Genomic DNA, 138,169 nt, shown 5'->3' with positions numbered 1-138,169 from the left:
AGAGACCAGGGAGGTATCACAGCTTGTCCAGGGTCACACAGCTAGGGAGAGGGCCACACAACATTAAGTCTTGCGTTCTTGCTCGTGTCCGTCGACCGCCGCCTCATGTGATTGCTGGTGTTCTTTGCAGGTCCTGAAAATCCAGCAGGGGATCCAGGAGCATCTCAAGCAGGTGAATGAGTGACGGGAGCTTGGGTGGCGAGGGAGGGCTGCCCTCCTTGCACAGCAGGAGAAAGGGGGACAGAGGGAGGGCAGGGAGGGACAGGGCAGGTGGTACAGGCCCTAGCAGGCTGCAGGGAAAGACTTGGGCTTCCCCCTGCCCCGTGGGAGGTGGGAGGGCTGCAGATAGAGGGCGTAGGGCCTGAAGTGGAACCCCAGGATATGAGGTAGCCCCACATCTCAGGAGTGCATCTCCGATCCTGTGCCTCTTCCTTCTGGGCCTGCTCCCAATCCCCATGGGGCTAGAGAAGGCCAAGGGCCTGTCAGCACTTCACAGGTCAGTTACTTCTGCTAGGAAGGGGCCATTATGTGCCAGGCACAGCCGAATGCAGTCTCCATGTATCTGAGGTTCTCAACGGCCTGGCTCACATTGGCTGGGGAGAGCAGGCCTGCACCAGGCCTCCCCTCCTCCCACTTGGGGCGCCTTGCCCAGGCTGAAGCGCAGCTTCCACCCTGCCTGTCCTCCCACCACCTGGCTCCTTTCTCCTGGGCACTGTCAGGACTTTTCCGCCTGTGCCACATGTGACTGGCGGAGGGCCAGGGCTGTGTCTGCGACTTAGCAGAGCCTGGGGTGAGAAGCTCAGGGAACAGGGAAAGACAGATCCAGAGTAGAGCAGAGTGGAGGAGGAGGGGCCAGGAAGCAAGCAGAACACGGTTATTCATTCAACAGATATTTATCCATCACCTCCTTGCCAAGTACGGTTGTAGGCGCCAGGGAAATAGCAAAAGAGAACACAGACAAACCGCTGCCCTTGGGGTGAGAGGAGCTTGGTAAACAGAAGTGTCAGATGGTGAGGACTGGGCATGGTGGGAGGCGGAATTGAGCAGCCCCAAGGGGATGTGGAGGGAGGGGGGTACCAAGGTGGCAGTGGATTACAATTCAGGATGGTCAGGGAAGATTCTGTGACATTTGAGCAAACTCTTGAAGGAGATCAGAGAAGGAGGGAGGATAGGTGTCTGGAATGACTAGTAGACCTGGCAGAGGGCACAGCCTGTGCAAAGGCCCTGAGGCAGGACTGTTCCTGGCCCTGGCGTGTTGGAGGAACCAGGAGGGCCTTGTGGCTAGAGCAGAGTGAGCCAAGGGGAAAGAGGAAGGAGAGGAGGGAGGGAGGGAGGGAGGAGTTGGGGCAGGTCATGCAGGGCCTTGTGGGTTGCAGGAGGACTTGGGTTTTTGCTCTCCCGAAGGTGGGAACCCTGGAGGGCTGTGGGCAGAGGACAGGGCAGGCGCTGACTCAGATGCTCACCAGCACCCTCTGGTGCCTGCTGCGGGGAGGAGGGACAGGAGTTGGGGTCCAGTTAGGACTATCCAGGTGTGGGAGGCTGGTCACTGGGAAGGTTTATTAGTGAGAAACAGGCAGAGAGGGATGTGTTGGGAGGAGGAAATTCATAGCAGGTGCTGAGCATCGAAGGGTCTGATGAGGATCCCAGAGGGTCTCCACCAAGCAGCCCTCCCCCCACAGAGAGCCCCAGGTAATGCTTACTCGTGGTTCTGCACAGACCACCGCCCCCTCCCCTGTTTTCAGTCCCTCCTCTACCAGCTTCCCTCGATGCGCATTTAAAATCCCGAGCAGCAGCAGCAGCAGGGCCCCATGCTCCCCAGCCCGCCTGCACACAGCTCTCCCCAGGGAGGGCCAGCTCGCAGGCAGGAGGGAGCAGCACTTTTCATGCTGAGTGCATTAAAGTGCCAGTAAATTGCGCATTAACGAGCCAGGGCGAATTGGGGAAGGCTCCCCTGGGCCTTGTGCTGCTGGGAGGCCCAGCTGGGGAATCCATCTCTGGCTGCCCTAGGAAGCAGCCGCCTGGAGCTACGAGGGCTCGGGGAGGGGGTCCTCACCCCAGCCTCTCCCTTCCCCATCCTGTCCGCCCCAGTGACAGGCAGGAGATGGGACTAGGCTGCAAGTGGGGACAGGTAAACACAGCCCAGCCACCGCATATCCTGACTTTGGGGCTCTGAGCCTCGTTTTCTCATCTGCAGGATGGGAACCTCAGTGGTACCCGTTCAACAGAACTGAGAGCCACAGTCAGCACTCACCCCACATTCCTTAGTAGTTATTTCTTTCTGTGAATCAGAACATTTCCCCAGGATTTCAGAATTCACCCTGGGCCAAACAGCATCTTGGTATCCACCATGGAGAAGAGGCATGTGCATTGGTAAGGCCCATGGGCACTGCCTCCAAAGCCACAGGCCAAAGACTGAATCCGTATCCTCCTCTGCAGTAGACATGGGACACGTGTGGCTATTTACATTTTAGTTGGCAATCAAGTGGCACTATCCACATGTCAAGGACTCAACCTTAGGCAGGTCTAGAACATTCTTAATATTACTATATTTAGTCTTCCTGGACTAAATATAGCCACATATATGCACATTCTCACAGAGCCTCTTATCAGCCCGAGAAGGTGGGTCTCTACAGCGAATTCCTGGCAGTACTGTAGGGGGGCTTCCTGTCTTGGATGGTTTGTGTCCTCGGCTGGAGGCCAGGAACATTGTAGGAGCTGCTGCCCTTGGTTCTTTTTATTTATTTGACTGTACCAGGTCTTAGTTGAGGCATGTGGGATCTAGTTCCCTGACCAGGGATCAAACCCAGACCCCTTGCATTGAGAACTTGGAGTCAGGAGAATCCCTGTCCTTGGTTCTTGAGCCCTTGGATGTGGCCAGAGGGCCTCAGGGTTGCATTTTTTTTTTTTTTTTTTTGACCATGTCCTACTTCATGTGCAATCTTAGTTCCCTGACTAGGAATAGAACCTGTAACCTCTGGACCACAAAGAAGTGCCTGCATTTTTAATTATACTTAACTTTATATTTAAATAGCCACCTGCAGCCAGTCTGTGCAGGGTAGCACAGTCTCAAGGAAGGAGAGGTTAAAATCGATTCTAGTACTTGGGCCAGAAAAGCTTTGTGGAGAAAAGCAGTAGGACATGCCATAGGAGGGAGCCTGTCCTAAAGGAACAGATGGGCAACCTGCTGGGAGGGAGAAAGAAAATTTAGGGAGCCTTCCGTGACCACAGAAACTGTTGACTTAAACCTGGAATCGGTAGCAGTCACATTGCTCGACTTTTATTTTTTAAAATATTTATTTGGCTGCACCGGGGTCTTACTTGCGGCATGTGGGATCTAGTTCCCTGACCAGGGATTGAACCCAGGATTCCTGCATTGGGAGCACAGAGTCTTAGCCACTGGACCATCAGAGAAGCCTTGGCTCCACTTTAAATGGTAAATAAGTGACCCTCCCACCAGGTTCCCTGGCTGCCCTGTTGCCAGCCCTGCTCCTGAAGAGGAAACCATTGATTTCTTAGGATCTTTGCAACATTTCAGCATATTCAAATGTCATCCCCACATGGGGGGACCTGGGTAACAGGGCTTTGCTTCTTGAAGCCATTTTAAGTGGGAATGGCATCCGGGCCCAAGAAAATGTGAGTTTGATGACCTGACCATCCTAGAGTGGTGACTGGTCGTTAGGGCTCGGTTTTTGTCACCTGCGGCCACGGTTACCTTCTGGGTACCAAGAGCTTGGTTTTTGCTGGGTGACCACAAATCCACCCAAAAATGTTCAAGGGAGGTGGTATACCCCATATTGCCCATGAGGAAACTGGCTTGTTGGAACGGGTTTGTCCTCAAGGTTGGTTTGTTTTTTTTTTTTAATTATTTATTTGACTGCACTGGGTCCTAGTTGCAGCTCATGGGATTTTCAACCTTGGTTGCAGCATTTGTTGTTGGTGTTCAGTCGCTCAGTCATGTCTAACTCTTTGCAACCCCATGGACTGCAGCACACCAGGCTTCCCTGTCCTTCACTGTCTCCTGGAGTTTGTTCAAACTCACATCCATTGAGATGGTGATGCCATCCAACCATCTCATCCTCTGTCGTTCCTTCCTCCTCCTGCCTTCAGTCTTTCCCAGCATCAGGGTCTTTTCCAATGAGTCGGCTCTTCACACCAGATGGCCAAACTACTGGAGCTGCATCTTAAGCATCAGTCCTTCCAATGAATATTCAGGTTGATTTCCTTTAGGGTTGACTGGTTGCAGCATGCTGGATCTTGAACTGCAGCATTTGAACTCTTGCAGCATGTGGGATCTAGTTCCCTGACCAGGGATCGAACCTGGGCCCCTTGCATTGGGAGTGTGGAGTCTTAGCCACTGGACCACCAGGGAGGTCCCCCAGGGCTGTCCTTTAATGAAGCTTTAATAGGATGACCTTCTCCCCTCCAGGCAGAAAACTTCCTACAGATGGTGGAGACCTGCAGCCAATCCCTAGGCTTCCAGCTGGGGGAGGTAGGTTCCTGGGTGCTCCAGGAGGGTGGGGATGGGCTCAGGGCAAATGGTGCATCCTCGTGCCCCTCACCCACGACCCTGCACTTCCAGAACCAAGGGAGCCAGGCCTCCCTCAGTGAGCAACCCAGCCAGGACGCCCAGCACCCAGGGGCCACACCCCCACAGACCTCCGGTCTCCAGGATCTAGACTTTGAAGATGTACTGGTCATGAGGTCATCCGACTGGTTCCAGCGATCCCCCCGAGTGGACAATGACACAGTCCGCCAGCGAGACACGCAGCCGTGCTGGGACTCAGAGCCCCGGTTTTCACAGGATATTCTGACGGAGCAGCTCTGGGAGATTTTTGCTGGGACCCAGGACCAGGGGGAGCGCCCGAGACACAGGAGTGAGTCTCCCTGGGGGTGTGGAGACTGGGGGGCTCAGGCCACGTGGAGAGGCAGCATCCATTGAACTTGGTTGCCCTGCCTTCTCTCCCTTATCCCTTCTTGTCATCATAGCAACAGACCAGACGCCAGACCATGTAAGTAACTGGAATCCTTAGTACCCAGAGGAGTGGGCTTTGTCCTGAGTGGGCCCCCTGGTAGGGACCTCTGGGTTCCTGTGTATTGGCCTGTCCCCCTCCCCTTACCCCTTGGAGACCCTCAGAGAATACCTGCAGCTCGGCCTTAACGGAAGGATGGGACTTCTGGCAGCTGGAGCATCTTGTCCACGCTGCCTGGGCCCTCCCACCACGTTCTGCTTCTCAGACCAACCCTGGCACATCCTTTGGTCTGAACTGATTTCCCCAATTCCCATGGGCAGGAGAGCCAGGAGCCGGGACCACGATACTTGGGAGTGAAAATGCTTCCCAAAGACACTCTGGGTAATCCAGGGGAAGGAGGGCAGTCTGCCCTGGGGGGGAGGGGGTATACCTGCCACTGATTCACTCCTGTCTCTGCCCAGTTTTCCTCCCACCCACACCCTCCGCCAGTTCCTCTGAGGGCTCCCGAGAGGGAAGCCCAGGCCTGGGTGCTGTAGGACAGGGGATGGTCTCCCACATGGCCCAGGTAAGACCTTGCACTCCACACAAAAGCTGGGGGGGAGGCGGTCAAGACAGGAGGGGGATGTGGCTCAGGTGTGACCTCATTCACCCACAGGAGCTTGCCAGGAAGACCTATCAATTTCTGAAGCCCATGTAAGTATGTTTCAACCTGTGGTCTGAGGCTAGGGGAGCCCAGATGTAGGGGCGAGAAGACTTCCTGGAGGAAGGGGCAAAATGCCCCTTGGGAAAAAAAAAAAAAAGGGCCTTGAAGGATGAGTAGGAGTTTGGGATAGGACAAAGCATTCTGGGTAGAGGGGAGCAGTGTTCCATTACAGGAGACAGATAATACTTGGAGGAATGTGTGTAGGACCTTGGGGGATGTAGAGTGTGGTGGAGAAGTGAGGCTTGAGAGAATCCCTGAACCTAAAAAGGAAGGAAGCCCCTTTGGGGCTTGCCAGGTGCCCTACTCCAAGCAGAGAGGCTCTCAGGCAGGCTGCTGACTCTGAGGCCTTCTCTCTCAAGATGCTGGGACCCCGAGGACTTTGAAAACACATGGAATAGGCCTGATGCCTTGCCCTGGCAGTCCAGGAAGCTGGCCGTCCCACACAGAGTGGAGAAGATGCAGAGACTAGAACACGGGGAGCCTGTGCTGGCCACGGCCATCAGCAGCTTCACCCGGCACGCCTTCACCTGCGGCAGGGGTGGCATCAAGGTGTGGAGCCTGGTGGGCCAGGTGACGAAGGCCAGGTTTCCAGAGAGCTTCCTGAGAGTAAAGGTGAGGGCTCTGGGCGGGGCTGCTGGGAACTGGGAGTGCCCCGGCCCCTGCAGGGGCGGAAGCTCATCTCAGGCTCTGCCTACCCCAGACCCCGGGGGCCTACCTCCGCACCTGCCTGCTCTTCTCAGACAGCACGGCCCTGCTCGCGGGCGGCCACAGCCTGGCTGGTGTGAGCCTGTGGGACCTGACGGCGCCTTCCCTGCACGTGACAGCCGAACTGCCCTGCGCGGGCCTCACCTGCCAGGCCCTGGCTGCCAGCTCTGAGGACAGCCTGGCCTTTGCTGGCTTCACCAACGGCAGCGTCAGGATCTGGGACCTGCGGGACTGGAGTGTGGTCAGGTGTGGCCCGGGGGAGAGCCCCTTCCTGTCTTGGCCCCTGAGCAGGAACCCAGCAGTTTCAAGGCAAAAGCCCCTTTCCTTTGGGAACTCTTAACACTGGAGAGTTGAAGACCTGGGTTCATGTCATGGCTGGGCTGTTTGTGTGAAGCCCCATTGTGGGACTTCTTGTCTGCGTTGGTTTCCCCATCTGTCACCCCGATGTGATTGGGTGACATAATTCCCAGTTGGGGAGCTGTGCCAGGCCCTGTGGGGTGCTGAGCAGCATCCCAGCCCCCACCCACTCAATGCTAGGAGCACAGATGTCCCCAGACATGGTCCCCTGGGGCTTAGACTCACCCCTGGGGAATGTGATTGGGTGTCCCTGGGGGCGCAGAGCTTAAAGTCTCAGCTCTGACCTCCCTGCCTATGCCTCTCCTGGGCCAGGGACCTGCCGGGACATCCGAACGGTGCCAAGAGCATTGCTGTTAAAGACCAGCACGTCTGGACGGGGGGTCTGGATGCCTGCCTGCGGTGCTGGGATCTGAGGGCCACTGGGGAGCCCCAAGAATACCAGTTTGAATCTCAGGTGTGCAGCTGGGATGGGGCCTGCTTGGTCAGGTAGCAGCTGGGCCTGGGACTGAAGGAGGTTGATGCTGGGGGAAGGGGAGGGGAGTGGGACCTCAAGTCTCCATGATGCTGTGAAGAGAGGGTTCCTTAGCTACATCCCCCTCCATTGCCCAGATAACATTGGATGCTTTTGTACTCTGTATCAAGGGATTGTATTCTGAGTCTCTCTGATAATCTGGTAAGGTAGAGAGGACCACACTCATTTTGTAGATGAGCCAAACTAGGCTGGAAATGTGAAGTTGCTTGTTGGTGCCTCCCAGCCAGGAAGCAGGTAGGCAGTCAGGCCCCCAGCGTGGGATCCTGGGCTCCTGCCACCTCTTGACCTGGCTGGGACCTGACCAATGTTTTCCTTGCTGTCTTCTCCCCAGATAATGAGCCTGTCCCCTAGCCCCCACGAGGACTGGGTGCTGGTGGGCACGGCCAACGGCCAGCAGTGGCTGCAGCCCAGCCTCGGAGGCCAGAAACGCATGGTGGGGTATAAGGATGGCACCATCCTTGGACTCAAGTTCTCCCCTGTGGGTGAGTGGCCAGGAAGGGACTGGGGAGTCCCCCGTGGTCCCCAGCCATCCTCAGCCTCCCACAGGGCCCTGCCTCACTCAGACCCACTCCACCCAGCCCTTTCTTCTCTTTTTTTAATATTTATGTATTTGATTGCACTGGGTCTTAGTTGCGGCATGAAGGATCTTTAGCTGCAGCATGTGGGATCTAGTTCCCTGACCAGGGATTGAACCTGGGGCCCCTGCATTGGGAGCATGGAGTGTTAACCCCTGGACCACCAGGAAAGTCTGCTTAGCCCTTTCTGACCCTTCCTGACCAACCCCCCTGACCATGCCCTTCATCAGCAGGAACTCCCCTGAGAGATGATATCTGCAGGGGCTCACTCAGGGAGGTGTGAGGGGCTCCAGTTCCCAGATCCCCAGGGGTCCAGTCCTCAGCTGCCAGCTTTCTCTGTGACTGGGCCCCCCTCTGCCTCTTCCCAGGCCAGTGGTGGGTGAGTGTGGGAACAGACAACCTGGTTAGCATCTTCAGCATGCCCACAGGGACCATGGCCGTCCAGGTACAAGGGTAGGGCAGGAGGGTGGCGCATGTGTGTCCTGGGTGCTCAGGGGCCAAGCCTGGGGGTCCAAATGCAGAGGCCCCCCACCAAAAGGGACCACGTTTGAATGGATGGGCAGATGTTAAGAACAAGAATGGGTGAGTCCCTCGCTCTGCCCCCCAACCCTCCCAGGTACCCGAGAGATCCTCTGTCATGTGCTGTGACGTGTCCCCCAGCAGCCACCTGATCGTCACAGGGTCCAGGGACCACGCCTCGGTGTACCAGCTCACATACTGAGGGTTCGCCAGGGTGGGCGGGCTCGCACGATGAGTGATCTTTGTCATGTGTAATAAAGCAATTGGAAAAAGCATTGCTCCAGTGCTGTGTCCTGTCCCCTGGCACCTCGTGGAGGTTTGAAGGGACTTTGTCCAGCCCAGGTCTCTACATTTGAGTCCACCTCTCCTGAGAGTCGGGTCAGAGCCGCTGACCCCTGCCGTCAAGAGAACTGGACATGGAGCTCCCTGCCTTTTTTTTTTTTTTTTTCTGAGTGTGCGGCACAGCTGGAAGAGGAAATGCCAACCCCCTCCAGTATCTTTGCCTGGAGGATTCCATGGACAAGAGAGCCTGGCAGGCTACAGTCCATGGGATTGCAAAGACTGAAGCGGCTTAGCACATGCAACATGAAGGATCTTAGTTCCCCAACCAGGCATGGAACCCATGCCCCCTTTTGTGGAAACGGGGAGTCTTAACCTGTGGACTGCCAGGGAAGTCTCTGGAGCCCTTCTTCCTGCTCCACTGAGCTCTTCTGATCTCATGGAGAGATGCTCCCAGCCCTGCCTGCACAGCCCCAGGAGTGGGTCCTCAGTCCTTCCCAAGATACCTGTGTCCCATTACACCAGGGCTTCTACTCCCCAGGGGTGAGTCTAAGCCCCAGGGGACCATGTCTGGGGACATCTGTGCTCCTGGCATTGAGTGTGGGGGGGCTGGGATGCTGCTCAGCACCCCACAGGGCCTGGCATGGCTCCCCAACCGGGAATTATGCAGCCCCAATGTCAGCTGTGCCGAGGAGGAGAGACTGGTTTACAGGGGGTGGCTCTTGCTGATGAGCACTTTTCCACCCGCTAAGTAAGGTTCTGAAATCACCATTTGCTCACCCTGTTCCTTCAGGACGAGCAATGTCCCCAGTTCTCCAACCCAAAACAAAAAGGCAGTTGTGATAAATACATTTATTTCCCCAAGGTCCCCCTGTGCATCTGGCCCCATATCCAGCAGGGGAGGACACGAGGGGTCAGCCAGAGCATGGATGAGATTTAGGGCTTGTGGTAGGACTTAGGGGGGAGGTTCAGAATGACCCTCCCCTGGGAGTCAGGCCAGGGGTGCAGGAAGGGGGGGGTCTCAGTAGACCACCTCATACACGGTGGCCTTCTTGTCCCCAGAGCCTGTCACGATGTACTTGTTGTTCCCGGAGATGTCACAACTGAGCACGGAGGAGGACTCCTTGGACTGTGGACAGGATGGGGCGGGGGAGGGGAGAGTGAGGCGCGGCCAAGGCCAGCACGGTCTGGCTCATGCTCCTGACCACCTGCACGTTCAGAGGGAAGACACAAGGCAACTGGGGCAGCGCCTGTCCCCAAGGGTGAGCCATGGTCAAGGCCGGAGCTGAGACAGGACTTGGGGGCCCAACACAGTGAGCCTGGCCATGAGGAGAGAAGGAGGGTAACAGTTCTTCCAGAGAACAGTGATGATGCTCCTGGGAAGAGCAGGAACTCAGTTCCCTAGAACAGGAGAACCGCCATCTCCTGGAAAGCTCAGAGAGGGTGTGTACCAGACATGAGGTCACACAGCACAGAAGAGAGCTAAGGCTTAAAGCAGGATGACCTACACCAGAACTCTGCAAACTTTTTGTTTTTTTTTTGGCCACTCAGCTTGAGGGATCTTAGTTCCCCAACCAGGGATTGAACCCAAGCTCTGGGCAGTGAGAGCACAGAGTCCTAACCACTGGACCACCAGGGAATGCCCTCAGCAAACTACTTCTGAAAAGGGCCCAATGGTAAATTTTCAGGCTTTGACCTGAAAGCTCATTTAAGTCCAATGAGCTCTGGCCAGTAAGTACAAGAACCAAATCAGTCAGTGTTACATCATCTACTATTTTTTTTCCCCACAACCCTTTAAAAAATGTAAAAACCGTTCCTCATTGAGCAGGATGGCTCCAAGAAAGACGCCAGAACAAGTGTTGTGGAGGATGGAGAGAAATCGGAACCATTCCATGTTGCCAGTGGGAATGAAAAATTTGGGAAAGAGTCTGGCAGTTCCTCCAAAAATTAAACAACTCTCAGCAATTCCACTCCAAGATAGCTGCCCAGGAGAAATGAAAACAGGCATGCACAGGAAAATGTACATGAATGTTCACAGTGGCGCAATTCACAGCCGCCCAGAAGTGGAAACAATCCTAGCATCCATGTGGTCCGTCCACACAGTAGGATATCAGCCTTTATATTCCTTAAAACAGAAGGAGGTTCTGACACCTGCTACATCATGGATGGACCCTGGGGATGTGATGCTCAGTGAGAGAAGTGAGACACAGAAGAATAGTTTGTGTGATCCCACTCATATGAGTCATCAAATCCACAGAGACAGGAAGTAGACGGTGGGGCCGGGGGATGGGAAGTCAGTGTCTCATGGGGACAGAGTTTCAGCATGGGAAGATGAGAAAGTTCTGGAGATGATGGTGGGGTGGCTGTAGGACAGTGTGAATGTACTTAATGCCACTGAGCTGTGCCTTTAAAGATGGTTAAGATGGTGAATTTTATATGGATTTATCACAACTAATAACACACGTTTGTGCACAGATGTGGCCTTCAGGCTGACCGCCTGCTTTAGTAGCTCCAGGCTGGTGAGGATGCTGTCCTGTTCAACCCCCACCCCTCTCTGGGTCCTGGGGCACCTGGTGTCCTGCAGTGGTGGTGTGGGGGCAGAGACCTCAGACATGCAGTACCTGGAAGATGCTGGCCCCGTACGGCGTCCTCCAGGCATTGAGCAGGTTGTCCTTCCCCGTGCTCACGAACCACCGCCCTGGGGGAGGAGGGTGAGTTCAGGAGGGCGGTGGACTGGAGGAAGCCAGGGCTGGGGGTGGCGGACAGAGACAGGGCAACCTGGTCTGTCCTCTCCCTCCCTTTCCTCATCTCTGCCCTCCCCTGGCAGACAGGAAGCCCCTTTGCTGAGGCTCCAGCCTTCCTCCCAAGTTCCAGATGGTGAACCTAAGGTCCCAAAGAGCTTCAGCTGACCTTCAAGAAGGGGGAGCCCCAAAGAGAGGGTGGCCAGATAAAAATAGGGTGCCCAGGGAGTTCCCTACTTGTCCAGTGGTTAGAACTCTGTGCTTTCACTGCTGAGGGACCAGGTTCAATCCCTGCTCAGGGAACTAATATCCCAAAAGCTATGTGGCGTGGCCAAAATGGGGGGAAAGAAGCCAAACAAAAAGAAAAACCAGGGTGCTTAGTTACATTTGAACCTAAGATCAACCATGCATCATTTTTAGTACAGGTGGGTCCCAAATAGTTCATTATCTATTTTTTAACAAATATTTATTTGGCTGTGCCAGGTCTTAGTTAGGGCATGTGGGATCTAGTTCCCTAACCAGGGATTAAACCCAGGCTCCCTGCATTGGAAGCCACTGGGCCACCAGGGAAGTCTCTCTGTTTTTTTTAAGTATATGTAAGTCTCATGAACTACTTGGGATATATCAATACTGAAAACAACAAAAAAATTAGTGTAAGTATATCCCATGCAATATTTGAGATCTATCTGCACTAAAATAGTATAAATCATATCTCATACATTTTGGGGATATACTTATGCTAATAAATTATATGCTGTTTAGTGTACAAGTATATCCCACAAGGTGCTTGAGACATGCTAACAAATTCTTTGTCCTTTAGAGCAGTGGTCCCCAACCTTTTTGGCACCAGGGACCGGTTTCATGGAAGACAATTTTTCCATGGGGAACAAGATAAGAGGGGGTGGCTTCAAGGTGATTCCAGCGCATGATATTTATTGTGCACTTTATTCCTATTATTATTACATCAGCTCTACCTTAGATCATCAGGCAATAGATCCCAGAGGTTTGGGACCTCTGGTTAGAGTATTGTCCCAGGCAATACTTGGGACATACTTCTATTAAGGAGTGATGTGTTGTTTATCTAAGATTCAAATGTAATCAGGCATCCTCTTTTTCTGTTGTGGGTTTTTGTTGTTGTTGTTGTGTTTTGGCAACCCTGCCTCAGCTCCCCAGCTCCCTGAGGCCCCACCCAAGCCCCAGAGACGCACCGCAGGAGGCAAACTTGAGGGACAGCACGCAGCTCTCGTGGAGATGCAGCTGATATTTCTCGGGCTTCCGGACATGTAGGAGCTCCACACTACTGCTCTCCATGCCAACGGCCAGCCAGTCCTGGTTAGGGCAGTGGCCCAGGGAAAAAATCTAGGGGTGAAGAGAGGAGACAAAAACCCCTTGGCATGTGGTGGGGGGACGCCCAGAGCTGGGGGGGCCAGGGGAGGAGGGGAGCGGTCCAGCGTTCTGCCGCTGGAGCTCCTGCATTTAGAGGCAGCTGGCCCTGGGCCTGGAGCGGAGCGCAGCAGGCAACTGCGTGTCGAATCATTAATATTAATCAGAATTACACGGAGCCCCGGGGCCTCACATCCATTATCTTCTCTGAACGCACAACAGCTCTGGGAGGGAAGGAGAGAGGGAGGGAGGGAGGGGATGAAGCCGGCGAGGACCGCAGCTCCCCTTGAGCAGATGGTGGAAGGGAAGCTGAGGCCACGTCCAGCTCAAGGTCACAGAGCAAGTCCGAGAAAGACCAGGCCTCCCAACTCCCAGCCTGGAACGTTCCCCACTTGCCAACACCTCTTTTTACTTTTATTTGAAAGGATGCAGTGGCCTCGTCGGTCTGTGCGCCACGTCAAGCACAGCACAGAGAGCAGTGAGGCCCTCTTCAATCCTAAGCCTTTCTAAGTCTTCCTGATAAATGAGACACATATGGAAAGAACCCTACATTCACAGCAGAGAGAAGAGTAGAAGGTTTTGCATGTTCCTGGCCATATAGAAGTGTCCCTGTATAAAGAAGAGGGTGGGCAGGTGGGATGGGAGATATTCACCATGGGATCACCAGATATGAAGCCACCCATCTAAGTGTTGGGGACAGGGAATGGACAACTGTATCCACCTGCACTCCTGATGTCCCTATCAAAGGAAGCTTCAAGCTAAAGAGAAGAGAAGGTAAAATGAGTTTGGAAGCTAGTTCCCAGCAGGCTTCAAGGAGGAGGCAAATTGGAGATGGGTTTTGAAGGATGGGTAGGAGTTTACCAGTTGGAGGAAGGAAGGGAAAGGCATGTCAGTCAGAAGGAACAATAAGTGGGAAGATCTAGAGGGGTCATAGGGCATGGTGTGTGTAAGACTAGAGCACAGAGGCCTTAAAAAAACATGCCAAGGAGCTCACAACCTGCCCCCAAAGCAGCAGGAGACAGGATCTGGGTCCAAGGTACCTCAAGACCTGTCCTTGACTATTTGCTCAGCCCCAGGGAGCCCCATGATTCTGTCCAGCCCCTTTACTGCATACTTTGGTCTCGATTTTCACAGCACTCCCAACAGAGACCTCTCTGTATCCAGCTCCTACATCAGCTTCTATCTATCCCCTGGGGTCAGCAGCTCCTCCGTGATGAGTCCTGGGGTGGGGGTAGGTCAGGAGCTCTCAGGAGGGTCAAGAGGGACCTGAAGGCTGGGAGGAGAAACCAGCTACACAGGAGAAGACAAAGGAACAGGGGAATGTCTTGGCAAGATCATCTGGGAAGATGATCTGAGGGTCTTAGTAGCCTCGGAGCTTGATATGAATCATCTCCTTTGTGTTTCCCTGTCTGTCTTTGAAGGGCTGATTAAAGAGGAATGACTGGATATGTCTCAAGGACAAGAAAGATGGACATAGAGACTAGGTGTTTGGTCCTATCTGGCATCTGGGTGCCTCGGGGGAGAGAAAGGGAGGCTGGATTCCTGGAGCTTGTGTCCCACTTCTGCCAGACCCCGTGTGGCACCTGGGAGCTGAAGTCATGCTGCTGCAGCTGGCGGCCCTCCCGCAGGTCCCAGCAGCGCACGGTGTTGTCCAGGCCCCCTGTCCAGAGCCGAGTGCCATAATCCGAAATGTCAATGCAGCTGGCCCCATCCGTGTGGCCCTGGAACTGCCTGGAGAAAGGAGGGCCCAGGTGTCAACCCCGGAGGCGGTGCCGCTTTAGCGTCTTCCCAGGCGGCACCAACAGAAGATGGCAGGAGCTTGCCCGGGGTCACAGGGCACCGGCCACCCACCTGACCATGGTCTGGTTCTGCAGGTCCCAGACCACGATGTTGCCATCGCTGCAGCAGGAGAAGCAGACCTTGGCGTCAGGACTGACGGCCAGGGCATAGCAAGCGGGCGCCGAGGAGGTCAGCTCCGCCTTGATGCGAGGAGTGGGTGCCGCCAGGTCCCAGATGGACAAGGTGCTGGCTTCACCGCCCACGATCAGACTCCGGCCGTCAGGCAGCAACTTGCAGGAACGAATGTAGTTGTCCCGGTTCTGGGAGGGGAGAGACGCAAGGACAGTAGGTGGGACCTCCAGCCAAGCCTGCAGGAACCCAGCTGAAGAAATCATCCCATTGGCCTATAAGCTCTGCCCCTGGTTGGCCCTTGAATTCCACCCATTGGCCCATAAACCCCATCCCTGTTGGGCTATAAATCGTGTCCTGTTGGCCTATAATCTCCACCTGTCAGTGCCCTAAGAGCTCTGCCCCTAATTGGCCAAAGGCCCAACCCTGGTTGGCCTATAAACTCCACCCATTGGCCTATAACCTATAGCCCCACCCCTAGGTGGCCTATAAGCCCTGCCCCTCTGGCCTGCAAGGTCCCCATCCCTTGTCTGCAGGCCCCGCCCCACCCTCACCAGGCAGTCCAGCTGGGCCACTGGCATCTTGGCGCCGGGCTGGCCCACGTCCCACACCTTCACGCAGCCCTTGCCACCCGTGTACACGTGCTGTGTGGAGCCGCTGATGGTGACTGCGCAGACCACCTCGCCGTGCGCCAGCGTGTGCAGCTGCCGCGCGTGCCGCGGGATGCCTGCGCCCACCAGTGCATCGGAAGGGAAGGGCACGGGCTGCATCTGCCCGTCCGCAGACACATGGAAGGAGTAGGCCCTGGACATGGAGGTAGGGCATGATGCACAAGGAGCCGGGACCCTCCTTACCCTCACCCCCCAGGGCAGGGAGGGGTCTTCCCCTGCCTGTGCCCCCATGTGTTTAGGGACAGGGCCCCAGGATCAAAGGTGATGTGGCACGGTCAGCGCGATACAAAAGAGGAAGTGGTCTGGCTGTGGCCTGGCGCTTGGGAAGCAAGCACTTAGTACATGTCGGTGAATAGAAGATCCAGGAAGATGCCTTGTGAGTTCCAGACAACGCAGTCCAATAGCAGCCACACGGGGCCAGTTAAATTCAAAGAAATGTAAAATTTCAGTTCCTCAGTTGCAGTGACCACATTTGAAGTGCTCAATAGCCACAGATGGCGGATGGCTCTCAGATCAGACAGCCCTAAGTATAGAATGTTCTCCTCATGGCAAAAAGTTCTACCGATCTTGGGGCCAGCTCATTCTCTGGGGTGGGATACATTATTGGGTATGGAGCAGCATCCTTGGGTCCCATGCTTCTAGAGGCTAGAAGCATTGGGGTGTGACAATCAAACATATCACCGGACTTCACCAAATGTCCTGGGGGAGGGGCAGCACAAATCTACGCCCTGCTGAGAACCCCTGGTCTAGATCCTGCTTGTTACATATCTCTTTATCCAGACAGCAACCTAGTCTAGATCCTGCTTGTTACATATCTCTTTATCCAGACAGCAACTCTGGGAGCCCCAGTTATCTTACAGAAGAGACTTTTGCGACACGCAGAGGGAGAGCCCAACCCCCCCCCCCCCACAATATAAGCACCTCAGAGGAGGCAGGGAGCACCACCCTGGTACTCACGGCTTTCCCCCAGGGATGGTGGGCAGGGAGGAAGAGATGGACGACCCTCGGAGATGTGGGTGAGACTCAAATGCCATCTGCCAAAACACCAATGGGGGTGTCACGGGGAGGGTGATTAAAACCCGTGTCTGCCTCTCCTGTGCTCACTTGCCACATCCCTCTCCGTTTATCAGAGGACCCCTCCCCACCAATTTATCAGCCCCTCCCAAGAAAGGGGAGGTGCCCTCTTCTCTACCTATCCTACAGATGGGAAAGTGGAGGCTTTCATAGAGGGAACCCCAAGGACTCTAGCTGGAGAATCCTAGCACCCCAGAATTGGAGGGATCCTGATGAATCTCCTGTCCAATGCTCAGAACAGGGGTCAGCAAACCACGGCCCCCTGCTTGTATTTGTAAATAAAGTTTTACTGGCACACAGCCATACCCATTCCTGTATATATTGTCTAGGATGGTTTTGAGCTATGAAAGCAGAGTCAGGTAGTTGTGATAGGAACCAACTGGTCTGCCAAGCCAAAAATGCTCACTATGTAGCCCTTTACAGAAAACACTGCTGACCTCTGTTCTACAATGTCACTTGCCCATCCAGCCTCTGGCCTGGGGTAACTCCAGTGACAGACATTTTGTTCCCTCTGGAGGCATCTATAGCCACTTCAGGACGGCTCGCTCTAGCCAGCATTCATCCCAGTACTGGGGCCCACACAGACCTTGTCTCCTCCCCTTGCTGCAGCTTAGGGGTCTCATGCCTCTCCTTTAGCTCCTCCTCATGGATATCACTTCTGTCCTCTCCCTGGCCTAGTCCTTTCTCTGCAATCTACCAGAATCATCGAAGTCCCTCAAAAATCAGGGCAAACTACTGTACACCATCTGCCAGAAGGCTGAAGGGGACTCTCACATTCCATGTTTGGGGTTTTGTTTCTCTTAATGCAGCATGATCACAGTTGTCTTTTCCATAGTCACAGGTGCTTATCTGTACTAAGCCTGTGGGGCTACTGAGACCGTTAGATCATCTTCTCACATGCACTCACCAAGCCAGGACTCCCCTCACTTTCCCCATTCCCTGGTCTTTCCACGTGTACCTGGTTTCTCCTCCCAGCCCCCAGCCCCTGGGTCCTGCTGACACCGGGCATCTCTCACCCTGAGGACTCACCATGGGGGAGCGTCCATACACCACAGAGCCGCTGACCTGGGGGGACAGGTGGAGGCTGACGTAGGAGCCGGGCACAGAGAGGTCCCCGTTCAGGGCGCTGTGGGAGCCCAGGCTGAAGGATGTGGTGAAGGGACTGGACAGGGTCAGGGGACTCCTCAGGGCTGAGTAAGAAGGGACAAAGACAGGTTTTCAGGCATGTTGGGCTCAGGTCCAACTGCCCTAGGGGAGCTCCAAGGTTCTCATGTTCTAGCACAGCATCCACCATACCCTGTCCTATCTCTAGACACTTAACAGATGCTGTTCACTCTGGCCAACAAGCCTTTCCCTTTCCTTTTTCAGTTGTTGAACTCCTACGCATCCTTCAAAACCCAGACTCAATTGTCCAGCAACATCTCAGGAACATCCTCAAACCTCCCCCACTCTACCCCTAACCTCCAACCTTGCCCATCTTGGGTACATCCCTCTACCCCAACCCCCATAATAATGATGGGGAAAGTGAGGCTCAGAGAAGTCAGGTCACTTGCCCAAGGTCACACAGCGAGTAAGTGTCCAAAGCTGACCTCAAACCCAAGCATGTGTAACTCCAAAACTTGTCTTTCTAGGGTACTGGAGCCCCCAAGAAAGTTACTTCCCCTCTCTGGGACTCAGTTGACCCCTGCCGCCATCAAGCCAAGACAATGAAGAAACAAGAAGCCCAGAGTGAGGCAGTGTCTAGCTCAGAGTCATGGAAAGGGCAAGGTAATGCCAGGGCTGTAAACCAAACCTCCTGCCTCTCCACCCCCATTTTCAAGAACTCCCCAGAAGGGAGCAAGGACTCACCAATACTGTCTGTGGAAGGGGCAGGCTTGGCTGCTAGCTGGCGGAGGTGACTGGCCGAGCTGGGCCCAGGGGTGGATGCGTCCTGGGGCGGGGAGGAGTCGCAGGATTTGGAGGCGGGTGTGCTGACCGGAAGATCGTTCTGGGGGGAAAGGGAAGGACTGAACACCACCAGGCACCTGGTGCCTTGTAGTCCAAGGATCTGGGCGGAAAGTGAGAGCAGGTACCCCTGGGGCAGACCAGGGCTCATGGCAGGTATACACAGACACCTGGGAACAGGCCCCACAGGTGACCCCCTGAGCACGGGACCCATGTGAGCATCCATGCACATCCGAACTCCAGGTGGACACCTGAGCATCGGCCCTCGGGAGGCATACACAGGAACCCACGCAGTCTTGGGAGAATCGCGCATGTGTGTGATAAGGTATACGATGCAGCCGCAGGGTAAAAAAGGGTGGTGAACATTCACATACCATGGGGATCACGAGAGAAGGCAGTACACAGACTTAGAGGGTGTCACATCCTTTAGGGCAGAGGACCAAACTCTAGGATGGGCTCTGCAAGCAGGAGACCACAGGGTGCTCCCAAGGCAAGACCCTAGTACTGCTGGGCACCTATTTGCTCCCCATGAGGAGGGGATGTCCCCCACCGCTGTCCCTCCCCATGGTGACCCTGGAAGAGAGGGGAAGCTGAACCTCCATGTAGGAACAAGCTCCATCTCGGCTTTCTGTCATCGCTTTCTTTGCCTTTCAAGAAACTTCACTTCCTCATCTTGTGTGGGCTGCACCCTATCTTTCCTTCACAGGATCACACGTTTTGTGACAACCACATTCACACACCCATGGCAGGGAGTAGTTGGGGCCAACATGGGGAGAGGGGGGCCTTCTGGGGGCTTCTCCATTAAAATAGCACTGCCCCTCCCACTCTGCATCTCCTCGGCATGGGAGGAGGGCACAGGAGATGCCATGGGAGCCCCAACCTTGGCAGTTGCCATAGCAACCTGCTGGGAGGGGAGGCCTAGAAACCGACACAGTCTCCCTGGTAAGTGCAGGGCAGGGGTCTGGGGAAGAATTGGGGGCAGGGACAAACCGAGCAGAACTGAGAATGCCCGGGGGTGTTGGGAGGGGTGGGGGAGTGCTGTCAGGTGGTCCCCTACACCTGGCATCAAACATCAGGAGAAGCAAGGAGAAAGTTTTTCTGGTAAGAGTCATCTTTCCTTACAGTTGGGGCTGGTGTGTGTGTCCCCAAGACCTTAACATTCACAGGGCTGGAGTCAGCCTGGCTAGTTGCCAATTCTATAGTTTCACTCACTGTATTTATTTTCACTGACTTCCTATCTAGTGCTAGAGACACTTGTTTTCCACATAAGATGGTGAGTTACCTTTTAATATTATTTACAAAGTTGCCTTTTCAGATTTACTGAGATTCCACGGAATGAGTCCACTTAGGAAAAATTACCAGGCTAATGCAGAGGTGGACTTTTAGGAACAAAATAATCAGGAAGGGAATGCTGGACCACACCAGCCTGGCTCATTTCCCTCATCCCACATCTAACGCGGCAGTCTGTTTTCAGGTCCCTGGGATGAATAAAATGAGTTTCAAGGCCCCCCAACTCCTTACCAGGACGAGTTCCTTGGCTCTGGGGAGCGGTGAGCCAAGGCTGGAGGCCAAGGAGGCTGGACTGTCCACGAGGTCCCGACGAGCAGGGATGCATGTAGGTGCCTTTCCACATGGGGTGGTTGCTGGGCTGGGGGGCTCGGAGGGTTGGTCCTGGGTTTGAGGAGGTGACGATGAATGGGGGCATGGCTGAAGTGGCAGAGGAAGGAGAGCTCCTCTCTATACCCAACCTGTGTTCCACCCCGGCCTCTAGGATGGACATCTAGGACCCACCTTGGGAGGATTATGAAACCTCCCTGTGCCTCAGTTGATTCATCTGTACAATGGGTTTAAGGACATAAGCTACACAGAGCAACAACTCTATATGGGCTTGGTTTTGTTTCCCCCCACTGAACATATGAGGAAAAGTGAGGCCAGGGAAGGGGTGTCACTGCCCCAAAGTCACGCAGAGAACCAGGGCATGAAGCCACTTCCATTGCCCACCTCTGGGGTTCTCTGGGCCTCAATTTCCCCACCTATGCTATGGACAGGAGGTCAGCCTGGGATGTCCTGGTTTCCCCTATTCCCCCTGGCCCCAGAGCATCCCCATCCCAGCCATCCCACAGAGAGGGGAACACCAGGCCCCCACTCCCCCTAGGCCCCCCAACTCCCCCAGATAACCCACTGCCTGCTCTGTGCCCAGACCAGAACTGAGGTCAGAGCAGGAAGAGCCTGGACCCTGACTCACCTCATCCACCACCAGGTTGTAATCGCTCTTGTCCTCGTCACTCTCCTGGGGGGACACGGGGGGGAAGAGAGCTCACCCTGGTCCTACCCCTGCCTCCACACCCCCTTACATCTCCCTGGGAGGGTCTGATTGGGATTCTGGGGCTTGGTTCAAGTACAAGGGAGGCCAGTGGGGGAAATCTCTCAATGGAGAAGAATGGAGAAGATGAATCTGACCCAAGAGGTGCTGTGTGGCCTCAGTTTACCCCTCTGTGCGGTGGGGGGAGAGCCGGAGGCCAGAAGCATCCTTACCTCCTTCCCAGCTCTCGACCCACAGAGGCAATCAACCTCTCAGGCTGGTCGGCCTCACCCCACCCCCATCTGCCCACCCAAGTCCATGCGAGCCTCCCCCTCTACTCACATACGGTCCTGACAGATCCTTCTCCTCGGCTCTCTGCTTTCCATTTCCACCCAGGCCGCTGGGCCGCTCCTCTTCCACCACACTCTCCGGGGGTGAGGGAGACACACTCTGCAGAGCCACAGGGGCCAGGCAGGAGAAAGAGTGAGAGCCCTGAGCCCAAGACTGGGTCCTGGCCCAGCCAGAACCGAGGATCCCCATCACTGTTACTAGGATCTGTGCCCCAAGCTTCTCATCTGGAAAAAAGGACCTTCCAAGGGCAGATTCAGTGGTGTTGTGACAATCACAAATGTCCCCAGACATCACCCAAGGGCCCCTGGGGGGCACCCGTGCAAACTGAAATAAGCTCTGAGTGCAAAATGCATTCGGAGCTTGGAGACAGAAAAGATCCCATTAAGACTGTTTTATGTTGTGAGTTTGGGTTCTAAGGGAGGCATGAGCCAACCTTGCAGGTCTCTTTGCATGGCCCTGCAATAAACCTTTCTCTGCTCAAAAAACAAAAAACGTTTTATGTTGATTACAGGTTGAAATATTGTAGATGCATTGTGTTAAATAAAATTTACTGTTGAAATTCATTTCACCTGCTTAACTTTTCTAATGTGGCTACTGGAAAATTCATAGTGATGTTTACAGAAAGTTAAATATGTGATTGAAAATGCATGGAAACACACACACACACTTGAGTGCATGTAAAACCATGCAGTGGGAATAAGCCCTGTGGGGTGCACCCATGTCTATTTTCTGACTGTGACACTCAAAGATGTTATCACTGGGTGAGGGGTACAGGGGACCTCCTTGTACATTTCTTTGCAGCTTCCTGCACATCTGTAATGAGTGCAAAACTAAACAATTTTTAAAAACTACCTACAGGGCTCACATGATATTTCTGTTGTGCAGCACTCTTGTAGATGATAAAAATGGAGAGGATGAGGGATAAATTAATGATGGAGGAATGGATGGAATGCTACCCAGGCATGCATTCATTTATTCTATTGCAAAAATCGCTAGAGATGGAAAATTTGAAATAAATAAAACTCTAGTCTTATGGGCAGTCCCCTACCCCCCCCCAAAAAAGGCTACACAGTGTGAAAGCGGGATGTGGTCTCCTTCTGAGGCCTCTAACAGCTCAGAACAAGCAGCTTCAGCCACATGTGAATACAAAGCAAATGTTAGATAAGAGGGCAAGTCCCCCGAGCCTGTCAACTTACCCTGCTAGGGACTCTCTCCACTGGTGGGCGGGGGTGAGGTAAAGAGAGAGAAAGGAAAAGAAGGGGGGTTATATCCCACGGTGCTAGAGTGCTCAGGCGTCCACAGCACATAAAGCCCTCTTCCCAACTCAGAAACTCCCTCCTCCTTCTAACACCCTGGCAAGGAGTGGACTAGCCCTTCCCTGCACCATTCAGATAGGTGCCCAGAGAGGTTTAAAACTTGCCCAGAGACACATAGCCCATGGGGAACAGAATTGAACCTGCAACTCTGCAGCCCCCTCCATTCCCTCACATTTTTAAATTTTATTAATTATTTCTTTTAAGGCTGTGCTGGGTTTTTGCTACTGTGTGGGCTACTCGCTAGTTGAGTTAGGCGAGCTTCTCATCACAGTGGCTTGTTGTGGAGCACGGGCTCTAAGGAGCGCAGGATTCAGTAGTTGTGGCTCCTCAGCTCTAGAGCACAGGTTCAATTATTGTGGCACATAGGCTTAGTTGCTCCACAGCATGTGGGATCATCCTGGACCAGAGATCGAATCCATGTCTCCTGCATTGGCAGGCAGCTTCTTTACCACTGAGCCACCTGGGAAGTCCCATTCCCTCTCATTTAGATGAGTTTAGTGATCCTGCTATCCTCTCCCCATGCCCCCAGCCCCTGCCATGGGAATGTCCACTCACCTCTGGACCCCTCCGCCTCCACACCTGCCCGGTCCTCCTTGGTGACCGCGGCCAGCTGAGCCTGGGCGGCCAGGGCTCCCGACAGGGCCAGCAGCCCCGTGGCACTGCCGCCCACCAGCCCCGCTGGGCGAGGGGTGAGGGGCACAGGGGGGGCATGGTGGGCCAGTGGCTGGAGCTGCTGCTGCTGGAGAGGAGGGGGGTGGGCCAGGGGCGGGCGGGGGCAGACCCTGGGAGCCCCCGCTTCCCCTAGCCAGAGAGGCTGTGTCTGGGCAGAGAGGGCACGCCTTGGGGTCTCCAAGGCTACTGGAGCCCAGGCCAGCTAGCTGCCCACCCAGCACCCCCAGCTTCACCACCGAGGGCAGGGCGGGCACAAGATGACTCACCCCAATGAGACTGTTCAGCTCCCCGACTGTCACCTGCTTGGCCCGCTCCACGGCCTGCAGGACCTGCTGTTGGTGCTGGAGGTAGGGGTGGGGTCAGGGGCGCTCAGGAGAGCTCCCTTATCTGATCAGAGACCCCACTTCTCAGACAACACCCTCTGGGACCCCCCCCCCTTTTTTTAATCAGTCACACCCTGCCGGCATGTGGGATCTTAGTTCCCTGACCAGGAATCCAAGCCGCACCCCCTACATTGGGAGCACTGGACCATCAGGAAAGGACCCGCCCCTCTTCTTCTCTCACTTGCTCTTTCTATTATATTTTCTTTCTCTCCTTTCAAAATCAGGAAACAAACAAAGCACTGCAGTGCAGTTCAAACCAATACTTAGAAAGCGGAGTTTATACATCAGAGTCCCCGCCTTTGGCACTGCTGACATCGTGGCTGGGTCACCCTGTATGGGGACTGTCCCGGCCACTGTGGTGTGTGGAGCCCCATCCCTGCCCCCAACACTCACTGGATGCCAGAAACACCCCCAGCAGTGACAACCACAAATGTCCCCACCATCACCCAGTGTCCCCTGGGGACAGAATTACCCCCCAGTAAAGAACCACTGTACAAATAAGCAGCCATGGACCAATCACCCAGGTCACAAAATACAAACTGGCAATCTCTAAAGGGCCCCCCATGCACCCCACCCTCATCCCACCCTCCTTCCTTCCTTCCTCTCCCCCCTTCACACGGTGATAAAACATCCTCGACTGCACTGTTGGATACAGAAGCCATTTGCAGCCACTGAGCACTTGAAATGTGGCTGGTGCAACCGAGTAACGAGATGCCTCCTTTAATTAATTTGACAAATTTACATATTAATTTAATGTAATATATTATAGAAGAAATAAAAATTAACACAGATGTAAATGGCCACATATAGCTGGTGGCTCCTGTGTTCTCTCTAAGGCCACTTTTGCACCCAAACTACCCAGGATGGAGATTGGGGCTGTTCCCACTAAGGAGGTGTCAGGATACTGATGGGGCGTCCTGTATGGGGCACACCTGTGAGGGTGTGTCCAGGCCAGGGGTTGGTATGTTTTGACTGCAAAGGGCCAGAGAATCAATGATTTTGGTTTTGTAGGCCAGAGGGTCTCTATGGAAACTCCTCAGCTCTGCCATTTTATGGGGAAAGCTGCCATAGACAATAAGAATATGAATGGGCATGAATGTGTGCTAATAAAACTTTATTTACAAAACAAGTGAAGGGCCAGTGATACAGCCCTCAGGTTGTTGTTTGCTGACTCCTGGTCTAGAAGCATGGAATTCGCTGCGGCACATATGGGTGTCTTAATTCACTCCTTCCCAAAGTCCTTTTACCCTATTTCCTACTGTAGTTTGGCCTCTGTCATGCTGGGCCACCTTGTTCAGACACCATCTCTAAACCCGAGACCAGACAGAACGAATCTCACTCCATCTCAAGAGCCCAGAAACCTTAATGGGGTTTTGATGGGGTCCAAACCAAAAGGAGCATCTTTCCCCTTTTGTGGTCTCCAACACAGTGAGGGCCCCCTGTGTCAGCACCTTGTGTCAGAATCTGTCCTCTCATCTCTCTGGAGATAGAATGTTCCAGATGGAAGAAGGAATGGGGGTTGCAAAGATCCTGAAGAGCTTGGGGCATTTGCACAAGGGCTAACTTTATTTTTTAAGTTTCAATGAAGTGCTCACACTCTCTTGCCTTATCTGCCCCTTTCCACATTTTTGTATTATTATGATTACAAGTACATAAGAATTACCCTTTAATCATGTTTAAGTGGTATTAAGCACATTCACATTGTCCTGCAACCATTCCCACAATCATCTCCAGAACTTTCTCATCTTCCCAAATGGAAACTCTGTCCCCATGAAATACTGACACCCCGTTCCCTCCCCCAGCCCTTGGCCCCACCACCTACTTCCTGTCTCTGTGGATCTGACTCCTCCAGGGACCTCCTGTGAGTGGAATCACATAGTATATGTCCTTTTGTGACTGGCTGATTTCCATCAGCATAATGTAGGGACTAAGTACCAGGGACAGACTTTTATTAGGTGTTTACTAAACACCAGCATCATCTTCACCACCTTGTATGTAGCCACTGTTCTAAATTTTATGACAGAGGCACAGACAGGGCAAGCCACTAGCCCGAGGCCACATGACCAGGATTTGGACGGAGGCAGCCTGGCTGCAGGTTTGAGCACCAACCCCCTTCCCTCTCAGCCAACACCTGCCTCCATCCTGAAAGTCCCAGCCCAGCCAGTGCCTAGACCCCCAGGCCAAATCCTTCTTCCAGTTCCCCTCCCCCACCCCCACGAAGCCCACTCACCTCCTGAGTCAGGAAGGGGATAATCTGAGCACAGATCCCACTGAGGCGCTTCACAATCTCGGCCTGGCAGGAAGCAACGGGGAGGAGGCTTGGAGGGCAGGCTGTCAATCCACAACCTCAACTCCAGGGCACAACAAGCCTTTACAAAGCTTGGGGTGAGGGGCCTGTCACCCACAGGTGCAAATATGGGACACAGGCTGAGAGTCTGGCAGAGAGGCTGTCCACCTGATATCCAGTGCAGCCTTGAGCTGGGAGATAGGACGGATATACCACCTGCCAGACCCCCTCAACAGAGATTCCCAGAAAGCAGGTGCAGCCACCCAGTGCAGACTGGGGCCTACCCCTGCCCCACCAGGAGCTTTCAGCATAAACAGAGGGAGTGGAGCCCCCCAAGCCTGGAATCCCAAGTTCAAGCCCTGGCTGGACCCAGGTCTTTCCCAGGCATGGCCCCTCTCTCAGTTGCCCCTGTGCCCTGGGGCTGCAGTCAACAGGCCATCCCAGTATACCACACTCAGGAGTGTGATGCTATAAGAAATACACATTGTGGGGGAAAGAATTTGAAAAAGAATAGCTACATGTATATGTATAGCTGAGTCCCTTTGCTGCATACCTGAAACTAACACAACATTGTTAATCATCTCTAACATAATATAAAATAAAAAAGTTAAAAAAAAAAATATATATATATATACATTTGCTCTTTGCCCTGTTCTTGGCACAGAGCTCCTACAACCCTAGGGATTTCAGAATAGTAGAGGCGAGAGGAGCATCTTTTGTCATTCACAATAAGTCCATGTCACCCACATTGAGTGACACTTAGGGATGGAACTTCTTTAAGTCCTACCCCCAACCCCTGACCTCTAAGGAGGGGAGAGGGGCTGGGGGTAGCAGAGAGCTTCCTGGTGGGTGGATGCATGTTTGTGCTGGGACACAGTGCCCGGAGAAGGCACAGAAGCTCCAGGCCCGTCTCCATAACCTTGTCCTGTGTATCTCTTCCATCTGGCTGTTTCTAAGTCATATCTTTTATCATAAATGGGGTAATGCAAGTAAGAGCTTTCCTGAGTTCTGTGAGCCATTCTGGCAAAACATCAGACCAGGGAGTGGGTTATGGGAACTCTGATTTATAGCTGGTGGGTCAGAAGCCCAGGAGGCAGGAGCAGCCCTGTGGGGCCCTAATCCTATATGTATTAGGACCCTGAACCGCTGAGGGTTTGCACTGACTCTGGGTAGGTGTGTTAGGGTTGAACTGAAGCATAGGGACACCCAGCTGGTGTCAGATTTCCAGAACTGTTCTGTGTAGCGAAAACACACACATTTGGTGTCAGAAAGTGGGTTAGAAATAGTGTGGTTTTACTTGTAGGTTTCATCTGGGACCGGGGCTGGGCAGGGAGTGCCCCATAGAGGTGGAACAGAGGGGAAACATGTGAGTGGGTGGGGAAGGGGGTTTTCTGTTAGTCTGTGCTTTGCCTCTGCCTGAGTTACAGAGCTGCTGGATGCATCTGGGTGAGGTTGTGTCTTCCATCTCATACCAGGAGGGTGGAACCAGGCTCCCAGAGCTGGGACCCTACACCTTGCCCTCCACCCCATAAAGAGGTCTATTTCATGCACCCATAGGACCACACCTGCTGCAGGCAAACAAGCCCCCTCCTACCCACACCAGACCCAGCAGAACCCATAGAGACCCAGAAAAGCATGCCAAGGCAGGCTCCCTCCAAGCACTCCCAGCTCACCCTCACTTCCTCCCACCCACCAGAAAGACCCTAGGCTCTGCCGATTTATTCTAATATTCTGATGGACAGAACCAAAGATTCCCTCAACCTCAGAATCTCTGGGTCCCTCTCGTCCTCTTAGAAAACATCTGGGTGCATGGGTGGTTCTGTGATAAAATTCTCGCCTCCCCTTTAGAAACCATCAGAAAATCTTGAGGTCAGCCTCAGGGTCTGGGGGTTAATGTTGGGCAAATGGAGCCAATTTCAGAACCTTCAGGTATGACTCAGAACCCTGAGATCACTCTCAGACACAGAAGACAGTCTCAGAACCTTGGATCATTAGCATTAATCTCAGAACCTTCAAAATGGCATCAGAACCTAGGGGTTCCATCTCAGACCCTAAGGACCCATCTCTGTGTGTCAGACACATTGGGCTGAAAGGGACCTCTAAGACTGTCCGTTTGTCCTCTTCTTAGGACAGAAGTCGCTCCCTGGGCTCCGTGACCTGGCTGCTAGCCTCTGCTACAAAGACGCCTGGCCCCTGTCTACTGCCCACATCTCTCCTGGACAAGATCTCCAGAAATTCATTTTCGAGGCTGAAATCTGGCCCCTGGTCCCAGAGGCTTCAGGATAAGACGTCTCCTCCCTGGGCCTGTGACTACTTGGAGATCTGGGTCCCTCTCACAGCTTCCAGACCCCCCTCCTCCCTACTGGACACCCTTACCCCCAACACACTGTTACCTGCTTATGCATTTCGATGTTGAGCCCGTAGGACATTTCATAGTACTGCAAAGGAAAGGCCGTCTAGTAGTGTCCACCGTAGCCATGGATGTCCAACTGCACTGGGTGACTCTGGGTCTTCCAACAGCCCCCAGACATAGGGGGATCACAGCAGGACCCAGAGCCTCCCAGCTGCTTGCCGGCCCAGAGAGGGAGCACAGAGAAGAAAGCAGGACTCCCCTCCCTCCATTCTCTCCAGGGGGTGGGGTAGATGAGCAGTGCCCAGAGACCCCGACCCCTCAGAGATGCCCAGGAGCAGAGGAGGTATCCTCGTTTTATTGTTCCAAGAGCTGAGAGACAGCCTGAAACCCCAAGCAGCCCATTTTACAGATGAGGGAAACTGAGGCCCACAGCCAACTGGGGACATGTCCCAGAGTGGTACTGGAGTTGGGGTTCATGCCCGTCGTGTTTCAACTCACAGACCAGCCATCTTCCCCACTGCCTCCCACCAGTATGATGACCCCCTCACCATGACATAATGTCGCTGCATTTCTGTCTTCTCACTGGCCAACTTCTCACACTCCAGCTTGAGGCTGGGAAGGAGATGGGACATTGGGATTCCATTCTCCTTGCCCCCCAGCAGAGACACCCACGGACCCCTTCTGGGCCAGTTTCCACAGTGATGAGATTGGCTCTCCCCTGCCCCACTTCCTCACACCCACCCCCCAACTCCCGCTCCCAGGCCGGCCCTATCCCTTCCCAGGCTCCAAGTGTCCCAGCACTGGACGGGCTGTCCTCCTCACCTACGCTTCTACCTGGAAGCCCTCCTCTCGGCCCTGGGGTCCCTCCGTCCTCCCAGCACTCTGGTGATCCCGCCCCTCTCCCCTAGGCGAGCCCCCTGGGGAGGGGCGCCCCGGTCCCCCACCCCTTACCTGTGGTACTGAGCCTGAAGAAACTGGAATTCTTCTTTGATGCGGTCGCAGATCTCCAAGATCGAGAACTTGAAGGGCTGGCCGGACTGAAGCGGGGTCTTGGGGGGGACGCCCAGGTATGAGTTCCTGGACGCCCGGCGCCCCCCACCTCCCCGCAGCCCGGGCCCCCACTCACCGGGTGCCTTCCCTGGGGGTACATCCTGCCGATCCGGGAGGCCCCCCCGCCACGACTCCGGAGCTTGATGATCTGGGGGGGCCAGGCGACGGCGGGGTGGGGGACAGGCTGGGGTTGGGGGGGTCTGCCCGAGAAAGAAGGGGCAGCGGACCCTGGAGTTTCCCCACCCCCCGAGCGAGCGCGCGGGGTCGCGGGGACCAAGGGGCGCCGAGGCCCCCGCCGGGCGTGGGGCGCGCGACCGGCGCAGAAGGTCGGGCGAGCAGCGGCCGGTTTCGGAGGCGCGGGCGGCGGGCCCCGCGCGGAGCCGCCTCCCTCCGGCGGGGCTCGGCCGGGAGCCGCGGGCAGAGCCGCCTTAAGGTGGCGCCGCCGCCCCCGGCCCGCCCACCCGGCCCGCCCGCCCCGCGCGCCGCGGCCCCGGGACCACCCCCTCCCTTCCACCCGCGACCAGCAGGGAAACTGAGGCTAGCGTCCAGCCCCGCAAACGTCGCCACTCCCCACTCTCCCGAGGACCCAAGAGAGAAAAACCAGTTAAATACCTAGTGACCCACTGTGAAGGTAGCTTGGTGCGGGGAGGACAGGAGGGGGCCAGAAATGGTCTTTCTGAGGAAGTGGGCTTAGACTTAAGGATGGGGAAAACAGCCTGCCAAGCGCTGGCTGGAGAACCTGCCTGCAGGGACAGGGTCTAACCTGTAAAAACAGCAGAGAAGGGTCTAGCTGGAGGGCAGAGCCAGGCCCCTCCACCCTCACTGGGCCTGGCTATTCGGTATTCGCACCTGTAAAAAGGTCAAAGCAGGGTCTATTTTTCGACTACACGCACAGGAACAGCCCTCAGCCTGCCCTGGAACGGAGTAAACTTCCAGAGATGGGAGTTGGGTTCCCATGGCCACACCAGTGGACCTGGCTGTCTCCCCTCTCAGACCATGAGCTCCTAGAAAACAAAGGTCCCACTGAGGACAAACATGAATCTCTGCCATCAGACTGAGATCTCTCTGAGGGTGGGGCTCCATCTCCCATTGCAGACTGCAGATATCCAGTGAGGTGGTAGGTGGGACATTCTTATTCCCATCTTGCTCATGAGAAACTTCAGGGTCGTTTGTTAAGTCAATCAAAAAACAAGCGTGGAGAGCCTAGTGTGGACCAGACACAGCTTCAGCCCCAGGAGTTCAACAGGGAACCAAACAGAGAAAACCCCTGGTCTTGTGTTAATATCTGCTCCTGTGTCTGTAGGTGAGTGAGCAGAAGCATACAAAAGCCCTGTTGAATTTATTGAGCACCTATGACATGCCAGGCCTCCTTCTAGGCACAAGGAATACAGGATGGATGAAGAACATTTCTTGCCTTCTCTGAGATCAGTGGATAAAACAAGATTGTAGCTTGAAAATCATGAAACTGTGTATGTGTACAAAGAGGCTTTAGGGGGGCAATTATGGAGATTAGAGGGAATCTACTTATTTGGGGTGTCTGAGAGAAACCTTTTGGAGGAGGTTGACACATGAAGGATAAAGATGGGGAGTCATGGGAAGAGGAAGGGAGGTTCTAAGGATAAAGGATAAAGATACGTGTGTGTGTGTTATGAAAATGTTAGTTGCTCAGTCGTGTCTGACTCTTTGCAACCCCATGGACTGTGGCTCACTGACTCCTCTGTCCATGGAATTCTCCAGGCCAGAATATTGGAGTGGGTTGCCATTCCCTTCTCCAGGGGAATCCTCCTGACCCAGGATGGAACCCAGGTCTCTCACACTGCAGGCAGATTCTCTACCGTCTGAGCCACCAGGGAAGCTGAGGTATGAGTATTCGATGGTTCCCTATTGCCATCAAGAAAAAACCCAAACTCCTTCCTCTTCCCACAAGGCCCTGCACAAACCCCCTCGCTTCCCTGATCCCAGCTCACATCACTTTCATCCTCTTTCATATCCCTCCAGCTACATGGGCTTCTCCTGCTGTTCTTCCAAGACACTAGGTACAATCCTGCCCCAGGCCCTTTGCACTTCCTGCTGCCTTTCCCTGGAATGCTGTTCCCTTGCTTCTCATTATTCAGGTCTCAGCACCAACATCTACTCCTTGGAAAGGCCCTTCCTAGCCACCCATTTAAGCAATATCCACCCACCCACTCCACCCTGTTATTCTCAAACACTGCATCCTGTATTCTCACTTGCTCTCTTGGCCCTATCAGAGTTTTGTTTTGATATGATTGTGTTTCTTTGTGGGTTGTTCCACTCATTCTTCTCCCTCACTCAGCCATGTTGGGACAGAACCTGTCTTAGTGCCTGCAGAACCTGGCACACAGTAAGTACTCAATAAATGAACAAGCAGGGGCGTGAGAAGAAGAAACAGTGGATCCAGCTAAAGGCAGACATCACTGACCACAATCCTGCTGGGGAATTCTAAGAAACAGAGGGTGCCAGCATCCCATGACGCCAAAAGTTCATCATTCCCAGTTTTGGGGCATCTGTGCAGTCCTAATTCCAAAACCTTTCCAGGAGGTAGCTTACCTCCCTGGGAAGACAAAAGCTCCCCGCTCTGGGCCACTTCCTCATCCTCTACTGCTTCCACTTCCTGAAGTCCAACGGCTCCTTCTTAACCCTCACCTCAGACCTGTGCACAGAATGGACTTTTCCCTCCCTGCCCCCATGCCCTCCCGACGTGCTGGCCCTCGTTCTTCTCTGAGGCTAGTCTCTTTCCTCCTAGCCTAGTCATCTGAATGTCACCTTCGCCCACACCTCTGGCTGCCCAGGCTCTGAGGCACCATGTTCTCTTAGAGGCTTCAGGCATCACCTTCATGAAGATGGCTTTAAGCTCTGGCTCCACCCCTGGTCCCTACCCTGAGACCCAGCCCCATGGGTAGAGTCCCCACTAATGGATGTCTCCCAGGCCACTAGATGCAGCAGCTTTCCCCAGACCTGTCCGTCGCCCTGTCAGACCCCAATCACCTTGATCCTCCAAGATCCTAGAGCATCATCCTAGTCTCTTCTCACCTCTTCACCTACCATGCAACCTTGCTTCCCATCCCCACACCCCTTGCCTGCATCAGCCCTTCTTCTTCTCCCATCTGGACCTCAAGCCACCTTCTCACTCTGAGTACGTTTCACTCTTGTCACTTTCTGAGTCTGGCCTGCCCTCACTTAAAGCTACCCCATGGCTCCCTACTGCCCTTGGGACAAAGTCCCAGATCTTCAGGCTAGCATCAGATGTGCTGCACTACCTGGTCTAAGCCAGCTTTACCTCCCTGCATCAGTTGAAACACTCTGCCCAGGCCACACCAGCCAGATTACCTCATCTGTGTTCTTTCCTACCTCTGGGCCTTTGTTTTTGTTATTATCTCTTTCTGGAATCCCCTCCCACTCCTTTTCTGCCTGGAGAAAATCCATTCCTTCAAAGTTCAACCCAAAAGGCACCTCCTCCAGGCAGCTTCTCTAAAAGGCATCTCCCACTACACACATACTGAGCATAGACTGTTTAAATTTGGCAGGTTCATATTTATTCTCTAACCACCTCTTCATGGGGAAGATGCTGGGGCCTTGGCGAGGGCCAGCCCCAGGCCTTGCTTGGGAGGCTCCAAGGGGCAGGGGGCATGAGACAGAGCTGAGGACACCCTGCAAGTCCACATGAGCAGTGCCAGGACAAAGGGAGTGCCCAGAGACTAAGGGACCCAGAGGAGGAACAGGAGCTTTGCCTGGTGAGTTCAGAGAAGGCTTCCTGGAGTAGGGGACCTTTATCCATCAGTCTTCAGATCCCTCAGCCAGGCACACTCCACGTGGGAGGGTAAATACAGATTTGTGGATTGCCTGAGAAGCCACAAAACCACACACACACACACACACACACACACACACACACAAACACAACTACAAGTCAGTGTATAATTTGCCAGGAAGGAGGAGATGGTTTGTTCTGAGCAGAAGCAACCCCAGCTTTGGAAGCAGTAGCTTTGAGAGTTTGGGGAGGCTCAGCAGAGAGCAGTCTGTGAGATGGGGGGGAGAAGATGGTGGGGGGGGTACCCCTAAGCGGCCGATTACTTGATAACTCGCTGAAATGCCACATCCGGCCAGACAGGGAGGCAGGGAAAGGACTGCCAGGCATGAGTTACAGCCTGGGCAGTCTAGCACAACCTTCTCATTTCACTAGAAAGGCTTTCCCGAGCTAACTCATTTGCCATCCAGGGCTTCATGCCCCCCACCCCTCTGGGTCTCAGTTTCCCCATCTACAAAACCCTGGGAGAAGGGCAATGTTGGGGAAAGGGACTTAGATTTTGACCTCTTCCCTCCCACTGCACAGAAAGACTCAGCCCCGGTTCCTGGCTGGGTTTTTATGATGTGGAGGTGGTGGTTGTTTTTTTTTTTTTAAAGGAAAAAGCTGAGAAGCAGCACTGGGACCCGGTATTGCTCAGACCACCTTAAATCAGCCTCGCCGCCCCAGCTACTGTGGAAATTCCTTTCTCTGCGGTGGTTGGCTGGACACGCCAGCCAATCCACCTGCGGCGCTCCCACATGGGTCCGTGACGTCACAATGGGCAATGACCAATGGTGATCAGGGATCTGGCAACCAATGGCAGAAAGCGCTAGGATTGGCTGGGCCAATCGGAAGGCGGCAAGGAGCTCCCAGCAAGGTATGGAGAGTGTTGTTCCCCTCCTTGAGAGAAGCCTGAGATCCTCGTGGACGACTGATTCTGCCCGGGTTGGCTTTTCGGGGGGTACTCCAGCTCGGTTAGTAACCAAAAAGCGGGGAGAAGTGGACCACCTCCTAAGCCTGACTGGTCTTTTAAAAAGAGTTCCGTCGTCCAACATACTACCTTGCAAAAGCCTGGCCAGCTGGCTGGGCCGACTAGCGCCTTTCGCCCTATTTCACAGATGGGTAAACTGAGGTAGAGACGTCAAGTCACTCCAGAAGCCCAGGAAGAACTGAGACTCTCACCCGAGCCCGGAGTCTCCCAGCACGGCTCCGTTTCTCCCATCAGGTCGGATGGGAAGGGATGGACCCAGGTATAGGCGAAGGGAGAGGGTTGCTGGTCCCCATGACTCAGTTTCCCCGGGCGCGAACGGGAGAGGAGATGGGAGCAGGGATTCTCACAAAGACTACGAGCCCCAGAAGCTCCCGCGCGGCGCCCGCCCGGGCTGTCAATCAAAGTAACGTGGGTCCCTCTCCGGCCCGCGCTCCCCCGCCCGCCGCCTCTCTCCTGCCAGCTCCTGCTCCCTCCCCGCCGGCTCCGGGCCCGGCGCGGTATAATTACAGCCCATTGATCCGACCCGGGCCGGGAAAGCGGCTCCCTCGGGGAGGCCAAGCCTTTGGCTTCCGACTTCGCCAACCTCTGCCTACCGCCCCCCTAGCCGAGCTGCTGGGCCACCAGCCAGGCCTGTCCCCTCCCGCTGGCCAGGGCTTTCGGGTGACCTCTGAGCCTCCGTTCCCGCCACGGTTGGCTGTGAGCCCCCCTCAGAAATGTCACACACGTTTCCTTCCACCCATGAACACGGGGAGCCCTCCTGCCCTCTTCTAGCGCCCTCTACCTCCTCATGTGACCTAGGGACACTTGAGCGCATCTCTCTGGGCCAGTTTTCTCACCTGTATAGTGAGATGGTTGCACAAGATTTATTCATGAAACCAATGCTTTCTGCTGCTCCCAAGCTTGCAGCCAGGGCTAGGCCATGCAGGAGGGGTTCCCAAGTTTGGGGAAGTGGGAGGAGACCAAGCACAAGACTCAGCCCCCTGAGAGTGGTCAGGGCTGAGGAGAAGGGAGGACCTGGGGTGGAGATGGGGGTGAAGGCAGAGCCAGGAGTGAGGTGCCTACATGGAAAGTTGGAAAGGCATGCTAGGTGTTTGGTGGGGTGTTTAAGCTGAGGTTCTGCAGAGTACATAGGAGTTGCCTCATTTGAACTGTGCCTTTATATAACCCTAATCCAACATGGAAGAGGAAAGATGGGGCAACTTTAAACCCTGCCCTGGAATTGAGGAGCCTTGAGGTCTGACCTCTTGCCTTACTGAGTGGACCTCTGAACATTCTCTGGCTGTGAAGCTGAAGCGGGGAGTGAGCACAGCATGAGTATAATATCACTCTGCCTACTTTCACAAGGGTCTGTAAAATCCCATTAGGCTGTGGTTAATGGGGGACAGGGGAGACAGCAGACAGTGACAGGAGGCACTGGGATTGGCTGAGGGCTCCAAACTCCAGCCTCCCCCTGGGCAAGAACTGGACTGCAAAGGGGAAAAAAAAGAAAGGACTTTTGGGAGTCCAGGATGGACCTGGACTCAGTGGGTATTCTCATCTGGAAAAGGAGATTGATAATAGAATCTTCAAATAAGTTCAGGCCTATAAAGTACTTAAAATGCTTCATAGTAGGGACTTCCCTGGTGGTCCAGTGGCTAAGACTCCAGGCTCCCAATGCAGGGGGCCTGGGTTTGATCCCTGTTCAGGGAAGTAGATCCCATGTGCTGCAACTAAAGATCCCACATGCCGCAACTAACACCTGGCACAGCCAAAGAAATAAATATTTTTTTAAAATTCATAGTAAATGCTCTAAACAAGGTAGCCATTTATACTTCCCCTATGCTCCAAAGGGCCCTTCTCTACCTAGTCTCACTTCACACCCAACAGGGCTATGCACTCACTTTTCACTTTTCCCACATCTTTGATCACCTACTAAAATGTGAATCCAATCTCACCCTTCCCTCTGCTCAAGAATCTTCCATAGCTCCCCATCACCCTCAGAATAAAATCCAAACTCCCCACCGCTGTCTACAACATCTGACCCCCCCATCACTTTCCTCCTTCTCTCCTCATCACTAACTCCCCACAGGCCTTCTCCCTGTTCCTCCAACACCACAGGCATTGGAGGTCCTGCCTCAGGGCCTTTGCACAAGCTGTTTCTTTTGCCTGGACCATGACTGGCTCATCTCCTCTCAAGCTTAGATCAAACATCACCACTGAGGGAGGCCTGGCTTGGCCAGCCTGACTCTAGCTGGCCCCAACTTCCCTACCTGGTCAGCTTCTCTCATTTTATTTCCTTTGGAAACCTAGTCACTCTCTGAACATTTACAACTTCTTCTTTAAAAAAATTTTTTTTTTACTATCTCTCCTGGGATCTCAGTTCCCCAGCCAGGGATCAAACCCATTCCCCCTGCAGTGGAAGCGCGGAGTCTTAACCTCTGCACCGCCAGAGAAGTCCTGAATGCTCACAATTTATTTGTTTAATGTTTATGGTCTGTCCAGGCCCAACCGCACCTGTTCCACATGTGTTGGGAAGCTTAGGGGTAGAGCCTCTCCCAGGTCATTTGACATGTGGGGCAGAGTCCCAGAGTCCCTGCCAACCTATCCAGTGCTAACCCTGCCAGTAAGGCACCTCTGCAACCTGAAGGTCTGGGATCAAATCCTACCTTGGCTACTGTGCTCCTGTGACTCTGTAAAATGGGGATAATGCCAGATATTTTCTCATCAGTGTCACAGAATCAAAGTTTGACAGATGAAACAGCTTCAGCTGTAATGATGATGTCAGGGTGTGCAACTGGGGCAAACAGGGTTGGAGCTCACACTCAAAAGGTGTCCCCCCTTTTTGGGGCCAAACCTCAGGGCATGTGAAACTTCCCTGGCTAGGGACCAAACCCGTGGCCCCTACAGTGGAAGTGGAGTCTTAACTATTGGACCACCAGGGAAACCCAAGGCATCCCCTATTTTTAAAACCCTGGGGTTTCCTGGTCAATGTATCTATCCCAGACCCCACATCACCAAACTCACCCCACCACCCCACCCCATGCCAAGCCTTGACCTCACCCTCTGTACTTTGCCACGTGGCATCTCTGTGAATTCTACCTCCATCTCTCCCCTGGGGAGGGCGCTCCTTGCTGGACCTGAGACTCCCCCAGCCCCCTTACACTGCACAGATGTGAGTGGAACACTGCGTCCAATATAAATCTCCCTCTCCAACTTCTGATGTGCAGCCAGTGGTTTTATCCTCTCTGGGCCTCAGTTTGCTCATCTGGAAAAGGGGGCTGTCCTTGGTAATGGTTCTCAAGACTTTGATTACTCTGGGCTAGCTGCTTTATTCACTTGACCTTGTGTCTCATGTTCACAGCTGCCCTGCAAAGTAGGGGATGAGACCCTGCAGTTGACCAGGCTGAACTGCCTCCAGGCTTCTGCCCTGGACTCTCTTTGCCTGGAACACCTGCCCCCACCCCATCCCCTGTATGCAGGCTCCTGTTGTCATCCGGTCTCAGCTCAAATGTCACCTCCTTGGAGAGACCTCCCCCCATCTCCCGGCTTAAGCAGCCTCCTGTCATTCTCTGTCTCCTGCCCCTACTGGATTTTTCTCCCCAGCACCTGACTGTTCTCGGAAATTATCTTATTCACGGGTTTATTTGTTGCCTGTCTTCTCTACCTGCTGTGGGTTCCACTAGGGGCAAAGAGGGGTGCTGTCCTGAGTCCAGGGCAGCCACCACAGAGTCTGGCACAGAGCAGGCGCCCAATAAATTGCGGTTGCCGGTGGGTGGTGGGTCTCGCTTGGGAGTCGGGGTGGGGGTGGGGGATGGAAGCGGCCAGGCCCAGAGACGCCGAGGGACCTGTCCAAGGTCACACAGTAGGCGGCGCTCGGGGTGAGCGCTCGGTGGCTGTGGTCCTGGGTCCCCGGGGCCACCCCTCCCGCGTGCTGGGTGGCCGACCCCTCGTCCCCCCGCGCCGCCGCGGCCGAGGGACCACGGGTAACCCCACAGGCCGGACCAACGCGTCACCCAACTGGCCAGGTCAGGCCCAGCAGGGGACGCGGAGCGAGGGCACCGCCCCTCCCCCGCCTGGGAGGAGGGAGGCCCAGAGGGGAGGGGGAGGAGGAAACGGAGGGGACAAAGCGGGAGGAGGGGCGGGGGAAGAGGAGAGGGTGAAGGGGGCGGAGGAGGAAAGGGCGAAGGGGCGGAGGGGCGGGGCGGGGAGGGGGCGGAGGGGAGGAAGACGCGTAGAGGCGGAGGGTCAAGGGCGGGGAGAGGCGGGCTTCCTGGCCTGGCAGGCGCCCAGCAACCGGGCCCTGGGGCCCTGGGTGGGTGGGAGAGGTTTGTAGGGGGAGCTGGAGGCGGGGAGGACCAGCGAGGTCGACTGAGAGGCGGGGATGGCGGGGAGGGAGCACAGTAGGAAGGAGTGTTCGAGGGGGAGGAGAGAGAGATCGAGAAAGACCTTGAAGGACCGAGGAAGAGAGAAACTGAGACCCGGAGGTAGCCGGAGGCAGAGGAGGTGCAGAGATAGTCGGAGAAGGGCAGACCCCGCGAGAGCTCTGCAGAGCAGAGTGCTTGGGCGTTTGGCAGGGCCTTGGGGTACAGGCAGCTCCCTCCTGCAGCCCCTAAAGTCAGAAAATACCTAAATTCCACGCGGGCCTCGTCCTGGGGTCCTGCTTCTGTCTCCCCTCCAGACCGGCCCCTCTGCGACCCCAGAAGATCCTACTCATCATGGATGTGGCTGCTCCCCTCCTCTGTTCCAACACCTTCCATGGCTCCCGGAAGCCCCGGCTGTCCCATCCGACAGGAAGTGTCCTGCAAGGCTGGCCTAGGCCCACCCATCTCACTGGCTCTTTTGCCATCTTCTCACTTTCTTCCTACATCTTCCCTGAACACCTACTGTGCGCCAGGCAGGAGTCCAGGCCCTAGGGATTCAGGAGTAACCCAAACAGACCCAGTCCCTGTTGTTGAACTTATCTCCCGTGTGTGGAAAAGCAGAGGACAGGGAATATTTGTTGACCTAAGTTGTTCACAGCGATCAATGCTGTAAAGATAAAGTGAGCAGGAGAGAGGGGGTGGTGTGATGGCCGGAGTGCAGTGGCTGCGGGGAGAGTGTGTGGCACCACGCTCAGTCACCCTCAGACTGGAAAAGGATGCCAAGTAGAATGAAGGCCCCAAGCAAGGGGAAGGGCCAGAGCTCTACCCACCTGCGGTGGGTCCAGGCTAAGATGTGTGTCTTCCAGTATCCTGGTTCTCTGCTGTTGTGCCCCTACTTGACGCCTCAGTAGGGGTATCCCTTGACGCCTCAGGCCTCAGTTTCTTTATCTGTAAAATGGTCCTTCCTTCAACAGGCATGTTCAAGAATTGTTTGAGAACTGCAGCTGAAGCCCCAAGCCAAGGTCAGAGCATAATAGATGTTCAGTGGCTGGCAGCCATCCATGATTTCTGTTATCCTTATGATCTGCGTTGCTTTCCCGATTATTTCTGGTCCTGCCTAGTGGGGCCGAGAGCTCCACCAGCCAGCCAGCCATGCAGCCAAGGGCAGGAGACCGGCTATGGCCCTGTCTTGTCTTGTGATTTTTGACAACTTCCTGCCCTTCCTCAGGCCTCAGTTTTCCTGTCTGTACAATGGGGTGGGCGTGTGGGGTGGTTACACCCAGGTCCCTGATTCCACATCACTGCAGGTGCTTTTTGTTTCTCCAAGTCTAAGTTCAAGGTGCAAACTCCCAGACTCTGGAAGGAGGAAGGCCACATAAATATTTCAGGCAGCAGATGTACCTGGCCAGCCTGGAATGTGAATGTTTAATATCACATCCTCATTTAGAGGATGTTTTTTTTCCCTCCAGCTGGCTGGAAAATCTGTTAGTCCTTGACCCCTCCTCAGCCCAGGAGGCCAAACCAGGAGGAGGAGGTGAGCCTGGTTCTGGGGGACTGGGGTGCAGGAGGGTGCTGGGTCAGCCTCTTCTCACTGGGGCCTGTGGGAGGACATGATTGTATGCATAGGAATATCATGGCTTAGAGAGAGTCAGGGACTGCATACCCTGAAGCACAGGGATCCTCGCTGCTGGAAAGACCCTTAAAAAGGGGGGGAAAGGGGAGAAGAGGGGACTCCCAGAAGGGCCTAGGGTCTGGGAGGGGGGTGGGATAGTCAGAACAGTTGGGTTCACCAAGACCTGTGCCCCCACAGCCCCCTCTGGGGTCTCTCTGCCCCTCCCCCTTGCCTCCTTCCCCCTCTTCAATTGCTCCTTCACTCCCTGCCTTCCTCCCCTCCCCCACATCCCCCCTTCTTTCCTTCTCCCTCCTTTCCCTAACCCCCCTCCTTCCTCCCGCCTCTCACTTCTCTCCCCTCCCTTCTCGTCATCCTCCCTCTCCCCCTCCTCCTCCCCGCCTTCCTTTCTCCCTCCTCTCCCCCTCCTCTCCTCCACCCTCCCCACCGCCCCCTCCTCCCCTTCCTCCCGCCTCATTAGGCGCGGCCGCGGCGCGGGGCCCATTAGCGGATCAATTAGCCGAGGTCGCCGGCGGCGCGGTCGTTAAGCGCGGGAGGCCGCGGCGGGGAGGGGGCCCTGGAGACCGCACCTCCGCCCGCCCCTGCTTCCCGGCTGCGATCACCTCCCTCCCCCCACCCGCCCCAGGACCCTCTGGTCACGCGCCCCACAGCAGACTCCAGGGCCCTTGCTTTACCCTTCCCAGCCCTCGGGCGGGATGGGGGAGCTTCGAGGCCCAGAGGGACACCCCAGGTCACAGCCGTGGTGTCCGTGACTGGGCAAGGCCCCTTTTTCTTTGGAGAAGCCCCCTCACCCCCACCCACCCAACGCCCTTCATCTGCCGGCAACATCAGTAATAATACTAATAACATCAGCTGACTTCTCTTGAGCCCTTGCAGGCTTTCTGCTAATCCTCGGAATAATTTCTCAGAAACAGATCAGACAAGTGACTTCACTTTCCTCTCTGCCTCGGTTTCTATCCACACACCCGCTGACCCATTTTGTATTTTCCCAACGCATGTGTCTATCTGGCCACAAGGGTGGGGACTTAAGTCTTTCTTTTTCCTTCCCTGCTGTCCACAGGGCTCAGAGTAGGAGCTCAATAAGTTTAAAAAAAAAAAAAAAAGGAAGAATGAATGAATGGGTGAGGCTGTGCTAAAGCACTTTCTCCAGAGTCCATGATAGGATCTTCGTGACAACAGTGTGATTATACCCATTTCACAGATAGGGAAAACCAAGATCTAGAGCAGTGAAGCTGCTTGCTTGCTCGAATCACCTTGCTGCGAGAGGAAGAGCCAGGATTTAAGCCCACGCTGGAGACTCTGTGTCCAGAAACATTATGGGATGTATTAGTAACAGCTGCTGTTCCCATCCCAATTGAAATTTTATAGTACCAGGGAAACTTGCTTTGTGAGGGAAGGTCAGAAAAATGACTTCTCAGGGTTTTGGGGGATTAGAACCCAGGGGAGGGGGAAAAAAAATCACTGTTCCAGAACAGCATGTGCAAAGGTCTCTATTCAAGGAAAGGCAAAATGTTTCAACCTGGCTCCAGCCTGCTGAGGAGGAATAATTAGAATGGTGGGTAGCAGATCCTCAGGGTGTCCTGGGCCTAGAATTTATTCCTAGGGCCACAGAGGCCACAGATAATCTATTCTTGAAAACATTTTTTTAAATTGTGAGCAAAAAAAAGATACCCCCCCTGCTGGGATTTCCCTGGCAGTCCAGTGGTTAAGACTCCATACTCCTAATGCAGGGGTTCGATCCCCCGTCTGGGAACTAGATCCTGCCTGCCACATGGCAAAAAGATAAAAATTGTGAAGTAGAACACACAGAAGAGTGCCCAGGTTATCATTTGATCAATTATCACAAAATGAATACACTCGTGTGATCAGCCCCCAAGCTTCCATCGTGGGTAGAAGTCCACTTGGGTAACCCCATAACATACGAAACTATATAGGTCACTTGCGCCTGTTGTTCTTTATATAAATGGAATCACACAGCATCTTTTCTTTTGTACGAGGCTCCTTCAGTGTTTGTGTGTGCTGCAGGTGTTGAGTGAGGTGGTTTCTGGTCCTTTTTCTGACTGCATAGTATTCCAGGGGCAACTGGTGTCACAAATTACCCTTCTACCCTTTGATGGACAGCTGGTAGTTTCCAGTTTGGGGCAATAATGACTTATTACAGCTGCTCTAAACACTCTGGTGGCATGTCTGTTGGATGGATCTAACACTGAAATCCAGGGGGATTGCTGGGTGCCAAGCAGTCTTTTGGAGGCAGATGTTAACAGTTTATACTCCCCAAGTCACAGAGATGAGTTTTGGGGTTTTTTGCTGTTGTGGTTGCAGCATGTGGGATCTAGTTTCCCGACCAAGGATTAAACCCTGGCCCCCTGCATTGGGAACACAGAGTCTTAACCACTGGATCACTGGGGAAGTGGTTGCATTCACATACGAGGATACATGTTAACCAGGGAGTGAGTGGTTTCATTACATTGATTTTTGCCTGTGATCTGACTGTAGTGGGGGAGGGGGTAGGGTACAGAAGGAGGGTCCTCCTATCCCCTCTCCACCTTCTTTCCCTGAGGGACAGAAGACATTTTCTCTGAAGTTGGGTGTCCATCACCACCCCTTCCCTCTTTCACTGTACCCTTGGCTGCCTGGAAAGCCACTGGATCAGGCAGATAGTTGAGAATTCCTTGGTCTCCTCATGCTCCCAGTCCCTTGAGAGTGAGTTCTATGCCACGAAGCCCTGGCAAAGATCTTGCAAGATGGAAGATATTGCAAAGTCAAAATGACAGCTCCCACTCTCCGACCCATTCCCTGCCCTCAGCCCCATATCCTGGGTGGAGAGACTGATGTTCTCTTGACTGAAGTGCCAGGTGCCCTAGGAACTACCTTTCCTCCTGGCTCCCCCTCCCTAGGTGGTCCAGCTTGGATGCAGGGGCATAAAGGCAGGCTCCACGTGGTCCTTGGAGAGTTGAGGCCCAGCCAGGAATCAGTTCTCTGATCTGGAAGAAGCATGTGTGTGTGCGCACAGTGACTGTTCATGGTCTTAACATCTGTCTCTTAAGGGTGAAGAATTTCACTTAGGAACCATCTGGCCTGAGGCTCAGAAACCAGTCCCACCACTTATGCCCAGTGACCCCTTAGCTTTTGAGTCCTTTTGCCTGTCAAAACAGCTGACCAGACCTCAAACACCTAGGCTTTGCTGTGTGACCTCCAGCCTCCATCTGACCCTCTCTGGGCGAGGCAGTGAGTTCAGGAACTAAATTATATTTACAAGCTGGACTCGGGTAGGACTTTTCATATGCAGTCCCATAAGAGAGGATGGGGGCTCAGGCTTGAAGGAGGCCCCCTCCTGCCCTGGGAAGGGGGTCACCGCGGGGCAGCCCACAACACAGAGGCAGAAACACAGCAACCAACCTTCTCACGTCTTTATTTGAAAGGCACAGCTAAGCCCACCCTCGATACAGCATTTTCACTTCTCTCCGTAGAGATCAAACGACTGAACACAACAAAAGCTGACAGTCTAAAAGGCTATATACAGACACAGGTGTGGGTGTTGCTTTTTTTTTTTTTTCCATTTTTCTGTCTTTTTCCTTTTTTTAATATCCCTTTTCTTAAAAGACAAGCTAGTATACTGGAAAAGGGAGGGGGGGAAATAAAAACCAAGACAACTTGAGTACCCTCATCTTTATTCGGGAAGGGGAGAAAGGGAATTCTGAGTTGCTGGCCCCACTCTGTTCCCCTGGGGCTAAGATTGCTGTCAGTGGCCCCTCTCTTTTGTGGGTGCAGGCATCAGGAACTCATGGAGGGTGAGTGGGTGGGAGGGAGAGACGCAGGGTGCCCAGGGTGGGGAGGGGCAGCTAGCATTGTGTTTGCATGCAGTGCCAGGATGGGAGGCTGGGTGTCCCCCGAGGTGGGGGTCCCCCCTGGCGGGCAGACTGTCAGTTACATGTGTGTGAATCAGGGAAATACAGGGGGTGTTGGACCTCTCGAGGTTTTGCTCCCTTAGGACCTGGCCTCCCACCTGCATCTCCAGGCCTTAGCTTGCCTCATCTGTGGTATGAGTGGGTACTGACCCATTCAAGCTACAGGGGAGGAGGAGGGAGGCCAGGAATTGGGGGTAGGAGCCGAGCCAGGGTAGGGCACAGAAGCAGGGCGACAGCCCCAGCAGGCAGCTACCATAAATACTACCGGAGTTTGGCCAATCCCAAGCTATTACTGTGTCTCGCGTGCTGAACCTTCCTCTCTCAGTGTCTGTCTCCCCTCTGTCCCACCCCCCACCCTCCCCATCCCAGCCGCCCACTAATCCGACTTCTCGCCGTCATCCTCCTGGTGGGTGTCACCGTCATGCCCGTTTTTGTCTTCCTTGGAGAGGTGGGCCTGGGAGCCCAGCGCCGACAGAGAGAGGAGGCCGGTGCCCGCGCTGACCGCCGGCAGAGAAGGGGGCTGCAGCCCCACAGGCAGGGGGGTCAGGGGCAGGGCCAGAGCCTGCAGCTGAGACAGCTGGTGGGCTTGGAGCTGCTGCTGCAGTACACAAACAGGGGAGCGTTAGCCCCCTTGAGCCCACCTGTCCCTCCCCTATCCCCCCCGCCAAGACCTCAGACAAGACATACTCGGATGATGGAGTTCAGCTCAGGAGCAGTGACCTGCTTAGCCCTCTCGATGGCTCCCAAGACCTGCTGCTGGTGCTGGAAAGTAGGGGGTGGGGGGTGGAGAGGTGTCAGATGATTCACCCCATCTTGCTAGGATTTGTGGCATGGAGCCCAGAAGAAGCCCCACTCCCATCTTCACTGTTAGAGCCCTCCCTCTCCATGATTTCCCATCTCTCCCCTCGGGAAACTCCCCTCTCCCCAGTGGATTCACCAAGCCTCAGTCTCTTCATCTGGAAAATGGGATACATAGAGACGCACAAAGGGCTTGGTACCAGAATCTTAGGAAACTGTGGACTATGACCAATGCCGCACGCAAAGAAGTCAAAGCTTCTAAGAGCTCAGACCAGGACTGCTAATGGAAGAGATCTGAGGTCTGCTAACCCAAGTTCCTCTTCCTCCACAGCCTGGGAAGGCCCAGTGAATTCTGGCAGGACTGGGTCTAAGTCGAGGTTCGGGGCAATTCCCCAGCTTTCCCTGAAAATTTGTCTCTCTGGCTATCAGATGCTAAAATCTGCCAAGTTCCTTTTGTGCCTTGGCTACCAGGGAGCCCCTGCTATGAAAGGAAACCATAAAGCTAGATCTTCAAGGTCCTAAGAACCCCCTTCTCTGGGGCTTCCATGGTGTCCTCCTGGAATTGTCCCTGGGCATCCCCTGTGGGACCCCAAGGTACCAGCAGAGTTTAAAAAGAAAATGATGAATTATCAGCAGTAAATCTGGCAGAGAGCAGAGGGGCCTTACGTGACCCAGACGTGTGTGTGTGCGCATACAGTGGGTTTCACACTGAGAATCCCAGGAAACAGAAGAGGAAGAGTTGGGTACGTAGTCCATTTGTGTGTCCATGTGCGGTATGTCTATGTGTTGCATCTGTGTGTATGTCTGTTGCATCTGTGTCTGTTTGTATGTCTGCCTCTGTGTGCGGAGTGCCTTCCTGTACCCCCGACGGCCGGCAGGACCAGGCAGATGAATCTCAGGAAGGTGAAAGGCAGAAACAAAATTCTTGGTGCAGTGTTTGGCATTGTAGCTGACATTTTTACAGTGCAATGACTCACACGGCTGGGAATTCCACAGCTGGGTGAGGTCCCTCCCTTCACCCCTGGGGTTTCTCCTGCACAGACTGGCTGAGGGCTGGGAGGTCCAGAGAAGGCAGGCATATGCCCTGGGGCACGCAGATGGCTACAGAGGGGCGGGGCTGAGGGAAGTTCAGGGTCTATCTCCTCCCAGCAGACACCCCCCCCCGCCCCCCCACCCCCGGGGCTCCGCTCACCTCTTGGGACAGGTAGGGCAGGACCTGGGCACATATCCCATTTAGCCTCTTGACGATTTCAGCCTGGAACACACAGACACTTCAGCCCTGGGCAGCAGCCTGCCAGGGCAGGTACGGACCAGCCCTGGGAGGCCCAGTGGTTCTGTCTAATCCAAGAGGAGGCCGGCTCGGCCCAGGGTCATATCAACTCATCAGGCCCATGGGCACCTGCTCAGCAGCAAAAGTGGCCCCTGGGGCTGAGCCTCTGAGGGTAGCTAAGAGCCCAGGACAGAGGGAAATCCAGGCTCAGTGGCTTGGAGTCTGGGTGGCCCTGGAAAGATGCCCGATGCCTTGTAGGTAGTGAGCATTCTGTGGGAGGGAGGGAGGAAGAGATGGGGGCAGCTGGCATCAGAATTCTATAACACACCTGAGATAGGGTTTGGAGGGTGGGTTGGCACGTCACATTACCCCCCTCTCCCAGGGCTGTCACAAAAGAGACACAATGGGGTGGGGGTGGCAGGTCCTGGGAAAGCCTCTGCCCTCCCCCTCAGGGAGAAAAACCTCCCAGGGAGGCCTGAGAAAGAACAGAAGTGGGGGGGCTCTGGAGGTAACAGGATACCAAGGCAGACTTGGTGCTCAGCCAAGGGATGGCGGGTTCCTACCTGCCTGGGCAGGGGGTGTGGGGCGGAGGAGGGGGGAAGGGGGCATACCTGCTTGTGCATCTCGATGTTCAAGCCATAGGACATCTCGTAGTACTGTATGGGGGGGAGACAGAAATGGGGGCGGGTGAAGGATGTGGGGCTCCAGAGACAAAAGACACAGGGGAAAGTGACAGAGAGAGACAAAGAGGGGGAGAAAGGGAGAGGTAGGGGGAGGGGAGGGCAGGCGAGAGAGATGGAGGCGGAAGCGGGGAGACACCCACACCTGGAGCTGGGGCCCAGGTGCCTGGTGAGGATGCTAGGGACACCAGTGGGGACCTGAGTGCCCCATTTCTGGAATAATGACCTCACCCCCTACACACACACACACACACACACACACACACACACACACACACACACACACACACACACACACACACACACACACACACACACACACACACACACACACACACACACACACACACACACACACACACACACACACACACACACACACACACACACACACACACACACACACACACACACACACACACACACACACACACACACACACTCCAAGGCTCCTAATCTTTCATCTTTATGTGTCTTGTCTGCGGGTGGCCCCGGACTCCAGGGAAGTTTGTCTTCCTGGGTATAAATAATCAAGGATAAACAAATCCTGTTGGGTCTGCCTCTGGGGCCAGCGGCTCCCTCTCCTCACGCCCCACATGTGACCCTGCCCCTCCCCTGCTCTAAACCCTCCTATGACTCCCCATCACCCCCCAAGGAAGATGGGGGGAGAAAGCCAGGTTTGTGCGGCCTCCCCTCTCTGCCCCGCTGGCTCCTATCCAGTCACCAGGACCCCAGCTGCAATGCTTCCTTCTCCGTGCAGCCTTTCTCCAACGGGAGCACACCCTTCTGGAGTCCCCCAGCCCCATCCCTCTGAGTCCAGAGGTTCCTTGTCCAGCTCTGCCTCCCCCATGGCCCGGGGGAAGTGGGCTCTGGGCTGGACTGAGGCAGGGGTTTTAATGCAGAAATCACCACTTGGTGCATAGGAAGCAAAGCAAGTGATTCCAGCAGTGTGCAGGGGCAGGGTCTCCAACGTCAGGCCCAAGAAGGCAGTGCCGCCCCCTCCCTCCCTCCCACCCACCCACCTCAAAAGAGTGTCAGCCTCCTGCCTGGGGAGGGGGCCCTTCAGGAGTCCTCCTCCCAAGCTTGGACTAGGAGGGGTTAAGCCTGGGATGCTCAGACAGTGGGGGTGGGGAGGGGAGGGATCAACAACATCCCCCCCCACCCCAGTTCCTGGCTTTCACAGCCACCGGCTCCTCCGCTGCCAAGGACAGCCAGGGACCTGGCAGGCCCAGGCTGCAACCCGGTGGTTTGGCACCTCGGCCACTGCCCGGGCCGGCAGCCAGGCCAACAAGATGAACTCAGCCCGGCCAGGGGCTGGCTGAACGGAGAGCAGACCCTGACTCCTCGCACATCCCAGAGGAGATGGCTAGGGTTGAGACAGCAGCTGCCAGTGCTGGAGGGGGACCTGGGGTCCTCTGGCCCTGCCCACCGGACCCCTGGGCTGGCTTACCATCACGTAATGACGCTGCATTTCTGACTTCTCGCTGGCCAGCTTGTCACATTCGAGTTTCAGACTGAAGAAGAAGAGGGGGAGGGCCGGGGCTGGGATGAGGTCCCCCCCATTGTGCAAGGGAACCCCAAACTTTGGTGAGGGTCAGAAAGAAGGGGGGGAAGGGGAGCCTCAGGTGCATTAGCTGGAAACTGGGGATGATGAAACCCATCTTGAAGAAGTGGGGCGAAAACAATGAAAATAATAAAAACAGAAGTCAGAGTAAATACCCTGACTGTAGGTCAGACAGGGATTCAAAGAAAACTTTTTCCTATCGTGAAATCCAACGGGGTCAGGGCTGTTAACGTCAGTCTCCTTTATAAAGATGATGCAATGGATGCTCAGAGAGGTTGAGTGAACAGGCTCAAGGTCACACAGCCAGGAAGCTGGCTTCAAAGGTCATACTCCCACCCACTGGGCAAAACTCTCCAGCAAAGAAGGAATAGACAGACTTTGTTGAGAGGTTGCAAGGGCCCGGAGCCCACTGGTAGGGCTCTGGACTGAATGCACTTAGGAATCTTCAAAGGCACCCAGCCCCTCTTGTGACCTCTGATTTCCCTGGCTGGGGGGAGGGGTATAAACTTCCATCACTGGGTAATAGAGTTGGTGACCTCCCTCCTCTCTTGGGTTGCCCCAGCAAGGATGAGCTTTGGACATTTCTCAAAAGCCCCCAAGGGGGTGTCAGGGTGACAGGTAGAAAGGTGAGGGCACAAACGCAAGCTAGATAGACTGGGTCCAAAGTTCAGCCCCGCCACTCTGATGCTGTGTGACTCTGGGCAAACGCCTCTACCTCTCTGGGTCTTGGTCGCTGAGTCTGCTGAGCTCCAGCCTCCCAGGGTGGGGTGGTGAGGACAAGATGAATTAAGACCAGAAACGTTCTTCATGCTGGCATACAGTAAGTACCCAATAAATACTTCATTGATCTTGTGGTCACCCCAGGAGACTTAAAATTTCGTTCCGCCAGACTGACCACGACTTGTATACCTGGCTTTACAGGTGAGCCACACTTAGCCTGATTCTCTTTAAAAATGTCCATGTGTGACCACCATTAAAAATAAACTCAGGCAATTTCATTCCAAATTCGGCATTTCTGGCCTTTGCTGAGGGACTGGTAGATACTGTGACAGCCCCAACACGGTAGAAGCCCTCAGTGTGCAGCAGGAAGCCCAAGCCCAGCGAACGGAGACTGAAGCTCAGAGAGGGGGTGTGACCTATCTGAGGTCACACAGAGCTCTGGCACCATCTCTAGAATTGGATCGGCTCCAGTGGTCACTGTGATGTGGGCTTGGGCCAGGCAGGGAGAGGGGACCCCCTGGAGAGACTCAGAAAGGCCAGATCTGTTGCGCGAAGCCCCTAAACCCTCCATATCACAGGATCAGAACAAAGTCCCTAGGCCTGCCCTTCAATCATCTATGCCTCTGATTCCTCATCTTTGAAATGGGCACAATGATAGGACAGCAGGGAAGACGAAACAAAAGGATGGATGTTCACTCTTCAGCAAATGGGGAGAATGGGCAGTACCCCCTAAAGAACAAATATATCACTCTTTCCAATTTCTTCTTGGAGAAATCCCAGGATCCTTCAAAAAATACTTCTGTGTGGGTAAACAGGTCCAGGGAGGGCCCAAAACCCCAGTGATATATAAATTCCTCCTCTGATTCCCAGGCAAAGCCCCCCTCTGTAGCAGAGCCTTGAGGATCTGCTTTCTTCAACCCAGAGATAGGGTATAAATCTTGCTACTTTGTTGCTGTGCAACCTCAGAAAATCTCTGGGCTTAAGTTTTTTCAAGTGCAAAATGAAAATAAAAATAGTTCCTTTCTCTTTAGATCAGGCACATGGCAAAACCCTTTAGCAATGTCAGATTCAATTCTGGAGGGAGAATCACCTTCCTGCTGGGTGACAGGAACTCTCTCTCCAAAACCAGGCAGAGAGATAACAGGCTACAGATTTGGGGGTGCGTGGGTGGAGGGCTTTGGGGAGGTGGAGAATCAATCACCAATTCCAGATGCTGGGGGAGTCTTTTATCCATTGGTGTGGGGGTGGGGAGAGGAGCCCTAAAGCCAGATAACTGAGTCTGGGCAAATTATTGACATTTTTGATGCCTCAGATTTCTCATCTACAAAATGGGACTGTCTTAAAGACTAAATAAATGAATGTCATATCCCTGAAGTGGTAAAGACAGTGCCCGCCACCTAAGACCTTCAAGGTCTCTATTTTTTGGAGTCTGTATATAAAGCAGAGGCCACAATCTCCGCTCCACGCCTCAGTCTGGGGCAAGGGGCTCCATCAGAGCAAGGGGCTCCACCTTCTCCCAGCTCCCAGCCCCCAGCTCACCTGTGGTACTGAGCCTGCAGCAGTTGAAACTCATCTTTGATGCGATCGCAGGAGTCCGAAGTAGTGAATTTGAGTTGCTGGGGGAGGTGCGACGAGCCCTGTGCGGAGGGGGCGGCGGCCCGGGTCAGGACCCCACAGGGCAGACATCCACCTCTCCCCCACCAAGGAGGCCCCAAGGCGGCGGCAGGCGCAGCTGCAGCGCCCCCCCCACCCCTGCCCCACTTCCCGGGCCCGTGTTTACAGCTCCTGGCGCGGCCCCCGCCCTCGCTTCCTGCCCCCGCCTCTCCAAGGGGGGTGGGTGCGCCCGGAGTCGCTCGTCCCCCGCCACCCCGGCTGTGGGGGTGCGTCTGAAGGCCCGCCCTTGGTGGGGGCAGGGTGCGCCCTCTACCGCGCCTCCAAAGCGCCGGGAGGGGGTGCACTCTGAGCGCCCAGTTGCCTCTGGGGGGAGGAGAACGCGTCCTAGAGAGACCCCCCCAAGTTGGGGGGGAATGAGGTTTCCTAGCCTAGTCCCCTTGGGGGAGGGGCCTCTCTCACCGCCTGAAATTTCCGGGGGGGGGCACCCCTGATTCTGAGCACCCTTCCTCTGGGCCGCGCTCTTCCGGGAGGGGTGCGCCTCGGGTCTCCCCCGACTCCCGGACCCCGAAAGCACCCCCAGCCTTAGAGGTGCCTGGTGGGGCTTCCGGGGCGCCCTAGGCCTGAGGCCAAGGCCGCCGAGGCCCAGCCTGGCTTGGGGGGGTGCCCAGGGCCCGGGCTGGCGCGGGGTGGGGGGATCTAAGCTGGGAGCTGGAGGGGACCTGGCTTGGAACCAAGGGGGGGTGCTCTGGTCCCGGAAGCCGGGAGGGGGGCCGGGAGCTACGGGGGATGGGAAGGAGTCCGGGAGCTGGCGGCGGGGGTGGGGAGTAGCGCTGGGCCCAGAGCTAGAGGGGACTGGGCCCAGGAGTTGGGGGGGAGATGCCGAGCTGGGAGCTGGGGGTGGGGGTAGCCCGGCTGGGATCTGGAGTTGGGGGCGCAGGGCTTGGACCTAGAGAGGGGGGCTGAGTTTGGCCCTGTGGGGGGGGGGGCAGGGCCCGAACCTGGGGGAGGGAATGGTTCGGCTGGGAACTGGGGGGACTGGACCGGAACCTGGGGGGACGCAGGGCCCAGAGCTGGGGGGATGGCCCGGCCAGGAACTGGGGGGTGCCGGGCCCGGATGGGGTGGGCGCCGGGCCGGCGGGCCCCGCTTACCGAATGCCTGCTTTGTGGAAACATCATGTCAGTCGCGGCGGGGGGCGCGGGCTGCGCCCCGGCTGTGCGCCCCGGCTCGGGCTGCTCGGGGCGCCGGCGGCCGCGCCTTTGTCCCGGCGCCGATCGGGAGCTCCCGGGGCCGCCGCCGCCGCCGCCTCCCGCGCCCGGCCTCGCCCGCTTCCTGCGCCCCCTCCCCGCGCGCCCGGCCCCGGCGCGCCCCGGGCCCCGCTTCCTGCGCGCCCGGCGCCCCTCCCCGCCCCTCCCCGCCGCCCGCCTCCCCGCACGCCCGGCCGCCGCTCCTATTGTCTAATGGCGGCGACGCCGGCAGTGGCCGCGGCCTCGGCTGCGCGGAGGCTCCGGCTCCACCTGCTGCTGCAGCCGCCGCCGCCGCTTCTGCTTCCCGGGCCCCGTGCGCGCCGCCGAGGGGGGGGGGGCGCGCGCCCGGGGAGGCCCGCGGATCCCCACCCATCCGCCTCCCCCGGGCAGGCCGGCGCGGTGACCTTGGGCCCGGCGCGCCCCCGCCGCGCCGCGGCCCCTGCTGGCCGAGTGGCCGGGACGGCCGCTCCTGGGCCTCGGTTTCCCCGTGTGTCAGAGCCGGGGGGCCCGGCTGCCCCAGCTGCCCCCAGCGAAACCGCCGGCGCAGTCATGGCGCGACCCGGACGCGTGCCATGGACATGCTCTGTAACCTTGGCTCACGGGATGTTTTCTGAGCCTCGATTTCCTCTTCTGTAGAAAGGAGGTGGTGATAACCACCGAGCTTCTGGGAGCCATGGCTTCCACACACATTTATGGAGCGCCTACTGTGTGCCAGGCCTCGCTCCAGGATGTGGGGGTGGGAGGGGATACAAAGTCCCGGCCCTGGTGGAGATGACACGAGACACAGAGATAAACCCATGAACCGCATCCCTAGCAGGTCAGACAGTGGTAACAGCTATGGAGAAAACAAACCAGGAGGGAGGTCAGAGGGCCTCCTTGGCCTCTAAGAGGACCCAAAGGTGAGAGAAGGAGCTGGCAGGCTATGCGGGTAGTGGTTTAGTCAAGGAGGCAGGGACAGCCAGCACAAAGGCACTGAGGCAGCACGGCCTGGCACGGGGTGGGGGTGGAGTGCTTGGGAGGAAACGAGGGCAGGGAGGCAGGGCCAGCAACTTCACAAGCATTCATACAGGGCCCCAGCTCCCAGAAGGGCTGTGCTCTGGTTAATGATCTGCCCTTGTGGTCTCTGGAAATTCCTAAATAATTTTTGAACAGGGGTCCTCACAGTTTAGTTTTGCATTGAGCCCCACAGCTTCTGTAGCTGGTGATAGCGGGGGACAGATGTTACAGGGCCTGGTGGGTGGTGGGGAGGACCTGGGCTTTTACTCTGAGAGTAGTGGGAGCCCTGGAGGGCTGTGGGCAGAGGAGGGGCCGGGCCTGACTCAGGCCTGGAAGAAGCTATTGAAGTAATGCACGGTGAACCCAGTGCAAGTGTTAAAATACACAGGCTTTTAATAATCACCATCACCAGCATCATCAGCTGTGCAGTTTGCCTCGTTGATGAGTTTGACTTCTTTGGGCCTTGAATTTTCCCATCTGTAAAATGGAGTTAGGACCCTTGTCACCTTTCCTGGGCAGATGAGGGGTTAGGACTAGGTGGAGATGAATAAGCAAAACTGAAGCCCCTTCTGCCCCCAAAGCACCTGAAGATAAAACAGCATTTTTAACACCATATATTTTCAGTTCAGTCGCTCAGTCCTGTCCGATTCTCTGCGACCCCATGGACTGCAGCACATCAGCCTTTCCTGTCCATCACCAGTACCCAGAACTTGCTCAAACTCATGTCCATCGAGTCGTTGATGCCATCCAACCATCTCATCCTCTGTCGTCCCCTTCTCCTGCCTTCAATCTTTCCCAGGATCATATTTTTTATTTCTTTTCCTTAGTTTTCAGTTCAGTTCAGTTGCTCAGTCATGTCCAACTCTTTGCGACCCCATGGACTGCAGCACGCCAGGCTTCCCTGTGCATCACCACCCGTTTTTAGTTTAGTTCTTTTTGTTTTTCCCTGGCTATTCCATGGAGCTTGTGGGATTTCAGTTCTCTGATCAGGGACTGAACCTGGGCCATGGCAGTGAAAGCCCTTAACACCGTATTTTTTAAAATAAAAATTAATGCCAAAAAATTCACCATGAAAAAATATCAACATATGAAATAGTAAGGTAGGATCCAGTGGGACCAGAGATGAATTAAGAAGGTGTGGGGTTTCCCTTAATTCCAATGCTGGAAGAGAAAAGTTGCAAATTTTTAGTAAGTTTACTGTTCCTGGGCTAGTAACCCTGGCAGTCCAGTGGTTAGGACTCGTTGCTTCCACTGCTTTGATTGGGGAACCAAGTGGCATGGTTGGGGAAGCGAATGGCAAGGCCAAAAAAAAAAGTTATAGAAAGTTTATTGTTCCTAACCATCCTGGAATATGTGTACCCCACAAATTGTATTGGAATCCTGGATGGGAATGGGCTACAGAGTTTTCGTGGCCCTGGGCAAAATGAACATGCAGGGCCTCTGGTTCAGAAAAGATCAGGAATTTTAGGATCGTGACAACAGAGCATCAAACTAAGTGCAAGTCCTTTCCTTTTTTTTTTAAAGTGTTTATTTGGCTGCATTCATTGGGCTGGTCATGTGGGTGCCCCAAGGCATATAGAGGCTTCGTTCCCCAACCAGGGATTGAACCCTAGTCCCCTGCATTGCAAGGCAGATTCTTAACCACTGAACCACCAGGGAAGTCCCAGGCCTTCCTTTGAAGGCAGAGTCCTGTAGGGCTGCCCGAGTCACAGGCCCAAGAAACCAGCCTTGCTGCCAGTCCTCTCCACCTGCCTTGGGGACCAGACAGCCTTTCTCCGGGAGACCACCTGCATCCAGGCAGGCAGTTCCCTGTATTCAGGTGCTTGGTGACCATTTTAGCAGACCAGACTTGGAGCTGGTCAGACACCTCAGTACAGTGGGGGTAAGGGCTGGGCCTTTCAGCATGTAGAGAAGCCCAGAATTGAGACCCAGGCTATGAATAAACCAACCCACCTGTTTTAATTTTTTACCAGTCTCTGTTTTAGCATTTTAACCCTGCCATTATACCCATTTTAAGAATGAAGAAATGAAGGCACCAAGAGGTTAAGAGACTTGGCCAAAGTCACACAGATGGTGGGTGGCAGTGCCAGGAGGTCAGCCCAGGTCCCTGGGCCCTTGATGTCTATGCGATCCTGGCCCTCTGTTCATTGTTCGGTTGCCAAGTAATGTCAGACTCTTCGTGACCCCATGGACTACAGCACGCCAGGCTTCCCTGTCCTCCACTATCTCCTGCAGTCTGCTCAAACTCATCCATTGAGTTGGTGATGCCATCCAACCATCTCAACTTCTGTCACCCTCTTCTCCTTTTGCCCTTAATCTTTCCCAGCATCAGGGTCTTTTCCAATGAGTCAGCTCTTCGCATCAGGTGGCCAAAATATTGGAGCTTCAGCTTCGGCATCAATCTTTCCAATGGGTATTCAGGATTGATTTCCTTTAGGATCGACTGGTTTGATCTTCTTGCTGTCCAAGGGACTCTCAAGAGTCTTCTCCAACAATACAATTCGAAAGCATCAATTCTTTGGCGCTCATAAGAACCTCATGGACAGTATGAAAAGGCCTTTTTAGGTGCAGCATAAAGGCAAAGCGTGGTAGGGAGACTAACTGGAGAGGAGACTAACCAGATGATGGAGGACCCTGCTTTCTGATCTGAGGAGTTGTGGTAGTCCCTGGAGGGAACTTGGGAGCCATGGAAGACTTTAGAGCAGGGTTTGTCAGTTACCACTCTTAACATTCTGGCCTGGATCATTCTCTGGGGTTGGCTGTCCTGGGCACTGTGGGGTGTGGAGCAGCATCCCTGGCCCCCACCTATTCAATGCCAGGAGCCCCCCAGCCCCAAATTCCCTGGGGCAAAGTTGCCCCCAGCTAAGGAGCACTGACGTAAAACAGCAGAGAGAGACCACCACGGCAGGTGGCAGAAGATGCTTGCCGGTAGTGGGAATGGATATAGGCAAGTCAGAAAGCCAGGAGACCAGACGGGATACCTAAACTAAGGTTCAGGAGAGGCCCAGGCTGGCTCAGGCCCGCTGTCTGGAGGAGCTTTGGGGGCAGAAAGAACAGAATGCTAGGGACTTCCCTGGTGGTCCAAAGGCTAAGATTCCACACTTCCAATCCAGAGGGCCCAGGTTCGATCAAGTAGTGAGTCTTGACCTAGAGAAAGCATCTATGGGGGTTCATTGTCATCGTCTTACAACTTCTGTAGGCCTGAAATATTTTCAAAGTCAAAAGATGAGTGAAGAAAATATGGATTTCCTGACTTTATGGTCAGATGCTGGTCTCTAAATGTCAAGAAGAAGCAGGGGGACTTCCCTGGTGGCCCAGTGAATAAGAGTCTACGTTTCCAATGCAGGGGGCCCAGGTTCCATCCCTGATCAGGGACTAGATCCCTTGTGCCGCAGCTAAGACCCGGTGCAGCCAAATAAATAAATAGTTAAAAAAAAAAAAATATGCCGGTGGGTGGGGGAAAGGCAGGGCAGAAGGCTGCAGCCCAGGAGGGAATAGTCTTCATCATATAATCAATTTGTGGGGGTAGGGGGGAACTGGGGCTTTTGAAGACCTTACTGTCAGAGTAGCTGTCATCCACACCCCTCAGCTCCTACCCATCCCCAGCTCTTTTCCTTTCCCTAGGGTTCTCTGGCCACATCTGGGGCCAAGTTGGGGCGGGGACCTGTCTTGTGTATCCAACAGCCTGAGACCAGCCTTTCGGCCTGCTTACAAATGAGCGCTGGGCCCCGAGGCCTCAGGGCAGAGCCAGGCGCTGGCTGGCCTTTGATGGATGGGGCTGCGGGGCCATTAATCAGAGGCGGGGGAGGAAACAGGTGGCCGCCGGCAGGCGCGGGGACCTCCCTGTGATAGGCCTGGTGGAGCGGGGGCCTCAGCTGTCCGGCCTAAGCTTGAGACCCTGGCTGTGGTAACCTGGCTAGGTGACCCCGGGACAGTATAACTTTACTGCTCTGTGCCCTAGTCGCCCCCCTCCCCAAATGGAGCTGTTATTCATTCATTCTCTCAGTCAACATTGATCGCACCTCCTGTGTGCCTAGCGTGGTTGTGAGTGGTTTACAGCAGTGATTAAGGAGGAGGAAAATCCTTTCCCTCGCAGAGCAGACGGGCTTTAAAAACTTGACTCAGGTCCCGCCCCTCCTCTGCCCACAGCCCTCCAGGACTCCCACCTCCCTCGGGATAAAAGCCAAGACCTCTCTCCAGCCCACAAGGCCCCACTTGACCTGCCAAGTCCCCTCCCTGCCCTCCCCTCCTCCCTCTCTCGTTCTTGCTCACTCTGCTTCAGACACACGGGCCTCCTCCTCCGCAGTGTCCTCCAACATGCCAGGCAGGGTCCTGCCCAGGGCCTTTACACTGACTGTTTGCCCCATCTGAAAAGCTCATCCCCGCATCCCACTTTGGCTAATTCCTTTGTCTCCTTCCAATCTTGACTTAAATGTCACCTTCTCAGTGGGGCTGTGTTGTGACTTTCCTGTTTAATTCTGGTAGGGCTGGCAGAGGATATATAGGGAGACACTTTCTTCAGGCATAAAATTTAAGAGGGCACCAGAGCTCAGTCAACAAGAGACGTACTATTTTAACACGTTTAGTACAATTTTAAAATTGTGGTAAAATACACATAAGATTAGGGCTTCCCAGGTGGCTCAGTGGTAAAGAATCTGCCTGCAATGCAAGAGACCTGAGTTCAATCCCTGGGTTGGGAAGATCCCCTGGAGAAGGGAATGGCAACCCACTCCAGTATTTTTGCCTTGTAAATCCCCTGGACAGAGGAGCCTGGAGGGCTACAGTCCATGGGGTGGCAAAGAGTCGGACCCGAGTGTGCATGAGCCACCATATGAAGGTATTATTTTATTTCCCTTGGGTGTATACCCAGAAACGGAATTGCTGAGTCAGAGGGTAAGCTTATGTTTAATTTTTGAGGAATCGCCAAACTATTTTCTACAGCGTCTGTAACATTTTACATTCCCAGTTGCAATGTACAAGGATTCCAGTTTCTCCACATCTTTGCTAATAATTGTTATTGTCCTTTAAAATATGTATAAATACATTTTTATACATATATATGTGTGTTATCTACCCTTTATAGGAGATGTGAGGTTATATCTCAATGTGGTTGTGATTTGCATAAGGCAATATTTGAACAAATCAAAAGTAAATGACAACATTTCCGTGATGAACAAAATTTCAAAATTTTAAATAAAAACAGGATGCAGGGACTTCCCTGGTGGTCCAGTGCCTAAGAGTCTGCACTCCCAATGCAGGGGTCCTAGGTTCGATCCCTGGTCAGGGAAGATCCCACAAGCCACCACTAAAGATCCTGTGTGCCTCAACCAAGACCTGGAGCAGACAAAAAAAAAAAAAAAACATTAAAAAAAAAAAACAAACACACAACTGGATCCAGCTCGGTACTTGCCTATCACCCACTTTACTTGATTCCCTCTTCCCAGCCCTGGGAGCAGCTGCTGCTTGTCCTTCATCCTCCCTAATCCAGTAATGAGGTTAATGTTCCCCCACCCCTCCCCATGCAGCATGTGGGATCTTAGTTCCCCAACCAGGCATCAAACCCTTGCCCCCTGCAGTGGAAGCTCGGAGTCCTAGCCACTGGCCTGCCAGGGAAGTCCCGAGGTCAATGCTTTCTTTACTGCATATGACTCACCACCATCTGATATATGATGTCTTTATGTATGTATTTGTTGGTTTTCTGCACCACTAGAATGTTATTTTCAGAGGGAGGGATTTAAAAAAAGTAACTATTATATTTGATTTTCAACGTTGTGATAATTTCTGTTGTGTCTGTCTGTTAAGTCACTTGAGTCCAGTCCGACTCTTTGCAACCCTATGGACTGTAGCCCACCAGGCTCCTCTGTCCATGGGATTCTCCAGGCAAGGATACTGCAGTGGGTTGTCTTTTCCTTTTCCAGGGGATCTTCCCAACCCAGAGACGGAACCCGTGTCTCTTACATCTCCTGCATTGACAGGTGGGTTCTTTACCACTTGGGAAGCCCCAATTTCTATTGTACAGAAAGGTAAATGTTATACATATATATATTTTTTCATATTCTTTTTCATTATGATTTATCACAGGATATGAATATAGTTTCCTGTGCTATGCAGTAGGACTTGTTGCTTATCCATCTTATATATAATAATTTGCATCTGCTTATCCAAAGTTCCAATCTTTCCCAAAAAAAGAAATTTTTGTCTGCCTCAGATATAGTTGTACTTCCAGCACATAGAACAGTGACTGGCTCACTGTAAATACAGAATAAATGATGAAGGTGCATGTTGTTAGGATCCACTGGGTTGTTGGGAAAATTAAATAAGATAGGTCCCAGAAAGCATTTAGCACTCGTGGCTGATACATGACATCTGGTATTCAAGGTTTATGGCCTGATAGAATCCTCTGATTGGCCAGGGTGGGTCACCTGATTACCATAATTCAATGTTTATTGTGTGAATAGATGCTCTGATTGGCCAGATTTACTTCATATGATTTTTCCAAATCTGTTAAAAGAGGAAATGAGTGATTATTATTACGAACTACTGTTTTCCTTCTCCCACCTTCCTTTGTTTAACAAATACCTCCTATTTGCTGTGAGAAAAGGGTAGGGAATAAACTGACATTAATCAGGCAAAAAAAAACAGATGACCTTATTCTTTATTATATAGTTCCCATGGAACTTGACAGGGAAGGCCTCTCTGAAGAATGGCTGTTTAAGCTGACAAAAAGGATTAAGTCCATGGGAAGATCTTGGGAAGGGCGTTCTAGGCAGAGGGGACAGCAAGTACAAAGGCTCTGAGGTCAGACCAACCTTCCTTCCATGTTTACGTGCTTTGCAGTGTAATGTTCATGCGTGCGTGCATGCTCGTGTCCGACTCTTTGTTACCACATGGACTGTAACCCCGCCAGGCTCCTCTGTCCGTGAAATTCTCCAGGCAAGAGTACTGAAGTCAGTTGCCATTTCCTCCTTCAGATTCTTCAGCTGTCAACATCATTTCCCTCAGTTCTGTAGCCTCTCACCCCATTTAGGATTTTTAGAGTGCAAGTGACCAAAAAAGAACAAAAAATGAAATGGCTTATACATTTATTTATTTTTGGCTGCACTGGGTCTTCATTGTTGCACATGGGCTTTCTCTAGTTGCAACAAGTTGTGGCTACTCTCTAGTTGCGGTGTTGCGGCTTCTCATTGAGATGGTTTCTCTTGTAGTGGAGCACCGGCTCTAGAGTGCTCGGGCTCAGAAGCTGCGGCACACAGACTTAGTCACCACGTGGCATGTGGGATCTTCCCAGACCAGGGATCGAACCCGCGTCCCCTGCACTGGCAGGCAGATTCTTAACCACTGGACCAGCAGGGAAGTCCCGAATGCAACTTTTGAAGGAGATAAACCTCTCACTCCTCTCTCCTGAGTCCAGCCCTGCAGAGAGCATGTTCGGGCTACAACTCATAAAACCCGGGAAAGAAAAACAGACAACAGTATTGATGCTGTGGATGGCCCAGGCCTCCTGCAGGCTGGGAACCTATCTAAGTCTTCACACGTTTGTTTACTAGTAACTCATTTTGCAAATGGGGACAAGAAAGGCTCAGTGAGAGCGTGGCCCATCTGGAGGTCACTCAGCCTGGCAGGGGCTGGGAACACAGGCCTCTAGGCCTTGACACCGCACCCCCAGGGCCCAGCTTGACAATGAGTGTGTTTTGTTTTTGTGCTTTTCCTTCTCCCTGGAGCTTCTGGTTGCACCCTTGGGAGCCTGGCGTTGGCAGGTCCGGGAGCAGCTGTTGGGGTGTTTAAAGACTTTTAAAAGGTCTTTCTCAGCCTTTCCCTGGGGCTGGGTATAATTAGGTGCTGAGATTAGGTGCTACCCCCAATGGGTGTGTCTCTGGGGACACCTGGGGACATTTGGGGATTATGGGGAGCAGGGAGGCGTGGCTGCCCACCTGGCCCGCCCTTCAGAGGGCCCCACAGCCTCTCCTGAGACACCTAAGGGCCAAGTGCCAGCAGCTGCTTTGCAGCTGGTGGGCTATGTGACTCTGGGCAACTCTCCCTCCCTCTCTGGGCCTCTGCTTTCCCATCGATGTCACAGTTGAGGGTGTAGTGCAGACCCCACAGGGCCTGTATGGCTGTCCTCGCTCCCTGGTGCCTAGAGCCCTCCACCCTCCCTTAACAAAATCAATGGCCCCTTCACTGGAAGAGGCGGGGGTCTACCAAGCTCTCGCATAACCCCAATGCTGTTCTGAGCCCTTGAGGTGGGCAGGACAATCACTCCCACTTGACTGCTAAGGAAAGTGAGGCCCAGAGAATTTGAGAAACAGACCCAGGAGCACACAGCCTGTGAATGGAAGAGCCACGATTTCAACCTCAGTCACCATCCTAGGCTTCCTTGGTGGCTCTGATGGTAAAGAATTTGCCTGCAATGCAAGAGACCTGCCTTTGATCCCTGGGTTGGAAAGATCCCCTGGAGAAGGGAATGGCAACCCACTTCACATTCTTGCCTGGGAAATCCCATGGACAGAGGAGCCTGGTAGGCTATAGTCCATGGAGTCGCAAAGAGTCAGACATGACTGAGTGACTAACACTTTCTTCACCATTCTAAGACCACTAGCAAATATTTCCCGACATGCTACTGAATGTGGGCAACACTTTTAGTGTTTTGCATGAATGCTGTGGAATAAATGGTGTCCGCCCACTCCCTGCCACATAACAAGCCGGTGATGAAGCGCTGACCCTCAGTGGGAGAGTATTTGGAGGTGGGGTCTCTGGAAGGGGTTAGAGTTAGATGAGGCCTTGAAGGTGGGGCCCTCATGGTGGGATTAGTACCCTTCTAAGAAGAGGAGAAGGGGTGAATTCCCTGACAGTCCAGTGGTTAGGAGTCTGTGCTTTTATTCCTGAGAGCCCAGGTTCAATCTTTGGTTGGGGAACTAAGCCTCCCACAAACTGCTCCAGCCTCATCCCCCAAAAAAGAGGAGGCCAGAGCCCTCTCTCCCTGCTGCGAAAATACAGCGAGAGGTGTCTATCTGCTATCCAAGAAGGGAGCTATCACCAGACTCTGACTGTACTGTCGCCTTGATCTTAGACTTCCAGTCTCCAGAATGGTGAGAAAATAAATTTCAAGTGTTTAAATCACTCAATCTATGGTATTATGCTATAGTACCCCAAGCAGACTAAGGCAATGAGTTACATAATTTAATCCCCAGAATAATCCCAGGAGGAAATGGTTATAACCAAGGAGACCCAGAGGCTCAGAGAGACCAAGACACACCTCTAAGGTCACACAGCCAGGAATCCACTGACAGAGATGAGATTACAACTCTAGTCTGGCTAGTTTTCAGTCCCACATGTGTCTCCATAAACTTTCCTGTTGTTGTTCAGTCGATAAGTCGTGTCTGACTCTTTGCAGCTCCATGGACTACAGTATATGCTAGGCCTATGGTTCCACTGAGCGCTTGATAGACAGTAATTTTTTTCTTTTGTATGCAGTGGGTTTTCCTTGTGGCACGTGGGCTCCCTGTGTGGGTTTAGTTGCCTGGCGGCATGTGGGAAAAGGGTAGGGATCTTAGTTCCCCAACCAGGGATCAAATCCCTTGTCCCTTGCCTTGGAAGGTGGATTCTTAATCACCGGACCACTAGGGAAGTCCCAATAATTTCTTTTAAAAGTTCATAAATTCAAAGACGTTCACCAGTTCACAAATGTGGAGACATACAACACGCACGGACACACACACTCACACACGCCGGGACCCCATCTGCTCAGGGATGAGTGGATAAGTAGCTCCTTTCTCTACCAACTGGACTGCCCACCTTGGTCAGCACAGAGCTTCCAAGCCTTTTTGCATTAAATGCAAATTAATTGAAAGGAAATTTTAAAATTGAGTCCCTCAGTTGCACAGGCCACACCTCAGGTCCTCATCAGTCACTGGGGACTGGTGGCCACCACACTGGAAAGTGCAGGTGGCTGTCATCAATCACCATGGTCGGACATTCTATGGAGAGCCTGGTCTGGAATGTTCTAAAGCAGTGGTTTTCATCTGGGGGTGATTCTGTCCCCAGGGGACACTGGGTGATGTCTGGGGACATTTGTGGTTGTCAAGAACTGAGGGGATCCTGGCATCAAGTGTGAGGAGGCCAGGGAGGCTGCTCCACACCCCACATGGCCCAGGACAGTCCCCACAGGGAATGACCCAGACCCCATGTCAGCAGTTCTGGGGGGATCCTGGGATAGGGCAATGAATCTCAAACAGGTCCCCAGACCAGCATCCCCTGGGAACTTGGAGGAAAGGCAAAAATCTCCATCCCCATCCCCCAGCCAGGACTACTGTTCACACCCGACAATGCACAGGACCGCCCCCATGGACTAGACCTAGTGTTGAGTGTGTGCTCAGTCGTGCCCTACTCTGTGTCCCCGTGTACTATAGCCCACTAGGCTTCTCTGCCCATGGAATTTTCCAGGCAAGAATACTGGAACGGGTTGCCATTTCCTACTCCAGAGGATCTGCCCCACTCAGGGATGGAAACAGCGTCTCCTGCTATAAAGTGAAGTGAAGTCACTCACTTGTGTCTGATTTTTTGCAACCCCGTGGACTGTAGCCTGCCAGGCTCCTCCATCCATGGGATTTCCCAGGCACGAATACTGGAGTGGGTTGCCATTTCCTTCTCCAAGGGATTTTCCTGACCCAGGGATCAGACCTAGGTCTCCCGCATTGCAGGCGGATTCTTTACCATCTGAGCCACCAGGAGCCCCTAATCCTACATGGTTATATACTTTTACACTGAAATTGATGGAAATGGGGTGAAAGACGCCATGTCCCCAGTTGCCCTGGCCACATCGCAGGAGCTCAGTGGCCACAGCGACGAGCATGCCGGGCAACACCAAGTTTGAATATTTCCATCCCGGACGGAAAGTACTGGTGGGCAGCGCCGCGTGAGACCCTCCTCAAAGTCAGTCCAGGCTGCCAGCGCGCGCTCCATCCCCGTGACTAGGGCGCCGAGGCTGCGATTCCAAGACTGTCCACAGGGGGGCAGCGTGTCCCAGATCCCGCGCCCGGGGCGGAGGCAGAGCTGGGAGCTGGCAGCCATCAGCTTGCACATACTTGGGGAGCGTCCACCGTGAGCCAGGCTCTGTGCTGAACACGGCGCTGCACACTATACGACCTAGTCCAGGTTACCCCTCTGCGCTTGGAAACTGGTGCTGGGGTTGTCCTGGGCACTATGGTGTGTGGAGCAGCACCCCTGACCCCACCCAGGCAATGCCAGGAGCCCCCCAGTCGTGATGACCACAGATGTCCAGTTACTCCCCAGTGTACCCCAGGGGGCAGAACTGCCCCAAGAGGATCCCCTGAACTAGGGGATTCCATGAGCCCCCCAGGAGACTGGGTCCCATGGCCATCTGACCTCTGAGGTCCTGGGATGATGCACACATTTATTTTATTTTTATTATTATTTTATATTTATTTTATTTTATTGGCTATGCTGGGTTTTCATTGCCGTGCTCCCTCTTCTCTCATTGCAGTGGCTTCTCTTGTTGCGGAGCACAGGCTCTAGGATATATGGGCTTCAGTAGCTGCAGCACACAGGCTCAGTGGTTGTGGCCCGTGGGCTTAATTGATCTGGTGTGTGGAATCTTCCTGGACTAGGGATCAAACCCAAGTCCTCTGCATTGGCAGGCAGATTCTTATCCACTGTGCCACCAGGGATGTCCAAGACACTGCTCACATTTAAATACACACCTTAGTGGGAGGGAGGGGAGGTGACTCATACATGCTGGGGGTCACCCTGGTTTACACCATCTGAGCATTGGAAATTTATTCTGGTGTATAAAGTGAGGGAGGGATCAAATTTATTTTTCCATCAAATAATTAATGCAGAATCTCTTCCCCCCTCTAGGACACTTAGATCTAGATAATTCTCTGTGGGGGGCCATCCTGGGAACTGTGGAGTGTGGAGCAGCATTGAGGCCCCACCTACTCAATGCCAAAAGCCCCCCACAGTGTGATGACCACAGATATCCCCTGACATCACCGGTGTCCCCTGTGTGCAGAATCACCCCCAGTTGTGACCATCAGAAATGTCCCTGACATTGCTGGCCATCTCTCAGTGGGGCAAAACTAGCCCCCGCTGGGAATCACCATTCCAGTGAATGGACTCATCACACACATCAATATATTTTTTAAATACTTATTTATTTATTTATTTGACTGTGCCAGGTCTTAGCTGTGGCTCTCAGGATCTTGTTTTAATCTTTTTTTTTTTTTTAGTTGCAATGTAGGAACTCTTAGTTGTAGCATGTGGGATCTAATTCCCTGACCAGGGATCAAACTGGGGCCCCCTGCACTGGGAGTGCAGAGTTCTAGCCAGTGGACCACCAAGGATGTCCCACACACATCAATATTTAAATTATGAACTAAGATAGAGTGTAGGGAGTTCTCTGGTAGCCTAGTGGTTGGGATTTTAGACTTTCACTGTTGCAGCCCAGGTTCAATACCTGCTTGGGGAGCATCCCACAAGCCCCATGGTACAGACAAAAAAAAAAAAAAAAATCAGTAAAAGAAGGACATGAACAAAAAAGATGCAGTCTGTAAGGATTGGGGAAGGACTTCAAACTTCTTTAACCATGACATCTTCACTCAGTAAAACTAAATTAGTTAATTAGAAAATATTTATATACATGCTCAGGACAGATATTTTTAAAGCATTTTTAAAAAATTATTTATTATTTATTCGGCTGCACTGGGTCTTAGCTGTGGCATATGGGATCTAGCTCTCCGACCAGGAATTGAACCCTGGCCGCCTGCATTGGGAGTCGGAGTCTTAGCCACTGGACCACCAGGGAAGTCCCAGGACACATATTTAAATACATACAGCACCCCAATAAAAGTTGTCCAAGATAATACTTCTCCTTGCCCAGCACGATGCATTATACTTCTTATTCTATATCACTGAAAATAAAAATGTGGGTTATGACACACTAAATTGATTTCTTGACCTGCAGATGGCCAAAAACAATGATTAGAGTCCAAGCTGGGAAGGACCCAAGTCAGGAACCCAGATCATGAAGCCTGTGGACCTCAAACAAGATATTCTTATGCTGGGGTCACTGCACTGAAAATGGTCAGTGGTTACTTTCAGGACCTCGACACATCTGGCAGACACAATGTGGTTGGAGGGCAGGCATGAGGAGCTAGTAGCCTGGCTGCACACATATGAAGTTCAAGAGCAGGTCACACTAACTCAATAAAGACACGGACAAAGGACTTGAGTAGGCTTTTCTACAAAGAAGATACACAAATGGCCAAGAAGCGCATGAAAAAGATGTTTAACATCATTAGTCATCAGGGAAATGCAAATCAAAACCACAAGGAGATACCACTTCACACCCATTAGGATGTCAATGAAAAAAACAAAGCAAAACTTTTTTAAAAAAATCATAAAACCTAGAAAGTAACCCATGTTGGCGAGGATGTGGAGAAATCAGAACCATAGTATTTGGCTGGTGGGAATGGAAAGTGGTGCAGCTGCTGTGGAAAAGTCTGGTAGTTCTTCAAGCTGCATCTCCTGAGTTGGCAGGCAGATTCTTTACCACTGAGCCATCTGGGAAGCCCTGGATATGACATTGGGTATGTGCCCACTGGTTGTGCCCACTCTCCTGGGATTCTAGGCTTTAAGAGGACGCATCAAAGAATTGTACCCCCTTCCTGTGTAAATGTGTTTAGACACGAAACTGCTGAGCACAGAGCCTGGCAGGAAGAGAGCGTTCAGAAATGGTCAGCTGTTCCTCCCTCCTGGGCACAGGGCAGTCGGCCGGCTCACACTGCCCGCGTGTCTGCTGTTATCTGCTCTCGGCCCTGCCTGCTGGGGAGCCTTGACGATTTTTATTACTGGGCACAGATAAGGGGCAATAAGGGAATCGAGATGGGAGGAGTTCCAAATAAAACTCAGAACCGAAAGCCTCTGCAGTCACTTGGGTCAGAAGCTCCTTGTGCCATCAGGTTGGCTGGTGCAGGACTCTGGACCAACCTCACCCCACTAAGCCTCAGTTTCCATCTCTGAAGTTAAGGGTGGGGCATTTCCTAAAGGCATGCCTCATGGCACTGATTGTTCCACGCTGATGGTTTTGTTTGTGTTTTTGTGTTTGAAGTTTTTTGTTTGTTTTGTTCTATTTTGGCTGTGCTGGGTCCTCTAGTTCCTAACCAGGGATCAAACCCGCATCCTCTGCACTGGCAGGCAGATTCTTGACCACTGGACCACCAAGGGAGTCCCTAAAAAGGCAGTTTTGATTTTATTTATTTTGCAGCACCACAGAGCATGTGGGATCCCAGTACCTTGAGCAGGGATTGAACCCGTGCCCCCTGCCGTGGAAGTGTGCAGTCTTAACCACTGAACTGCCAAGGAAATCCCAAGTTTTGATTTTAATGTATATGGTGGTGGACGTTTATTGAACAATTGTTTGGGGTTGTGATCTAGACTTTAGATTCTAGATTCTAGAGCGAGGCAGGGTGAATGTAGGGTCCCTTCTTATTCACAGAAGTTCTGTGCTATATGTGCTGCAAACACTGAATTAGTGAACACTGCATTGCTGCTCCCGGGGATATGCAGGGTTAGGCTTCTGCGAGCCGCTGGTCACGGCACTTTTGTCAACTGATCAACACATAGCCTTCTGCCATGTGTGTTTCTGCTTAAAGACACCGTATTTAATAAAAGCTGTTGATTCATTAACACTGAGCTCACAGCACTCAGGGCTGTAACTCACACCTGAACGAAGCTCATCTGACACACACGTACTTTATCCGTGAGGCCCGTCGCCGCCCTCCTGCGCTTTGGAGACTAGACAACACTTCAGCTCTACCTCCATCCGGGTCCATCCCTCCTCACCGCTCACCCGGACCAGCGCGGTCACCTGTATCTTGTACCCGACTCCCACCCTTGCCTCCAGTCGGTCCTCCTGGAAGCAGTCAGCAGAGGGCGCCCGTGAGCACCTGAGTCAGACCTCGCCCCACCTCTGCCCGTAGCCCTCCAGGCTCCCACCTTCCTGTTGGTAAAAGCCCAGAGTCCTCCCCGAGTCCCACTGTGGTTCTGATTTTCATTTCCCTGATGACCAATGATATTGAACTTTTTTTTTAATTCACACAAACCAACAGTACTTGAGTGTCTATTATGTGCAGAGCATCTTTTCATGTGCTTAGTGGTTACATGGAAATTCATATCATCACCTTTGTTTTAACAGATGAAGAAATGGGAGCTCAGAGAGGGCTGGCCACTTCTTGAAAGACACATAGCCTGCAGGGGTGTGTGTGTGTGGTGAATGGAGACCAGACAGTCTGATTCTTACCTACTAGCTTAAAATGAGACTGCTGTGAGCATCCGTGTACAAATCTTTGTATGCTTTTGTTTCGGTTGGGTAAATACCTAGGTGTGGAATGGCTAGACCCCCTGATAGGTGTATGATTTTAAGAACTTTTTGAGAACCCACCACACTGCTTTCAGCAGAGGCTGCCCCATTTTGCTCTCCCACCAGCCACTGTGGATGAGAATCCCAGTTGCCCTCTTCTCATCAGCATTTAGTATGCTCAGACTTTCCCATCTTAGCCACTCTGGCAGGTGGCATCTCACTGAGGTCTTCCTGGACTTTTTCCTAAAATTCTTATTGACCATCTGCATGCATTTTGTTGTTGTTGTTGTTAGAGTAAAAGTTAATATTTATGGAGCTGTGCAGTAAACATGCATTGCTAGGTAGGACATGGAAGCAACCTAGATGTCCATCAACAGAGAAATGCATAGATACATATGCATGTACACATATACAATGGAATGTTGTACACATAGACAGCGGAATGTTGTTGCTGTTGTTTAGTTGTTAAGTTGTGTCTGATTCTTTGCAACCTCATCGACTGCAGCATGCTAGGCTTCCCTGTCCTTCACTATCTCCCAGAGTTTGCTCAAATTCATGTCCTTTGGGTATGGTTATTACTCATCCATAAAAAGGAACAAAATGGGGTCATTTGTAGAGACATAGATGGACCTAGAGACGGTCATACAGAATTAAGTTAATCAGAAAGAGAAAAAGCAAACACTGTATATTAGCACATATGTGTGGTATCTGAAAAAGTGGGTATAGATGATCTTGTTTACAAAGCAGAAATAGAGACACAGATGTAGAGAACAAACCTGTGGCTACGGAGCAGGGAAAGGGGAGTTAGCTGGCTCGGGAGATTGGGGCTGACACACCAGTGACACTGTGAGCATGGGTGTGCGCTCAGCCTGTCAGTTACGCCGTAGTCTTTGGGACCCCATGGACTCTAGCGCACCAGGCTCCTCTGCCCATGAAATTTGCCAGGTAAGAACACTGGGGTGGGTTGCCATTTCCTCCTCCAGGGCATCTTCCTGACCCAGGGACCGAACCCGCGTCTCCTGCATTGCAGGTGGATTCTTTACTGCTGAGCCATTGAGGAAGCCCTGGTATTATGAGTATCTACTGTAAAACACAGGGAATTCTACTCAATGCTCTGTGTTGACCTTAATGGGAAGTAAATCCAAAAAGAGAGGATATAAATATACATATAGCTGATTCATTTTGCTGTACCGCAGAAACTAACACAATATTTTAAAGCAATTATACTCCAATAAAAAATTAAAAAGAGGAAAAAAAAAACATTCATTGCATGTTTGCTGCAGGCCAGGCCAGGTCAGACAGACACCAACCCCTCACTCTGATCTTTTTGGGTGGCAAGAAAAAGGAAAAAAGGACAAATAGAGACCCTCTGGGATTGCAGGTTGGGGTGTAAGGCAGGATAATGATGCGACCCCCTCTGGTTCCTCTGATGCTGAGTGTCCATGAGACATGGGTGATGAACACCCTATTTTCAGCTGTGAGGACTGGAGAAGGGCAGGGGCTTGAACACAGTGGAATCTGCCCCCAATTCCAGGGCTGTGCTCTAGCCTCTGATTTCCCCGGATCCCTGGCCTGTGTGCCCCCAGCCTGGCCCCATTCACCTTTGCTCCTGTTCTCAGCTCTGTGCCAAGAAATGGCCTTGCTCCCTGGCCCCTGGACCCCCTCATAAAATTGAACCCCTCAGGGCATGGCAGACCAACTTCCAACGATGGAGGAGGGGAGGAGGCAGTGGGGACAGAAGGATGGGGCCTCCGAGCCATCGAGGCGTGCAGCCCTGGACTTTGTCTCTCTGGGCCTCTGGGTGGAGTAGCCAGAGTTAGTAATTAGCCACCAGCTGGGCCCTGGGACCAGCTCACCATCCCTCTGTGGGCCTCCCTTCCCCATCTTTTCCCCACCTGGTCCCCACCCAGGTCTGGCACAAGGAAGATGCTAAGTGAATGGCTGAGAATGACAAGCCACCCCCTGTGGATTCTGCTCCCTGTTTCAGTATCCTTTAAAACATTTAAGCACTTATTAAGTACCTACTGTGTACTTTACAGGGCTTCCCAGGTGGCACAGTGGTAAAGAATCTGCCTGCCAGCGCAGGAGATGTAGGAGGCATGGGTTTGATCCCTGGGTTAGGAAGATCCCTTGGAGGAGGAAATGGCAACCTACTCCAGTATTCTTGTCTGGAGAATCCCATGGACAGAGGAGCCTGGCAGGCCACAGTCCATAGGGTCCCAAAGAGTTGGACACAATTGAGTGAATGAGCAGGCATACATGTGTACTTTACGGCTACCACCTCCTTGGACACCTCTTATTTTGGCAGCTTTATGAAGGTGTAATTTACATGCCATGAACCACCTGTGTTTAAAATGTACATCTTGATGAGTTTTGTTATATGTCCACCCCCATGTAACCATCGGCACAAGATAGTGAACAGGGGGCATGGGTTCAGTTCTTGGTCTGGGAACTAAGACTCCATATGCTGCATGGCGCGGTCAAAAAAAAAAAAGAAAAGAACCCAACAATTTCTCCCTTCAATACTTACTGAGCACCTACTGTGTACCAGGTTTGGGTCTAGAAGCAGCAGTGATCAAAGCAGAGATGCCCTGTAGTATGGTGGGAAGAGGAGAGGAAAGGAAGAGAAAAGATGATTTCACCTGGCAGAAGGGCTCTAGGGAGCCCAGCAGGGTGGTGCTGGGTGGGGATGGCATTGGAAAGTGTGACCAGGGAAGGCCTGGCCCCACTGCCTTCCCTGGAGGAGGGGACAATGGAGCCAAGGTGCCTGGAACCAAGTTTTTGTTCGGGTTTCCTGGTTGTTGGGTCTTTGTTCAAGTGGAGCTTGCCTCTATTGCGGGGATGAGGGGGTACCCTGGGGGCCCCTACCCTCACTGCATGTCCAGCAGGGGTGCCCCCAAGATGAACATCTCAAAGAATCAACCTTTCCTCAGTCCCAATCGACTAATAAATGGAGACTTTGACCTTCCTCTCTCCCATTATCTCAAGACAGGCGAGCCCAGTGTATCAAGGTACAGCTTGGAAGGTGTGTGACGGGATCTGGGCAGGGCCAGGTGGGGAGAGAGTGGGGGTTCTGGCCAGGTCAGGGCTGGGACAGGTGTCCTTATCAGGGAACCATGCAGAAGGGTACCTCGGGTTCCCCATCTGTGAGGTGGGTCTCCACTTCAGGCATTCCCCCCTCCCCTTTTCAATCATTCAAAACACATGGATCAAAAATGGCTATGATTTTACATTACATTATGATATGCAATGGGATGGCCCTCCAGGTTCCTGTGTTCATGGGATTTCCCAGGCAAGAATACTGGAGTGGGTAGCCGTTCCCTTCTCCAGGGGATCTTCCCAACCCAGGGATCAAACCTGGGTCTCCTGCACTGCAGGTGAATTCTTTACCGCCTGAGCCTCCAGGGAAGCCCAAAGGGGTTACAGGGTGAAACCAAATAAGAACAAACTTTACAAAAAGGCATATCCTAATATGCATATATGGCAGTGAAAATATGTCCCTTTTTGAAACTAACCTTAAAAACCTCTAGAGGGACTTCCCTGATGCTCAAGTTACTAAGGTTCTGAGCTCCCAATGCAGGGGGTTGTGATTTTGATCCCTGGTCAGGGAACTAGATCCCACATGCTACAACTAAGAGTTTGCATGCCTCAACTAAAAAAAAAAAAAAAAAAAGGAGAAGATCCTGCACACCGCAACTAAAAAACCTGCATGTTTTGATGAAGACTGAACATCTCACTTGCTGCAACTAAGACCTGATGTAGCCAAACAAACAAAAACATATAGGAGGGTGAGACACACTGGCACAGCCACCTTAGAGAAAAGGTAGCATTTGAGAAGCAGTTGCAGTGTAGCACCCAGTTTTGAGGGAGTTCATTTGCATTGATCAGTTAGTAGCCCTAACTGAATGCCAATTGTTTGCTGAATATTGTTAAGAAAAAAAGAAACCCTGTCAGATAAAAAACATGTGAGAGCTGCCAGTGTCTTTATTTATAGTATTTTTGTTTATGAATTTTTTTTTAACAATTCCAAGAGTGAATTTTTCTATCTGATGCTTTAACTATGTCTTTCCCATTTGGGTGATTTCCAGATCCCTGTTGTTGACAGCAATGTCATATTTAATTTGAATCTCATTATTTTATTTTTCAATTTATTCACATCCTTTTTTTCTTTCTAATTACCTATTAGTCTGATACATAGTAGATGTTCAATAAATGAGAATAAAAAAGCTAAAAAAAAAACATGGATTGTGCACCTACTGTGAGTTTAGACCCCATCCTAGGTCTCTTTTCCGAAGATACCAGATAGTAAATATTTTAGTGATGCTGCAAAAACTCAACTCTGCCCTGGTGCAGGGTGAAAGCTGCCAACCTCCATAAATGAATGGGTGTGGCAATGCTCCCATAAAAATCAATCCTGCAGTACCTGGTTTACAGTAGGTGCTTCATTAATGCTTGCTCCCTGCCTGGAATACAGCATGCAACTCACTAATGCCTGATATACAGCAAGTGTTGCATTAATGCATGGTGTGTGCCTAGCTTACAGTAGGCATCACACTGTTTTCTGCCTGGTAATCCTCAGTTACACAGTTGCTGTTCAGTCGTGTCTGGCTTTTTGCGACCCCATGGACTGCAGCAAGCTACACAGTAGACACTACATGAAAAGCTGGTCCATGCCTGATATACAGTAGGTACTGCATAAATGGCTGGTAAATGCCTGGTATACAGCGGGTACTCCATTAATGCTCGCTCCATACCTGGCATATTAGCAGGCTCTGTATAAATGCTAAGCCCAAGCCTGGTATACAGGAGGCGTTCCATTAGTGCTTGTTCCAAGAACGGATGAGAGGAAGTTTTGTTTCCGGTCAGGCATTGCCAGGGAGCCCCGGGAGGCCGTGAGGGCTGGTATCCGAGAGTCTCACGTGGGGCCTGGGTCGCTCAGCCCTGCGACCGCAGCGATGGGTCGAAGACCCCTGCTCCCGGGCCAAGCTGGCCGCCGGTCGGAGCGGGGCCGAGTGGAGCCGAGCACAGATGAGCCGGCCAGCCGAGTCGCCAAGCCGAGTCCTCCACATTCCCAGAATCCCGGGCGGCCCCGCCCAGCTCCCGGGTGCGCGTCCCCCTTCCCACGTCGGCGCAACCTAACCCGCGGGCGCGCCCGCCTCGCTCCGCCCCTCCCCGCCCGCGCGACGCCCCGCCCAGCCCGACCGCTAGTCCCACCCCCGCGGCGGGCGCGCGGGCCGCCGCCCACTCTCATTGGCCGCACCGGCCGCCCGTCGGCGCTGTCCGCTGGCGGGTTAGGTTGTGAGGTGCTGTCGCTCGGTCGCGGCGGCTGCGGTTGGCGGCGGCGGCGGCGGCGGCAGTGGCGGTGGCGGCGCGGGTGGAGGGCGCCCGGGCGGGACCAGCGGCCGAAGGGGACCGGCGCTCGGAGGCGGCCGAGGCGGACCGCCGGCCTGGGGGCCGAGCGCCGAGGGCCGGGCGGGCGCGGCCGGGGCGGCTCGGGACCAGGGCCGGGCCGGCCGGGGGGCGGCGGCGGGGGCGGCCGGTGAGCGGCCGGGGCCGGGACGATGACTCTGGAGTCCATGATGGCGTGTTGCCTGAGCGATGAGGTGAAGGAGTCCAAGCGGATCAACGCCGAGATCGAGAAGCAGCTGCGGCGGGACAAGCGCGACGCCCGGCGCGAGCTCAAGCTGCTGCTGCTCGGTGAGTGGGGCCGGGGCCTGCGGGGTCCCGGCCGGCTATGCGCGTGCCGGCGGGCGGGCGGGCGGGGCGGCCCTGCGTGCTCTCTAGGGCGGGGTCGACCCCCGAGGGGTCAGCGCCTACCCACCTGTGCTGTCCACTGCACGGCCCGGGTCTGGGGTCGGCCCCTACCTTCCTGTGCTGTCCGCTGCGGGCCAAGGTCTGGGGTGCTTTCTGCTGCGGGCCCGGGTCTGGGGTCATCGCCAGGCCACCTGTGCTGTCCGCTGCGATCCCGGATCTGGGGTCAGTGCCTATTCACCTGTGCTGTCTGCTATGGGCCGGGTCTGGGGTCAGCGCCTACCTACCTGTGCTTTCTGCTGCGGGTCCGGGCCTGGCGTCAGTGCCTACCCACCTGTGCTGTCTGCTGCAGGGCCCGAGTCTGGGGTCAGACCCTGCTTACCTGTGCTGTCCGTCTCTGGGCCACCCCATCCCTGTCACATGTGCTGTCTAGTTGAGCCCCTGACGTCAGAGGGGCCTGCCTCTGCCTCTCTTGTCCACATCAATGCCCTGGACCCTCGGAGTGTGCCTGTGCCAGCTCTGCCCATGGCAGGTCCCCAGTCCCTGCAGGGCCAGCCCCTGCCTCAGCTGCCCAGCTGGGGTCCCTTGGGCCCTTTGGGATCAGTTTTGTCTTGGCTGTCCACCTCCAGTCCCTTCAGGGACAGCTTCTGCTTCCAGGTCCGGCCCCCAGAACCCTCGAGGGTCTGCCCTCTGCTCCTTCTCACGAGACCAGCCCCCTCCCTGCACTGGGCTGGCCCCTGTCCCTACCCCGCCAGGTGTGCCCCCTGGCTGACCCTAGCATCTGTTTGGGACCAGACCTTTGGGCTGTAATCCATCAGACGCACCCTTGCTTCCTGGGATCCCTTCTCGACTCTTCCCACAAGGTGGAGCCCTGTTCCCTGCACACGGCCTGTCCCCCTCCACACACACACACCACCATCCCCTCCCCTTTTCCCTCAGGTGGGTCCCCCACCTCCCTTCCCTCTGCCGGGAAGACCTGTATCCCTTCCTTTCCCAGTGGAGTATAGCCCGTGGGGAAGAAGACAGCCTTTCCTTTCTTCTTGGGGCCGGGGTGGGTGGAGCCCTGAAGGAACCTGGGCAGCTTTTCAGAACTGGCCGACTCCTTGACCCCTCTCCTTAGTCCTGGTGGGAGCCTAGGTCCTCCTCCCCATCCTGAGGGAGACCCCTCTCCCAGTCTCCGTCTCCCCACGGCTCACCTGTTGCAGGGAGCCGGTTGGCCTGGCGGTTGGCACAGTGTTGTCACCCCAAATAAGGGCTGTTGGAGGACTTACCTCCGCAGTCAAAGGTAAGAAGTGGCACCTGCGAGGACAGCATGGTGCCAGCTGGCTTTTGCCAGTAGAGCTATACTTTATTCAGAGGTTTGGGAGTTACGGCACGTTAATGTCACCAGGCAGAGGGCCTTACTTGGGGGCTGCGTGAGCTTCCGCCTGCCCTGGGTGCACCCAGGCTCTGAACTGACCTGGGGTTCCAGGATGCGGGTTGGCGGCCTATACTCCTGCACCCTTGCTGGGCATGGGCCGAGGAGCCTGGCAGCGGATCAGAGTGTGTCCAGGGTCAGGACGGGGCATCTGCACCCGCCCAGGAAGCTGTTAAGTCCTAGGCACGGGGGCAGATAGGAAGATGAGCGCTTGCAAGTCCAAGGTGAAGGTTAATGACCCCAGGAGGGCGGCTGTAAATGTGGGGCAGAAGTCCAGGGAACTTGCTGCGAGGGGTGGGGTGGGGGGTGGGGATGCTGAACAGCAGCCCCGCCCACTCGACACCAAGAGCACCCCAGGTCCTGACAACCACAGACGTCCCTGGTCGTGGCCCCGTGTCCCCGAAGAGCAGGGTCACCCCCGTTTGTGTTATTGGAATCAGCTCTGCACTTTGTCAGTACACAGAGTACAGTGTATGTGACAGAGCCGGTGGTGATCGGTGTAGGTTGTTTTGTCACGTGTCTGGATGCTTAAAAAGTGACTGTTCTTGTTTGTATGGTCCAAAGCCACATATATGCTTGCACTCAACACTCAGTATGTCTGCGAATGTGGCTGATGATTCAGTTTGGTTGGTCTCGTTACTCCTGGCTGCGTCCTTGTGGACAGTCGTCTGTGGTGGGGATCAGGTGACCCCCCAGGTTGGGGACACTGCAGAGGGTAGACCAAGGTCGCCATGGCTCAGCGTCGCTCTCCTGCTTTGCAAGAGAGACCCCAAGCCCAGGTAGAAGCTCCTGGCGGGGATCCCGGGCAGGCTGGCCAGCTTTCACTTCCTGGGACCCCTCTTGGGGCAAGTGCGGAGACCCATGGAAGAGACCCCTTAGGGCAGGTTTCTGCTTCTCAGAGCAGGTTTCCCTAGAGAGCTGAGGCCTGCCACGGGAAGCGCCGCTCTGGGAGCTGAGCAACAGAGCGGCTCGGGGATTTCTAAATAAAGCAGGGCGGTCAGTTCCACAGGCTTCCTGTCCGGCCGGCGGCGGTGGAAAGGCCCGGAATCCGGCCTGGGGTGTGGTGGCCCCAGCGGGAAGGGTGTGCCTGCCCCGCTTTGAGGCACGAGTGGAACGTGGCCGTGGCAGTTGGCGGTGGCCCTGCGTGTCCTCCATGGACCTCGAGAGCTGGACGCCTCTGGGCCACCCCTTGTGGCCCTCTCTCACAACCCACCCCAGAGTGTGTCTTAGGGCCTTAAGAGCTAGGTAGGCGCCGTCCCTGGAGGTGCGGGAGCCTGGACCCATGTTCAGGACGCCTCTCCCTCTGTGCCCTGTGTGCTGCGTGGGAGGGAGGCACTCTCCCTTCCCAGGGCCCCCAGGCTGTCTCCAGGCTTGTCCCTGGGCCCTGACTCCTGTACACAGACACGTCCCAGTCTCCAGGAGCCTCGGCTGAGCTGCTGAGAGCCCCGAGGAAGTGCTCCGCTTGGATGTTTAACCACAGGAGGTTTCACTTTCTGATTTTTGTGGTGGAGCCCTGCTCCCTGCAGGTCGTGGTCACTGCTGCTCCGGAGCTGGGGGCTGGGCATTTGGAAGCGGCTGCAGTGGGGACCCCTGGCAGGAGGGAGGGGAGCCCACTTGTCCCTCCTCTGCCCCACACAGTCTTGGGGGCAAAGTTCAGCCCTAGGTGGGTGGGTCTGGTCTGGGCTGAGCCTGGACTCGTGTGTGGAGCCCAGGGCAGTGGTGTGTCTGGTCCCCGCAGGGCTCCTCTCCTATTAGGGCAGGGAGCCATGGGCCTGTTGGCCTGGTGTCCATGGTGGGACACCATGGCGTCCGGGGCATCTCCGTGAGCTTTGGGGGTGCCCACGTGCAGGGGTATTTTTCTGGTGGAACTCCGGCTACTCAGCACTGGGACCCCGGCCTCAGGCTTGCCGGCTGCAGGAGTTTGTGCCCCCATGCCCCGGCCCCTCTGTCTCCCAGGTGTCCACAGCCTCTCCTCTGCAGGGCACCTGGCCAGTCGCTGCCAAGGTGTCCCCATTGTTCCCCTCATGACGTGCCCCCTCTAGGCGCCGCCACCCCTCAGCCAGCACAGAGCCCTGCAAGCCTCTGAGACGTTTGCTGGGTGACTCTGCTCAATTGAACACAGTTCCTCCAGGCAGGAGGAATGGGGATGACTGGGTGCCCCAACTTGGACGTCCTCACATCTCTCCTGTGTGTGAGGCTTCCTGCTCAGAGGCCTGTTGCCAGTGCCGGTGGCCCTCTGCTCCGGGGCATGGACAGACGGTGACTCAGGACAGCCCACAGTTCCCACCTGCCTGAGGCCTCCTGCGAGCGGGCGTGGAGGGCCTCCTGCCGTAGCGCTGTCTGTGGGGGTGAAGGCTGTGATGCCTGCGCGGTGCTTGGTGCACAGTGGTGCTCAGCCAGTGCTCGGTGCTGTCTCCTTACCTGATGCTTTGCCCAAGTTCCCCTGGGAGGGGGTTCTGGTCCCTGGTGCATCCTGAGCCTCCATTTCTCTTCTGTGAAAAGACAGCGTCCCTCTGATTCCAGGGCTATGGGTGACATGGGTCAGGTGGAGTGATATGTCAGATGGGAAGCACCCTCCTCACCCATTTCCATTCAGTGTTGCACTGGCCGGTGTCCCGCTGCCGCTATGCAGGCCTCCCTGTCCCTCAGTGAGGTCTCTGGAGCTTGGCCCTCAGAGCCAGGCCCTGTTCTGATCCCAGCCCCCACCATGGAGGTTTGCTCATGGACCTTGATCAGGCCCAGAGCTGGAAGGTCAGAGCCCTCACGGAGGCCGAGGAGGGGGAAGTTTGAATGGGAGGTGGGTCACCCCGTCTCTCCTGAGCCTCAAGTGGGTAGGCGGAGTGGGGGGACTCACAGCAGGTCTCCTGACTCCTGAGAGTCAGACTTCAGGGAGGGCTGCTTTGGGACCCAGCATGTGGAGAGGAGTAGGGCTGGCCCGGAGGGGTCTGGTGTCCTGCGCCTGGAGCCACCTGGACAGGACGAGGCTCTGCCGGCTTAGCAGCCACCGTGAGGAAGTCAGATAAAGGGGTGAGTCCCGAGGCCCATCCCACGTCCTCCCTCTGGCCCTTGTCTGCCTCAAACCCACTGCTGTGGTGTCTTCAAGGCCCTGCGAGTGTCCCCCTGGTACTCCTGCATCCTCTCACTTCCCTGGGTGGCTGGCACACGGACCATGGGGAGACAGACAGACATGAAGTCGGAAGCCCTGAGCCTGCTGAGGTCTGACAGTTACCAGTCATGTGACCTCAGTGAAGCTGCGTGACCTCTGTGTGCCTCAGCCTGCTCACCTGTCCAGTGGGAGGTGGGGTGATAGACCTACCAGTGAATGAATGAATGAATAGGCCAGTGGGGTCAAGGGGAGCATGCAGGCACTGTCCTCGACTACATATACGAGGAGTCTGCGCTTTCTTTGTCCTGGCATCCGATTGGAGTCCTTCTTTGATCTTAGACCTGTTGACACAGGATTTCTGGTTGTGTCTTCAGGAGCCCAGATATCCGGTGGTGTTTTCGCCAGGGCTTCTGGGCTCCTGTGGTCCTGGGCTTCCTGGCTTCACTGCCCATGTCCAGGGGTGAGGGACAGCCACCTGAACCCCAGCTTCTGACGCTGATATTCTCTTGCTGGATGGTGGCCACCTGCTGCACACCAGAGGCCCCGGGGATGAGGTCAGCCCAGCACCTCCCTTCTGCCCTCCAAGTCTCGGCCCTGCCCCCAGCTTTCCCATATCAGAGTGGCGGCTGCGGGCTCAGACCCACTTCCTCCTAATCCGAGGTCTTAGATCTTGGCCGACCTGGCAGGCAGACTGTGGCTTTCTACCTCCCTCGTAGGACTGGCTGCTCTTCTTCCTCTTCTCCAGGCACTCTTGCCTGGGCGGCTGGTGATGCCGCTGAGCGCCCAGAGCTCTGGGCCCGCTGCATCAGGCTGACCCTGTCAGGCCCCACAGCCAGGACCTCCCTCCCCTGGGCTGACATGTTCTTGGTGTAACCACTGGGGATGCAGAGGACCCGGGGTGGGGTCGGGGGTTGGGGGGGCGTGTGACAGAGCCGAGACTGTGGGTGGGGCCAATTTTTTTTGGTTCATTCAGGGAAAATTTGTGTGGTGCCTTCTGTGGGCCAGGCCTGGGCTGGGGCCTGGGGTGCAGGGCTGCAGGCAGACCCCCGCTTTCAGGGAGCCGACTTGAGCTGGTAGGATGTTGGGGGTACTGGAGTGCTTCTTGGAAAACATGAATTAGGGTTTCTGTGCAGAGCTGGGGCAGTGTTTGGGTCAGGGGGTGCCCGATGGGTGGTCAAGTCCTCATGCAAGGTCGGGCCTGTCCTGCTGGCGGGGCCAGGGACCCACAGACACAAGCCTGGGGTCTGAGCATGGCCAGGACGGGAGGGCTGTGGCCGTGGGTGCCCTGTGCGTCCCCTGTGCGGGGGTGAGGCTGGAATGAGGCCAGCACAGGTTCTCCACGGTCTTGCTTGTGCGGCCTTGCTCTTCCCCCTGCAGGCAGCCATTGAAGGGTTTTGAGCTGAAGGACACAAGTGACCAGATCTTCTGGAGGGACTGACGAAGAGCTGGGGTGAGCTGGAGCTGCCTGGGACCCCTCGGCATCAGCCACAGCAGACGGGTCCAGCTGTGAGGGCCAGGCAGGTCTTGTGCCCAGAGACTTCTCTGCGCAGATAGACATTGGGTCGGGTGCACTGGGGCCTGGCTGTTGGCAGCACGTGGGCTGAGTTGGCTCAGGAGACGGGCGTCTGGAGGGGACACCCAGACCCTTTCCTCTCCCCCCATCCTGGGCACAGTTGTGGCCAAGCTCAGGCCTGTGGGCTCCTGTCCCTTGCGCCGCTGTCTTGCTTTGGAGGCTCCCGCAGGGGCTGGCCCCGAGCATGGCTGACACAACCCTTCACTGGTGGGGCCTTGGGGGCCTGGCCTCTGTGGCCACCACCTCCCCCCGCCCCTCACCTTTCTCTGTTCTTCCTGGCAAAGTGACACTGCCTGGACGGGGTCACTGACCATCCCACATCGCTCTCTGTTCCCGGAGTGTCCCTTTTGCTGTGTTCCACCTGGTTTAATTGAGATGCGCCCTGAGCTGTGTGGTGTAAGGGGGGGCACATGAAGATTTGGCGCAGGCATTGTGACATGATCGCCAGTCGAGGCCGTCTCACCCTGTCGCCTCACCAGTGCCTTTTGCTCCTGGCCTGGATCACGACTGTCTTCACAGCGGCTCCTCTGCGCTGGCAGGCTTTGGGCCACGTGCCTTGTCCAGGACCCCCGTGTCTCCAGGGTTGATTGTGTTTCCAGCTTCCTTGGGGTCCATCTTCCGTTTCTCCGTTGGGGCGTGTCCCACGGGCGATGTCTGTGTGGGGCCCTCGGCCGTCCCCGTTGTTCCTGGCCACTCTCTGGCCTGCATTCAGGGCTTCTCAGTGGTCACTCCCTGCCTGTGGTCCCTGGTTGTGGGTGCAGGCCATGTGCTGGTGTGTGTGACCCTTGGTGCTTGGCACTGCCCTTGGGGGGCGCTGTGGGGGCTGCCCACCCCTTTGGCGCCGGTTCTGAGGATGCTGGCTGTGTCTGCCTTGGGGGCAGCTCTCTCTGGTCTCCTGGCGCCCTCGCACTCACGTGGCTTACTTGCCTGTCCTGCAATTGAGGGGGCTCCACACCAGGGGCCCCCCTCTCCACCTCGACTGAACTGCGGCCTTCAGGGCTTGGGCTTGAGTGGCCACCGTCTGGTGTTTCCAGTGAGAAACCCTTCCAGACGACCAGCAGGGCATGTGTCTTTTTACAGTAGAATTTTATCAGAACCAGTGGTTCTTACCCTGGCGATCCTGCCCCCAGAGGACCTTGGGCCCTGTCGGGGAGCATCCGTGGTGGTTTCACTGAGGGTGGGGGCATCAAGAGGGTGGGGGCAAGGAGACTGCTCCACAGCCCATAGAACCTGCGATGAGCCCGATGGCAGCAGTGTTGGGAGGACCCTGGTCCAGGGGAGACAGCGCTGGACGTGTACTCCTGTGTGCCACCACCTCCTGCCCATCCCCACCCTACCCTGTGCAGTGAGGGTTCATGGAGCTCTCAGGGAGGTGTGGGGTCATCCCCTCCTGCTCCAGAACTGGGGGGCCTTCGTGGGAATGGGCGACTGGCCCTGGTTGGTGTTGTGCAGAGATAGGAAGGGAAGGGGTGCCATAGGGGTAGTCACCACTTGGTGACAGAACCAGAGTTGGGTTTGTTTATTACAAACCCAAGGACCGAGGGCCTTGATGGATATCCTAGAAGGGGCAGCCGCCTGAGGCTCCTGCTTTGTCCAGCTTGAGACTCGGGTCTTCCCAGGGGACCTCCTGCAGTCAGTTATTCAAACATAGGTGGAGGGCCTCCTGCTGCAGGACAATGTGGTCACTGCAGGGCGCTCAGAACCTGTCTCTTCTCCAGGAACTGCCCCTGGGCAAGGAGGCGGGCAGCAGATACCTGAGAGAGACCCCCGCAGGCACGGTGATAGGTCCCAGTGCAGGGGGGCTCCTGCCCCCTGCCCATGGCGCAGGTGGCTGTGAGCTCCACAGTGTGTGGGGAGCATGCAGCCCAGGCCCCCGAGTTGGGGTGGGGGGCGCAGGCCACTCAGACAGGGTGAGGAGGATGAGCCTGGGCAGGTGGGCAGGTGGGTGAGTCTGGGGATTCTGAGTCCCCAAAAGGGGGCCCTGGGCCTTCAGTCCATGGGTGAGTGGGACCCGCATTTGTTATCACGTAGGGATTGAGGCTCTTGCCTGGAGAATCCCAGGGATGGGGGAGCCTGGTGGGCTGATGTCTATGGGGTCACACAGAGTCGGACACGACTGAAGTGACTTAGCAGCAGCAGCAGCAGCAGGGATTGAGGTGATGCATCCTTAGGATGTAGAGTTCTCTCCTGCTGTGCAGTAAAATCACCTTGTAACTTAGTAGCTGAAAACCATAGGCAGGTTCTGAGGAGAGGGTTCGGGCATGGCCCCTCACGTGGCTCCTGTCTATGTGGGCCCCCGCGGAGCTACCCCCAGCCCCTGAGAGAGTCCCAGAGAGACCAGGGAGCCCCTCACGTGGCTCCTGTCTATGTGGGCCCCCGCGGAGCTACCCCCAGCCCCTGAGAGAGTCCCAGAGAGACCAGGGAGCCCCTCACGTGGCTCCTGTCTATGTGGGCCCCCGCGGAGCTACCCCCAGCCCCTGAGAGAGTCCCAGAGAGACCAGGGAGTCCCTCACGTGGCTCCTGTCTATGTGGGCCCCCGCGGAGCTACCCTCAGCCCCTGAGAGAGTCCCAGAGAGACCAGGGAACCCCTCACGTGGCTCCTGTCTATGTGGGCCCCTGCGGAGCTACCCCCAGCCCCTGAGAGAGTCCCAGAGAGACCAGGGAGCCCCTCATGTGGCTCCTGTCTATGTGGGCCCCCGCGGAGCTACCCCCAGCCCCTGAGAGAGTCCCAGAGAGACCAGGGAGTCCCTCACGTGGCTCCTGTCTATGTGGGCCCCTGAGGAGCTATCCCCGGCCCCTGAGAGAGTCCCAGAGAGACCAGGGAGCCCAGTGCCTTCTCTGACTGTCTCGAAGTGCCAGGCTGTCCTTGGTCTGGTTCTGTGGGTTGGAAAGGGGGATCAGGCTCCAGCTCTGCCTGGGAGGCATCACAGAGATTCCTGGACACATTGAAATGTAAAATTGCTGTGGCTGTATTTGGGGGTGAATGAAAGTGGGGAGATGGATTTGCTGCTTAGAGGTGACAGGGCAGTGAGGGGAGCGCTGGTGCTTGTGGGGCCGGGTGGGTGGCGCCGGCACCCCGTGCACTGGGTGAGGAGGGGGAGGACAAAGAGGCCCCTGGGGCCCCTTTCAGGGGGGTTGCAGCTGACTCTGATCCCCAGATCTCGGAGCTAGAGCCTCTTCGTGCCCCTCCCTGAGGTGCACAGATGCCAAACTCAGGCCCCGAAGGAAAGCTGTTCTGGTTGGAAGTCGTGGAAGAGGAGCAGCTAGGGATTGGTGGGACGCTGCCAGACAAGGGTGCTTGGGACCTGGGAGTGAACCTGCAGCCACCCTCAGTTAAGCAGGTGGTGGCCTCTGGGAGAGGCACTTCACTGTTCCAGCGTTTGGTTCCTCGGCTGCGACCGGAGTTGAATTCAGACCCCAGTCGCTGCAGGTGCAGCTGCCGCCCCCCTCCTGTCCCTGCCCACATTGCCGTCCTGACCTCCTCGGAGGCTCAGCTCCCTGGCTCCTGTGTAGACGTGGGTGTGCAGGGGAGGACGCCTGATTCTCGGGGCAGCAGTGGGCCGGGCCAGGCGTGTCCCCGCCTCGCCCGCACTTAGGTGGGGCCCCCCATGGGCTGACACAGGGAACACAGGACTGGGGTCTCACTGGGCCATTTGCAGGCACGGGCGAGAGCGGGAAGAGCACGTTCATCAAGCAGATGCGCATCATCCACGGGGCGGGCTACTCAGAGGAGGACAAGCGGGGCTTCACCAAACTGGTGTACCAGAACATCTTCACCGCCATGCAGGCCATGATCCGCGCCATGGAAACCCTGAAGATCCTCTACAAGTACGAGCAGAACAAGGTGAGGCCGGGGGCCGCTGCACATCCATCGGCAGTTGACAGCCGACCTGCAGGCCTTCCACGTGCTGGATTGGGCCCTCTGGGACCCCAGGGAGTGGCACTTCCTCTTACTTTCTTTTGTAACAGCTTTATTGAGAACATTTACGTATGAAGTCACCCACTTAAAGTGTGCATTTCACTCATTTTTAACATACTCATGGTGTGGTGCAACCATCATCTCTAATTCCAAAACATTCTCATCATACCAGAAAGACACTGTGTCCCCATCAGCAGTCACCTCCCCATCCTCCTGCCCCAGCCCTTGACAACCAGGAACCCACTCTCTGTGTCTGTGGACTGACCTGTTCTGGACGTTTCCCATCGGTGGAGTCACACCCTGTGTATCGTTGTGTGAATGCTTTTCTCACTGAGCGTCATGTTCTCAGGGTCCGTCCACACGGCAGTGAGTGTCAGGGCTTCTCTTTGTGGCTGAGTCATGCTCTGTGTGTGGAGGGACCACAGTTGTTATTCATCAGCCATCGAGGGACGTGAGCTCTTGCGGACATGCCACTGGGGCATTCGTGAGCAAGTTTCTGTTGGTGTGCGCATCCTCGTTCTCCTGGGTGTGTCCCCAGCAGTGGAGTGTGCAGGCCAGGGTCCCTGTTGGTCTGCACTCTGGAGCTGCTGCCCGTCTGCTGTCCGAGTGGTGTTCTCCTAGTTGTGCATCACAGTGGGCTCTTGCTGGCCACCTCCCTTGGCTTTCCTTTTGTGGATCTGTTTTCAGGGGCTCCTCATTCAACCCCAGGAGTTGCCCAGGCTGACAGTGGCACCAGAGTCCACATATGTCTTATAGGGTTTATTTACATTAATCCCTTCACTTTGAGGCTTCAGACAGCTAGTTCACCAGATATTGGCATCTTCCTGCCTTGACTGCTGTCATCAGGGACCCTAGAAGCCCAGTGATGGGTTGGGGGCCTGGCTGGCCTGGCTGTGGGGCCAAGTGTGGGGATCTGCTGGAGGCTCTCGCCCTCTGATTTGTAAGATCGCTTCCACTTGAGGCCCCTCCAAGTCCACCTTCGATCATGAAGTTCAGCAGAGTCTGGAACAGGGATCAGCAGATAGAGGCCTGTCTCTGTGAATGGCAGCTTTCTCTGCACAGGCCACGCCTGCTCGCTCACCTGTCACCCATGGCAGGGACAGTGTGGCTGTGGGAACAGACCTCTGGTCCCTGGTCTCCGTGCATCCAGAGTCAGGCAGGTTTTCTGGGGCTGGAGTTGCTTCTCCAAGCCCAGGCTGAGAAGTGGGAGGGGCTGAAGGACATGGCTGTAGGGGGAACTGGAGGCTGGGCACCACAACTGGTAGGGCAAGGGTTTGGGTTCCAGAGCCCAGGCTGGGGCCTCCTCACTCCCTGTTTGGAGTCCGCCCCACTGTGTCTCCTCCCCAGTCACTCAGCTGAGTGTGACTGGACCACCGTGAGCACGGGGCTGGGGGGGCGGTTCTCCCGAGAGCCTTCTGCCGCATGTTGTGTGCACACCAGTGTGTACATGTGTGTGTGGTGTACACACGTGCGGCTCTCTGGGCAGCGGTTCTTGAGGAGCGGGTCTCCAAGCCCTGTGCTCCAGGGTCTGTGTGGAGGCTCCATCCTGGAGGCGTGAGTCATCAGGCCACCCTGATGAACCCAGCCTCCCCTCTGTGGTGGGTGGCTCTGGCCCCCAGTCCCGTCCCAGCTGCACACACAGTACCTAGCCCTTCAGAGACCCTGAGGGTTTCCAGAGCCCTATGCCTGGAAACGGGGCAGATTCTTCCCAGGTCAGAGCAGCTCTCTGTCCTTGTTTTCCTCTCCTGTGACCTGGGAACGTGGGAGCTCTACGGTGTTTGTTCCTCCGTCCTGTTCAGAGCCTACTGTCCCCTCCTTTGGGGCACCTGGGCACTGAGGCATGTGGCATTCCTGCTCCCGGGAGCCGCTTCTGTCCTGAGTTTTGCTTTGGGGACCTGGCCCTGGGGAGCGGTCACTGCCTGTCACTTTGCTCTGATTTGTGTTCACGGGAAATGGAAGTCGATGGTTCTGAGTTGGTCACTGGCGCTGTGTGTCGCCCCTGCTTACCCCTCCCCCTGCAGGCCAACGCTCTCCTGATCCGGGAGGTGGACGTGGAGAAGGTGACGACCTTTGAGCACCGGTACGTGAGCGCCATCAAGACCCTGTGGAACGACCCCGGCATCCAGGAGTGCTATGACCGCCGGCGCGAGTACCAGCTCTCGGACTCCGCCAAGTAGTGAGTGGGGCCGGGGCGTGCTCGGGGCCGGGGAGGGGACGTGGGGTGTGGGTGGGGGGGGGGTGTGAGTCCCAGCTCTCAGACCTCACCAGGTAGTGAGTGGGGCCGGGGCGTGCTCGGGGCCGGGGAGGGGACGTGGGGGTGTGGGTGGGGGGGGTGTGAGTCCCAGCTCTCAGACCTCACCAGGTAGTGAGTGGGGCCAGGGCGTGCTGGGGGCTGGGGAGGGGGGGTGGGAGTGTGGGTGGGGGGTGTGAGTCCCAGCTCTCAGACCTCACCAAGCAGTGAGTGGGGCTAGGGCAGTGCCTGGGGCCAGGGGAGGGGAGTGGACAAGGTGCTGGGTGACGCCGTCTGCACACTGCTCTTCAGCTGGGACATGGACAATTCACCCAGGGAGGCGAGCATCTGCGAGGGTTTCTGTTGTCTCTGCCCCTTTTGCTGTGTAGCTAAAACTGTTCCAAAGGAATAGGTCTGGCTTTGAAAAGCTACCCCTCCAGCCCACAGTCTCTCTTGGAACCCCTGCTCCATCCCCAGCCCTGATAGCTGGCCCCCAGAGCCGACGGGGCTCTATCCCATGCCTTCCCTGCAGCCTCATTTTGTCCCTGTCCATTCTTGTCCCAGGTACTTGGGCTACTTCAGCCCCTCCCAGCCACTCAGAGGCCCAGGGCAGTGGGGAGGGACCCCAGGGGTGGCGGGAGGCCCCTCACAGCCGGCCTGAGCCCACCCCCTACTGTGCTGCAGCTACCTGACGGACGTGGACCGCATTGCCACCTCAGGCTACCTGCCTACCCAGCAGGATGTGCTGCGGGTGCGCGTACCCACCACCGGCATCATCGAGTACCCCTTCGACCTGGAGAACATCATCTTCAGGTGCCCGGGCCCCGGGGGCACTAGCGAGGGGGTTGTTATCTGGGGCTGTCCCCAGGTTTCCCAGGGAGCTAGGGCCTCATGGCATTGCACGGAGGTGGCCTGGGGAGCATGGCTTCAGACGGAGGAGGATGCGGGTCCCTGCAGGTGGTTGGGGGTCTGGAATCTGGGCCAGAGCAGGGGTGCTCTGGGCAGTGTAGTGACCTGAAGGCCCCTCAGCAACCCTGTCCTGCAGGCCGTGCGGCCAGAGTGGACTCAGGGCTGTCCCTGAGGACAGGCCCTGCCACTCCATGAGACCATAGCTTGTCCAGAGCTGCCAAGCGACAAAGCCAAGGATGTCTCCTGGGACGGCCATAAAATGGGCACATGATGACCACAGATGGGCAACTTAAACCGTAGAAGTGCGTCCTCTCCTGGCTCTGCAGACCAGCTGTCTGGAGTCCAGGTGGCAGCAGGGCTGGGCCCCCCGAGGGCCTGGGCATCATCTCTCCCATCCCTGCTGGCTCTGGTGGTGCTGGCTGCCCGCGGCATTCCCTGGCTCACAGCCACATTGCTGTCTCCCTGTTGTCATCATGTGGCTCCTCCCGTGTCTGTGCCCACATTTCCCTCTTACGGTGACACCACCAGTCCCTGGGTTCAGGACCTTGCTTTGGGGTGACTATGTCCTCACCGGTGATGCCTGCAGGGACCACATTCCCAGATGAGGCTGTACAACTGTAACCAGGGCCCAGGCTCTGGGTGGGGGTCTGCTCTGGCTGCGAGCCCTCCCTCCCCGCCCCCGCCTCACAGGGTCCCCTCTGCTGGGCGAGCCCACCCCAGGTGGGGGCCCAGAGACAATGCTGCTGGCAGATGCTGCCCTGCGCCGGGAAGTGCCAGCTGACTAGGTCAGGTTAGCCTTGAGGTGCCCTCTGGCTGGAGACCCAACTCTGCCCCCTGGGACCCTACTGCTCAGGTGAAGGCTCCTGGGACAGGGAGAGAGCCTGGGGGCCCCCTGCCTGCCCCCCCTCACCCTTTTTCACCCATCAGAGCCCCTGATGATTCCCTCAGGCCCTCAGAAGTTATAGGCATCACCCCACCCATGCCTGAGGGTACATTTTCTGGTGAGAGTTCAGCATTTTTGTCTCTTTCAGATTCTTAACAGAGTCTGGGCTGGCAGAGGTCCGCAGGGCACAGACAGGGCCTGGCTGAGCCTCCTCCCAAACCCCACATCCCGGGTGTCCCTCACGCCGCCTCATTTTGGCCCCCACCCAGCACCTGCTGTGCCCTTTGTCTGGAGCTGCCCCCGCGGCCCTTCCCCACCTTCTCAGGCCGCTGTCCTTATAACTGTCTACTTTAAAAGTAGTGTTCCTCATCATAGAAAACTTAGGAAACTCAAAAGTAGGAAGAGAGACCTGTCACCAGTCACAGCATGTCCCCGTCCCCTCGCCCCGCCTCAACCCTTGCCTTCGCCCCGCCCCGCTGGTATGAGCATCAGTGTTCCTGAGCCTCCGCAGAGAAGCAGCAGACTGGCTCTTGCTGTGGCTGGGAATTCCAGTGTTTGATGGTCTCTGCTGCCTGTGACAGATGACTGAGGGATGGGCTCCGATGCCATCAGGGGGTCCTCGTGGCCCTGGCCGATGCAGCCATCCTGAGGGAGGCAGGGTTTGCTGCGGGGGGCAGTGTCTTCTGCAACCCAGTACTGAGCCTGTGTTCCCCGCTGTGCAGGATGGTGGATGTGGGGGGCCAGAGGTCCGAGCGGAGGAAGTGGATTCACTGCTTTGAGAACGTGACGTCCATCATGTTCCTTGTGGCCCTTAGTGAGTACGACCAAGTGCTGGTGGAGTCGGACAATGAGGTGAGGCCCGCACTGAGCCTGGTGATGGGGGCCACAGGCCCTTTTGGGGGGCCTGATGCCAACCTACCACCCTTCCCGCAGAACCGCATGGAGGAGAGCAAGGCGCTGTTCCGGACCATCGTCACCTACCCCTGGTTCCAGAACTCATCTGTTATCCTCTTCCTCAACAAGAAGGACCTGCTGGAGGACAAGATCCTCCATTCCCACCTGGTGGACTACTTCCCAGAGTTCGACGGTGAGGTGCCGCGCTGGCCATCCCTCACCCTCTCTGGGCCTAGGTGTCCTGGTCTGTGGGGCAGGGAGGGTGCTTCCAGAGGCCGTAGGGAGGCCACAGCACAGTTAGTGTGGCTAAGCTTTGTGGGTGCCTACTGGGACCCTGGAGGGTGGGAGACCTTGGTGTCCCCCAGGGAAGTGTCATCTGTGGGAGGGGGTGCCCTGCGGTCACCGCTCCCTGGTGTGTCCCCTCCCTCCCCAGGCCTGGGCACTGGGAGGTGGGGGGCACTGGAGATGCAGGTGAACCCGGGACCGTCCCCATCTCCCACCTGGAGATCCCTGGAGGTCTGGGGAGTGGGCAGGGCTCCACCACTCCCACGTTGGCTGGTGGTGGGGAAGGAAGGAGCGTCACCGATGTCCCAGGACATGTCCCCTGAGATGCTGCCTATGGAGCCAGGAGGCCGGGCAGGGCCAGAAGTGTGGGCTCCGGGCGGGGGTGAGGCGGGGGTGGGCGGTGGGTGAGCACAGGAAGCTCTGGGGGGTGGGGTGGGGTGGGGGCTAGGGATGGAGCTGGAGGTGCGTTATTGACACATGCCCCAGCGTGGGGTGTGCTGTGGGCCGAATCCACAGAGGTGAGGTGGGGAGAGGAGGCGGGTGAAGATGAGTGAGGGGTTAGGTGAGGGGGGCTGACCCCAGGCCAGAACAGGGACCTCTTCCCAGAGCCTCCCCCACCCTGCTCACCCTGCCCCGCCCTGCCCCTACCAGGCCCCCAGCGGGACGCGCAGGCCGCCCGGGAGTTCATCCTGAAGATGTTCGTGGACCTAAACCCCGACAGCGACAAGATCATCTACTCTCACTTCACCTGTGCCACCGACACAGAGAACATCCGTTTCGTCTTCGCCGCTGTCAAGGACACCATCCTGCAGCTCAACCTGAAGGAGTACAACCTGGTGTGACCGGGACTCCGCCAGCCGCCCGCCGGTCGCCAGCCGCCCCACCAGTCGGGGTTTCATATTTTTAAACAAATGGTTTTTATTTCACAGTTATCAGGGGACGTACACCTCTCTTCCTACACACCTCGTGCACCTTCTCGTCTTTGTCAGTGGCAGAGGCCGCCTTTTTCTGGCCTTGACTTGTGGCTTGCTTTTTTCTAAAAAAAAAAAACAAAAGGAAAAATAAAAAAAAAAAGAGAGAACCCACAGCAGACAGGCAGAGAGGAGACCCGGCACCAGCGGCGCCAGGTCACAGGACACAGCCGGTTTCCCCTTGATCTCGGAGCCGCGGAGACGCAGTGGCTGGGCTTCTCTTTCTTCCCGTGTTAAGTTATTGACACCCTCACCACAGTCGCTGTGTTTCTGCGCCGGACTCCAAGAAGTGGGGGTGGGTGGCGCCCCCCGCTGCCCGCCCTGGGAAGTGCCTAACCATTTTTTTTTTTTTGAGGAAACAAAACTGCAGCCCAGGGCCTCTGGCAGTCCTGCCTTGGGTGGGAGCCCGGGGGTGGGAGCCCAGGTGCGTCAGGTTCTCTGGGCAGGGTTGGGGGGAGGGGGCCTTCCAGCACCTGTGCTCCCCTGGGAGTGCTCCTGGGCTCCAACACCAACCCCGACACCGAGGGGCCCACAGGGACCCAGAGTGGCTCTATTTTGTTGTATTTTGTAGCCATTTCGGGAACAGTGGGTGTGCGGTGGGGACTTTTTCAGAATCTTCTCAGGTCTGTCCCCGGGAGGCAGAGAGAGAGGGAGGGTCGCCCTGGCAGGTCCATGGCCGTTGGGGCGGTGCCCACCGCCCTGCACGTTGCCCAGAACCAAGACCTCAGGCTTGTGGCAGCCGGAGGTGTGCCCTCGGCCTGGTCACGGCCACGGCCAGGCACAGAGGCACCTCCCAGAGGGCCTGAGGGTCGGTTTCTGGGGGAAGGCATGGACCAAGGGCTGCGGTGGTTGGTTTTGTGTGCTTGGCTTCTTGCACCAAGGTGCGGAGAGTGGCCCACTGGTGGGGCTCACACCTGCCCAGCGCATCTGTGCCCTAAACCTGAGCACTGGGGCGGCCCTGGATCCCTGCAGAGAAATGATGGGAGAAGGCAAACCAGCTCCACCCCCACCGCTGCAGCCGACCCCCACCCCACCCCTGCATTCCTGATTGGCGGACCCGGAGTGGGGTGGGGGGCACACTTCCTGGCCTGTTCTCCCCTGGTGTCTTCACCGGAAGGGTCCTCTTTTGTGCCATGTGTCCACGTGTGGGGTTTGTACCCTAGCCCTGACGTGTACCTGGGGGACTGGTGGTGCTGCTGGCAGTGGGCTCCCGCGGTCCCACATCACACAGGGAACTGGGTTGGGCTCTCGAGGGGGAGGCGGGGTGGGCGACGTGCACCCAGAGTATTAACTTCCCGACAGGTCAGCGTGCCAATATCCCAGGGCAGGCCCGGCCCCGCAGTGCCAAACCTCCCCGTCCGGCCCGCTAGGACCCCGCCAACTTGGCTCCACCTCGGCGCCGGGAGAATGGGGTGGCAGGGTTCAGGCCCTCCTCGCCCCCAGTGTGAACTTCACCTCTGCGGCGCATCCTGAGTGCCAGCTCCCACCCCCACCATGTCACATCACCCAGCAGAACTGCCCTCCGAGTGCCAACGCCCCAGTGGCGTGAGGAGCCCTGCGGCCGGCGGGGGCGACCTCGCCTGCTTGTATATTAAACAATCCTGATTTCAGACAATTTAAACCTTAATCTATTTAAAAAAGAATATTATATAAAGATGCTGTTTTTAAACCTTTTGTCATTTGAAATGCATGTATCTTCCATGCGGGCTGAGGGGCGGGTGGTCAGCTCAGTGCCGGCCTCGCGGGGCTGCTGGAGCCACCCATGTCCAGGCAGTGAGTCCGCACTGGGGCCCTGACCCCTTAATCCAGAGAGAGCTGGTGGAAATTGACTTTTCATACCTTTCTCCTGAAATGAATTCTGTTTTAAATTGGAATAAATTTTGTTCCTAAACATGTGGCCCCCCTCTGGCTTATTTCCTCTTGCTGGCTGAGGGCGGGGGCAGCAGAGGAGCCCTGAGGTCCCCAGGGTGTCACCGGATCCCATGTGGCTGGGAGGGGTCTTTTCGCCTTCAGGTTGGGGTCTCAGCTCAGGGGAACCACAGCCTGGCTGCCTGGGGTGTGCCTCCTTCCCTGGGCCCAACTGGCCATTCACTGTCACGGATGCTCTTGGAAATATGTGCCCCTCCCCTAACCCAGTTGTGTAAACCAAGATGTTGGACCAGTAATCTTCCTATCTCTCAGTCTTTTTTGCTTTAAAAATTAAAAAAATACATATATTGTGGTAAATACACATACAACTTAGCATCTTTACAATTTTTTAAATCAGATTTTATTTGTGTTCCAATGGGTCATTAGCAATAGGTCTTGTTATGAGGTCGGTTAGTGCATGCATGCCCAGGGTGTTCAACTCTGCAACCCTATGGACTGTAGCCCACCAGGCTCCTCTGTCCATGGGATTTTCCAGGCAAGAATACTGGAGTGGGTTGCCATTTCCTCCTCTAGGGGATCTTCCTGACCCAGGGATTGAAACTGCATCTCCTGTATTGGCAGGCAGATTCTTTACTACCAAGCTACCTGGGAAGCCCCTCTTCACCATTTTTAAATGCACAATTCAGTGACATTGATTTCATTCACCATGTTGTACAACCACCAGCACTAACGGTCTCCAAAACCTTTTTATCACTTTAAACAGAAAGTCTGTCCCTGTTAAGCAATAACTCCCCACCTCTTCCTCAGCCCCAGGCCCCCTACCACCATATTTTCTATGGAGTCTATCTATAGGAATCTCCTGTGAGTGGAGTCAGACTTTGTCCTTCTGTGTATAGCTTCTCTCACTGAACATCATGTCCTCCAGGTTCATTCATGATGTAGCAGGTGTCAGAACCTCCTTCCTTTTTAAGGCTGAATCATTCCAATGCTGTGGATGGACCACGCTGTGTTTATCCATCATCTGTCAGTGGACACTGGGCATACTTCCGCCTTCTGACTGCCATGAATCATGCCTCTGGGAGCACCGGTGTGCAGGCACCTCTTCAAGACGGCTTTCCATTTTACTGGGTGTAAAGAGAAGTGGAACTGCTGGGTCACACCGTGATGCTATAGTCAACCATTTGAGGAACCACCAGACTGTTTCCACAGCAGCTACCTTATTTTCATGTTCCCACCAGCCGTTCACCCGGTTCCCACTTCTCCACATGGTCCTCCAGTTTTATTTACTCACTCATCAGTGGAATGGAAATGCCCTGAAGACCTGTGTGTGCCAGGCACTGTCCTAGGCACTGCATATACAGGGAGGAGAACAGCATTTATCACCACGACTCAATCTGAACTAACAGCCGGAAAAGAGGCATGGGGAGCAACAGTGGCCGTTTCAGACAGGCTGTTCAGGAAAGGCCTCTCTGAGACGGTGGCATATGAATAAATAACATGCTGGAAGATGTGAAGGGATCTGCGCTGGGCTTAGTTGCTCAGTTGTGTCCGACTCTTTGCAACCCCATGGACTGTAACCCGCCAGTATCCTCTGTCCATGGGATTCTCCAGGCCAGAATACTGGAGTGGGATGCCACGTCCTTCTCCAGGGGATCTTCCCAACCCCGGGATTGAACCCAGGTCTCCCACATTGCAGGTGGATTCTTTACCGTCTGAGCCACCAGGGAAGCCCCAGAATACTGGAGTATTCCTTTTCCAGGGGAAAAGTCTATCCCTTTTCCAGGGGAACTTCCTGACCCAGGAATCGAGGGAGGTGGGACCCTGGAGGGCTGTGGGCAGAAGGGCGGGGCCTGACTCAGTGCTCAGGCGCGCCCTCTGGTGGCTCTTGCGCGGAGGAGAGACTGAGGGGATGAGGGCGGAACCCGGAACTTGGATGGAGGGGACCGCTCTAGACCAGGCAGGACCTGATGGAGGCAGAAGAAAGGAGTGGGATTTGGGAGGTGGGGGCGGAGAGGGGGCCCGCAAGACGCTGCCGGCGCACCTGGCTGTCATGCCTTCCTCCGCCGGCAGGTGCCGCTCGCCGGCTTTCCGCGCCCTCCAGCCCGCCACCTGCGGGCACCAACGCGCACCTGCCGGGAATGTTCTCTCCGCATCCCCGTTCCAACATGAAAACTGAGCAACTGAGCCCTTGCCCTGACGGCAGGCGGTGCCCCTGGACCCGGGCACTAGCCACGACCCGGTGCAAAGTGAAAACGCAGGGTCCTTACAATACCAGGAGGCTTTCAAGACGGAAAACCTTTGGACCACCCACCTACGCCGGTGGCCAGGGAGGGGTTCCGGGTGCTTTGGCTGTGGTGAATCCCGCTGCGGTGGACTTGGGTAAGAACCTGGTGCAGACCCTGCTTTGGATACATCCGCAGAAGTGGAATCAAATCTGTGATTCATCAGCTAATAAAGGGAGAGGGCGGGCCTTTGTAGCCCAGGCTTGGGACAACGCTGGTGGGGGAGGTGTGTGTGGCCAACGCAATGGCCAGGGAGGGACCCCGCTGTCGTCTCCCGTCACCTGAGGAGCGCCAGGAACTTTGAAGCTATGTAAACACCCTATTCCTCATTAAACAGAAAGGACTTATTTTTAAGATTTTTTTCTCGTGGGGGGGGGGGGATGCGGACCATTTTAAAAATCTTTATAGAATTTGTTACAATATTGCTTCTGTTTTCTGTTTTTTGGCCAGGAGGCATGTGGGATCTTAGCTCCCCAGCCAAGGATCAAACCTGCACCCCCTCCACTGGAACGCAAAATCTTGACCACTGGACTTCTAGAAAAGGACATTTTTAATATTGAACAAATAACACTTGAAGGGAGTGGCTCATTTCTAAAGAAAGAAGAGACTATGCATTTGTAGCATTAGTACACAGTATTATTAGTATTATTGATCCCCATACATCTACAATTCTTCCATGATACTTAAAGCAAATGGAAACTCTTATTGGTCACTATGATGATTTGAATAAAGATAGCTTTATAAAAACCTAACAATGCTGAGATAAAGTATTCAATTATCAGAGTACTCTATGGAAATAAAAAGTCACCTAGAAAAAAAAAAAAGAAAGGAGAAACTTTTGGGTGAGATACATTTAGATCTAGAAAAACTCACCAGAAGGAGCAGGGGTGTACATTGGTACATGCACTTTGGCAAGAGAAGTCATATCTGGGAATGTAAGCCAGGTGTAAGCTGGCAGGTCCACAACTGGGCATTTATTTACAGAGAGTCAAACATAGGTCTTCAGAAAGGCACACCCCAGTGGCCACAGCCACCCCTCTCATTACAGCCCCAAATGCCCATCGACACTAGAATAGATGACTAGCCCCGCATGGTGATGACAGTTAATAATACTGTATTGGGACTCCCCTGGGGGTCCAGTGGTTAAGAATCTGAGCTCCCAATGCAGGGAGCATGTGTTCGATCCCTAGTCTGGGAACTAGATCCCATGTGCTGCACTGCAGCGTGGCCAAAAACCCACACAAAACTGTATTGTACTTTGAAAGTGGCTGAGAGAGTCGGTCTTAAAAGTTCTCATCACAAGAATAACCACTCCATGTGCCAATGGATGCTAACTAGAGTTACTGTGGTGACCATTTCACAATAATACAAATGCAGAAGAATTATGTTGTACAGCTGAAGCACATGTTACATATCAATTATAGCTCACTTTAAAATATATATATAGAAAATGCTAACTAAAAGGATGTATACATGGATGATGGGATGTTCACCCAATGGTATAGTCTATAGAAGTAAGAATTAATGAATTTCAACCACAGGTAATCATATGATTTATGACACAAACAAAATGTTGAGTGATAGATAATTTGCAGAATGTTCAAAAATGACAGAAAAATAACACGAATTTTAGAGTCGCTTAATACGATTGTAAATAAAGAAAGCAGGGAAGTATAGAGGGACATTACAAAAGGGAATCACAAGACGATCAGCTCAGCAAGAGGACATAATAATCCTAAATGTGTCTGCATGAAATAGATGAAGCAAAATATGATACGGCTGAAAGGAAAAGCAGAGAAAGTCACAATTATACTTCAGAACTTCTACAGTCATCTCTTGGTGATCAGCAAAATAAGCAGACAGGATATTAGCAAGAATAGAGATCTAGACAATACCATCAACCAACCAGACCCACAAATATGGTGAAATGATTTGGGGCAAAGATACAAATGCAGTTCAACAGAGAAAGGACTGTCTTTTCAGCAAATGGTGCTGGAAAAATGGGATATCCTATGCAAAAACAAACAAACAAACAAAAAACCCTCTATCTAAACAAAAAGGAACACAAGATGGATCATAGGTCTAAATGTGAAATGTAAAACAATAAAACTCTTAGAAGAAAACAGAGAGCTTCTTGGGACTCCCCTGGTGATCCACTGGCTAAGACTCTGTGCTCCCAATGCAGGGTGCCCAGGTTCGAGCCTTAGTCAGGGAATTTGATTCCATATGCTGCAACTAAGAGTTCACATGCCACAACTAAAAATAGATTCAGTGTGCGCAATTAAGGCCTACCACAGCTGAATACATAAATAAATAAATAATAGGGCCCCTAAGTTTTGGACACGACTGAGTGACTGAACACACACACAGAAGAGAACTTCTTTGTGGCCTTGGGTCTGGCAAAAGGTTCTTAGTGACAGCAGAGAAAGCATGACCTGTGAAGGGGGGAAAAACTGATGAACTGAGCATCATCGAAATGAAGCACAAAGGACGTAGCTAAGAGAATGAAAAGCCAAACCACAAGATGAAAAAGAAATTTCAAACCCCACACCCCATAAAACGACTTGTATCCAGAATATATAAAGAATTCTCAAGACATAATAACAGGAAAACAAGCCCCCTGGCAAAATATTTGAACAGATGCTTCACCAAAAAAGATTCGTGGATGGCACGTAAGTACATGCAAAGATGTTCAACATCATTAGCTGATCAGGGAGATGCAGATTAAAATCCACAATGAAGTACCATTTACATGCATCTTTGTTGTTCAGTCGCTCAGTCATGTCCGATTCTTTGTGACCCTATGGACTGCAACATGCCAGGCTTCTCTGTCCTTCACCATCTCCTGGAGCTTGCTCAAACTCATGTCCATTGAGACAGTGATGCCATTCAACCATCTCATCCTCTGTCATCCCCTTCTCCTCCTGCCTTCAGTGTTTCCCAGCATCAGGGTCTTTTCTAATGAGTCAGCTCTTCGCATCAGGTGGCCAAAATATTGGAGCTTCAGTTTTAGCATCAGTCCTTCTAATGAATATTCAGGGTTGATTCCTTTAGGATTGACTGGTTTGATCTCCTTGCAGTTCAAGGGACTCTCAAGAGTCTTCTCCAACACCACAGCTCAAAAGCATCAATTCTTTGGTATTCAGCTTTCTTTATGGTCCAACTCTCACATCCATATGTGGCTACTGGAAAAACCATAGCTTTGACTATATGGACCTTTGTTGGCAAAGTAATGTCTCTGCTTTTTAATACACTGTTGAGGTTGGTCATAGCTTTTCTTCCAAGGAGCAAGGGTCTTTTAATTTTCTGACTGCAATCACCATCTGCAGTGATTTTGGAGTCCAAGAAAATAAAGCATCTTAAAATGGCTAAAATAAAAAATAGGACAATACCCAGTGCTGATGAGGATGCAGAAAAACAGGAACTCTCAGGTGTTGGCACTGGGGATGAAAAACAGCACAGCCACACTGGAAAACCAGCCATTTCTTACAAAGTTACACATACAATTACCCTATAACTCAAGCAGCCTGCTTCTAAGAATTTATCCTAGAGAAATGAACACTGATGATATTTATATAATATGTTTATTGCAGCACTGTTCACGATTGCCCCAAACTGGGAGCAAGTCAGATGGCCCTCTACAGGTGAACGGATAAAGGGTGATGAGCCCACACAAAGGAGAAGTACTGGACAGTCCAAAGGAAAGGGTTCCTGACACACCCAACTGCATGGACAGGTCTCAGATGCTAAGTGAAAGAAGCCAATCTCAAAAGCTACACAATGTATGCTTCTGTTTATATGACATTCTCAAAAAGATTTTTACAAAAACAGGGACTTTCCCTGGTGGTCCAGTGGCTAAGACTCTGCGCTCCCAATGCAGGGGGCCTGGGTTTAATCCCTGGTCAGGGAACTAGATCCCACATTCTGGTACAGCCAAATAAATAAAAATAAATAAAAAGATTCAAAAAACCATAGCAATGAAAAGCAGATCCACAGTTTCCAGGGGTGAGGGCTGGGGTGAGTGTCTGGCTACAAAGCAGTATCTGGAGGAGGTTCTTCAGGTAGCAGAACCACGTTCTGTCAACTGTACATTTGTTAAAACTTAGAACCCTACACCAAAGAAAGTGTCTACCAAGCCACATAAATTGAAAAAATGAAACACGAAATAAATCTTATAACCAAAAAGTACCCCCCAAACACAGATGTACCATAGAAATCGCTGTAGTGATTACCTGGCCAGAGGGGGTGGTGGGAGGCTGTTCATGTAGGAAAGAGCATGTGGGGGCCCTCATGGGGCTGATGACACCCTGAATCTTGGCCGGGGTGGGGATCACATGGGTGTTGGTTTCACAGGAAATGATTAGGTTAATATATTTTGATGTTTTCTGTGTTTTCCATGTGCGTTTGCATTTAAAGAATTATTATTATTTATATTAATATTATTTGGCAGCCCTGTGGTATCTTAGTTCCCTAACCTGGGACCAAAACCCACCGTCCTCCGCTTTGGCAATGTGGAGTCTTGACCACCGAACCACCAGGGAAGTCCATATTTGTGTAGATGCACAGAGCTCACCTGTTTTTCCTACATCAACTAATAGGTGAAAGGTGTCCCACCGGGAACGGAGGAAGCAACCTTTTCCTGTTTGGGGAACTGAGAAGATTTGCTGTAAGGCTAGAGAAATTCACAGAATCTGGGCCCTGGAGCAAAAGGAACCAAGGCACTGCTTGTTTTTTCTCAGGAGGTCAGCGGGAGCCAAGGAAGGTATTAGACCAGTGCCTATTGCCCTGGCCCCATGTCACGTGCTGAAGGCCTGGTATCCTTCGGGAAATAGTCAGCGGGGTGGCCCCAGGGGCTCCCCGCCTCGCCCTACCATCCGCCCTCCATCCCGTGACTCAGCCTGGCTTCCCAGTTTTGCCAAGCTGGTCACCTCTGTTCTCTCTGCCCAGCTCTGCACGGCACAGACTTATTTCTGTTTTTCTTCACCTGCCTGGGAGCGGGAAGTTACCCAGATCTCGGGGCCCCAGGGAGCATCCCCTCCCCACGGCCATCCGGTCACGGGGCGGGGACGGGGGTAGGCAGGGCAGCACCGGCCGGGCCCCAGTGACCCAAGGGGGCCCCTATCGAACTTCCCATCTGCCAGTCGTTATGAATCAACAGCAAGAAAACCACACCGGTCGTGGCTAGGGCGTGGTGGAGGGAGACGGTTGCTGCTGTGTCCCAAGTGCAGCACGCACCCTTTCTGGGTCTCACCAGCACCTCTGGGAGGGGCCCGGAGACTGGGCAGGATTCTGTGTTTCTCTGGGGAGAGGGGTGTTTGGGAACTTTCTAGAATTTTCTAGAACTTCTCCAAGAGTGTTCTGCTTCCAAACACAGCAAAGTACCGGATTGGAGGCAGTCAGTGGGGGCCCAGCCACAATTCACCCTCTGGTCCCCCTCTACTTCTGGAGACCTGAGGGCTGAGGGGTCTGGGCATGGTGACCTCTTGGCTTTTTTGGGAGCAGCTTCCACTCCCAAGATTCTCACTATGGCCAGGCTCCCTGTCCGGCTTCTCGTCCTGGTCCCAAAGGTTGTCTTGTCAGGGTGACCTTCTTTGCCTCCCCCTGCCCCATGTTTCAAGTCAAAAATGAGCTCCCTCACATCTCCCATCCCCCTCCCTGGGCTTTATTTTCCTCTCACACAAACTTTATCACCATCTGATAGGCTCGGATATACATATATTTAAGGTATTTATCTGTCAAGGGTATCACGCAGGGAGGTAGGGGGGAGTTTGACATGTCAGACTCTTCTTTGCATAGACTGCCTGCCCCACAGGAGGCGCCACATACATATTTGGAGGAAGAATGAATGGCCCTGGCTCTAAAGCTGCCGGCTCTGCATTGAAAGCCTGGGGCCCCAAGGGTGGGAGAGCCTCCCCCAGGAGTCATGCCTGGTCGTACCTCCGTGTCCCCATCTGTGCAGGGGGCTGGCAAGGAACTTGGGGGTGCTGTCTGCGTGAAACCCACTTCCCTCAATACACAAAAGCGCTTAAAGCAGTATGTGCCCCTGGGCCTTGGATGTTCTTTTAAAAAAATATCAGGATGGGGCACTTCCCTTGGCAGTCCAGTGGTTAAGACTCCAGGCTTCCAATGCAGGGGCACAGATTTGATCCTTGGTGGGGGAACTAAAATTCCACATGTTCCTCAGGATGGCCAAAAAGTTATAAAAAAAAAAAATAATAAAGATGGTGATAGGTATTCTGAGGATTGCCTCTAATTGGCCCAGAGGAAGGGAAGAGGGGCGTGGGCCAGGGCGGGCGTCAGAGGCCCAGGGAGGACAGACAACCGGGTCCACCCCTTCTCCAGAATGAGGAAGGAGGCCCAGCGTGCACCCAGGCGGCTGGCCTTTCCTCCCCGGCCCGCCCTCCCCCGAGGCGCCCACCTCATCTCTGAGCTCTTCTGCCGTCAACCTGTCTGGCCCGGCCAGGCAGGTCTGGGGATGGGCGGGGAGCCCTGAGCCAGCATCTTTTCTCCTCCTCCACCCCGGAGCTGGCAGGCAGGCCTAGAGAAGCTGGGCCGCCCAGTAACCCAGGCCAGGAAGCCAGGGGGTCCCTGGTGGGGGTGACCCCCACGACGAGGGAGGCCCTTCCCGCCGGCTGCCAGGAGCCCTCCCCAGAGCAGCCGGGCTGGGGTTCCTCCTGAGGCAGGGGCAGGGGCAGGGGCGATGCCGCCTCGTGCCCACTGAGGCCCCGCCATGGCCCGCTCGCTCACCTGGCGCTGCTGTCCCTGGTGTCTGACCGAGGACGAGAAGTCGGCAGCCCGGATCGACCAGGAGATCAACAAGATCCTCCTGGAGCAGAAGAAGCGCGACCGAGGGGAGCTGAAACTGCTGCTTCTGGGTGAGTCGGAGGCCATCCAGGGCGGGGCAGCCTGGGAGCCCACTTTCAGGATGAGTCGACTGAGGCTCGGTTTCTCCTCCCAGGGAGTGAGCTGTGAGCCCGTTTCCCTGGCCCAGCCACCTCCCAGGCATCTGCAGGGGTGGAGGTTGCTCAGTTGGGTGGCCCGATTCCAGCCTGGCTGGCCCAGCCAGCCCTACAGGCTCCCAAGTCATGAGAAGGGAATGAGCTGCCTAACGCCGGGACCTCCAGCCTAGCCCTGAGACCGTGGAGAGTCCAGGACCCTTCCGTCCCTCTGAGGGCTTGACCTGGGTTTGTTCTGGTGGTTTATCAGGACAAGTCCTGCGGGCAAAGCGTGACCAAGCACCTTTGATGGATTGATTAGTTGATGGATCAGTTCATTCATTCAAGATGTACTGCATAATTCCTGGAGGTGGGGTGCAATAGCAGGGGAGATGGAATGTTGTGTGTCCCTGACTTTAGGGACCTCAGCTTCTGGTGACGGAGCCAGACCATAAGCCCGTAAACTAACAAGGAGATAAAATAATTTCCGGCAGCAAGAAGAGGAGGTCAACAAAACCCTGTGAGGGAGTTGGGGTGATTCAGGTGTGATGGATTGCAAGGCTCCGAAGTTGTGACCTGTGAGACCTCACGTCTTATGGTCCACATGTGTCCACTCCCCCAGCCACTTTGCCCTGTGTGTGGCCCCGCAGGCCTAAGCCCAGGGACCCCAACCTTGAAGGGTCTCCTGGGAATGCCTGAGTCCTGGACGAGGGCTGGGGAAGGCCCTGGGTTCCCCAAATCCCACCTGCCTGCCCTGGGACAAAAGGCAGGGCTTGGTCATCTGGATAGCTGCCCTGTCTCTTCTCCTGCTCAGTGGGAAGGGGCAGCCCTCAGGGGTGGAAAGAGAGGAGAAAGTGGGGCACAGGACTTCAGTGAAGCCGTCTGAGCCTGGAAGGGGTTTTTATTTTTGTTTTGTTTTTTTGGCCTCGCCCCACATGGCATGTGGGCTCTTAGTTCCCTGGCCAGGGATTGAACCTATGGTCCCTGCTGTAGAATCTCAGAGTCTTCCTTTGGAAGTCACAGGAAAGTTTTAATTAAGACTTGAATAGCTATCTCTATTCACTTTCTGTAATAACTAGGCTTTTATATATGATATTGTATTTACTATTTTTTAATAAATAGGGCCACGTAGGCTATTCTTTTGTGAGCTTTGGTTACTGGTATCTTCCAAAGAATTTGGCTCTTTGAAGTTTTCAAGTATACAGACATACGATTGTTTCTAACATTCCCCTGTCATCCTTTCATGTCTGTTGGATTTGTAGTGATGTCTCTTTTTTCATTCTTTGTCTTCTCTCCCTTTTGGGGAAGCTAGGAGCTCAGTTGGGCTAGGGGTTTGTTAGTGTTAGCGATCCTTCCTTGCACATCTCAGGTTTCTCTAACCGTACCTCAGGACCTCTGCACTTGCCGTTCTCCCCGCAAAGGGCTGTCAGCATCCCCGCAAGCCTTTGCCTGGCCGGTGTGTCTCAGCTCAAGTGTCACCTCCTCAGAGACGTCTTCCCTGATTTCTCTGGCTTCAAAGTCAGACCCGTCCTTCTTCCTCTGCACAATTTTTCTTCATAGCACTCACTTCACGACACTCTTTCCTGTGTTTTCCTGTTTCCTTGTTCACTGTCTGTCTCTCCAGTTACACAGTAAGCAACAGAGAGGTAGAGACCATGTCCATCTTATTCACTCTTGTGTCCCCAGCATTATTTCAGGAGGACAGTGACCTGATCATGAGGGTATGCCTGATGCATGCTTTATAAATGAGTGAATGAATGAATGAATCCAGTTTCTGGGGTGATTTTCCCCAGAGTTATACTGTATCTTCCTAGAGCTGTCGGAGTCCTTTTCTCCACTGACTATGGGACAGCCAGCCCCAAATCAGGAAGCCACTTCTGCTTGTTGTGGGGGGGAGGGGAGAAGGGATGTTGTCCACGTGTCCAAGCACTGATGTGGCCCTGTGGACAGCCTGCTGGACTGTGGTTTCAACCACCCCCATCCAAGCCCCAAGGGCTGCCTCCACACCTGCCCTCCTTCTTAAAAACAGGAATTGAATTCAAAAGTTTTTTGTTTTCTTCTGGGAGGTGGTTGATCCTTTTGAGGAAGAAGCCCAAGGGACAAGGGGTCTGTCCCTGGTAGGAAGTAGTCACCACATTGAGAAGGGGAAGAGTCTGAATAAAACAATTAAAGGAGCCATCTCTGGGACTTCCCCGGTGGTCCAGTGGTCAAGACTCCAAGCTTCCATGGCAGGGGGTGCAGGTTTGACCCCTTTTTGTGGAACTAAGATCTTGCCTGCTGTGCAGTGCGCCCCCCTCCAATAATAATAATAAAGAAGCCAGCTTTGTCTGTACTATGTGAGGTGGGAACCATTCCTATCCCCAGATGGGGAAACCAAGGCCCAGAGAGGTGAAGCGACTCGCCCAAAGTCATAGAGCCAGGACTGGAGCCTAGAAATCCGGTTTCAAAGTCCATGATCTTGACTGCCCTGTGAATGTGCCTCCACAGAACCCCAGTGACAGATGGGGAAACTGAGGCCCAGGGAGGTGGCAGGATTGGGTCTGGGGACTGTAGCGGGTTTGGAGGCAGAGCTGGGCATGGAAGCTGGGCTGTGTGGTCTCCAGCTGCACGGGCCTGACTCCCCGTGCCCCAGGAGCCCCGTCTCCCGGGAGTGGAAAGCGGGGTGGGGGCTGCGGTTCCCCATGGAAGGAGCCACCCAGTGTCTCGTGATGCCTGGGACTTGGCGCAGCTCCTGGTCTCTGCATTTCCACTTCCTCCCCCGTGCCCAGGAGGAAGCGGCCACTTCCCGTCTGGGCTGCGAGGCTTTGCCAGGTGGAGACAGCTCTCCTACATCTTTCAGTGTCATTTGGGGAGCTTCCTGAATCACACCACGAGAGGCTCCTGAATCCTCAGTGGTTCCAGGAGGCATGGCTGCAAAGGTGAAGTGTTTCACTTCAAGTTGGGACTCACACGTGAGTCATGAAACCCAAGTTGTGGGTGGCAACTGGGATTTTTTTTTTTCTTTAATGAAACAGTGCATCCCAACAAAATTAACAGTTGCTTGGTGAGATCTATGTTTGTGCTCCCAGAGGAGCAGCCCAGAGGAAGGTCAAAGAATGCAGTCCCCTGCCGTAGGTCTCACTGCCATTTTGGCAGCACCCAGAGGAGCCGATGAGCTTCCGAGTGTGTGGAGAAAAGTCCTATTAACTGATACTTTGATGATGCCTGACTCAGCCTACCGGCCACTTCCTATTTTGCTGGTGAAGGATCCACAAGGGCTTGTTTTCACTCCTCTGCTTCTCCATTAGCTGTGTGACCTTGGGAAAGTCACTGCACCTCTCTGAGCCCCCACATCTCCACTGTGAATGGGAACACAGCGGGAATGTTTGTGAGGATCCACCAAGGTCAGTCAGAGAGGACCTGGGCTCAGGGCCTGGCAGATGCTAAGACTTAAATCATTGTCACTGGGAAGACACGGATGATGACAATGATTCAAACAGCACCTGGGGAACTTCCCAGAATGATCATGAAAGAGCCCAAGAACTCCAGACTCAAAACTGGGTTTTAGTCCCAATCTGGCCACTCACCAACTGCAGGATCCAACCAATCTGGGACTCAGTTTTTCCACCTGAAAAGTGGAACCAAGGGCCAGTCTTCTTGTGGGCTTGGGGGAGCTGGTGCATGGACCCCCCACCACACTGGGAGGGTGAGGTCAGGGGGGCAGAACTCACAGCCACCTCTACCATCTCCAAATCACAGAAGCATCAGAGACCAGCCTATCTCAGACTTCCCAGGTAGTACAGTGATTAGGACTCCTTGCTTCCATTGCAGGGGGTGCAGGGTCAATCCCTGGTTGGAGAACTAAGGTCCCACATGCCATGTGATGTGGCCAAATAAATAAATAAACAGAGCTGTTAAAAAACAGAGACCAGCCCATCTCCCCAGGTTTCCCAGTGGGAGGTGAGGTTGTGGGTTTATCTCACCAACTGTGATAGTCAGATGTCCCACTGCAGGAATATTTAGTGAGTTTGATGTATCTCTGTCCTGAAGCCCAAGGAATTTCAGAATCTGAGACAGGTGGCTCCATACTGAAGGGGTGGTGTCTGTTTGTTGTTAATTTGTTTATAGTAAACATTTTATTTATTTAATTGTTGGCCATGCGGGATCTTAGTTCTTCATCCAGGGATCGAACCCATGCCCCCTGCATTGAAAGCACGGAATCTTGACCACTGGACCACCAGGGAAGTCCTGGAAACTTTTTATTTTGGAATCACTTTCAATGGACAAAAACATGGCAAAAACTGCACAGAAAATTCCCGACTTCTGAACCACTTCCTCTATGATGACTTCTTACATAGGTGCTGTGGGCTGTCATAGCTGAGATATTAACATGGGAACTGTACCCTCATGTTTCTATGAACTCAACTCCAAAGTTTAGATTTCACTGGTTTTTCCACAAAGGCCCTTTTTCTGTTTCAGCCTCCAACGTAGTATCTCACCTGGCTTTTGAGGGGTTTCCCCCCACTTTAACTTTACATTTTGAAATACTTTCAGAGTTCTAGAAAAGTTGTACTGGATCCTTCTGAAAATGTTAATATTTTATCTCATGCCCTTTATTCCCTCACCATACACACATGTGTGTATATTTGTAGTTTACATAATGTATGTCTGTAGCTTACTTGCTATATATTTATTTTTAAAAATGCAATTGTATTTAAAAATATTTATTCATTTGGCTGCTCTGGGTCTTAGTTGCAGCATATAGAATCTTTAGTTGCAGCAGCAGATCATTTAGTTTTGGCATGTGGGATCTAGTTCCCTGACCAGGGATTGAACCCAGGACCCCTGCATTGTGAGTGCAGAGTCTTAGCCACTGGACCACCAGAGAAGTCCCACTTTGCTATACATTTATATATTTAGTATGGATATATTCATTGTTTTTTGATCCATTTGTGAGTACAGTTGCAGCCCCGATCTTTTTTTAAATTTTATTTATTTTTAATTGGAGGATAATTACTTTTCACCTTTTTATCCCCCAAATACTTCCATGGATTTGGGTCTCACTAAAAAGCAAAGACCCCCAAGATGATGATGAGTGGCCGATGCATGTGATACAGTCTTGTCTCCATCACGTCCGTCCCACCAGTGTTTCCAGTTTCCCCATGAATGTCCTTTAGGGTAACAGAAAAGTGACTCTTTTTCTTGGATCTCAAGTGTAGTGGTGTCACCAGCTCACCCCTCACTGCCCTCAAATGTGCTGGGGGTGGGGAGGGACTGGAGCCCCCCCACGGATGATACAAGAGAGCACTCCCTCTTCCGCCACTTCCCACACTCCCTGCCTCCTCCCCACTATGTTCCCACTGCTCCCGGTTCCTCTTTCTGGCTCCAGCCAGGCTACCCCTTCCCTTTCTGTGGCTGGTCTCAGTTCCTCCTCCACGAGTGCCCCCCGCCCTTGGAGGGACCCCATGCCAGGGAGGTGTTGGAGGAGGCTTCCTGGCCATGTACCTCTCACCTGGATGTCAAGCCCATTTCACAGATGAGAAAACAGAGGCTCCAAGAGGGAGATATCGGGGCTCAGACAGCAGCGAGCCAGGCCTTCCTCTTTGAGCTCCTGGTCCTGGGCTCTGGAAGATTCTAGTGTTAATATCACAGACCCACATCTGGCTTTTGGGCTGTGCAACCCTGCAGTCAGAAGGGCCCCGAGGGTCCATCCTGCACTTGGCCCTGGAAATTCTGTAGATGAGCCTGCAAGGACCCTCATCCCACCCTGTTCCACTGTGAGGTTGTGTGGGTTCTGTCTCCCAAGTATCTCATGTGAATGTCCCCTTCTCTCTCGCTCCACGTGGCCACCTGGGTCAGCCTGAACCATCTGGCTGGTGGGAAGTCCTCCCTGAAGTAACCAGAGGGCACCTGTGAGCACCTGAGTCAGGCCCCGCACCTCCTCTGCCCACAGCCTTCCAGGCTTCCACCTCCCTGAGGGTAAAAGCCCAAGTTCTCCTGTAGCCCACAAGCCTCTGCATGACCCGCCCCATCCCCTCCCTGCCCTCCCCTCCTCCCGCCCCCTCGCTCACTCTGCTCCGGCCACAGGGGTCTCCCAGCTGTTTGTCAAACACACCAGGTACAGTCCTGCCCCAGGGCCTTTGCACATACTGTGTCCGCTGCCTGATGCTCCCTTTCCCCACATCTTGACACGGGAGCCACCTTCTCAGCCTTCAGATCTCAACCCCAATGTCACCTCCACTGAGAAGTGTTCCATGCACTTAGCTGTAGTAGTCACTTAATCACTCTATTTGTCCTATTGTATTTCCTTCGTAAAACTTTCCCTACCTGAAATAATTATAGCAAATAATGATAACAGTAATTATAATTATGGTAAAGACTACTACTGCTAATAGTAGTGAACACGAATGTAACTCTTCCTATATTAAAGCGCATTCTAAGCCAGGGGTCCACAGACTTTTTCTGTAAAGGGCCAAATAGAAAATCGTTTCAGGCTTCCCAGGTGGCTCAGTGGTAAAGAATCTCCCTGCCACATGGGAGACTTGGGTTCAATCCCTGGGTCGAGAGGATCCTCTAGAGAAGGAAATGGCAACCGACTCTAGTATTCTTGCCGGGAGAATCCCATGGACAGAGGAGCCTGGTGGGCCACAGTCCATTGGGTCTCTAAAGAGACAAGACTTAGCAACTAAACAGTGCGGAACAGTAAATCTTCTCAGCTTTGCAAGCTGGAGAGTCTCTGACTACTCAACTGTGCTGCTGTCCCAAGAAACCAGCCCTAGATAATTTATATACAACCAGGTGTGGCCATGTGCCAATTAAAACTTTATTTGCTGTGCTGTGCTTAGCCGTGTCCAACTTTTCGAGATCCCAAGGACTGGAACCCACCAGGCTCCTCTGTCCATGGGGCTTCTCCAGGCAAGAATACTGGAGGGCGTTGCCATGCCCTACTCCCGGGGAATCTTCCTGACCCAGGGGTCAAACCCAGGTCTCCTGCATTGCAGGAGGATTCTTTACCTTAATCTGAGCCATCAGAAAAGCTCATGAATACTGGAGTGGGCAGCCTATCCTTTCTCCAGGGGATCTTCCCTACCCAGAAGTCAAACTGGGGTCTCCTGCATTTCAGGTGGATTCTTTACCAGCTGAGCTACCAGGAAAGCCCAGAACTTCATTTACTGACCCTGAAACCTGAATTTCATGTAATTTTCAGGTGTCATCAAACAGTGTCTAGATTCCTCTCAGCCATTTAAAAATGCAAAAACTAACCATTTAAAAGCTGTAAAAATTGTAATGGTGAAAATAATTAGAAATGTAAAAACCATGCAGACTGTAAAAATTTGCTGGCCGTGCAAAAACAGGTGACTGTCAGGCATTCCCTGGAGGTCCACTGGTTAGGACGCACTTTCACTGCCGAGGGCCTGGTTGGATCCTTGGTTGGGGAGAACTGAGATCCCACAGGTTGTGCTGCTCAGCCAAAAACAAAAACAAAATACAAACCAAACAAAAAACAGGGACTTCCCCGGGTAACTAGTGGGTAAGGCATCAAGCTCCCAATGCAGGGGGCCTGGGTTTGACTCCTGGTTGGGGAACTAGATCCCCCATGCTGCCAAGAAGACCCAGCGCAGCCAAATAAATAATAACAATAAAACAGAAAATCAAATCAAACAAACAAAAATGGAACAAAAACAGGCGCCAACAAGCTTTGCCTGAGGACCAGTGGTTTGCCGACCCTCCAGGACTACGTTTCCATGAACCAGTTTAACCCTCACATCCACCCAGCAAACCACGTTTTACAGGTGGAGACCCAAAGGCTCAGAGCCGTGAAGGCGCTCGCCCAGGGTCACGGAGCCGGGATTTGAGCCCCATTGCCTGGGAGTGGTGGGTGCTAGGTCTCAGGAGCCCCTTGAGGGCTGAGCTGACCATGGTGGCCATCTCCCCAGGTCCCGGTGAGAGTGGAAAGAGCACGTTTATCAAGCAGATGCGTATCATCCACGGGGCGGGCTACTCGGAGGAGGACCGCAAGAACTTCCGGCCCCTAGTCTACCAGAACATCTTCGTATCCATGAGGACCATGATCGAGGCTATGGAACGGCTACAGATCCCCTTCAGCTGGCCCGAGAGCGAGGTGAGCCCCGTGGGGAGGGGGCTCTCTTAGGGCTTCCAGGTGGGACTGCATCCCCTCAGGTTGCCTAAGTTCTTAAGAGCTGCCCCCTCCAAGGTTTCTTGAGATCCTGGTGTACATGTCAGGCAGCTTAGCACCAATTGGTGGCTCAGTCGGTAAAGAATTCGCCTGCAATGCAGGAGACCCAGGTTCGATCCCTTGGTCACGAAGATTCCCCCCACCCCCCGAGAAGGGCATGGCAACCCACTCCAGTATTCTTGCCTGGGAAATCTCACAGACGGAGGAGCCTGGTGAGCTACAAGTCCATGGGGTCACAAAGAGCTGGACAGGGATGAGAAACTAAACAGTTTCACCTTCAGCACCAGCATATACCCGCCCCCAAGGGTTCCCCTGTGGACCCCCAGGGTGCAGTCATCTCTCCCTTGCACCTTATGATGCCTGGTAGGAGTCCTGAGTGGGCATGTGTTTTGTTCTAGAAGTATTATTATGGTGGATTGGTTCCTGAGCCCTGTCCCACCCTGCTGAGGGGACAGTGCTATGCAGACCATGTGTCACATCACCCTTCTTTTTATATTTCTTTGTTTTATTTTATTTTTGGCTGCACCAGATTGCATGTGGGATCTTAGTTCCCTGACCAGGGATCAAACTTGCACCTCCTGCATTGGAAGCAGGGAGTCTTAACCACTGGAACACCAGGGAAGTCTCCACCCTTCTTTTTAAATATTTTATTGTATGAAGAACATTAGACATGAAATCTACTCTCTTAGCAAATTTTAAGTGCACAATACAGTATCAGTAACTGCAGATACAATGTCATAAAGAAAGAATTCTAGAAGGTGTTCCCCTTGCCTTAGGGAAACTTTATTCACATCAACCCCCAACCTCTCCCCTCAGCCCATTCTATTCTCTGTGTCCTTGTACTTGCTGCTTCCAGATTCTTTGTGATTCTAAGTAGAATCATGCAGGATCTGTCCTGTGACTGGCTTATCTCACTTAACGTGGTGTCCTCAAGGTTTATCTACATTGTCCGCTGTTGCAGAATTTGCTTCTTTTTAAAGGCTGCATAGTAGTCCCTATATCTACATCCTTATTCATTCATCCATTGATGGACATTTAGGTTCTTTCCACATCTTGGCTACTGTAAATAACGCTGCAATGAGCCTGAAAGTGCAGTTATCTTTTCAAGATCCTGATTTCATACCCAGGAGTGGAATTGCTGGATCATATGATAGCTCTATTTTTTTTATATATATATTGTAGTGGTTTTTGTCATACATTGACATGAATCAGCCATGGACCTACATGTATTCCCCATCCAGATCCCCCCTCCCACCTCCCTCTCCACCCGATTCCTCTGTGTCTTCCCAGTGCACCAGGCCCGAGCACTTGTCTCATGCATCCAGCCTGGGCTAGATGATATATATCACCCTAGATAATATACATGTTTCGATGCTGTTCTCTCGAAACTTCCCACCCTCGCCTTCTCCCACAGAGTCCAAAATTCCGTTCTGTACATCTGTGTCTCTTTTTCTATTTTGCATATAGGGTTATCATTACCATCTTTCTAAATTCCATATATATTCGTTAGTATGCTGTATTGTATCTTTCTGGCTTACTTCACTCTGTATAATGGGCTCCAGTTTCATCCATCTCATTAGAGCTGATTCAAATGAATTCTTTTTAATGGCTGAGTAATATTCCATGGTGTATATGTACCACAGCTTCCTTATCCATTCGTCTGTTGATGGATAGCTCTATTTTTAAAAAACAAATTATTTGCTTATTTACTTTTTTGGCTGCTGCACGCAGCTTGTGAGATCTTAGTTCCCTGACCAGAAATTGAATCTGGACCCTCAGCAGTAAAAGTGTGGAATCCTAACCACTGGGCTGCCAGGGAATTCCTGGTGGCTCTATTTTTAATTTGGGGGGGACCTCCAAACTGTTTTCCACAGTGGCTGTACCAGTTTACATTCCCCACAGCAGTGTATAAGGGTCCTGACCCCTAAGACCTCAGGGTTGGTTCCCTAAGACTCTTAGGGAGTCTTCTCTCCTTAGCTCGTAGACGGCTGTCCTCTCTCTGTATCCTCACATGGCCATCCTTCTGTTGTGTTCGTGTCCCAATCTCTTCTTATAAGGGTACTAGTCACTCTGGACTAGGGCCACCTTCATGACCTCATGGTAGCTTAATTACCTCTATAAAAAGATAATTTAAACATAAACAAGAGCGCCTGCTTCCGGTGCAAAGAAAAGCAGACGGATGGAGCAGAGGCTGCTGCCCCGCTCACGGTCACCCGAACTGGTGCTCCTTCGCGAGCGCCCCTGCTGCCCCTGCGGTCTGCAGACACGAGCCAAGGGGGCAGAGACGTCAGGAGGGCAGCCCCGCCCCCCGCCCACCCTGTCCGGCTGCTCTGACCCGCCCCGTCCGTCCCTTCCCAGCACCACGCCAGCGTGATCATGAGCCAGGACCCCTACAAGGTGACCAAATTCGAGAAGCGCCACGCCGTGGCCATGCAGCGGCTGTGGGAGGACGCCGGCATCCGCGCCTGCTATGAGCGCCGGCGAGAGTTCCACCTGCTTGACTCGGCTGTGTAGTGAGTCTGGGGTCCACGGGCCGGGTTAGGGGCTGGGGTCTGGGGCGGGAGGCTGTGCTTGGACACAGTCGGAGGAGACCCATTCCCAGGTACCGGAGCAGGCAGAGGGGCCCCAAGGCCGGCTGGCTTCCACTGCGGGGGTGCTGTGGGTGGTCTTGACTCCCAGGTAAGGGTGTTTCTGGGGTGACGTTGCTCCACAGGTGACCCAGTTCCTGGGGTGCACTGTTACCGGGGTGACACAGCGCCTGGGGTGATGCTGTTTCTGGAGTGACATAGCTCTTGGGGTGATGTTTCTGGGGTGACACCGTTTCTGGCGTGAGACCATTTCTGGGGTGATGCTGTCCTGGGCTCGACGCTGGGCGTCTAGTTCTCAAGGATATCACTGCTCTTGTGGCAGTGACATATACCTGGGGTGACACCCTCCGCAGAGAGACACACTGCCCTGAGGCTGACGCTGCTTCTCCCTGAGGCTCCCGTGGCCTCAGGCTAGGCTCCTCAGCCACCTGGGACCCACAGAAATGCTGGCCCCTCTCTGGGGGCTCTCCTCCCCCAGCAGGGTCCTCATGGGGCCCTGAGTCAGGGGAAATCTGAGAAGCAAAGGGAGGTTGCAAGGCCAGCACTCAGGGCTTCCGGCTCCACAGCTACCTGTCGAATCTGGACCGTATCACGGAAGAGGGCTACATCCCTACTGCGCAGGACGTGCTCCGAAGCCGCATGCCCACCACCGGGATCAACGAGTACTGCTTCTCCGTGCAGAAAACCAACCTGCGGTGAGCACAGAGCTTGGAGGCTCTTGTAGGAGGGGCAAAGGAGCTGCAGCGCTGAGGGCTGAGTTGTCTGTCCCAGCCCACAAAGGGCCTGTCAGGCTGCGGGAGGCAAAGCTGGGCATAGACATCTCCATCCCCACCATGGAGTCAGGACTGGGACCTGGAAGGGCCCACACTTAGCCTCCAGAGTTCTGGGAGAGGAAGTCTTCCTGGAGGAGGAGGCATTGGTCTTAGGGCGTTGAAGAATGATTAGGAGTTCACTAGAGCTATGGGGTGATGGGAAGGTGGAAACAGAGACTGTGCGGTCAGGGCTAGATCAGAGGGATTAATTTGGGGCTGGGGAAGCTCAGAGGCTGATCCCTCTAGTGATCAATGAGGGGTTCAGGTTGGGTGTCATGAGACCCAGGAGGAGGCAGGAGCCATGGTTCAGGCAGACAGGGTTGGGAAGGGTCTGGGTAAGTGGCCATGAGGATGGAAATGAGGGAATGGTGCAAGAAATGTTTCTGATGTAGAATGGGTGAGCATGGGAAATAGAGCAAGCAGTCAAAAAAGACTCGCTGTGAGTTTCCCATCAAGATGATGGTGTAGATGGTAAAAACCACTGTGGTGGTGATAGAGTGGGAGGTGTTAGAAAAGCCAATGGAGTTATTTGGGGCAGGTTGGGTCTGAGGAGTCTGGACCATCTGGGAGATGGCTGGGCACAAACAGGCCTGAGCTGGAAGACAGAGAGGTGTGGGGGTCCAGTGCAGCCAAGAATGGTCCATGCAGAGCCACAGCCAGTGTCAAAGACCAAGAAAAGGTCAGAGACACAAGCAACTTCTGGGAGTGGCCTTTAGAGAATCTTCAGTGACCTTAGCAAGATGGTGGCAGAGAGCTGTGAAGGTGTGCCTGAGAACCTCCAGTGCTCAACCCACTCATGTGTGATCTCTTGTTTCCTTGAATGGCCCTCCCTCCTGGCTCCATGCTTTTGAAACAAGAAGGTTCATAATTTACTGTTTGCATTTGAGCCTCCTCCACTAGATGGAGAGCCCCTTGAAGTTACAGCTTGAGACTGATTCTACTGCTTCTCTGATTGGTATCTTATGTGATATTGAGTGAGGGTGTGTGCTTAGCTGCTTCAGTCGTGTCCAACTCTTGGCGACTCCCTGAGCTGTAGCCCGCCAGGCTCCTCTGTCCATGGGATTTTTCTGACAAGAATACAGGAGTCTGCTGCCATGCCCTCCTCTAGGCGATCTCTCCAATCCAGGGATTCAATCCACGTCTCCTTCGTCTCCTGCGTTGCAGGTGTATTCTTGACTATTGAGCCATCGGGGAAGCCATTGCTTGGGTGGATGAATGGATAGATGGATAGGTAGGTGGATAGATGGATCAATGGGTGGCTGTATGAATGGATAGATGGATAGATAAATGGATGAATGGATGAATGGTTGGGTGAATATGTGGACAGATGGGTGACTAGATGCGTGAGTGGAAAGATGGATAAACGAGGGAGTGGGTGGATGGACGAACAGGTGGATGGGTGAGTTGGTGAAAGTTTAGGAGTAAAAGTAGTGGTTGGGGAAGTTCAGAGGAAAGACTGGGTGGAGGAGGGGAATTTTCAGAAGGGGAAACTTGAGTCCATTCTCAAGGCAAAGGTGAGGGCTCAGAGGAAAGGGAGACTGAGCTGGGAGGCTGGAGAGTAAGCAAACCTCACAGCTGTCTCAGCCTCTGGAGCCCCATTCTAAGCCGCTGCCTCCCCCATCTGACTCTGGACACAGGGTCTGAGGGAATCTGGGGATCACCAGAAAGGCCGGTTTTGAGACTCAGGAGCCTCAGGCACCAGCCTGGATTTTCCTCCTGTACATCGGGGCAAGTCTCTTCTTGCTCTGAGGCTTCTGGCATTTCCTGCCTGCTGCCTGAGTAATGGTCGCATCCCCAGGGAAATGACGCAGGGTTTGTTATCAGCAACCCATATTTCTTAGAAGAGACAACAGGAAGGAGGGAGGGCTCAGGTTTTTGTTGTGGTGTGTCTGGGGGTGGAGGCAAACGCTTGTCCTGGGACGCAAACAGAGGGGGTGGCTCTTGCCCATCTGTGTGGCTGCTGGACACTCCCGTGGTCACCCGGATCACAGCCAATGGGAAACTGAGTTTTGCAGCTTCCCCTGGGTCATCAGTCAAAACAGGGCAGGCTGAGGATGTGCCCAACCGGCTGTCCCCTACTGTGGGGTAGAAGGCAGCCCAGTGCAACAGAAGTACAGGATGTCCCCTCTCTTTTCTGTACTTCAGTTTCCTCATCTATAAAATGGGTATCATAGTGATGCCTGCCCCATGGAGTGAAAGGCAGTCACTCACAGGTGGCTAGCATCTATTCTTGCTGCTATTAATGTTGATTGTGGCATGTCCTGGCCAGGACTGGGGTCTGGGGTGCCATGTCTCAGGGTCCCTGATTGGGTCTGAGCTCTGACAGGAGGTGGTTTCCCCGCAGGATCGTGGACGTCGGGGGCCAGAAGTCAGAACGCAAGAAGTGGATCCATTGCTTCGAGAATGTGATTGCCCTCATCTACCTGGCCTCGCTGAGTGAATATGACCAGTGTTTGGAGGAGAACAACCAAGAGGTGAGGTGCCACTGGGGGTGTGGGGGTGCCGTCTCCCCTACTCCTTACTCACTCCTTGGCCCAGGGACCCTCAACTGAGCAGGAAACCCTACCGCCACTCTTGAGGGAGTCTTTGTGTGTCTGGCGTGGCTTTGAGCTTCACCGTCCATTCTTTTGTGGCCAGACCATTGAACCCCAATGCACAGATCCACACGTATTTGTGAGACAAGGACCCTGGGGACACACACACACACACACACGCACACACAGTTGGATACTCAAGCTTCAAGGCACACCACCCTATTCCCACACCCTGAGGCACAGTGTGTCCTGTCCTGGGAGAATGGGTCATGCTGCGGGAATGGGGCTATGTCGTTTTTATTCAGGATTTTCATGAATTCTTCTCCTAATTCAGCTTCCCTGATGGCTCAGTGGTAAAGAATCCACCTGCAATGCAAGAGATGCAGGAGATGCAGGTTGAATTCCTGGTTTGGGAAGATTCCCTGGAGGAGGAAATGGCAACCCACTCCAGTATCCTTGCCTGGGAGATCCCATGTACAGAAGAGCCTGGCAGGCTACAGTCCATGGGGTCACAAGGAGTCAGACACGACCAAAGCGACTGAGCACCTTGAAGATTGGGCACACTATTATCTCTGACATGCTCACTTTTCAGGGTTAAAGTCTCACATAGGCAGTTTCAGGATCCAAGGGTCAGGTGTTATAATTTGTACTTTCGGGCTGAGTCAGATAGAATCAAACTGAGTGAGATAGAATCAATTTGAGGTCATTTTGACACAGATCTTGCTTGAATCGAGCCACACACCACGTCCCACTTTGCTTGGGCTGCTGTGATGAAGTCCCACAAACTGGGAGGTAGGGCTGGTTGGGGGGAGTGGGTGGTAGAGCTGAAACAACAGAAATTTATTGTCTCATGGTCCTGGAGGCCAGAAACCCAAGGTCAAGGTGTCAGTGGGGCTGTCTCCTTCTGACCCTGTGAAAGAGAGTCTGTTTGCGGCTCTCCCAGCTTCTGGCCTGCTGACAATCTTTGGGGCCCCTTGATTGGAGAAGACACCACCCCATTTCTGCCTCCATCTTCACATGGCCATCTCCCTGTGTCCTAGTTTAAAAAAATAATTTTAAAACTTTTTTGGCCATGCTTCGTGGCATGTGAGATCTTAGTTCCCCAACCAAGAATGGAGCCCTTGCCCCCTGCATTGTAAACGTAGAGTCTTAACCACTGGGCCACCAGGGAAGTCCTTTGATTTCCCCTTCTTATAAGGACATTGGAGTCAGAGCCCACTCTACTCCAGTGTGACCGATTCTTAACTAATTACATCTTCAAAGACCCCATTTCCAAATCAGGTCTCATTCGGAAGTTCCAGGTGGACATGAATTTGGGGGTGGGGTACACCAGCCCAGCCAGTACTGGCACAAAACCATCTTGGGCATACACAGGCAGCCGGCCCCACTGCCCTGAGTCTCAGCCCGGCGGGAACTGGGGAGCCTCAAGCTGCTGGATGGTGGGCTGCCAGCCCCATCTCCACCTGTGGGGAGGGCTCCTGTTCAGGCCGAGCATCCACCTGGATCCATGACCAGCTTGTGCCTCCCAACCCAGAACCGAATGAAGGAGAGTCTGGCCCTGTTTGGGACCATCCTGGAACTGCCCTGGTTCAAAAGCACTTCCGTCATCCTCTTCCTCAACAAAACCGACATCCTGGAGGAGAAGATCCCCACCTCCCACCTGGCTACCTACTTCCCCAGTTTCCGGGGTGAGTGGTTCTAGAACTTTCTATACGCTTCACTTCCCAAAAGCAGCTCCCAAGAGAGACGCTGGTTCAGGCCACACCTCAGCCTGGAGTGCAGTCGGACAGACCTGCATTCCAGACCCATCTCTGATCTCTGCCGGAGATCTCTGAGTCTCAGCTTCCCCCTCTGTCGAATGGGGAGAAGGTAACAGAAGCCTTAATACTGGGTGCTGGAAACAGCAGAAATTTCCCCCTCATAGTTTAGGAGGCCAGAAGTCTGAAGTGAAGATGCCAGCAGTGTTGGTTCCTTCTAGAGGCTCTGGGGGAGAGCCTGTCCCAGGCCCCCCTCCTCATTTCTGGTGGTCACCTGTAACCCTTAGCAGTCCTTGGCTTGTAGCTGCGAGTCTCCAGTCTCTACCTCTGTTACCACGCGACTCTCCCTGTCTCTGGTTGTCTCTTCTCTTCTTCCTTTCTTTGTTTTTGGCTATGCTGGGTCTTTGTTGCTGCGTGTGGGCTTTCTCTAGCTGCGGGGATCGGGGGCTATTCTTCATTGTGGTGCACAGGCTTCTTATTGTGGTGGCTTCTCTTGTTGTGGAGCACAGGCTATAGGTGCATGGGCTTCAGTAGTTGTGGCTTATGGGACCTAGAGCTCAGGCTGAGATGGCCTGGGAATCTTCCCAGACCAGGGATCGAACCCATGTCCCCCTGCATTGGCAGGTGGATTCTTATCCACTGTGCCACCAAGGAAGTCCCCATTTCTTCTTTTCTTACAAGGACACCAGTCATTGGGTTTAGGACCTGACCTAACCTAGTGTGATCTCATTTCAGCTTAGCCAATTACACGCGCAAAACTCGCTATTTGTAAATAAGGTCATATTCTGAGATTCTGAGTGGACATGGATTTGGTGTATTCACCAAATTATGAGTTTTGTGTATTCATCCTAATACACAATCAACCACAGTAAGTGAAACCCTTAGCATGAGCCTAGTGTGTAAGTTTTGAGGATGTCACCACAGGTGTGTGGAGAAGGCAATGGCACCCCACCCCAGTACTCTTGCCTGGAAAATCCCATGGATGGAGGAGCCTGGTAGGCTGCAGTCCATGGGGTCGCTAAGAGTCAGGCACGACTGAGCGACTTCACTTTCACTTTTCACTTTCATGCACTGGAGAAGGAAATGGCACCCCACTCCAGTGTTCTTGCTGGAGAATCCCAGGGACAGAGGAGCCTGGTGGGCTGCCCGTCTATGGGGTCGCACAGAGTCGGGGCATGACTGAAGCGACTTAGCAGCATCAGCAGCAGTAGTAGCAGCCACAGGTGTGACCACTGGTCTGTCAGAGCCTGTGTGGCCAGTCTCACCCAATCTTACCCACAAGACTTGAGGTCTGGGTGACAGTCAGCTTGTTCCAGGAAGGTGACCTGGACACTCTTCTCCATCTTCCCAGAGCATCCCCTGGGCAATTCTGGAAGTGGGACCATGACTTGAAGAGTTTGGAAACAGGGATAAAGTAGATCATTTTGAGGATGGTTTGTTTTCCTTCATGTCGCAGGGAACCCCCATAACTCATCCTTTTCTCCCAGCCACAGAGGCTGAAGCACCCTTTGCTAACTTCTGACTCACAGTCTTCTCTCCTCTCTACTAAATAATATTCATGACAATAATAATAAGCCAATAACAGCTAATACATCTAACACTAATGGAAGCACCTTCATGTACTGACTTGTTAAAAATGCTCATTAAAAAATCGCCGTCCAGTAGCACTCTTGTTTCTCACCACTATAGAGATGGGGAAACTGAAGCACAGAGAGACAGTCATTTGCCAAAAGTCACACAGCTAGTGACTGGCTGAGGCAGGATTCCCACCCAAGTTTCCTGGATCCAAAGCTGGCAGGTTGTAACCATTATGGGAACCTGCCTTTCTGACAGAATGATGATAGTACAGACTCCTGAAAGCTTCTCTGATTGAACACGGAGCCCTCGACATGATTGTGTTGAGTCTTCACAACACCTCAGGGAGGCGTAGGACTGTTATGATCCCTGTTTTAAACAAATGAGGAAACAGACTCTCCGAGCTTAGGTGGATTAACAGATAAGGTAACTCAACTTGTAAGTAGTGGAGGTGGGTCTTGGGGGGTTCCAGAAGCCCTTGACTCACTATATATATATATATCACATATGTGTGTGACCATGTGTGTATGTATATATGTATACACACACGCACACACATACGTATATGAATGAGAGATGGCGGGGTGGAAATCCCATGTGTGCCCCATCAGGGCAGTCATCCCTCCCCTTCTCTTTCATCTCCCCAGGATGTCTTTCTCTGGACCTCCAGGCTCCAAGCCCAGCTAAGAGAGAGGGTCTTTAACACGGTTCTGTGCAGTCTCAGAGACCAGCCTCATTGGTCCATTCCAGACCATGTGACCCACATGAGCCTACCCGAGGCTCCTACTGGCTGGGCCTCAGTCATGTGACTAGCTAGAAACACAAAAGATGGTGGTGGCTGGCAGGCACCCTGCCGGATGATTCCTGCAGCCCCGATGTTGTCCAGAGTCTACCTTGGTCCCAGGAGGGAGGGGCTCTCACCTGCCACAGAGCCGCGTGCTCTGACTGCCCACCCCTGTCCCCAGGCCCCAAGCAGGACGCGGAGGCAGCCAAGAAGTTCATTCTGGACATGTACACCCGCATGTACGCCGGCTGCGTGGACGGTGCCGACGGGGGAAGGAAGGGCCCGCGCTCCCGCCGCCTCTTCAGCCACTACACGTGCGCCACGGACACACAGAACATCCGCAAGGTTTTCAAGGACGTACGGGACTCGGTCCTGGCCCGCTACCTGGACGAGATCAACCTGCTCTGACCCAGGCCTGCCGCTCCGAACTCGGACCCGCTCCGAACTCGGAACCTGCGGGCAGGGGGCGCGGGGCGGGCCGGCGCTCAGTTAGCCCAGATGCCCCATGTCGCTGCAGCCCCAGACCCAGGTGGAGGAAGGACCACGAGTGAGCCGGCGTGGAAGGCCGGTCGCTACCCCCTTCCTTCTCCGCCCCTCGTCAGGACAGCCTCTGGATCCCCCTTCCCTCGATTCACTTTACCTCCTCGGAGAGAAAACACAGTGGCCGTTTAGGAGGCCAAGGTGCAGGAAAGGGTGGAAAGAGCAAGGGATCCAGGACTTGAGTGGGTGGGGCTCTCTCAGGACCCCCCTGTAGGTATGTCCTCTCTTAGGCAGAGACCCTTTGGGGCTTCTGTGCCGGCCCCGGGATGGGGGGAGTGGTCCTTCATGCCGGGGACGCGGGATCTGGCGCCCCCTAGCGGACAGGAGCCGCCATCCCAGCCTGAGGTCTGGGCAGCTCAGGGACTTCCGTTTTCTTGGGAGAAAGAGACGCCCTTTCAGAGCCTCTTGGCTCAAAGTGTGTCTTGCCCCGGTTTGCAGATGAAGGAAACCGAGGTCCACAGGTATACCCCTTCCTTCCTAGGCTGGAGGCCGGGAGCACTGCATCTTACAACCTTCTGTATTTATTCCCTCACCTTCTGCATGGCCCCTTGCAGGGTGGACATTAAAGAAATGACATTCTGGAGACCTTTGGTTTCTTAGGGGCGTCCTGTGTAACACCCCACCTCCCCAGCCCTGGCCCCCGCTGTCCTGTCGCAAGTCTCCTGTCCCGGACAGGGTAGCTACATGGCAAAGGAAGGGAAAAGTTCTACTTGTCCATCCGCTGTGCAGGGCACGGAACACACGGATGTGCGGGACTGTGTGCACTTCAAGCCAGGAAGTGAAGTCCAGCCTCTCTCTGTGGCCGTGGGGTCCTGTTGGCTGGCCCTCTGTTGCTCCTTACCCAAAATTCCAGCAGCAGCCACCAGCCATCTCTGATGGAGACGATGATGACTCTACTCACCATATCCTGGTCTCAGGGCAGCCCCATGTGGCACAAATCCCATCGCCCCCATTTTACAGATGAGGAGACTGAGGCACATGAGAAACTGAATAATTTGACTAAGACTACACACCTGAAGATGGCTGAGCCAAGACTTTATTATTCATTCAACAGTTTTTTTTATTTCTTTTAAATTTTTTTCCCTGCACCCCACAGTGTGGGTGATCTTATGTCCCCAACCAGGGATTGAACCCGTGGCCCCTGCAGTGGATGCCCAGAATCTTAACCAGTGGACCACCAGGGAAGTCTGTTGTTTTTCAATTTTTAAAAAATTAACTATTTTTTAGAATAGTCTTAGGTTTATAGAAAAATTGTGAATACAGAGTTGCCTTATAAAACCACATCTGATTTCCCATATTATTAATATATTAATATGGTGTGGTGGCTCAGACAGTAAAGAATCCACCTGCAATGCCGGAGACATGGGTTCAATCTCCTGGTCAGGAAGATCCCCTGGAGAAAAGAATCATAACCCACTCCAGTATTCTTATCTGGAGAATCCCATGGACAGGGGAGCCTGGCAGGCTACAGTCCATGGGATCACACGAGTGATTAACACACACAAACGTTGAAACATTATTAACTGAAGTCTACTCTATATTCAGATTTCCTGTTTTCCCCTAATGCCCTTTTTCCGTCCTGGGACACCACCCAGGATCCCTCATGACATTTTGTCATTGCATCTCTTTAGGGTCCTCTGCACTGGGATGGTTTCTCAGACTGTCCTTGTCTTTGATGACCTTGACCATTTTGAAGAGTGCTGGTCAGCTCTGTGGCTTGTCCAGGGCTCCAGTAGTGAAGTACCCCAGACAGAGGGACTTAAAACCACAGAAATGTAATCTCTTAGAGTTCTGGAGGCAGCGTCTGAGACTAAAGTGTCAGCAGGGCTGAGCTCCCTCCAGAGGCTCCAGGGGAAGGTCCTTCCTGTCTCTTCCCGCTTCTGGTGGCTCTGTGTCCCTTGGCTTGTGGTGGCATCCCTCCAGTCTCTGCCTCTGTCCTCACATGGTCATTTCCTCTTGTGTGTGTCTGTGTCCAATTTTGCTCTTCTTACAGAGACACCTGGAGGAGGAAATGGCAGTCCACTCCAGTATTCTTGCCTGGAGAATTCCATGGACAGAGGAGCCTGGTGGGCTACAGTCCATGGGGTCACAAAGAATTAGACACACCTGAGCGACTGAACAACAACAGAGACACCAGTCATACTGAATTAGATGAACCTGACCTCATTCTAACTTGATTGTATCTGCAACGATCCTATTTCCAAAGAAGGTCATATTCCCAGATACCATACCTGGGTTAGGACCTCAGCCGTCTCCTAGCAGGTGTTTTGTCAGACGTCCTTTAGTTGTTTTGTCTAATGTTTTTTCTTATGGTTAGACTGAGGTTTATTTTTTGATCTGGAGAGCAGAGAGGTGAAGAAAATTTTGTCCCATTATAGCAAGAGTGCACGCATGTATGCTAAGTCACTTCTGTTGTGTCTGACTCTTTGTGACCGCAGGCTTCTCTGTCCATGGGATTTTCCAGGCAAAAATACTGGAGTGGGCTGCCATGCCCTTCTCCAGGGGATCTTCCCGACCCAGGAATTGAACCCTCATCTCTTACATCTCCTGCATTGGCAGGCAGGTTCTTTACCACTAGTGCCACCTGGGAAGCCCCTATAGTGAAATTACCTGCTGTCAACATGAACTTGGTTCCCAGTCTGAGTCAGGTAGCCAACTCTTTTTAGAATCTTTCTAAGATGGAGGGGCTTCTCAGTGCTTGACTCTGCATTCCAGTGCATGGGGTCTGGGTTCAATCCCTGGTCAGGGAACTAAATCCCACATGCCACAACTAAGACCTGGTCCAGCCAAATAAGTAAACAAGTAAGTAAATAAATTTTTAAAAAATAAAACCTTTGTAAGATGGAAAATATAAAACCTCCCAATGCAGGGAGACTAGCCATTAAGACTCTCATGAGTCTGAGGCACTTTTGCTTTCATGGGCTTCTTCCTTGATAAAACAATATTTAAAATTATTTTTTACAACCCAGTTGGTAGAAAGAAGAATGAAATTCCAGACTGGGTTTGTTGTTATGTATTCATGACTAGCCTATTCATTTTCCTCTTTGGATCTTAAAAGGGAATGAAAATTAACACATCTCATGGACCCCTGAAAGTGCTGTGAGCCCTGAGCCTGAAGGCTAAGTTGACCTTGAACGTAGTACACAAACCCCGTCATCTCACAAGTGATAGTTCTTCACGCCTGTTCCATGCATATCTCTCCATCCTCCCTCCCTGCCCCTTCTGCCTCTTGAAAGTGAAAGTCAGAGTGGGTAGCCATTCCCTTCTCCAGGGGATCTTCCTGACCCAGGGATCGAACCCTCATGTCCTGCATCTCCTGCATTGCAGGCGAATTCTTTACTGTCTGAGTCACCAGAGAAATCTGCCTCTTGGTTACTTTCATTTTCCCGGATACAGTACCATTTCATTCACATCTTTCTAGAATATAAAGACCTTTCTAGGGACTCTGAGCTTCCAATGGAGAGGGCTTGGGTTCCACCCCCTGCAGGGGAAGTAAGATCGCACATGCCTCTCATGGCACTGCCAAAAACAAGCAAAAAGACAATACCAATAAAAGCTTAAAAGCTTAAAATTGTAAAAAACAAAAGACAAAACTCACTTCTAAAAAGAATAAGTATAATGCAACATGAATACGTCTAAAAAAGTTAGCAATGATCCCTGTGTATTTAATGTCCAGTAGGTACTCACATTTCCCCGTGTGTCTTGTAAATGTCTTTTCTAAAGCCTTTTTTTTTTTTTTTTTTTGGCCGCACTGTATGGCTTGTGGGATCTTAATTTCCCCACCAGGGACTGAACGAGGGCCCTTGGTAGTGAAAGCTCGGAGTTCTAACCACTGGACCACCAAGGGATTCCCTAAAGCTTTTCATTTTGTAATCATTTTAGATTTACGGAAAAGTTGCAGCAATAGTGTAGAGTTCCAGAACACCCTTCACCCAGCTTCCTCTGATGTGAACCTCTTAGGTAACATGCTATGAACCAGGTTATAGAAGCTGGGGAATTCACATCAACCATCCTGCTATTACCTAACCTCTAGACTTGCTAGAATTTGGTCAGTTTTTCCCCTCTTCTGCCCTCTGTCTGGGCCAGGATTCCACACTGCACCTCCTGATCTTCGTCTCCTTCCTGGCTGATGGTTCCTCAGCCTTTGTCATGGCCTGTTTAAAGAATTCTGCCTGGTTATTTTGTAGAACAGTCCCACAGTTTGGGTTTGTCTGAGGTTTGCTCACAATGTGATTAACGCCATGCATTTTGGGCAAGAGTCCTGCAGGGTCGCTCTCAGACGGGTGGGTCCCTGGTGGGAAAATGTCTCATCACAGTTGATGAAATGCTATCTGTGGCTTTTTTTTTCACAGTTGGTTCGTTTGAGTCACGACCCAAACAAAGCCTACATGTGGTGTTTGGTTGCTGTTCAGTTCAGTCACTCAGTTGTATCTGACTCATTGGGACCCCGTGGACTGTAGCCTGCTAGGCTCCTCTGTCTCCTTGGAATTTTCTGGGCAAGAACACTGGAGTGGGTTGCCATTTCCTTCTTGAGGGGATCTTCCCGACTCAGGGATCGAGCCCATGTCTCTTGCATCTCCTGCACTGGCAGGTGGATTCTTTACCACTACACCACCTGGGAAACCTCTTGGTTTTTCTATCTCTTAAGAAGCTTTTCACCTATAACTATCACTCAACCTTTTTTTTTTTGCCATTTATTTGTTGAATAAATGAGATTATTTGTCTGGTAGAGTTTCTCAGCTTCCTAACTGGTGGGCTGCTTTCCAGGTGTGGCTCAATGGGCTCCTCTGTGCCCTGTAATCCCTGTGAATGACCTGCCTAGATATATGAACAGACTTTCTAGGTGGTGTGAGCTCCCCAGATGACACATAGCATCTCATTGGTTCTCTGTCTGTATCTGTGTCTCTCCCCATGAGACGTGTAACCGCACAACAGCCAGTTGGTCCTGTGTCTGTGTGTATGTCCCTCTCTCTTCTCATTAAAATTGGCCAGTGGGTTCAGGGGGCATCAGTCTGACTCATCCATTGTGACTCTCCCAATAAGAAATTTCTCTCTCCTAATAATCTTAGTGGCCACCGATGATCATCACTTACATACATCATTCAGGGTTGCAAAAATGGTGGCTTTGAATACTTGCAATTTCTTCTGCATTTATTGCCTGCAATTTTTCTATTCAACAACCCAGCTCACCCAAAAGAACTGAAAGCAAGGTCTTGGAAGAGATATTTGTACACCCATGTTCACAGCAGCATTATTTCTAATAGCCAAAAGGAGGAAGCAATCCAAATGTCCATTGAGAGATGGATGGTTAAACAAATACGGTCCGTCCATACAATGAAATATGATTTAGCCTCAACAAGGAAGGAGATCCTGACACACGCTACAACATGCATGAACCTTGGGGACCTTATGCTCAGTGAAGTAATCCAGACACAGAAGGACACACACTGGCTGATCCCACTCACAGGAGGTCCCTAGAGGAGTCAGATCCACAGAGACAGGAAGTAGATGGTGGGGCCAGAGACTGGGGGAGGGGGAGAAGGAATCAATGTTTCATGGGGGCAGAGTTTCCATTTGGGAAGATGAGAAAGCTCTGGAGATGGTGGTGGTGGTGGCTGCAAGACAATGTGAATGTTTTTAAAGCCACTTTCTGCCCTTAAAAATGGTTAAAGTGATAATTCATGCCACATGTGTTTTACCACGATTAAAAAAAATTTAATGTATTATGATCAAAATATCTTTCCCCTATCAAGTAATTGGTTATCCAGAAATAAAAGCTGTGCAGGAAAGAAAAGGTTAAGGCCTGATTCTTGTTTTTCTTTAGCATTTTTCATAATAATGAGTTAGTTCCTTAATAGCCACGAAAGATCACCAAAGGGTTTTATTTTCTCCTTCGTGTCACTATGAACTCATGGATGTAACTTTAGATGTGCTTCTACACACCATACATCTTGTTCTTCCCTTCGTTGTTCAGTTGCTCAGCCATGTCCGACTTTTTGTGACCCCCATGGACTGCAGCATGCCAGGCTTCCCTGTCCTTCACTATCTTCCAGAGTTTGCTCAAACTCATGTCCATTGAGTCAGTGATGCTATCCAACCATCTCATCCTCTGTCACCCCCTTCTCCTCCTGCCCTCAATCTTTCCCAGTATCAGGGTCTTTTCCAATGAGTCGGCTCCTCGCATCAGGTAGCTAAAGGATTGTAGCTTTAGCTTCAGCATCAGTCATTCTAAAGAATATTCAGAGTTGATTTCCTTTAGGATTAACTGGTTTGATTTCCTTGCTGTCCAAGACACTCGAGAGTCTTCTCAAGCACCACAGTTCTAAAGCATCAATTCTTTGGTGCTCAGCCTTCTTTATGGTCCAGCTCTCACATCCATACATGACTGCTGGAAAATCTATAGCTTTGACAATATGGACATTTTTCTGCAAGGTGATGTCTCTGCTATTTGCCTTCTCTGGCCAATGGTAGCCTCTGCGAGTTGGCCCCTAAGTCCTTGTGATGTGACGCAGTGGTCTTAAGAGCTCATAGTTCTGGCATAGTGAGATGCTTTCTGATCATCTCATACTTCACAGCTCCAGCCTTGGATCCAGTCGTTTCCCCAAGGAGCCCTGTTTCCTTTTTTTTCTAAAAAAAAATTAACGTATTAATTTTGTTCATTTGGCTGTACTGGGTCTTAAGTTAGTTGCAGCATGTGGGATCCAGTTCCCTGACAAAGGATCGAGTCTGGGCTCCCTGAGATAAGCACGGAGTCTTATCCACTGGACCAGCAGGGAAGGCCCCCTGCTTCCTCTTGATATTTAGAGACCATCACAAGACCACAAAGTTAAGAAATCCACATTTTCTTCACTTATCTTTTGACTCTGAAAATATTTCAGGCCTACAGAAGTTGCAAGATGATGATAATGAATCCCCATAAAGGCTTCCTCTAGGTCAGCATGGCTCACTACCTACTCTAAGCCTGCTTTGTAAATAAAGTTTTATTGGCACATGACCACACCCATTCATTTACAAATCGTTGGGGGCAGCTTTCTTCATGACAGCAGAGTCACTGTGACAGAGACTGCCTGGCCCTCAACACCAAAGATTGTTAGTTTGGCTCTTTGCAGAAAAAGTCTGCCCACCCTTGAGCTAGAGCTTCCCACAGTTAATCTTTTGCTTTACATTTCTCTATAATCATAATCTAAAAGTATATAATCTATTCCCTAAAGAATATGCACAAAATAATTTTGTTCTTTTTCTTAATCTTTTCTAAATAATTTGACAGTTAGCTGGCGGCATCATGCACTTTGACTCAAAACCAAAACAAAAACCCATGTATTTCCTGCAAACAAAAAAACACCTCTTGTTAAGTAACCAGGATGGTCAAATTCAGGAAATCTAGCACTGAGGTAATAATAGAATCTAATATACAGCCTGTATGAAAGTGTCACAAGTTGTTTTAATATTGTCTTATATAGCAACGCTCCCCTCCCCACCCTTCACTCTCCACCAGTGGTGTATTCAGTCGAGGATCACTTATTGCACATAATTCCATGTATCTCTGATCTCCTTTCTTCTAAGTCAGTTTCAGGCTTTTCGTTGTTGCTGTTGTTGTCTCTTAATACCTTTCAGGCTTCCCAGGTGGCTCAGTGGTAAAGAATCTATCTCCAATGCAGGAGATGAGGAGATGTGAGTTTGATTTCTGAGTGGGGAAAATCCCCTGGAGGAGGAAATGGCAACCCACTCCAGTATTCTTGCCTGAGAAATCCCAGGGAGAAAGGAGCCTAGTGGGCTATGATCCATGGGGTCTCAAAAGAGTTGGACAGGACTGAAGTGACTTAGTGTGTGCGCATGCGCGCACGCGCACGCACACACACACACACACACACACGCACACACTTTATAGCTGTTACGACCTTGTCCCTCAGTGTGGGTTTGTCTGATAGCTCCCATGATCAAATGCAGGTGGTCTATGTTTGGTAGGAATATCCCAGAAGCAATGTGTCCTCCTCGGTGCCTCATATCAGGAGGCCCACAAAAGCCCATGTTGTCCTCATTCCCAGTGTGTTCACCTGGATGGCTTGGTTAAGAAGCTATTCACTTCTTAGTAAGGCATTTGTAATTGCTAAGAAGCTATTCACTTCTTAGTAAAGGTTCTAAGTAAGGCATTTGTAATTGCTAAGTCATCTGTAGGAACATACTTTGAGATTACTTCTTCTCCTCAAACTTCCACCCAATCACTTTAACATCCACTGATGAATTTATTTTTTACTGTGCTGGGTCTTTGTTGCTGAGCACAGGCTTTCTCTAGTTGTGGCGAGCGGGGGCTACTCTCTACTTGCAGTGCTGGGCTTCTCATTGCAGTGACTTCTCCTATTGTGGAGCACAGGATCTGGGGCACTTGGGCTTTGAAAACTGTGGCTCCCTAGCTCTAGAGCCCAAATTCAATAGTAGTGGTGCATGGGCTTAGCTGCTCCTCAGCATATGGGATCCTCCCAGACCAGGGATCAAACTGGTATCTCCTGCACTAGAAGGCAGATTATTTACCACTGAGCCACCGGGGAAGCTCTCCACTGATCAATCTTGTTTGGGTCCATTATTGCTGGGCTAATTATCAAAAGGTGATTTTTTTTCTAACTCTTTTTGAGTGAATGCCTGGGAGTGGAATTGCTGGATCATACGGAAAGATCATTCCTTTTTTCTAATTTTAAAAAATATTTATTTATTTGGCTGCACCGGGTCTTAGTTGTGGCATGTGGGATGTAGTTACCCGACCAAGGATCAAACCTGGGCCCTCTGCATTGGGAGCATGGGGTCCTAGCTACTAGACCACCAGGGAAGTCCCTTCAAAATTGTTTTTTACTGTGGTAAAATAAACATAACATAAATGAACATGTTGAGCATCCATTTCAGAGGTAGGACTGAATGAATACATTTGTAATGTTTGCAAATGTCACCACCACATTCTATCTGCAGAACTCTTTCTTTTCACCTTATAAAGCTGAAACTCTCTTCTCATTAAATACTAAATCTGAATTCTTCCTCCCCTGCCCCTGCATCCACCATCCTATTTTCTGTCTATATGATTTTAAGACCATCCATCGATGCTTTCCAACTGTGATGCTGGAGAAGACTCTTGAATGTCCCCTGGACTGCGCAGAGAACAAACCAGTCAATCCAAAAGAAAATCAACCCTGAATATTCACTGGAAGGACTGATGCTGAAACTGAAGCTCCAATACTTTGGCCACGTGATGCAAAGAGCTGACTCATTGGAAAAGACCCCGATGCTGGCAAAGATTGAAGGCAGGAGGAGAAGGGGGCAACGGAGGATGAGATAGATAGCATCACTGACTCCATTGACGTGAATTTGAGCAAATTCTGGGAGAAAGGGAAGGACAGGGAAGATTGGCATGCTTCAGTTCATGGTGACACGATTTAGTGACTGAACAACAATGGTTCACAATCAAATTGTCCCAGATTTGTCCAGCCTGTATCTCTCCGATGGGTCCCATCCTTCTGGGAGCCCTTCCTTACTCTTTGATGCACCAAGAGATTCCAGCCTCACCTTGTATACTTCCTGGATTCTGCCATTTCTCCCAAGAGTCCTGCATTCCCCTCCCCGCCTTTCTGAGGGGATGATATTTAGAAGCCAAGATCTAGGTGCTAGGTGCACTCATTCCTATTGGGTTGTCTCAGTGGACAAAGTTAGGAAGTAGATTTTTGTTTAACTATCAAGTCCACATGGATACCTTAATCTCTTTCTGTTCCTATGGGATTCTTCCATTTTATCTTTGCACCTTCTTTCTCCCCCACGAAAGATCCGATTCTTAATAATATCAACACACTTGCTAGTTCGCTCAGTCCCATAATACACATGAGAGTTTCAGAATCACTATACCTATGCCACTCCGGAACACACAAATGTACTGAACCAAGTTTAAAAATTTTTTTAAAGTTCCTTTTGTCTTTAGAATCAGTACCGTGTCCACAAGTTGCATAAGTTGGTTCTTTTCTATTTCTGGGTGGTTATGTTTTTCATTTGAAATATCGTTCAGTTCATTTGTTTTCTACTTATATCCCATCTTTTATTTTTTTTCTTTTTTGGCCGCACTGCATGCATGTGGGATCTTTGTTCTCCAACAAGGGATCAAACCCATGCTCCCTGCGGTGGAAGTGCAGAGTCTTAACCACTGGACCACCAGAGATGTCTCTATATTCCATCTTAAAGCTTTTGTTCTCCATTGTTGTTGATTTAAATTTTTGTTGAATATAGAATGCAACAACAGTTTAAAAATTATACCAAAAGGAAAATACAAAGGATGTTATCCCCTCCTTTCTTAAATTTCAATCCCAGTCACTCTTGTAGGTAACCAATTTGATTGCTTCTTGCTTTACCTTTCATTTTGCAAAAACAAGCAAATATGTGGATATTTTATTCCCTCTTCTTTATTATACAAAAGGTAACATATTACCTATACTCTTGTTCCCCCTCAACTTAACAATATGTCTTGGAAATCACCCCATTCCATCACAGAAATGAACCTTATTCTTTTTCATGGCTGTGTAGTACTCCATTCTGAAGTGCAGTGTAATACATCAGTCTCTCTCCTGTATACAGACATGTGGGCTGCTTCCAATATTTTGCATTTACAAATGACAGTGAATAATCTTCTCCATCCTCACTTGGGTATTGTTAGAGCTGTGTCTTCAGAATGAATTTCTGAAGGGGGACTGCTCTTCTGTAACATAAGGATAATCGTAAGTTTAAATAAGTTATAATGCACATATGGCTTTTCACCTAAGCAGCAGGTAATTCATGGCATAAGGTCACCACAGTTGGACAGCTTGGCCTCAATTTAGTCAAACCCTGCTCTCTCATAACATTTCAGTCTAGTTCTTCGCTCTTCTAGGCTGAGTCAGGGGCTCACCTGGGGATGGGGTTTATTCAGGGTTGGGGTTCAATAGGATCAGGGCTTAGCTTGCAATCAGGGCTCAGTTCAGGGTCAAGTCTCAGCAAGGGTCAGGGGTCAGGGGTGGAGTCAGCCTATGGTTGTGGGCTTAACCGAGGTCAGGATTCAGCCTGGGGTCAAGGTTCAGTCCAGGGTCCAGGCTCAGACTATGCATGTGTCTCTCTCTGAGTGTGCCTGGGTCGGGGGTCCCTAGTGAGGCTGGGACTGGGGCTCGGTGGTCCTACTGCACAGGGCAGTACCTGAGCAAAGACTTCACTGCCCGTGCCCTCCTCGCTCTCCCCACCTGCCTGCATAGCCCCTCCTCCCAGCCCCTTCCCACCTCAGACCTGTTTCTGCTTGGTCACCTCCAGTGATTATATGTGGCTGCCTCTGGAGTGCAGCCCCCTTCCCGTCCCTGGAACTGTCCTGCTCCAGAGCTGAACAGTGAACTCAGGGGAGGGCTGCAGGGCGGGCCCCAAGCCCTGGGCTGCCCTCAGGCCCCACGTCCTGCCCATCCTCCACTCAGGGGGGCTACGGGAGCCCCTCAGATACCCATGCCTCCCCCCTCAGGCTCCCCCAGCATCACTCCACACATCACCCCCCACTTCCTCTCCCCCACCTGGTCCCCACACACCTCGGCCCTCAACCTTCTCAGGTTGAGTCATTCTGAGGGAGGTCGAGCAGTTTGGGTGTGAGCTCCCCACTTCTGTGAACCTCTCCTCCCTCCAGAGGTGAGGTGCTGCCCTGGGTGTGGGTTCCTTGCAGCTTTGCTGCTAGCAAGGTCAGCTCAGGGGCTGGAAAACAACAGAAAACCCGGGTAAGGAGGGTCCCCCCCATCCAGACCTGCGTGGGTGTGTGGGTGCATGGGGTTCACCTCCCTGCTGTGTGTTCTTCAGCAGGGTTCCCCTGGGACTGCCCCTCTCCCGGCCTCAGTTTCCCCTCTGAGAACTGTTCGGTCCTGGCCCTGTTGTGAGGATAAAATGGGGGTAAAACCGCACCATCGATGAGGGAGCTGGCAGTGCTTCTGTGTGTGCAGCCACTCGGCACACACTTATTTAGCACCTACTGTGTGCCAGGCGGGCCTGGGGAGGTTGAGGAGCAGGTGATGGAACAGTTGGACCGGCCTGCAAGGAGTTGTTGGTGGGGGCGGGAGAGTCGTCCAGCCTGGGTGCCACAAAGGAACCCGCTACCCACTCTCTAGAGGGAGTGAGGGGGTGGGGGCGGGGACCCCACCCTCAATGGTCTTTCGAGGACCGGAAGGGGGCGGCAGGGGGTGACCGCAGCGCCCTGCCCTCTGGGAGTAAGGATGGGAGCCGACCGTTGGATGCCCCTCCCCATCTCAGCCTCACCCCCACCCAGGGGGGTACCTTGAACATAACAGGAAATTTCAAATAACAGGAAACCAAGGCCGGGCCAGGCTAGCGGCTCCACCCTGCTTGGGGCGAACGAACCACCCCACCCCGGGGCCTCAGTCTGCCCTCGGGGAGGGGGACCGCAATGAACGCCACGGGGACCCCGACGGGGGACCCCGAGTCCTGCCAGCTGCTGGCGGCCGGCGGGCACAGCCGGCTCATTGTCCTGCACTACAACCACTCTGGGCGGCTGGCGGGGCGCGCCGGAGCGGAGGAGGTCGGCCTAGGGGTGCTGCGAGGGCTGTTCGTGGCCGTGAGCTGCCTGGTGGTGCTGGAGAACCTGCTGGTGCTGGTGGCCATCGCCAGCCGCATGCGCTCCCGGCGCTGGGTCTACTACTGCCTGGTGAACATCACGCTCAGCGATCTGCTCACCGGCGCCGCATACCTGGCCAACGTGCTGCTGTCGGGGGCGCACACCTTCCGCCTGGCGCCGTCCCAGTGGTTCCTGCGCGAGGGCCTGCTCTTCATGGCGCTGGCCGCCTCCACCTTCAGCCTGCTGTTCACGGCCGGCGAGCGTTTCGCCACCATGGTGCGGCCAGTGGCAGAGAGCGGGGCCACCAAGAGGGGCCGCGTGTGCAGCTTCATCGGGCTGTGCTGGCTGCTGGCGGCGCTCCTCGGCCTGCTGCCCCTGCTCGGCTGGAACTGCGTGTGCGCCTTCCAACGGTGCTCCAGTCTCCTCCCGCTCTACTCCAAAGACTACATCCTCTTCTGCGTGGTGGTCTTCGCTTGCATCCTGGCCACCATCATGATACTTTACGGGGCCATCTTCCGAGTGGTGCGCGCCAACGGGCAGAAGGCGCCCAGCACCCCAGCACGCCGCAAGGCCCGCCGGCTGCTCAAGACGGTACTCATGATCCTGGTGGCCTTCGTGGTGTGCTGGGGCCCGCTCTTCGGCCTGCTGCTGGCCGATATCTTCGGCTCCAACATCTGGGCGCAGGAGTACCTGCGGGGCATGGACTGGATCCTGGCGCTGGCCGTGCTCAACTCGGCGGTCAACCCTATCATCTACTCCTTCCGCAGCCGGGAGGTGTGCCGGGCCGTGGTGGGCTTCCTGTGCGGCGCATGTCTCCGGCTAGGGCTTCGAGGGCCTGGGGACTGCCTGGCTCAGGCCGTCGAGGCTCACTCTGCAGCCTCCAACACCGACAGCTCACTGAGGCCGAGGGACAGCTTTCGGGGCTCTCGATCGCACAGCTTCCGGATGCGGGAGCCCCTGACCAGTGTCTCTAGCGTGCGGAGTGTCTGAACCCAAGGTCGGGGTGGTGATTCAGCAGCCTCGATCCCCGTGCAGGGATGCTGCAGTCGGGCCTGAAGAAGAGGAAGGAACCGGTTAGCCGCCAGGGGCCTGCATCCCAGGGCCCCGCGGTGCTCCCGGAAGCCTCCTGGGGCTGCTGGCACCAAGTGGATCTCCCATAGTGGTTGTGGAGCGTGAGGCAACGGCTGGTTGGAACCGAGAGCGCGCTGGACTGGAGATCAATGGGTTTGCTGTGTGCGCCCCCCTCCCGTGTGACTCAGGAAGTCCCAGCCCCTCTCTGGGCCTCGGTGGGGGTGGGCTGGGGAGGAGTGGGTGGATGCCCTGGGAACAGGAAATTCAGTGGTGGGATGAGATGGTGCGGTCCCTCATTCACAGCTGGTGTCAGGGGAATGCATGAGGGCTGTGGGTCTTCTGGAGCTGGGCCAGTGGCCAGGCAGCGCCATGGGTCTGTGTGCTGGGGGGTGTGGTTGTGACGGCAAGGGGTTTGGTGTGGGTGAGACTGTATGTGTGTGTTAGAGAGGGATAGAGAGGTCGAGGGCAGAGCAAGTTGTGCTGGTGAGCAGCGTGCGCTGGTGTGCACAGATATCCTTGTGTGTGGCAAGCCTCTTGTCTGAGTGTGTGTGCTTGTGCACACATGTGTGTGACCGAACCACTCTGTTGAAGGTGGGTGTAAGCTTTGGGAGGCTCCCAGGAGGGGGTGGGGGCGGTGACATTGACACCCACCCCTTCCCGTTCACTTCCCCTTTGCCTGCCCTATCTCTCGTCTTGGGTTCTGGGCAGCCTCCTCCCCCCACCTCTGGCTTCTGCATCTTTTGGGACTCAGTCTGGAGTCCCACAGAGAGGGAGATGCTTTAGCACTAACTGCCTCTCCCTTCCCCATCTGTAAAATGGGCTGAGGGCAGACGGAACTCACTGCAGGAGGCTGTCGGTACTCGCTCAGTGCTTTCGCTGTGGCGAGCAGGCATCAGTGTGTCAGAGCAACATCCGGCGGGAGTGGAATGTTCTACATCCGTGTTTCCCAGTATGGGAACCCTCCCTCCCGTATGGCTACTGAGCCCTCAGTAAGAGGTCAATGGGACTGAAGAAACTGACTTAGAATGCGTTCGAATTTAAGCAGTCCACAGGACTCGCAGCAACGGTACCACACAGTGCTACAGGGGGACACCTTCTGAATGTAAGCCACTTTTGGCTAGTGGGAAGTTCTCTGTCTCCATCCGCCCAGCCCAGACAGTGCCCACGGGTCTTTCTGCCTCTGTCTTGCCAAGTCCTTGGGGCAGCGTCCTGTCTGCCACTCCAGAAGGGACAGCTATGTTCTGAGCCTCCATTTCTACCCTGCAGGATAGGGGATGGCATGATGGATGTGTTGACTGTGCTGTCCAGTAAAGCAGCCATTAGCCACATGTGGCTACTTAAAATTAAAATGAATTTTAAAAATTCAGTTTCTCGGTGCATTTCTCAGAGCTTCGGTGGCCAAGTATCACAGACTGGGGAGGGGGTGCTTGAGTAACAGAAATGTATTTGCTCACAGCTCTGGAGGCTGCAAGTCTGAGGTCAAGGTGCCAGCAGGCTTGGTTCCTCTGAGCCCTCTCCTGTGGATCCTGGGGGTTCGCTGGCAGTCTTGCATCCCTCGGCTTGTAGATGCATCACCCACATCTCTGCCTCCATCTTCACATGGGTTCTGTTTGCCTGCACGTCTGTGTCCAAATTCTCAACTCTTTTTTTTGGGGGGGTGCTGCTTTGGGTCTTCTTTGTGGCATGAGGGCTTTCTCGAGTTTTGGTATTCTGGCTTAGTTGTCCTGCAACACGTGAGATCTTAGTTCTCTGACCAGGGATCAAACACAGGTCCCCTGCATTGGTAGGTGGATTCTTTCAACTTTTTATTTTGTATTGGGGTATAACCAAATAACAAACAAAGTTGCAATAGTTTCAGATGAACAGGGAAGAGACTCAGCCATACATATATGTATTCATCCATTTGTATCCATATATGTATCCATCCATTACATGTATCCATTCTCTCCCAAACTCCCCTCCCATCCAGGTTGCCACATAAAGTTGAACAGGATTCCATGTGCTAATAGAAGGTCCTTGTTGGTTATTCATTTTAAGTGTAGCAGTGAGTACATGTCAATCCCAAACTCCCTAACTATCCCTTCCCCCATTCTTCCCAACCAGCAACCATAAGTTTGTCCTTTATGAGTCTCTTTCTGTTTTGTAAGTTCATTTGTATCATCTCTCTTTAGAGCCCACATGTAAGGGATGACACATGATATCTCTCTGGAAGGAGGATTTTTAACCACTGGGCCATCAGGGCAGTCCCTCCCCTTTTCATAAGGACACCAATCCTATTGGATTAGGGCCATTCTATTTCAGTGTGACTCAGATTAACTAATTATACCTATAAAAATCCTATTTCCAAATAAGGGCCTCTTCTGAGGTGTTGGGAATTAGGATTTTGAGACGTGAATTTTGGAGGAGACACAATTCGGCCCGTGACATTTGGTCACACTAACCCCATTTTGAGTGCTTGATGGGACATGTGGCTTGTGGCTACTGTTTTGGATAATGCAGACACAGAATCCATCCATCATCACAGAAGTGCTATGGGACAGGGAAGGGAAAGTTCTAAGCATGTATAAGCTAGGATTGCATGCTTGCGTCAGTCACTCAATCGTGTCGAACTCTTTGCGACCCCATGGACTGTGGCTTACCAGGTTCCTCTGTCCATGGGATTCTCCAGTCAAGAATACTGGAGTGGGTTGCTGTTCCCTTCTCCAGGGAATCTTCCTGACCTAGGGAACGAACCCATGTCTCCTGTGTCTCCTGCATTGGGCGTCGGCAGATGGGTTCTCCCTTCCCAGAGCGCCCCCTGGATAACCCATAACCTGGGATACTTCTTATATTTTCCGGATTCCTGACCACGTGTGGGGGTGGAACAGTGACAAGGTGGGTGGGGTCTTGGCGGAATTTGGGGTGAGTGAAGCCCGGGCTGCCTTGAAGCTCTTGACCTGAAACCCCGGGCCTGTGTGAGTTGGGCCTGTTGACCCCATGGCCCCCTCCTCCCCGTGAGTGTCACACTTTGCTTTGACTGAACTGGACTATTTGCTGCTCCTTCCCATCTGGGACCTTTGCACCTGTCTTTGTTAACCCCACTAGAGTGGCCTGTGCATCCTTCAGGTCTCAGCTTCAGCATCACCTCCTCCAGGAAATCTCCCTGATTTCTCCTCTTCCTTAGCCCTCTTCCAGGCTCACATATCTGCCTGTGCATCTCCATCACAGATCGAATCACACCTGGTCACACATCCACCTTCTCCCCCGGACTTTGAGCTCCATGATAGTGGAGTTAGTGACAGTGTTTGGGTCACTGCTGTGTCCCAAACACAGCACGGGGCCCAGCAGGTGGGAGGTGCTCCATGATCTAGAGCTCTGGTATAACTGGTCCCAGCAGCATGCCTTCCACTGAAACCTCTTCACCTCCTTATTCCCCACCTCCCTTACTGAGGTGGCGCTGTCCTCATGAATGCAGTCCTCTGCTTTTAGGTGGCTCAGGTGTCTGTAACCCATTGCTGTTCCCCAGCTCTGCCATGCACCACGGGTTTCAGTTTCCTCATCTGTAAAATGGAGATACCGATATCTCCTGCCCTCTTGGGATGTTGATAAGGCAAGGAATATAAAGGCTCTCAAACTATGCATGTTTGTGTAATGTGCTGTGTTCAGTGCTCAGTCGTGTCTGACTCCTTGTGATCCCGTGGACTGCAACCCGTCAGGCTCCTCTATCTGTGGAATTTTCCAGGCAAGAATACTAGAGTGGGTTGTCATTTCCTCCTCCAGGGGATCTTCCAGACCCCAAGATCGAACCCGTGTCTCCTTTGTCTCCTGCATTCGCAGGTGGATTCTTTACCACTGCACCACTTGGGAAGCGTGTTTTTGTAACAGGGAAGAACAAATCTGACTCCCTATTAGATCTGTTCCTCTTACTTTCACCTTTGTGCCCTGTTGCCTGTCATGCTGATTCTGCACCTTTTGTACAAGAATGTTGCATTATAGCCTGAAATATACAGGAGAGCCTGTCCTCAAGGCTCTGAAACTTGAATCTATTCATACAGAGGTAAAAAGTTGCAGAACAGAGAATAACATTTGTCTCACTGGAGGTTTATAGGAACATCCTGTCCTTCCTGGCCAGCTGCAAGAACAAAGGATTCCAACACTAAGAAGTCTGCAATAATCATCACGTCCCTGTCTCACCTTGCTTTGCTGAAACCCTTTGGGGAGTATGAGTTTATGAGGCATGAACCATTGGTCTACTTGCAAGGCGCTGCAGTAAACCGTTCTCTGCTCCAACTCCCAAAGTTTTGGTTTGTTTGTCCTCACTGTGAATGAACTTGTTTTTGGTAACATAGATAAATGAATAATAACAACGAAGCCTTAAAGACTACTCTGTTGTTCTAATCACCTGTGTGTTAATTTATTTAATCCTTGCAAAACCTCCAGGAGGCAGATACTGTCATTAACTTCATGTTACAGATGGAGAAACTGAGACCCAGAGAGGTTAGGTAACACATAAGTTCACACAGCTGGGAAGAGGCAGAATTGGGATTCAGACTCAGACAGGTGTCTTCTTGATCCCTGGGTCATTACTGCCTCTTTAATGAATGAATGAATGAATACCAGTTCCTTCCCTCTTTGGAAAACCAAGAATGAATGTTTCAAGTTATTCTTTTGTTTCCAAGGTTTCACCTCCACAAAGCAGGATTAGTTGAAACTCCCCAT

General features: G+C 53.4%; 7 protein-coding genes, 1 long non-coding RNA gene and 1 other non-coding gene across 17 annotated transcripts in view; 4 read left to right on the top strand and 5 right to left on the bottom strand.

The window, feature by feature from the left end:
* Window positions 1–8,635, top strand: part of TLE6 (TLE family member 6, subcortical maternal complex member) — a 12,008-nt gene extending 3,373 nt beyond the window's left edge. For all 5 annotated transcript variants that reach the window (XM_043912040.1, XM_043912044.1, XM_043912043.1 and 2 more), the window contains 13 exons: window positions 131–172; window positions 4,427–4,489; window positions 4,580–4,874; window positions 4,987–5,009; window positions 5,291–5,351; window positions 5,432–5,535; window positions 5,626–5,663; window positions 6,033–6,285; window positions 6,374–6,624; window positions 7,048–7,189; window positions 7,599–7,749; window positions 8,211–8,287; window positions 8,459–8,635. In XM_043912040.1, the coding sequence (XP_043767975.1) occupies window positions 131–172; window positions 4,427–4,489; window positions 4,580–4,874; window positions 4,987–5,009; window positions 5,291–5,351; window positions 5,432–5,535; window positions 5,626–5,663; window positions 6,033–6,285; window positions 6,374–6,624; window positions 7,048–7,189; window positions 7,599–7,749; window positions 8,211–8,287; window positions 8,459–8,563 (1,605 nt within the window). In that variant the 3' untranslated portion in view covers window positions 8,564–8,635. The remainder of the gene's footprint in view (window positions 1–130; window positions 173–4,426; window positions 4,490–4,579; window positions 4,875–4,986; window positions 5,010–5,290; window positions 5,352–5,431; window positions 5,536–5,625; window positions 5,664–6,032; window positions 6,286–6,373; window positions 6,625–7,047; window positions 7,190–7,598; window positions 7,750–8,210; window positions 8,288–8,458) is intronic.
* An 842-nt stretch (window positions 8,636–9,477) lies between these two features.
* TLE2 (TLE family member 2, transcriptional corepressor) lies at window positions 9,478–38,622 on the bottom strand. Of its 5 annotated transcripts, none has more exons than XM_043912031.1 (22): window positions 38,477–38,617; window positions 29,839–29,924; window positions 29,152–29,275; window positions 28,977–29,074; window positions 28,574–28,637; window positions 28,066–28,110; window positions 25,616–25,678; window positions 23,269–23,343; window positions 22,886–23,069; window positions 22,211–22,230; window positions 21,006–21,113; window positions 20,607–20,651; window positions 19,883–20,032; window positions 18,266–18,404; window positions 17,447–17,607; window positions 16,301–16,377; window positions 15,227–15,476; window positions 14,616–14,863; window positions 14,348–14,495; window positions 12,590–12,740; window positions 11,262–11,338; window positions 9,478–9,769 (listed from the first exon to the last, which is right to left on the bottom strand). In XM_043912031.1, exons 3-22 carry the CDS (start codon window positions 29,173–29,175, stop codon window positions 9,662–9,664), a joined length of 2,235 nt encoding a protein of 744 aa, XP_043767966.1. In that variant the 5' UTR covers window positions 29,176–29,275; window positions 29,839–29,924; window positions 38,477–38,617; the 3' UTR covers window positions 9,478–9,661. The 5 variants fall into 5 exon arrangements, with proteins under 5 accessions (XP_043767966.1, XP_043767967.1, XP_043767968.1 ...); XM_043912032.1 differs by lacking the exon at window positions 29,839–29,924 and adding an exon at window positions 29,688–29,838 and having other exon boundaries at window positions 38,477–38,615; XM_043912033.1 differs by lacking the exon at window positions 29,839–29,924 and having other exon boundaries at window positions 38,477–38,622.
* A 4,614-nt stretch (window positions 38,623–43,236) lies between these two features.
* Window positions 43,237–51,874, bottom strand: TLE5 (TLE family member 5, transcriptional modulator). Its single transcript, XM_043912035.1, has 7 exons — window positions 51,545–51,874; window positions 50,321–50,418; window positions 47,948–48,011; window positions 46,429–46,473; window positions 45,740–45,802; window positions 44,437–44,511; window positions 43,237–44,347 (listed from the first exon to the last, which is right to left on the bottom strand). The coding sequence occupies exons 1-7, from the start codon at window positions 51,569–51,571 to the stop codon at window positions 44,126–44,128; spliced, it is 594 nt and encodes a 197-aa protein (XP_043767970.1). The 5' UTR covers window positions 51,572–51,874; the 3' UTR covers window positions 43,237–44,125.
* Window positions 51,573–63,715, bottom strand: LOC122700728 (translation initiation factor IF-2-like). Its single transcript, XM_043913796.1, has 2 exons — window positions 63,533–63,715; window positions 51,573–52,160 (listed from the first exon to the last, which is right to left on the bottom strand). The coding sequence occupies exons 1-2, from the start codon at window positions 63,713–63,715 to the stop codon at window positions 51,573–51,575; spliced, it is 771 nt and encodes a 256-aa protein (XP_043769731.1).
* Window positions 63,716–73,341: 9,626 nt separating this feature from the next.
* Window positions 73,342–91,841, top strand: GNA11 (G protein subunit alpha 11). The gene is made up of 7 exons (XM_043912029.1): window positions 73,342–73,709; window positions 83,519–83,703; window positions 85,800–85,954; window positions 86,693–86,821; window positions 88,523–88,652; window positions 88,734–88,887; window positions 89,631–91,841. The coding sequence occupies exons 1-7, from the start codon at window positions 73,574–73,576 to the stop codon at window positions 89,819–89,821; spliced, it is 1,080 nt and encodes a 359-aa protein (XP_043767964.1). The 5' UTR covers window positions 73,342–73,573; the 3' UTR covers window positions 89,822–91,841.
* Window positions 91,842–100,447: 8,606 nt separating this feature from the next.
* GNA15 (G protein subunit alpha 15) lies at window positions 100,448–120,385 on the top strand. Its single transcript, XM_043912027.1, has 7 exons — window positions 100,448–100,976; window positions 108,953–109,137; window positions 111,571–111,725; window positions 112,367–112,495; window positions 114,957–115,086; window positions 116,681–116,834; window positions 119,444–120,385. The coding sequence occupies exons 1-7, from the start codon at window positions 100,832–100,834 to the stop codon at window positions 119,668–119,670; spliced, it is 1,125 nt and encodes a 374-aa protein (XP_043767962.1). The 5' UTR covers window positions 100,448–100,831; the 3' UTR covers window positions 119,671–120,385.
* TRNAV-CAC lies at window positions 105,831–105,903 on the bottom strand. The gene has a single exon. It is a non-coding gene; the product is annotated as a tRNA-Val (tRNA).
* Window positions 120,386–129,879: 9,494 nt separating the features above from the next.
* On the bottom strand, window positions 129,880–132,650 carry LOC122699723. Its single transcript, XR_006342665.1, has 3 exons — window positions 132,533–132,650; window positions 131,370–131,529; window positions 129,880–130,525 (listed from the first exon to the last, which is right to left on the bottom strand). It is a non-coding gene; the product is annotated as an uncharacterized LOC122699723 (long non-coding RNA).
* On the top strand, window positions 131,425–134,837 carry S1PR4 (sphingosine-1-phosphate receptor 4). Its single transcript, XM_043912026.1, has 2 exons — window positions 131,425–131,552; window positions 132,134–134,837. Exon 2 carries the CDS (start codon window positions 132,233–132,235, stop codon window positions 133,388–133,390), a length of 1,158 nt encoding a protein of 385 aa, XP_043767961.1. The 5' UTR covers window positions 131,425–131,552; window positions 132,134–132,232; the 3' UTR covers window positions 133,391–134,837.
* Window positions 134,838–138,169: the final 3,332 nt, after the last annotated feature.

This window comes from Cervus elaphus, chromosome 9, assembly GCF_910594005.1.
Source record: "Cervus elaphus chromosome 9, mCerEla1.1, whole genome shotgun sequence".
NCBI classification, from domain to species: domain Eukaryota; kingdom Metazoa; phylum Chordata; class Mammalia; order Artiodactyla; family Cervidae; genus Cervus; species Cervus elaphus.
This window is presented reverse-complemented; position numbering and strand designations above follow the sequence as displayed.

Bases quoted from the DNA above. Each gene is read 5' to 3' on its own strand.
- GNA11 (XM_043912029.1), top strand. From the start codon at position 73,574: ATGACTCTGGAGTCCATGATGGCGTGTTGCCTGAGCGATGAGGTGAAG. The intron at 88,653-88,733 runs GTGAGGCCCGCA...CCCTTCCCGCAG, and splicing joins TGGTGGAGTCGGACAATGAG to AACCGCATGGAGGAGAGCAA. The intron at 88,888-89,630 runs GTGAGGTGCCGC...TGCCCCTACCAG, and splicing joins CTACTTCCCAGAGTTCGACG to GCCCCCAGCGGGACGCGCAG.
- GNA15 (XM_043912027.1), top strand. From the start codon at position 100,832: ATGGCCCGCTCGCTCACCTGGCGCTGCTGTCCCTGGTGTCTGACCGAG. The intron at 109,138-111,570 runs GTGAGCCCCGTG...GTCCCTTCCCAG, and splicing joins TCAGCTGGCCCGAGAGCGAG to CACCACGCCAGCGTGATCAT. The intron at 116,835-119,443 runs GTGAGTGGTTCT...CCCTGTCCCCAG, and splicing joins CTACTTCCCCAGTTTCCGGG to GCCCCAAGCAGGACGCGGAG.
- LOC122700728 (XM_043913796.1), bottom strand. From the start codon at position 63,715: ATGTGCAAGCTGATGGCTGCCAGCTCCCAGCTCTGCCTCCGCCCCGGG. The intron at 52,161-63,532 runs GTACTTTCCGTC...CGCTGGGGGCAG, and splicing joins TCACGCGGCGCTGCCCACCA to CTGGGGCAGCCGGGCCCCCC.
- S1PR4 (XM_043912026.1), top strand. From the start codon at position 132,233: ATGAACGCCACGGGGACCCCGACGGGGGACCCCGAGTCCTGCCAGCTG.
- TLE5 (XM_043912035.1), bottom strand. From the start codon at position 51,571: ATGATGTTTCCACAAAGCAGGCATTCG. The intron at 50,419-51,544 runs GTAAGCGGGGCC...CCCTCCGCACAG, and splicing joins TTCCACAAAGCAGGCATTCG to GGCTCGTCGCACCTCCCCCA. The intron at 44,348-44,436 runs GTATGTCTTGTC...TGTGTACTGCAG, and splicing joins AGCTGAACTCCATCATCCGA to CAGCAGCTCCAAGCCCACCA.
- TLE2 (XM_043912033.1), bottom strand. From the start codon at position 29,175: ATGTACCCCCAGGGAAGGCACCCG. The intron at 22,231-22,885 runs GTGAGTGGACAT...CCCGCCCACCAG, and splicing joins GGAGGCGGAGGGGTCCAGAG to TGGAGAGAGTCCCTAGCAGG. The intron at 20,652-21,005 runs GTGAGTAGAGGG...GTGTCCCCCCAG, and splicing joins AGGATCTGTCAGGACCGTAT to GAGAGTGACGAGGACAAGAG.